The 117,790-nt window shown below is 40.9% G+C and overlaps 3 protein-coding genes across 5 annotated transcripts; all 3 read right to left on the bottom strand.

Moving 5' to 3' along the window:
- Positions 1 to 39,046: 39,046 nt before the first annotated feature.
- On the bottom strand, positions 39,047 to 69,754 carry epc1a (enhancer of polycomb homolog 1 (Drosophila) a). 3 transcript variants are annotated; one of them, XM_042399099.1, is made up of 15 exons: positions 69,484 to 69,754; positions 68,575 to 68,695; positions 55,805 to 55,964; positions 53,405 to 53,550; positions 52,951 to 53,157; positions 52,423 to 52,571; positions 51,086 to 51,239; positions 50,053 to 50,211; positions 49,732 to 49,821; positions 49,358 to 49,506; positions 47,334 to 47,776; positions 42,439 to 42,560; positions 41,778 to 41,919; positions 40,682 to 41,108; positions 39,047 to 39,754 (listed from the first exon to the last, which is right to left on the bottom strand). In XM_042399099.1, exons 3-15 carry the CDS (start codon positions 55,902 to 55,904, stop codon positions 39,682 to 39,684), a joined length of 2,361 nt encoding a protein of 786 aa, XP_042255033.1. In that variant the 5' UTR covers positions 55,905 to 55,964; positions 68,575 to 68,695; positions 69,484 to 69,754; the 3' UTR covers positions 39,047 to 39,681. The 3 variants fall into 3 exon arrangements, 2 of the variants coding, with proteins under 2 accessions (XP_042255033.1, XP_042255032.1); XM_042399098.1 differs by lacking the exons at positions 68,575 to 68,695; positions 69,484 to 69,754 and adding an exon at positions 64,760 to 65,258; XR_006093089.1 differs by lacking the exons at positions 68,575 to 68,695; positions 69,484 to 69,754 and adding an exon at positions 64,760 to 65,259 and having other exon boundaries at positions 39,668 to 39,754; positions 40,616 to 41,108.
- Positions 69,755 to 70,047: 293 nt separating this feature from the next.
- On the bottom strand, positions 70,048 to 79,315 carry LOC121888547 (integrin beta-1-like). Its single transcript, XM_042400150.1, has 13 exons — positions 79,151 to 79,315; positions 78,432 to 78,602; positions 77,857 to 78,101; positions 77,294 to 77,449; positions 75,563 to 75,658; positions 74,236 to 74,325; positions 73,990 to 74,130; positions 73,626 to 73,831; positions 73,305 to 73,546; positions 72,973 to 73,195; positions 72,462 to 72,697; positions 71,861 to 72,027; positions 70,048 to 71,444 (listed from the first exon to the last, which is right to left on the bottom strand). The coding sequence occupies exons 2-13, from the start codon at positions 78,532 to 78,534 to the stop codon at positions 71,379 to 71,381; spliced, it is 1,971 nt and encodes a 656-aa protein (XP_042256084.1). The 5' UTR covers positions 78,535 to 78,602; positions 79,151 to 79,315; the 3' UTR covers positions 70,048 to 71,378.
- Positions 79,316 to 84,010: 4,695 nt separating this feature from the next.
- Positions 84,011 to 94,085, bottom strand: LOC121888578 (serine/threonine-protein kinase H1-like). Its single transcript, XM_042400200.1, has 3 exons — positions 93,734 to 94,085; positions 92,022 to 92,724; positions 84,011 to 85,646 (listed from the first exon to the last, which is right to left on the bottom strand). Exons 1-3 carry the CDS (start codon positions 94,006 to 94,008, stop codon positions 85,254 to 85,256), a joined length of 1,371 nt encoding a protein of 456 aa, XP_042256134.1. The 5' UTR covers positions 94,009 to 94,085; the 3' UTR covers positions 84,011 to 85,253.
- Between the last annotated feature and the right edge of the window lie 23,705 nt (positions 94,086 to 117,790).

The following is a 117,790-nucleotide window of genomic DNA, read 5'->3' as shown; positions in this document are numbered from 1 at the left end:
TAGCCAGATGATGTATATCACTTTATTTGGAGATAAATCTGGAGGTGAGCACATCTGAAATGTTGATAACAATCTCTCATTACACTGGAAAACTGCCCATGCACAACTATAGCAAGTATGGTAGGTCAAAGTTGAACCATGCCATTGGTTTGAAACAAATGTGATGAATGTTTAGAACTGACAGTCTGGATAATCTTTTACTGTTCACCTTCATTTCTCTTCCAAATAAATTTGGCTTAAATTGGGGGAGACGTCATGTTCTGGGATCTTAGCTATTGACTTAGTCAGTACAGCATTATTATTGCCAATAATAACAGTGGTCACAATTACAAATAAAAAGACCCAACCTGTAATAAACCAGAATTTCCTTTTAATTGGAATCCTATGGTACATTGAGAAGAGATGGGACACTTAGCAGAAGGCATGGGATTACATTTGGATGCAATGTCATGGGACAAAACTTGAGTCCAACTACATTATTTATGCCTTGATTTTCCAAAATGCATCCACCTCTTTTTTTTAGAGGTTCAAATTCAAATGTGTGACTTAAAGGACAAGTAGAGGCTCTGTACTGTAAATCTCTTTTTACAGCTGAATCAGAAAATATCCTTGTGCTTTCTTAAAGAGGACATAACATGCTTTTTGAGATTTTCTGTTATTTACATACTGTTATGGCTTTGTTAAACATAGTCAAAGTTCCAAAACTTGAGGTGAACGTATGTAAAAATGCTCCTGCAAGTCGAAGGCCAGGGCTTTGGCCTGCTGTAAACACTCCACTTGTAAAGTTACCTCGACTTCCCCATCGAACAGACGTCAGATTGTTCACAAATGCCTACAAATGGCCATGTGTTACGTAGTCTTTGTTGCTATGGTTGTTGCTAAGGCTGTTCCATGGGTTGTTTGCATTGTACGCTCACATATTCCATGTCGGATTCAGGCTTGACCATGTACGGATGTATTTGAAAAAAAGTTTAAGGTTTATATTTTGAGTAAATATTGGGAAAAAGAAGCAAAATACGACCACCATTACGCTTACGGAAGCCTTTGTGAACTAAACATTTAGAACGAGTGGGCTCATCAGGAGGGAGGCCTTAAAGAGATAGGAGCTAAAACAGCCTGTTTCAAACAGAGGCTGAACTGAGGGGCTGCATAAAGAGCCAGTATAAGATAAGTAAGGAGTTTTTTTTAACTGTAAATCATACAAAGATGTTCCAGTAAAGCCCCAGAATATAAATATAGACCTTGAACTGTGCATACTATATGTCCTCTTTAATGACATCCTCAGGCATTCTCATGTAAGCACAGTATGATTATGTGACTTCATAAACTCACTGTCAATCACCCTAAAAGTTATGATTAACCTCTCTATCTCTTTTCTTGCACACACAAATGCAGCAAAACACACACACACACACACTCCGAGTCTCACAGGAATGCAAGCTTTACAGGCACAATAAATTCCTGCACATACAGTCATATGTAGGACGCCGCTGGTGCCAACTGTCATCTGAAAACCTTGAGCTTTTCCAGACTGAAAGCATTCCTCTGGACTGAAGACTGCACACGCCTTCACATTTACTATCTTAAAAAGGTACGAATATCACTGCATCTGATATTGCTGCAATGAGGAGCATTTTGTTGTGTTTAAAACTGTGTTCAACAAGACCTTTATGTAGAAATAAACCTTTGCTTACGTGTGTGTGTATGTGTATTCCCCATATCAACAGAACTAAGTGGCATGGGTCTCCTTAGTGGGGGTTTTAAGGATTTTAGGAAGCTGTTACCATGAACAAACACACTCCCTACTGTTGAGAACACCAGGGATTCTGCGCACACACACACATACACACACCTTTGTGTAAGGCCTGCAATGGTAGTGGCACACAGATGTAAACCAGACCTCAGCGTGGAGGGCGGGGGGGGGAGGGACGCTTTTCCGGCAAATGAAAACATGAGTTTAATGTGTGTTTTACTCCGCTTTGATGTAAAATCTTGATGAGGCAAAGAGAAAAGGGAATGAGACTGGCGATTAAGAAAGCTATGATTAAGAGGCAGTCAGTCTCACGGGTTTTGGGAGCTTTTAGATTAAAACCTTTTTTGGTGAGGCAGTAGCTCACCAAACAGATAACTATTTAATTTGAGCTGATTCACCTTCCCTTTTTTTGCCCTGCTATCCATATGACACTCATTTCTTTTGCCTTCATCATGTTGTATAAATTCTCTGGATGGGGCAGTCCACCAATTTTACCCATCAAGATCGGTTCACATCACAAGGAATCAGCCTGCGAAAACAGTTGTATAATGTCTTCTACGGCTCTGGAGGAGCTTTGTCAAGGCTGAGAAAGTAATTGATGACATCATAAAGGGGTTTATCTCAGCTTGGGTTTAGAGATTTTTATCAGGAAAGCCTGTGTTGCCAACTCGAGACAAGGAGTTTAAAAGACCTGCAATTTACCAGCAGGGAGGCTCTAACAAAGTCACTACTTAGTTGCATTTAGATCCAGTGTTTTTGAGCTTGCATACATTTTTTAATCATTATTAATTGCTGAAGGAGGGCTTTTAAATTATTATCATTAGTATAATTTTAAAACAAACACATCGTTCTAAATCAGTGTACAAAGGTCTATTAAACTCCAGTTTCAGTACAGTTGTATCAACTATTAATGAGAAACATTGCAGGTACCATCTTTATCCAGTCCAAAAATCTAAGAAAATTTGGTTCCAAACGATATTTATGTACCGTTTTTGTGCTCAGTTCCACTTTCCTCACAATATCTGTGGACTTTAATGGATAAAAAAAAAGGGGGACATAATTGGTAACAGAGCAGAGAAGCCTACAGTCGCCATGTTTCTGTCCCAGATGAATGACACTGAAACTGATTCACAATGTCAACACAGTCCTGTCAAATCAAAGGACTGAAAAACACTCATCAAATAACATGTGCCAGCTGATGATTCTACACAGGATATTGTTTTTTGTTCTTTTTTTTAAAAAAAAGGGGATTCTTGATGTCTACTACTGCTTTGTTTCACTAGATGAAGATGGAAATCCTGACACTTTTATGTGCTGTTAATCTACCTTTCATGGAAATTCACACAGACGTTGATAATTGTTTGGCAGAAATAATAATGACATGATCAAATCATCAAATGTCAGAAAACACTATTACTTCTATTTGGCTTGGTGTAAAACAGATCTGTCTTGATCTTGTGGATCATTGTGTTTGAAACCGTGAGTCAAAGCCACAAACTGGCCTTAAAACGTTTCCTGGTGGGTAAGGACCAGTGATGTGGTTGGAAATTTGATTGTGGGAAAACGTTGACATCTGAAACAACTATAAATTCAAGTCATACCGATTTATGAGACTCAAAATGAAGGTAAAATCTAGTAAAGTGAAAGAGATCCTGGAAACTAATGTACTTATAAGCTGAATTTATCACTTTTGGTTCCTTATAAAAAAACAATCCAAATGACCCACCAACAGAGAAGTGTTTGTTCATTCACAAACAAGCATCAACACAACATCTAATCATCTTCATATAGTTATAGAAAGTAAATCTTCTCAGATGTGAACTTAAAAGTAGAAAAGCAGCTGGTTTGACTCATCAAGACTTGCTCTATTAAAAGAAGAGCAATCTGTTCTAATAGGAAGCTGTACTCCGATGACCTCTTGCTTCATTGTCAGCCTGTGAGACTCATGTTTTTCTGAACATTTTTTCCAGTCCACCTTTGACAGGAAACAGCAGCAGGAAAAGTAGGAGCTGCAGCTGATAGGAACAGAGTGGGATGAAACAGGTGGTCCTTCCATCTCACTGGGGGTGGAAACAATGTACAAAAGCACATGTAGATATGTTCTTTTGTTATTGCGCTGACTACATTCATTCCATAACCTCTCAACCTAAACCCAATCTCGGTTGTAAACTCATATCATAACCATAAGGCACACATGTAAGACACACTATTAATACAGCCTTTTCCATAACGTAAAAGCTGTGGCTAAACGTTAATCTAAATAATTATTTTAGGAGTGGAATAATGTGGGGAAAATTGTCAGGGAGCCAAGTCAGACTATCCCCCTTTCAAAAACAAAGTGAGAAACTGACAAAAGACAAAAGATTTTTGGTGGAACAACAACAAACCACAAGATATTCAATGAGTAAACATTAAGATAACATTTAGACAAGGGATGTAACTACTTTAATTACTGATTAATCTGTTAGTTAATCATTTAGTCAATAAAACGTGGGGAAAATAGTGAAAAGTTACCATCAGAAGTCATCAGAGCCTTCAAATTGCTTGCTTTGTCTGATCAATAGTCCACAGCCCAAAGATAATCAATTAACAATGATAACAACCATGAAAAAGCTGCAAATCTTCACGTTTCAGAAGGTAGAAAAAGTGAATGTTTGGTGTATTTGGTATGTACTAATTGTTTTGACACCAAAACAAACAGTCTTGCAAATATAAGACTTACACATGTTCACCATCTGTCTCCTGAAAATACAAAACTATATACAGTACTGCAAAGCTTATACTCAAGTACATGTCAGTCGTGGAATACCAAAAATACATGACTACATTTACATGACTTAAACACTCTTCATCTCCAAATTTGACACATAAAAAAATAACCTACAAAGGCTACAAGCAACTACAAGACCAACCTCAGTGTCCACACATACAAAGAAGCAATAAAACCTACATAAACTCAACAACTGACTGTACAACAAGAAAAATAAATCCACAGCAAGAAGACAAGAAGAAAACAAGAAGACATATTTAACTCACATTATTTGAAGATGAAGGCCATTTCCTGTCCATTATGGTCCATATAGTCAATATCCATGTCATATAACTTCCCTCGGCACTTGTTGCTTATAGAGTTTTTCCACCAGAACTCAGTGTCCACCGTTTACTGCTGCTAGTTAATTAGTATCACAAGAACTAACTAACCCCACTCTCCTGGTTATTTCTTATGAATGACATGACTTACTTTCTATTATTTGCTGGGTGTGAGGCCAGAGTGTGCCTAACTTCACAGTCTTGCAGTAGAATGACAACATCAACATCTGATTGGTTGATACCTTAATGAAAGGATATCAGCTTCACCTGGTCTCTCCTCAGTACACTGACATGTGTCACCCATTACAAACCAGAGGGGCGCTGTTTCACCTCAATCGCACGGGGGGGGGGGATGGCTGTGTTGCTGAACTACAAATTCAGTTTTACGTGACAAAACACAAAGTAGTGGTTATTTTTAAAGATAAAAAGATGCTCATTTTAATAAGAACCTTTTTTTCCCTGCAGGAAAATTCATTGTAAAATAGTGTTGGGCAACTGTTGGCTGCGGTCTGTGCTGTGTGTGTGTGTGACTGTTTTGCAGACCAAACTGGTTGAATCAGTGGCAGTTGTAACTTTTTAATGACATATTCTCATGAAAATTGTTTAGTTCATGAATAATGGCCCATATCCATACCCATGTCTTCATTTTTGAGGTCCGACCCCAATGAACCCTCATAGTACAGACAAAATTGAGACTGAACTTGACCAAATTTAAGATTAAAGGTTATCTATTTGCTATATTTTATTCATAACTGATCCTCAGCTCACCAGAGTAATGCAACAAATTTGCCACACTGTCTCTTTCCCCCCACTCACTGAGTATTACGTATCTACTTATAACACATGACATGTAAGGATGCTGATGATAGCTACAGTTAGAGAGAGAAAATGTATTAATGCATAAAAAATAGATAACCATGCACTTTACACAACAAAATGACCTGAATCTGTCCTGAAACTGACCGGTCACAACAGAGTCTTGGGTTTTAGGTCAGGTATGCACCGTTTTGTTGGGTAGGGCTTCAAAGCCTGGGCTGTTTGGGGTTGCAAGACTCTTCTGTTAACTTGGTTTTTACTCCCACACAGCCACAGAACAAATGTGCACGCTGGTGGTCAGCTGGATGTCGGCTTTAGTCTTTGAGTTGTGTTCAAGTAAAACTTTTAACAGAGGATATGAGGTGACACAGAGCTTTTGATTAGATAGCTGTTAACAGTGCTTATTCTATGAAGTGAACTTGATGTGTCTGGGTCCTTGCATTTTATAAATTTCACAACATGTGTGTGCATATGTTTATGCCATGTGCATACGAAGATGTTTGCAAACATTGGATTGGATGTGTTCTTATGCATGCATGAAAACGTGCAGGAGTTTTTAGTGTGTGTTTCAGTGTGTGTCTGTGTAGCTGTCAGTGTGATAAGCCTCTGGCTTTCTTTCTTTCATTCATTTTGTTTGTTCCTGTTTACTCTCTGAGCAGCTCCAAAGTGAGGACCATTAAAGGCTGGCGGAACTGTTACAAACATCATTACAAAACTCAGGAAAACAGATAAAAAAAACGCCATCTTCCTGTCCAAAATCAGAGAAAAATGTTTTCTTATTGAGACCAGTCTGGTTTCCCAAATGTATCACAGCACTCTGATACCTTTTAAGGAAGCAGCAGCAGCAGCATTATCAAACAGCACAGGCCTGATACAGGACACAGTGACTTTTTAATTCTACTTCGTGTGGACAATTCTCTGTTTTCTCTGCATCTTCAAGATATTGCTTGCTAATCAAATGGCATCCAGCGCTGTAATGAATTTTTTTTTTCTTTGATAGTTTCTTCTCTTTAAAACATCATAGTTAAGTTCATGGTGGTTTAACTAAACCAGAGGGTTTTGACCAACTTTAAATCAAACACAGCAGTTCTTGTATTTATTCAAAACAAACTGTGGTTGCTGCTGCTAAATATTTAAAACTCTGCAGTAAGTTTCTCTAAAGCTTACACCTTCTTTCCCCTGCAACTCCCTTCAGCCACTGGAGTACATTAAAAAAAAAAAACAGATAGCATAGCGTGGTGGGGTGGGTGGGTGGGTAGGTGGAAGCACTTACAATTAAATACACAGTGAGCTCTAATGAATGGAATCAGGAAGCCCATTAGAGATTGTTTTACTCATACAGTGACAGAGCAGGAAAATGCCAGGAAGCGTAGCATCTCTGGAGTGTTGGAGCCATTTACATCCTGCTGGTCTTCGTATCAGTTGACCTGTTTCCTTGTGTTAACGTTTTCCAAAAGTGTACTCCCTAACCTAATTTCCATACAGGGATCATTTAAGTTCCCTTGAAACTTTCTCAAAATAAAGGCTTTTTTCTTGCACCTCTCTCTGTTTTTTTTCTTCTTCCTTATCAGCAGGTCATGCTGTCAGAGAATCAGGATATAGAGGACATCAGGACAGGCTGCCCTACTCACCTCGTTGAAACGCTTGCCAAGCTCGGAGCACACTTACATAAGCTCCTACTTGAAGTGAATCAAGGTGAAAGCATGCGAGGAGCACAAGGGAAGGAATCCTTCAAGAGAAACAGTCTCCAGAGCTGGCTCTTTTTCAGAGAGTCTAATGAAGCAACTGGCTGTGATCCAGACAGTTTATAAAACTGTGGAAGTTGGAGGGGGGGGGGGGGGGGGGGCTGATAACTTATCACATCTTGACGTTAATGCATTTGATGTTTAAGTGCAGCATTTTCCTCTTGTGTGTAGATTCTTCACAAGTTTTAGGCAGTTTTTTAAAAAAAGAGGATCTAATTTGTTGATGAGAAATGTGAAAAAAAACAACTCTCCGGCTTCTGGTATCTTAATGATAATCTCCTTCCTCGTTCTGAGACAATGTGCGGTTACCAGCAGACATTACAAAGTGCCTGTGTGGCTGCTCTGCTCAGGTTCTGGGGGATATCACTTACATGTAATGAATGCTCCCCCTATCTCCCAAAACCTCCGCACAAACCCCTACCGCCTTTCCCACAGGGATTACTCTGCCTGTGTGTGTCCATGATTGTGCGTTTTTTTGCCTGTCTTGTGTGTGTGAGTAAGTAGATCCATGTGTGTATCTATCAGCTATATGGCGAACATCACGGCAGAGTTATCTCCAAGGTAACAGTGAAGGACTTAGCTGTGAGGTAAATGATGTGTGGCAGCTGATAGATTCCCTCACATTCGTTTTTCTGTAAACAAAAGAGGAGAAGTGAAACATTGAATATTTTATGCGCTGTATCACTTGTGCTCATGTTTTATTTGCTGCTTTCTTACTAGAGATGTCCATTAATCTAGACATTCAGTGGCATCTATTAGAAAACAAAAACGACACGTGTATGTACAAAACCAATAATCTCATGGACAACTTTTTTTTTTCTGTATTGTAATCATAATGGAAGGTTGGATAGAGATTTTATATAAACAATACGCTCAGCAAGCGACCCAAGAGAACAAAAAACATGATCCCAGCGCTCGAATTTTGCCAATTTTCACAGTTATTGGATGGTTTTGTCAGAGTTATGATTCTGTTTCCAGCCAAATAAGCCCCTAAAAACAGATTTCATGTCTAAACTACATCATCATCATCCAGCTAATTCGAAACAGATTTTTCTGTTCTTGAAACTTTAAATTTGGCATCTCGAAAATCACTGCAACACGTTTCAGGTCAAGTGGCACACATTTAAAAAGCCATAGTTTTCAGCTCTTAACCAGCAGTGGCAGGAAACCGCTGATTGCAATGCAGTAGTTTTAGTGTCTTAACAGTAGACATGGTTGATTTTTGTAATGTTTTTAATTTGGGGTCTAGTCAACCCAGATAAATAATGTCAGGTTATTTTCTAGGAAAGTATCTGGTAATCATGTCTGGAACTTGCACGCACATATTTACCTGATGAAGCTGTTTTTGTGCTTTTGAGTACAGTGTTTTTATGCCAAAGTGAGATTTCTCTGACCTTAATTTAAATGTCAGAACAGATTTAAATGTAAAAGAATATTCACCAATATCTCATTTGCTTTCTTGGTGAGTTAGATGAGAAAATTGACTTATGTCGATACCTTTAAGTATTCTTCTCTTTTTCTAGCGTCCTATTTAGGTATTTGGATATTATTTCCATGGTGTTCAGGATGAAAATAAGGTTGCTCTGTGATTCCAGACATGGCTAAACAACCTCTCCCTGAGGTGAACAGCCACAGTCTCCCTTTGTCTTTTCTTTCACATATGTTTTCTCAATCAGATTAACCTTGGCAAGTTAATATACACACACACACACACACAGAATATCATTCTGAGAATGATATCAACATGTAAGCACCCACACTAAGAGAGCATAACTATCACCTCAGCTAACTATGATCTTAAGAAACTGAAACCTGAGCACACACGCAGTCACACACTATTCACATTGTAAATTAAATTCGAGTGTGTCAAGACGCCTGCGGGGGCTCACTCCCAGTTCCGATGTTCTCTGATTACAGGGACGCGTGGGTGCTCTCACCCCATCAGACCTAAAACGGACGTCCTCTCCGGCAGCTGATGACATCGGCAGGGAGTCGCCCACCGGTGTTACTCTACTCAGGTTCCTTCACCTGGAAATTCAATGTTTGTATCATAAAACGTCCAATTGATGTGGTGGATTAAAACCTCAAATCTGTAAAGGAAATCTGTGACCATGTCCAACAAGCTCACTGCCTAATTGATGCCTGATGTGAATTATATCATAGGTTTGAATCATTTTGATAGTTTGTACATCCAACAACATGTGCAATAAATACAAATAATCATTTCTGCTAAATCCAAAATGGTCACACTTTGCCTGATGTTGTCACCGTGAGCGTTGATTGTGAGGAGTTTTGAAGGACATCCTCATGACTCACAACTCTCGACTTTCAGATATTCACAATGTCAACTGTTTACTCAGTCTGTTGTGTTCTGCTCTACACCATTCATGTCTGGTCTGCATTGAATACTGGACAGTAATATTGTAACAGAGGCCTCTGAGCTTCTCATATCTTTACATGCAAATTTCATTTCATGGGAATGGTCAGCTGAAGCAGAATAATCCATTCAATGCATTGCTTAAAGGCACATTGGAAGATTGTTTTCTGGATTTGTTGTATTTTTTGCCTGTTATTTCTACCAGATGCGATGTGTTTGTAATTTTGCAATATGTTTGATTTCAAGGTGGCTCAAAAAATAAAACTCATCGTCTGTGAATTAGAAAGAAAATAGAGAGGAAATTTAAACAGGACACAGATTATACAGTATAATCAAATAAGTCCTATATTATGGTTTGTGTAGAATGTTTATACATTTGATTTAATTTGATTTTTTTGTAATTGCTTACACAAAAACAGCTAAATATTTATAAGAATATAGAGATGATGCATCGTTTACACTGCACAATGAACCCTTTAAAAGTTTCTAATCTCTAATGAAGATCATGAACCACTGAGGGATCTGATATTTGAGGATTTGCAGCAACTCAACACTGTGGATATGTGTTAGAAAGCTGCTTCCTTCCAGAGGCCAGCTCTGCAGAAAGTCTGGAGAAGACAAACCTCCCTTTTAAAATGCCAAGATCCTCAGAGGGACGCCAAGCGGTGGAATATCCTCCCTGCCCTCCAGGCCAATATCCTGATATAGTAGTGTTTACTCTAAATGTTGCTCCTGGAGAAGCCTTTGAATAGCATTTATACCGTTATGACAATGAAATCCTCCACTTAAGCCAAATAAAAAATAAATTGCTGTTTATGTGACGTCTTTAAGCAGGGTTGCTCAGCAGCTCATTTGTAACGTCAGAAAAAATACTGTAATATACACTGAGAGCATCAAAGGAACATTCAACATAATGGAGTGGACAAAATATTAGAAATACCTCTACCTCTTGCAAATGAGTGCATGTGCATGAGGCGTAAAAAAGTGGCAATATTGTTAAAAGTACTTTTAAAACTTTAGATATGGGTTTGGTTGACAGTGGTTTATTTCATCAGGGTCATACACTGTCTCCTCTTACATTCAACCTGCAGCGCAATGACCTTCCTGTCAGCCTCAACAGCTTTGAAGGTCAGAAGTTTCAATGCCTTGCACATACCAACCCTGAATCCTTTGAATTCCAGAGGGGCGATATTGTGTAATAGTGACCATCAAATGCAAGATCAAAGCCAGTCCAGCTCATTTTTGTTGGTGACAGACTCAGTGTTCATTCCGGCCTCGCTGCTTCAGAACAAGCATTTTGTTTTCTTAGTTTTTTCATACACAAAAGTGTAATTAACAAATATCAAATAAAATTGTGATATCTAAAATAAAACTAGATTTCTTGGTTGTTATTTGCCATTAAATACAATTTATAAAAGTTGGTTTAAAAAAATCTTTCTAATTTCTAAAAAAAAATGTCATTAGCTTTTTAGTATTGCATATTGACTTTTCATTTACTCATAAACACAAACAGGAAATAAGCAGTCCATCTGACGATCAGTCCTGAAGCCTTATGCTGATTCGGTCCCTGCATTTTGCCAAAATTTGATTGATGTTTTGAAAAAGGAACTTTTTTTCAACACAAACTTGTACAAAATGTGTAGCAACTAAATAGGTGTCATGGCCTTCTTATGTAATGTCTCTGTTTTGCAGCTCTTATTAAAAAACAAATATTAGAAAAAAAGTTACAAATTAGTTTAGTTTTTCTTCTTCTTCTTCTTCTTCTTCTTCTTCTTCTTCTTCTTCTTCTTCTTCTTCTCTTCTATCATGTTAATGATCTCATGACCATCTAATGGCCCTTGAGATTTACATTGGGACACTTAAGGAGCCACAGAAACATTACCTGGTTAACAATTAATCTAGTATTTCCACCAGCTTTGGTGCACATGATGTAATGACTGTAAAGTCTTTCCTATAATGGCTAAGGCTCAGTGAAAGTCAGAGTGTATCCTATAAGTAGAAAGTATTTTGTCAGTATTTTGTAACATTAAGTCTGTGCTTTGGCCTTATAATAGGAGGTCATAGTAAATGAGCTCCCTTAGAGCAGGGAATGATGAAAACTGTGAACATCACAAGACCAAACTGTTCCAATCTGGAGTCTGAGCTTGATTAAAGAAAGTTGCATCAAACGAGCTTTTCTGCACTTCATCTTTCCTCTCTAACCCTCCTTCACCTTCTCTGCATATCTTTCTCTTTGTCCTCCCTGAGTTTTTCTCCCTCCCCTCCCTGCATCCCCTCTCAGGAGAAACAACCATGACAAGCCAACTCTGATGTGAAGTTTTTCATTACATCCCATCCTGTGCTCCAACACTGATCTCCAAAGGACCACTGCTTTGAATTTTGTTATTATTGCATCATGTGGCTTTCATAATGAAACTAGAAATGCATTTCCTGCGGAAAATACGTGTGAATGCTGACAGCTGAAATAACATGCAAAGCATTGCTGCAAACACACTTGTTCAGCATCCCCATCAGTACAACTTTGCAGAATTTGGGTACCATGTTATATTACATTTCAGAGATATGGCAGTTAATAAGTAGTATGGTGGTGTTTTACTCATGACCACAGGGTGGAGCTATTGGTGCCATGATTCAGTATGTCGTGCAGATTCTCATGAAGAACTTGTGTACCAAGTTTCATTTCATTAAAGACAGCAGAATTACAGAAATATCTTGTTATAATGTTACTTTACTGTGGGAAGTGTGGCTTTATGTACAACATTCCCAAATTTGGTTGCAATCCAATTCAGCATTGAAGAGTTCTGGCCTGTTAAGGGCGTCATCCGCACCTTCAAAAGTTTGGCAACCAATTACAGACAAACGGTAAGTTATACCCAGAAATGAACTCATAAGTTTTGTCCTAGGTTTGGTGAAGATTAGATGAAATATGTGCCAATAGAAGCAAACAATCCTAAATGGTGGAAAATATTTCCAGGCGCAAATGGGCATGGCATATATCAGTTGAATCAGCATTGTCCAAGGAACACACTGTGCAAATGATTTGATTTGATATGCCTCACGGTTCACAAGTTATGCAAAACACATAATAATGGTGGTGCTATTCATCCCATGTTGAAATATGTTAACCATTTCCACATGGGACACCTGTCCATGTAGTATGACTACGTTAGCACTTTTAGTTTTTGAGAAACCACCTTGCAAACATTCCTCCCATAGATTTTCTGCCATGGACTGTGTTTTTGGACTTTTTGTGTTTGGGCATTTCTGGACTTTTTGTGTTTTGGGATTTTTGGTTTTGTTTGTTGCAGATGAGAGATTGTAGTGTTGCTTGGGTATTTGAGTTGTATTCATGTTTATTCTGTGGCAGTTCTCCGCAGGTCGGTTTATTATGAAGAGTTTTGTGTTTTCTGGGTGTTGGGTTTTTTGCTTTGTTCCCTCCTACGTTCCTGTGCTTGCTTTGGCCATCTACACACCTGTCCTGCCACCTGGAAGTGGTGTTCTGGTGGCTCCACCAGCATGGACCAGAGCTGTAGCCCAAAAAGTGCCACCTGTTCCAGCGAGAGGTGACCTACCTGGGACATGTTATCAGTGAGAAAGGGATGACTATGGATCCAGCAAAGACAGCAGCAATGAGGGACTGGCGAGCACCCCAGACAGTGAAACAGGTAAAACCTTTTCTTGGCTTTGCTGGGTATTATCGCCGTTTCATACCTGCTTTCTCCAAGATCGCAGCACCATTGAATGCCCTGACACATGGTACCAATGCACAGGAAAAAAAGACAGCTCCCATTAACTCGTCCCCAAAATGCCAGCAGGTTTTTGATCAATTGAAAGGAGCCCTGTTGAATGCACCTGTCTTGGCCCTATGCAGACTTCTCTCGAGGGTCTGGGAGCAGTGCTGGCCCAGGTACAAGCAGGGCAAGAGCAAGTAATCGCCTATGCCAGCTGTAGCCTGTGCATGCAACAATTACAGCTAGAACTACAGCTCCTTCAAGCTGGACCTGTTGGCCCTGAAATGGGCAGTCACCAAGAAGATCAAAGACTATCTCTATGGTGCAGAATTCAATGTCTGCACAGACAACAAACCAAGAGCCAAGACCTCTCCCAGATACAACAATGGAAAATCTTACTGAAAAATGGTGTACTGAGAAGAGTGTGTGAAGAGACTGAGGCTTTCCAGGTGATTGTTCCAAAGCAGGAAGTCAAGGGTGTGTGGAGGACATACCACGATGGAATGGGCCACCCTAGCAGCAAAAGAGTTTTGGCAGCTCTGCGACAGCACTGCTATTGGCCCAAGATGACCCAGGATATAAAAGAGTGGACTGAAACCTGCCTATAGTGCGTGTATACTAAGGCTGGACCTGAGGTGCGAGCCCCTTTATTACCCATTACTAAATCATATCCATTCGAAGTTGTTGGGTTGGACTACCTCTCTCTGGGACTTCCAGATGACCAGTACTCCTATATCCTGGTGATGACTGACTTGTTCTCAAAGTATGCTCTTGCAGTGCCTAGATGGACCACAGAACCATTTATAGTGGTGACTCAGCTGCAGGAGAGCCACCCAGTTTATGTCCTTCGGCCGGAGGGTAAGGAAGCACCAAAACGTACAGTGCATTGCAATAACCTCCGACTATGCCCTTCAAATACGTTACAGGAGAGCAGGGAGCCGGCAGGAGAACTGGAACCTCCAGTTATAAAAATAAAAAGTAATAGCATAAATGTCCTTAAAGAGCTGAACGTATTGATATATGATTCTGTAAATGAAAGTATGCAGAAGAAGTTAGACAGCAAAAAACGTACAGAAGAAAAACAATAATAAAGCTTTAGATAAATGAAAATGAAATAAATAAAATAAATCACCTTTTGACCAAAAATGGTCAATTCAGCCCCTGAAAGAGGCATCTTATCAGGAGGGCCAAAGGAAAGTTGACCCCAAGATGGGTCCCAGAACCATTAAAGTAGTGACTCAGCTGCATAAGAGCCACCCACTTTATATCCTTCGGCCGAAGGGTAAGGAAGTACCAACATGTACAGTGCATTGCAATAACCTCTGACCATGCCCTTTAAATATGTTACAGGACAGCAGGGGGCCGGCTACATACCTTTTTGATGAAATGACCTTTTTTTTTAACCAAAAATGGTCATTTCAGCCCCCGAAAGAGGCATCTCTGGCTGTACAGCATCACGCATTTAAAAAGCGGGTATTTCCCAGCACTGGTCAGAGTTTTTCACACATGATTCACCCTCTTGTTTAACATTTCCACACTAATATCCTTAAGAAATCAGGACTGTGCTGCAGGGGGGAACAAATGTAAGAACAATGGAATTTTGATGGAGTGACACAATCTTCCCATTGATTGTACAGTGAGGAAAGCTGCTTCCTGTGGAGTGCTGCACAGACAACAATATGGCCATGGCAGTAAAAACAGAGATTGGAGGGATTTTAATAGCTAACAATTAAAGTCAAATCCCCCTAAATATTGCACCACATCAACTCACAATACCTGGTCACACAACATGTTTAAAGTGAAGGTTAAATAAGGAGTGCACCAAGGCTCATAGTCTGTGTTGTCATATCATGTTCCCTCGTGAAATTCTTTTTATTTTAGAGCTTTCTTTAGAATAGTAAACTTAAACCTATTTACTCAAACTGTTTATACTTGAGATGACTCCTTGTTTTTTCCTGTTTGGGACATATAACACTGTGGAGTTTGTTTTCCTGTGAAGAGCTACAGAGTAAACATTAAATTGGGGCTGTATACATTTGATAACTCTTTCAGAAACAGCTCAGTGTTGGCAGGAGGTTCATATCCTAATCAAAGTGTAATGTTTGATTCTGTTGCTGTAATGGTGCAGTAAGTGTAACTCTAAACCTGAATCCAAGCACCTCATGGATTTAATCATTATATACTGGAGGTTGGCAGCCACATGCACATCACAGAGGATCGTAAATGTCTTATGACATGAAAAACAAACCCAAGAGCGTAAAGGAAATAGGTCTGATTCCAATATCTTGCTTTTTTATTTGGTAAGTATTTTTATATGTAATTTTGTTCTTGATATTTTAATGGAAGCTGAGTGGTACGGAAAGACTTCCATCCCAGTGGGGCAACTTCATTGCTGGACAATGTTTGAGCAAGTCACTGAATCTGTTGGCCTGGTGTTTGTAACGTCTTACTTTAAAGGCTGAGTCCAGGTTAACAGCAGAAATTAAATATTTTGTGATCTTTATGTGGTACTATCAATAACGAAAAAGGTGGTCATTTAAAACCTAGTTGTACATTTGCTTCAATTTATGGACAACAACCAGCAGAACCTTCTGAAGAGGAAAAAAATTGCACAGTGCATTTTGTTTGTTGTTTTTTTTGTTGTTGTTTTTTAAACACTCTCAAAAACTGTCTTGCAGCATTTAATTGAAATTGCGATAGTATTCATGAAGGAGCATCGACTGTTGCAATATAGCTTCTGGCCACCAGTGGCAGCACTGTGCAATGCTTTCTCAATTGCACTCCTATGAAAATCAGAATTCACATCAAAAAAATGTAAATTATGTTTAATTCGTAACATGCTTGGATTCAATGCAACATTTCTAAAACACTCTATTTATAAAAAGACTTTAAAACATCAAAAAAAATCTGAATATATATTATACTTACTGAGATTTGGCATTGTTTATAACTGTAATGCTTTTAGTGCAAGCCAGTCCAGTCAGTTCCTCTGTAGGGTGGGGCATCAAAGTAACTGATTTTAAGCAAGCATGAAAAAAGGCCCTCTCTCAGGGCTAATTATGTGTCAGATAAGGTCAGTGGAAGATAACGGTCAACTGCATGTTGGTTTTTTCTTGTGGTTTCTCATACGGTTTGCCAGAGGAGAGTGAGGGAGCAGAACCACTTACAGGAAATCCACAACCTTTAGGGGCTTCCCAGTGTTGCTATGACACTAATGACCACAAATATATTTTGACCCCAGAGAAGTGAGTGCATGTTTGTGTGTGTGATGGAGGAAACTGCACATCAGATGTGACTGGTGTCCAAAATTGCTTATTGGCCAGAAAAAGATGGTTTTGGCCTCTACATTTGTGTGTCTGTGTTTCTGTGCACTTACTTGATACTGGATATGTTCATGACTGTCTTTGCTGCTGGCTTGCATGTGTAGCTTTGTCTTCCCCACCCAGCTGAATCAGTGTTTATCCCCCTGTGAAATGAAGCAACAGTTTGGGGGTCTGTCCATGTGTGAATGTGTTTTGTTTTTTGCTTTTTTTTAATTCCTGGTCCACAGAGAGAAATTCAAGTTTATGAGTTCTCAGTATGACCAACCATCATACCACTGAGTCAGTTTTTCCGAGTTTCGAGTTCAGAATCAACTGACCTTAAATGTTTAAAGGTGAACATGAAAGATTTGTTGATAGAAAACTAACATTTTTAAGTTTTATGTACAATCAGAACCTCACATAAAAGAGAAACATCATGTACAGCAGGGGTGTGCCCGAATACATATACGTTATTTGGCAAAGCACAAATAGTGGGGGTTTTTTGTGAATATTTGTTTCATAAGAATATTTTAAAAAATATTTGTTTTGGGGAAGAAAAAAAAAACATGTCAAATACCAGTGCGCAGGTTGGTTACATCACTATCTCAGTCTCTCTCCTCTGCCCCGCTGTTACGTCTATCAGCAGGTCTCAACGAGAGGAGTCACATCCACCTGCTACATGACGCACATTTCCTTATTTGGACATCACTCCTGGAGTTGGGGGTGTTCCCCAGAGATAAAACTGAGCTACTGATACACGCAAAGTGCTCCCAAAGGACTCTCGATAACCTGTTGTTGCCCTTCTCCTTTCCATAAAGTTAGGTTGTAAAAAAAATAAATGAAAAGTGCAAAGCAAGAATCACCTTTGAAGTTCTTCCCTACACATTACACAGAGTGTTGTCTCTATGTTATGGGTGTATAAATAGGTAGAGGTCTGTCTGCAATGAGGCGATGAGTAAAGTTTTAGCTCAGTAGTCAGCGCAGTCATCTATGATCTGGGAGACTCCAGTTTGAGACCAGGCACAGGGACTATGGGCCTTTTTCTTTCTTTCAAAAGATTTCAACATTTTAAACAAGAATTCCCCTAAAGACATCAAAACCACAATGGCAAACGTGTACACATGCAGGAATTTATACAACTTATCATTCCCACCTCTTTCCCAGCACCCGCCACTTCCTTTGCCCACGTAACTGAGTTTTTTGTTCGTTTGTCATCGAATGTGGGGCTAACACGGCTTTGTTCATGTCTCACAAGGGTCACACAAGGTTAAAACATCCACTGTAGACGCTCAGTCACTTTATGGACGAAAATAACCAAGATTTCGGAACAAAGGGGAGTCTACAGCCACGCTTGCAGCTATGTGAGGCTCATTGTAAAGAAAACCAAACTGTTAAGTAGCGCCAAAGGAAAAGTCAAGGATCCTCTGGAAACCATGAATGTCTGTACCAAATTTCTTGGCAATCCATCCAATAGTTGTTGAGATATTTAGTCTGGACTACAGCTGCAGACCAACCAAACTGATATTACCATCCATACAGCCAGGCTGCTAGTGTGGCTAAAAAACAAAAACTGAAAAGCCTCAAAACACAGCACAGCAGCTTTTATTGACCATGTGAATCCACTTATTAATCTAAACCCTCACGTCATGCTGAGCCAGCTCTTCACACATGTTTTAGTGGCAACGCAAGGGACATCAGCTTTGTGTGGTTTAAATTACAGCTGAAGCATGCCAAGCATGAAGATCATCTGTTCAGAAAATAAAATGTATTACGGAATAACAGAGTAGAGACATGCACAAAATTCATCATAAGACATCCGCCGCCACCAGAATTCATAGTAAGAACCTCCCAGCATGCTGACACAATATCGTCATCTCTCTCTGTGTCTTGCCTGCATCATTTATTTGTGGAAACTGTGAGCCGCCACAGAACCGAAGGCCAGCAGCTTGCCAAGCCACATGATAAGAACCTCCCGAACAAGCTGGGAGTGAAACCTCATGTGGGAAGTCACAGGCTGGCCATGGTGCAGAGGAGACAAACTCTTACTTCACTGCTCTCACCATGTCTTCCCATGTGTCATAATTTAAGTAATTGTCTATGAAATCTGTGCTCTTCCCACATCGGTGACTCCGCTGGGTTTTCACCCCGTCATTCAAAATGTGTAAAACAGAACGATGACATTTCTTCTTTAGATTTTCAGGGGTTTTTTTCCAAAAAAATCCTGTGTGTGAATGCAAGGTTTTTGCTTTGTCTGTTCACCCAATTCTCGTTTGAAATGTAAAATATGTAACTTTCTGTGAACTAGAAGATTTTTTCTTGGAAAATACCTCCCCAATATTGAGTGTTTGAGTGCTGACAATGCAAACGCTTTCAAGGTGAGGTGAACTGGGTGTGGGCTGAATCTTGTATTAAATCTATGGCACAGAGAAACAAAACATACTTTTGTGAACTATTAAATAAAATGTCACATTTCTCTTTAGACATTGACCAAAATACCTCATTTAGCTAGAAAACAGAATGTTCTCTTACTCTTCAGTATGATCATTGACAGGAGACACCATATCTATGTCAACAGTGGAGAAAAAGCCCAATTCAGGCCGGCAGTTTAAATGAATCCAGACAAAGAGCTCGCTGGCAGAGCGGGAGAGGGGTCTCTATATTCCTGGGTGGCATTCAATGCTCTGTGAACACTTAGTGTCACAGTGGATACTCTGACTGTCTGCAGAAAACACAAAACACTTCCAAATGGAGCAGGGGCAACAAAGCTGGAGACAGAAACTTATAGTGTTGCAGATAGGGAAAAAAAAAAACGAATGAGCACAAATACAATATTAAGCAATGACAGGTAAAGGTTAAAACTGGTCGTCAAGGTAATCTTTCGAAGGTAGGAAAGATGAAAATTGGAAACACTTAAATTAACCATGTTAGAATGATTCTGTTGTTCACACAGGCAGGAGGACAAAAAACTGGACTTGAAAATACCACATCATAATTGTATAGGTTGAATACTTGCCTACGATTGGCTCCAAATTAGTGTGATGTCACAAATCATATTTTTGTTGGGAGCGGAGGAACTTTCCCCTGTCAGCAGATTAATTTGACATCGGCTTTCCAGTGTCAAACTCTGCGCATACTGTTCATCATTCTGCACAGCGAAGCTTAAACAACCAACTGAAGGAACAAGAAGAAAAACACATGTTTTACTGGAGGGAGACTTCAACCTTTTTGTGGTAACAAAATATTGAATCTGCAACACCACATTCTAAAATTATATTGCTATTTTGTTTGTAGTAGCCCGAAAGTAAATGCAGAGTCTCAACTCAGGGTTACAAAGCACCCGTTTCAATGTCTGTGTGTGAAAATGTGGTTACGACCAGAATCATTTCAATGTTTGTACATAAAAATAGTTCAACATAGTAGAATACATGGCAGCATTAATACAACACACCAAATCTAGATACGGTAGTGTCATTTTGCAACCACTAGAGGGAGCCACCTTGCAGGATAAAGGCTCCTAAATCAACATTTTCACAGTTGTGATGTAAGGAAATGTATTGTTAATGCCAGAATCAGCATTTTTAAATTAATCTTGCAGTCTATGATGGCTCCGTTGGAGAGAAGAGTGCTGATCCACAAATTCGTACAGGTTATCTTGGTATATCTTGTCTTCAAGATATGTATTTAGTTCATTCTGATTGGCTTGAGGGTGTGAAATCATTTAGTAAATTGCCTGAAATATGTTCTTTGTGGGAGCATCTTTCACCAGCTAGCAGTTTTGTGCAATGTTTTGGCACCACTGACAAAACAAATCCATGACTTATGTTTTAAATTGCTCACATGGCTGTGAGATGTAGCATCTGGATGATCTGCACAATATTAGTTATTCCCATGTCAGATGTAGATGTACTAATAAGTCCAACCCCCCCACCCCCAATGTTAACACTGATGCATGATGAGGAAAAATAACACAGAAGATTTGAGGATGAGTCATAGCCTGGAGAGAATGAGAGGAAGATGAGGAGAGAGGAAAGGCGTCAGTAGCGTTTGGACGAGGCATAACCAACACACAGACAGGGATAAAAGGATGGAAGAAAGACATCTGGAGAAACTGAGAGGTTGATGGAGAGCACTTGATGAGTCATATTCATTATCTGATGAAAAGGGGAGACAGGGAGAGATGACAGAAGAAGATGAGTCCAAGAGACGGGAGAGAAAAAAATAAGGGCGATGAGTCAGAGTGCTGGAGCGAAAGAAAAGGGTGAGGAAGGGAACAGAGTAACTGAGGAGTGAGAGTAAAAAAAAAAAAAAATAGGGATAAGACAGGATTTAAGGAGTGAAAGAGGGGAAAGTGGAACAAATAAGATGAGATTTCTCTGAGCAAAGTGAGAGGAAGGAAGATAATTAGCTAGTCGGAGCGTGGAAATAAATAAACCTGGATAAACAAATAGATGGAAAGTTAATGAGAATGATAGTAAAGAGAAAGGGGGACAGAAAGAAGGAGTCGTGATCTGAGTATAGGCAGGGTGAGGAATAAAAGAATGAGACAGAGAGGTGATGAAGAGGACGCCGGGCGTTGACACAACACATAAACTGCATAAATAGAATAGAAGGAGGAATTAATGTGTCATGATTAGCTGTGAAATGAGCAGATCCTTAGCGTTAAAGAGGATATGTCTATGCTGATTGGTTGATTGGCAGCCATCAGTCACTGTGATTTTGTGTTGTGGGAAGGTCTGTAATGACTTCCAGAAAGCATACAGTGTACAGAAACATGCAGAGGCTGATTAATGCCTTCCAATTAGATTAACATATTCACAGTCTGGTGTTGTTGCATCATTTAAAATTCACAGCAAAGTAGTTTTAACGTCATATAGATTCATGTGTCCTGTTGTGTGTGTGTTTGCCATTTATGTGTTTGTCAGGAAGGAACAAATTTTAATGTACACGTCCGTATTTGCACTTGATATATGATATAACAGGGACATAGTAGGATTGGACAAGTAGTTTGTGTGTCTAAATGTGAAACAGCATCTCCCTCTGCTGCCTAGAAAACACACACTCTTCAGACAGCATAATGTGTGTAGGAGCTCCTGCTATGCAGCAAGCTAAACACACTTCCAAAAAGGGTTGAAGACAGGAGTTAGCCTTTAAAGTGTGAAAACAGTATACTGGACAAACTAATTCAATGATAGTGAGAAAAAGATGAGATACCATAAAGTTAGACCAAAAGGTATAGAAAAGATGATTTAGCACAAAACTTAAGTAAAGATTAGCTGCCAGATTAGTTACAGTGTCCCTCATGGCAGGAAGAAACACAGTATCACCAGTGAAAGATCATCAATTAAACCCCCATAGGGAGTACAAGACAGTAGCTAGTAGTTGAAGTACATTTCTAATGAAATGTTAGCAAAAAAGTATCCAACTCAGGGCACCGTGACGTTAGAAACTGAATTACATTTTTACTAGAATGTTAGCAAAAAGTGTCGAACTTTGGACGCAGTGACGTTAGTAGCTGAAGTACATTTTTAACAAAACGTTAGCAAAAAAGTATCTGACTCGGAACATAGTGATGCTAATTAATCTAGTAAAGCCACAGGAGTAAACATAAAAAAAGGAAAATAGAAAACTATTAGCCCAACTGTTAATTAACAGTTTCTTTATAATGTTTTATTAGCAACACATTAGCCTCAATCAGCTAACGCCACAGTGGTACAATGGTTGGCTTGGTTAGCAAGAAACTGATTTACAGTGAGAAAGACTAAATTAACAGGTAACAAATCAACAATTACAAAATTATAACAATAAAATAGTACTTAAAGATGATGCTACAGCAAGGACATTTGTAGAGTAGATAGAAGATGCCTGTCAGTGTTTGGTCATAGATGTGACTGTAAAATGCCAACTGTAACACTGTAACACTGTAACTATGGAAATCGGTTGCTACTAGCAACAGAATGTTCACCTGAAGCCACCTGCTGGCTGCAGAATACACACATACAGTAACAGACATCACAAAAATCACTTTACTGACTTTATAACTCTTAAAAAAGGCAAGTGTGATGCTGATGATGTCATTCTACAAACTGAATTAACATATTTAGATGGTAGTATATTTGCACAGTGGTTCATGTGACTAATTTTTGTGTTTCTTCATTGACTGAATCTAATTTTACTTGTCAAAGAAAAGTATTAAATCCTTTATGATAGCTAGTTTTAATAATACAGGGAGTCTTGCCTTTCTATGTGGTCCTGGGAGGAAAACATTGCATTTTTTGGGGGGGGGGGGGGGGCAGCATGAATATTATGTGCTGTAACGTTACATGGATAACACTGTGTAACATATACTGTGTAATATTAAAATATATGGGCCATTCTGATGTTTAACATGATATGTAATGCCAAATTTGTCCACATGGTGGAGCTACAAATCTGTGCTACCACAGACTGATACTTTGTGAATGGAATAAAACACCAAGGGATTTAAATGTGTCAAAGACATTTCTACTCCAAATCGTAGACTTGTGAATAATCTCGGATTTGTTTTGAAAACTGGAACATGACTGGGACTATTTTGTTGTATTCTAGCCATAAAATAGTTTTATTAAATAATAAGGACACTTACTTTTTAAATAATTAAATTCATGTTATGCATAATTGCTTTTGAGTTTTATATTGTAGCTCACAAAGGAAATAACATAATGTGTTATGTTTGTTTAAACAATCACTGTAGATTATGAATGGCTTTCATGCTTAGTGTGTTTATGTGTGTGTGTCTCCTCATCATGTCTCAAACCCAGTCCTGTAATGACGCCCAGTAAGGCATCGATTGGGCAACCTGTTGTGATATTAAGAGGTCACTAGAGGTCATTCTCAATCTCTTAGCAGCCCTGCCATTGGTCAATCCTGCCTGCAGTTTGTGCCAGCATAAGATTAGCCTTTAGGCCGGGACTGTCTTAGTGCAATGGGCATAAGGTGGCCCAAGATTAGTGTTAAGTAGTTTGTGAAGATAGTGCTCAGACTGGAACAGATTGGAGTTTAACATAACTAAGAGGCAGAGTTGCTGTCTTGGCAAAAATAATCTCATTGGTTGAGTTCAATTTCAGGAGGTGGAGATAAATCTGCCTGAATCCTGGTGAAAAGACAAGAGGTAACTGTGAAGCCCACTCATTGTTATTAATTAATAAACAAGGTTTAATCTACAGCCAACCTAGTGGCTCTGCAAGGCTGCATTTAGGCACAGTGGTGCTTTGAGATAAAAGTGCTAACATGTTCACAATGGGAATGCTAACATCCTGATTTTTTTTTAACAGGTTAACCATGTTTACCATTTTGGCTTGGCCTGTTAGCATTCTGTGCTAACCGCAGCCCTAAATACAAAGTACAGATGAGGTTGCCGGGAATGTCATTCATTTTGAAGGTATTTGGTCATAAACCACAGTATTGAATGATTGAGAATTTGACCCTATTATGGCGCTAGATAAAGATACATTTGTGTGCACATAATCCCCTTGTAAAACCACAATTTGACATTTTAGTTATTGTTTGAATTAAGCCAACAAAACATGGTGGTTGAAAGATTTTGTTACCTTTGGACAGAGCCAGCTCAGCTGTTCCCCGTCGTCTCCATTCTTTATGCTAAGCAAAGATAAGTGGTTTTTGTGTTAAATGAACAGTCATGAAAGTGGTATTGATCTTATTCTCATCTAACTCTCAGCAAGAAAACCAATGAATTTATTTTCCAAAATGTCAAACTGCTGCTGTGAGAAGAAGAAAAAAAATAAAAAAAAATATATATATATTATATCTCACTTCATCAGCCACAAGATGAGGTCATATTGGTTTCAAAAAAAATTATTCCAGGAAAACAATATTTTCAGACTCAATACCAGACTCAGTGACTAAGCCTGAATTTTTTTGCAGTGTAGGAAAAATGCTCAGCTGGATTGTATGTCACGCTGACTGCGAGGCTCAAACTATTGAGACGTAGAACAAAGATGAGGGGCTGATGAAGACTCCACTGGAGAGGCTCTACAGCAGTGAATAGGAAGTTGGATGAATAGGATTTGGAAGGGTGACAAATCGAACGAGGGATTAGGTGTATGTGTGTGTGTGTGTGTGCGCGCACGTGTTTGTGTGTGTAAGCTACACCAGCTGGCTGAGTTCTCTTTCCCATTAACTGAGGAGGCGTGTGTGAATACATGTGTGTGTGTGTGTGTGTGTGTGTGTGTGTGTGTGTGTGAGGCATGCTCCTCATCCGTTTGTGCTGAGACACATAACCGCGAATAAGCACAATTTGGATGATCCCCTCAAACATATGTACATTTCAGAGGTTAGTGCATAGTTACTGATACTGTAGTCTGTTAAAAACTATGTGCAGTATAGTATTTGCATATTAAAAAGTACAATAATTCCTAATATGAGTATATTTTTATACTTTAAATTGATTTTATGTTGGCGACTGATCATCATTGCCTTGCTGACCAACTAAATTTCCCCTGGCAAAGTAATTAATTTGACATTTCATATATTCTATCGTTGTCAGCCACCTTCACGGCACAAAAATCAGCAAAATAACTCTCAATATATGATTTTCTTTGCAACAATTTTCAACAATATGAATTTGATATGAATATGAATATGAATTTTCATTATTTAATTAAAATAAGTCAGATTTTAAGAATCAGAACAAGATAATATCCGTTTTGTATGTTTCTAGCTGCATGTAGTTGTTATTCCCAGTAGAAGCCCCCCAAAAAAACAGAGTGGATGCTGTCATGGTTGCAGGCTATGAAACATGCATGTTACTTAGGCCGCAGTGCCAAATGATGTGGGCGCAAGTGAGCAAAGAGAACTTTCTGTCTCCACAAATAGATTTACACCCTTTAAATCATGAGGCGTTTTTTTTTTAGTATTTAGGTTGTGATACATTAATAAACAGTCTTCGCTGCTGCCAAACCCAGTGAAAGAGTACAACACACATCACACCTTTTTCACAGCAGACTCTTTGACATGTCATCACAGAAGCACAGGTGTAGCTAATACCGTTAATGAAGGCTGCTTCCCATTTAGTCTTGCCAGTTCCAGGGCCATGTGGCTCATTTGTATGGCTTACTGGGACACTTGAATTAGTGTTGTTAGTTCCACCTGTGCTTTCCTGCTCTGACAAGTCGCAATGTCTGATTGTGAAAAAGATCTGTAGCCGTCTAATTGTTTCATCCTTCCTCGTTGTTGCTATGCCTGTAAAGCTTTCCGTTCTCACACGGAACAATAAAGGTGGCAGATTCTCCACTAAAATTCTTCTTCTTCTCATTTCTAGCCTGTGACTTAACGATTTTGCCAGTTGAAATGACGACTGTCAATAGCAGTTTTATTAGTTGCAGATCAGTAGCTAACTAGCTAACTATAACTAACATTAGCTCCATAAGAGTCTAACATATGCACCCAATGGCTACATGGCTAGTGGATGTGCTAGTCAGTAAGCTAATCGGCCAGATATACTGATCTAAACATGCTAACAACACACTGTTTAATGAATCCTCGCACTTGTGTTTTTGGTTTTTAAAGTATTTTTGGGGGGTTTTGAAAAGACTAAAAAAATAATAGTAAAATAAAACACACAAACCATCCTCCAAACTTTAACAAATGCCAAGAATTACTCTTATCTGAGCCCCCATTTGACACAGAAATCCAAAGCTTGGCAGGCCTGCCGTGCCTTATTGTTGCACATTTAAAGGCTAATCTCTCCAAAGTCACTGAAGACAGAAAAAGTAAAAAGCAACTTGACAATAAGTGTAGGCTGTTAAACATGGATTTCAACCATAAGAAGAGTGAATGTCATGTTCCAAGATGGCACCCCATTTATGAAGGTTGTTCACCAGGTGCATACAGACATGTGGCTCAAATTGTGATAATGTTGACACAAAAAACTTGATGCTCAGAAAAATGGCTGGCTTTCAACATGGCTTTTCCTGCCAAATCGGAAAAGTTGTCTTCGGCTTTTCGAATTCATTGGTATTCATTCAAAACTGAGAAGTTTGTTTGTGCAGTAGCATTGAATGCAAGGATATGGTCAGAGCCTGCATCGGACATGACATTTTTATATTTATTATATAGCTTTTGGTCATTATTTTCCCATTTTTATTTTCCCTGGTTATGCTTTAATGCACCACTGTTCATGAAGTCTTACAGCCAAAGTGCTCTGGCCTGAACATACAGGAAAACACACACACATATTTCCCAGAATCCCAGCAGCAATGCTCAAAAGGCACTTTTTAAGCCGCAGTTAAGATTAAAAGACAGAGAATGTTACTAGTCGTATATTCTTGGACAGCAGTAGCTTTCACTAATGCATCCAAATCAGCAAGCCAATTATCTTCAGCATAATTATTTGCAACAGGCGGTATGAAAAGACTCAGCTTGTCATTGATTGACCATTGACTGACAGGATTCGCCCTTGTGGCAAATTGCTTTTCAAAAATTCTTCTGCCTCCTTGCATTGATTTTCAACGGACAATGGGGGAAGTCAATAACAAATCTAAGGTTTTACCACCACTGATTTAAACTGATGCCGAGGCACATAATGGAGTTTTTCAGTCTAACCTTGCCCAAGCAAGCTTAAATCTCACAAGGTCGGTATTTGTTAAAGAATATTAGTCTGGAGAGCTTCTGTTGAGAATCGATTGAGGCTGGCAGCTGAAAGCAAGACCTATCAGCAGACTGTGTTGGGTTGTATGACAACAACGAAAAGCAAGGCTGTAGTTTTGAGACAATGGATGAGCCTGAAGAGGTCAGGATCAGATCAATGTAGCTGCAGAGTTATCAACATTTATTTTAGTGGAATAAAATGATTGTGGGCTGGTTTTGTGAGGCAGTTTTGGCAAGTGTTTAGGACGTTCAGTACCATCATGCCACTTTTTTTTCAAATTTTGGAATTGACTGTGAGCTATACAAACAGTAGTTCTCCAGTCTGTCTGAAATCAAGGACTCATTGATTCAAAGAATTCAGTGTGGTAAATCTGCCTTGGTTGTAATTTTAAATTGCATTACACACAGTGTAAGAAGCTTGACAGGCCCAGCAACAAAAAGGGGGGCTTAGCTTAGTGGACAGTCAATTAACTCCACATTAGGGGTGTGCCTGAATACAAATACGTTATTCAGCAAAGCACAAATAGTGGGTTTTTTATGAATATTTGTTTCATACAAATATTTGTTTTTGGGAAGAAAAAAAAGAGAAAAACATGTCAAATACCAGCATGCAGGTCGGTTATGTCGCTATCTCAGTGTCTCTTCTCTGCTCCGCTGTTACATCTATCAGCAGGTCTCAACGAGGGGAGTCACATCCACCTGCTACGTGACACACATTTCCTAACTTGGACATCACTCAAGTGCTTCCAATGGACTCTTCATAACCTGTTGTTCCCCTTCTCCGTTCCACAAAGTTAGGTTGTGAAAAATAAATAAATAAATTCAATAAATGAAAAGTGTGAAGCAATAATCTCCTTTGAAGTTCCTCCTACACGTTACATGCTGTGCTCGCTCTGTGTTATGGGTGTATAAATAGGTAGAGGTCTGTCTGCAATGAGGTGATGAGTAAAGCTGTAGCGCAGTCGTCTGTGATCTGGGAGACTCCAGTTTGGGACTCGGTGTGGGGACCTCCTTCATAAGGTAATTTATTCATGAACACTTATTGTAACACGTGAATTTTAAGCCTCTTTCCACTCTTATTAAAATACAAATACAAATACTGGGCCCTCTGCACATCCCTACTCCTCATGATGTGTCAGTGAAAATCATTGGAGACGTTTATATAGGACGATAAAAGCTAGTATTTTGTGAATGAGATTCTCCCAGTTTAGGTCCAGTGGAGGAAGATGAGGTGGGGGAAGGAAGTACCTGGCAGAATATGTCTGTGTGGACAGTAAAAGACCTTCTTTGTGATGTAACACACACACACGCACACTCTTTTGCACGGTAAACACACACACACACACGTATAACCATCCCCCCACCCTTAGAATTCTCCATGCACTGGCCTTAAGAGGAATTCTGTTGCCGGGTAATGAAGAGGAGGGAGGCGGCGAGGCAGGTGCTGCTGCCGGGGAACAGTGGGCCACTTGTGGCTCCTTTGAGTGTCTCTCTACACGCCTCCATCTCTCTGCCTCCCCCCCCCCAAACCTCTACCAACATTCACTTCATCTCACACTGTTTCACTCCCACCATCATCAGAAACAGGTGTGAGTGTGATTCCTTGCCTCCTGCCTGTCAATTCACCCACTCCTCTTCATCATTTTCTCTTTTTCTTCCTCCCCTCTCTCCCTCTAGTTTATTTATGCCTGAAAATATTCAAGTTCTGATTTGTTTATTGCTTCAAAAAGCCACTCTGACTCTATGTCATATCCTGAGGTGTGCAACCTATGTGTGACTCAGCCTCTGTTCGCAGGTTGTTAATGTTTTTTGTCTGCTTAGCTACATGTTAGCGGGGAAGATGAGACACAACAAAGGAAAGAATGACAAAACAGCTTTAAAATATAAGAGATAGTTTTTGTGCAAACGTAAATACTTTTTTTTTTTTTGCCGTTTCATTGTCTTCTGACACCACCATCAATGTGAACAACAGATGCTCTGCAGATGAGTCTCTCCCTGCCATGACGATTCTCTCAAGGGTAATGGGCTCTGAAAGGGACGATGAACTATTAAAAAGTGATCCAACTCCCATTTAGGCCATCAGTACGGCTCATTTTTCTGTGCTTTGTCTCACCACAGACAGGTGACTCTGCAGAAACAAAACCAATGAAAACCTCTGATTTCAACCCGTATATGAAGATTTCATTTTTTTGTTTTCCTCAATCGTGCTGTTTGACATTTAAACAGCAAATCAATATCACATATTTTGTGTCGACTGCATTTTGAAACCACGCTGAAATATGTGTAATACCCTCCAGAATTTCATAAACATACAGTATGTGTAGTATTTATGAAATATTTATAAATTTAATTATTACAATAAAATATTCATGATTTATTTCTGACCTTCATTAAATCAGCTTAAATACACAAGGGCACCAACATCGACTATGAACTTTCATCCAATTATACCACATATGCTTATGCATTAACAATGCAATATTAAAACAATGAAGGTACATTATTTCAGCTTGAATATTTCAACCCGGCTATGAATCTACTCAGCTCAGTTGTCTTTAGAAACAACAATAGCATGTCACACATTTCACACTTCATCCATTAATGATTATATGCTTGTGTAAATTATACACCACCTAGAAATTTGTTCTAAGGTTGACATTTGTTCAAACTGTTCCTACTAGATGAGTCAGGAAGGCTGGAGAACAATCTTTACATATTTACCATGATAAAGTGTGTGTTGTTAACCTTTTATCACCTACTGCTAGTATGCTACCACAATATAGAACTCTTACAGACTGCAAGTGCCATGAAAAGTTACATGTATAAAAAAATGGAATTTACTATATGTATTAGTAGATCAGACTTTTGTCTTTTCAATCATTGTGGTCATTTTCAAAAAGATTGACCTGTTGTAAAAAATAACTGAGCTACAATACACAGAAGAGTATACAAATGTAACCTTAAAAATGTGGTGTATCCCTAGATAAAACAGTCTGGCACTTCATAAATAATACATCCTTGAAATCATTATGTTCAAATTCATCTCAACAGTCTAACAATCAAAAATAGTCAATTTGTTTTAAATTAGGAAGACAACAAGAAGCTGTCAAAGGGTAAAATTGGAGAATTAGCCCTCTAATCATCTAATAAGCCAGCAGAGCACAGATAGACTTTTTTTCTTTGCCCCTTTGTGAACATAAATTAGTAATCAAAGGTGGAAAAAAGTCAGAATATGTTGGTCTAACTTATTAAATAGATATTTGTCTTCAAAGCTCCCATTAGATATTCTTCACTGAATTAAATCAATAATACAAATTAAAGTTTGGACAAAACATCCGTTCTTTTTAATAAGAGTTTAACATTCTGGGCGCCATTCTGCCTCATCGGGACTGTGTGGGTGTGGTTTGATCAAATTTAAATAAACAGCGATGGCAACAACCTACAACTGTCATCACACTTTGATTCAAATACTATATTGCTAAATGCTGATTGGCTCACAGAAGAATGGGACATTACCTTTTTCCAATTCAGCCCTGACTGCTTCAAACCAGTGAGAAGTGAACAGACAAAAACACAAATGTCTTATATGAAAAAACTATTATTGTGTGAGTGCTGCACCTGCACTTTGTCGCAGCTCTCACACTATTGTTCTTCGTTTTTTTTATTCCGTCGTCGTTCCCCTTACAGCTAGAAACACGGTTCCAATTTTCCACAATGTGTGCTATTATTTTTGTTATCTAGCATATTTAATTTAATATGTGTTCCTTGGATGAAGCTGATTCGACTGCTATAGGCCATGCCCATATGATGATGTCATGATTTGATTGGTTTAAAGCCGATTTTATTAAAAATAGTCGTGATATGATGAAAACGGAGCCATGTTTCATCATTTTCTCTGTCTTACATTCATCATTCACAACACAAAATTGCCATTTATCATTTAAAAAAGTTAAATATTTATTTACTAGAGTCTTTCATAGAGTCTTTAATAGAGTGATAAATTGACAATTGATTTGATGAATTTGATTGACATTTTATGTGAAACAGTGTTGCTCTGATAATCAACTGGACCGTGTTCATCATTCACAAAACCCCAATGACATTTGTCGTTCACAGCGAGCAATTTTTGTTACTTCAGGCCAAAATGTCAATCAAAAACCACATCCACTGACTAACTGATTGAGTTTTTGGCTCTAAGCTTTAGCTCTGGCCTGCTCGTTAGCTCATAGATATCGCGTTCGCAATTTGACATACGACTGTGTGGTCGCCATATCTGGTCCAGATCCGCTAGTAAACAAATATATTGTGTATAATATTTGTTTACTGGGTGACTAGGTTTGATCCCACCTGCAAGCAGCGTTAATCTAGGTAGAATTTTAACACCATTCAGCTTTCAGCAATGCAACACAATCAATTACAGCTTTCAGCAATCACACGCAATTTCTTCTCAAATTGCATTTTCTAATTTTATTAAGATGTCAAGAAGAAGATTGAAAAAAAAATGTTTTTAGGCCCTTTGAGGCGGCTCTTTGACTGCATTGCCATCTCTTTTGAAGAAAAAAAGGAGAAAACTACACCATTACCACCCACAACTTTAAAATTCAAGCCACATTGCACTCTGCTAATTATTGTCTCATCAGTCATCCAGGATGTACAATTAAGGCCCTTCCATTCTCCGTCAGCCGATACAAAATTGTCTTGATTGTGTTTTCTACATGGCCAACACTTGAGATGACTCATCCTAAAGTAATTTGAAGGTTGTCTGCCATTGAGGAGAAATGACAATTAAAGGCGTGACGTTACAGAAAGAGCACGTCCGTGAACGTCGCCTCCTAACAGCCGAGCACCGAGGCGAGGCTCGTGCGTGGCGAGGAGCTCGCGCAGCAGCCATGAATCAAATGCCCTCTCATCTCCAGCGACCAGGCGCAATCTATTTCTCATTCTCTTCTCATTGTTGACACACTGTCATTGCGGGGCCTTGCTGCCTAGCAACAAAATCCAGCCAGACGTTTTTTCCAATCTTCTATCAGGGTGGGGAAGCTCCGCCCCTTTCCGTCCCTGGAGGAATGATTGAAAGGTCACTTCACTCCTCGCCTTGTCTGACAGCACACAGATTGTCTTTTCTGAAAACTCTGAAGTGTGCGTGTGTGTATGTTAGTGAGGAGGAGGAGGGGGGTGAGTGGGCAGAGCGGCAGCAGTTTGCTCTCCACAGACCTCCGGTTGATCGAAGCGGTGAAGGGCTGGTTTGCTTCCAGATCGATGATGCCACACTTTCTTCATCACAGGCTTGAATGTGACCCCCATTGGATTGCTCCATTGTTGTTCTCAGAGAGGTCAGAGGCCCTGCAGAGTGGTGTTGAAGCAAAGTGTCTTTTTCTTTTTTTTTTTTTCTGTTACAAAGTGGGTCATAGTATTGTATTTTTGGCAATCTTATATATCAGACTTCATGCTGAGATGTGGGGAACAAGCGGGGCCCCTCCTGAAACAGCTTTATAACGGATCCCACCAGACAGACAACATGAGAGATCAGGCAAATATAGAATCCGCAATGTTTTATGCTCTCAAAATATTTTTGATTATGTGTTACCAGTGCTGTGTTTTGGCTTGTTGTGGATTTTCATCAGGTACAAAACACTCTACATCATTAAATACACATGTTAAGACAAAGCAAATAAAACCCTTTACACATGATCAGCAGAAGCTTTGCACCATTGTTTTCTTATGCTCAACCTCACAGCACCATGCTCAAATTGCTACACAGATCGTACGTGTAAGTTCAATCATTTTCACCTTTGACCTTAAGTTGCAGGTGACCTTTCAATGTGCAAGCAATGAGATAACAGCTGCCCAGATTGCTACCTGAAACGATGAATAATGGATGAATAACTCATTCTCTGTTTGTCGCTATCTTAGAAAGACTATAACATAGCAGATCGTCTGCCTTCAGATGGGGATATTAGGTTTGTGAACAGACAGATAGTAAGACGTAGTAGAAAAGCACCTGCCACAAGTACATGACACGACACTCTGTCACACTCCTGTGCTGTTTCTCGCCTTGTGGTGAGACAGTTTTAAAAAAAAGGATCAAATTCGATACAGCAGAATCAGAGATACTGTCTGTCTTTTTATTCCACGCGTTCTTCTTCATTGTTAGAAGCTGGTGCCTACATTATCAACGACGCATCTCAACCGGCACCGGTTTGGTTGGACATTTGGGGTCGTTATGCTATAGCGGCTACAGCTGCTAGCCTCGAGCAGAGATGAGGAGCTTCAGTAGTTCTCAGCACAACAAAAGGCAACCATGAATTCATTTTTAGAAGAAAATGCCTGCAGCAGATGTTAAACCATATTTTTTGAACAACTTATTTGGAAGTGAACATGAAGGTGAAAGACTAAAAACTCAGGTGCCCACAAGTGATTATCCACCGCTAAAGAACTTTATCATCTAGAATGAAAAGGCAACAACATAACAGAGGTCAAGAACATTTTATCATTTGTTTTTTTCATAACATCCTGTACAATAGTTAAAATATGATCATTCTTGATAAAATAACTGGTGTTAATAATAATTGTTACTAACAGGTACAACTGGACACAGCGCCATGATCTATTACTGTCCCTGACAGGTTTTTTCTCTCTTGTTTTACTTTATGTGTTTTGCGTATTGATTCAAAACTTGTCTTGTCTAAACTGATGTGGAATCTGCTCAAACATTTTCCAAACCTGACTGGAACTTGTCTCGGATTTTTTACTACTCGCTTGGACAAACCTGAGAGTTGACCTGGACTTGTCTCGAATGAGTTAAAACTTGTTGATTTGATTGAAACTTTCCTCAAATCACTTGAGACTTACTCAAACAGAATCGTGACTTGGATCTGTCTCAAATGACCAATTAAGAAACGCTTAAAAATTTTGCCCAAAACATGTATTTTTCATATTTTCATTACAAACTGAGCATCCGTATTATTAAAAAGTTTCATTTAAGCCACTTTTTGTCAGTGTTTCCCCTCGTTCTCCAGATCTGATCGCTACTGTTTCAAATTATCATCACACGAGGAACAAAGCAGACAAAAGCCACAGACAACCCTCAAAGCTACAGGATGCATAATGGAAGAGAACTAAAGAGCCCGTCTCTCATTAACATTCCCCGCAGTCACCTTCCACAATACATTTTTTCCTGACTGCGAGTGGCAGCACTCAGCGGGGAGATGTATTCCTCTGTTCTTGTGTCAGAATATTTTAATGTGTCATCAAAGTGGCAGCTCATTTCTGGCACAGCGAAATAACTAAAGCCCGAGCCAAACACTGGAACAAGAAGTCTGTCTGAAGGATAATATTAGCATACTGCCTCTGTGGTTTGATACGAGAACCAATTCAGGCAAGACTTTATTGACTCTGAGGCAGGCTGAATGGTGCAGTGATTGTGGACCTTTGTGCCAGTGGCATGAAATAGAAATTGCAGCACAGGCTGTGGATGTAGTGTGAGTGTGAGTACAAGAAGGTGAGTTCTTCTCTCTGATTCAGTCTCTTCAATCCCGGTTCCATTTAAACAAACTCTGATTTATCAGGTCCGTACTCCTCGGAGCATCCGAGAAGCATTTCAACCTGCACATGGAAACCGCAAAAAGATTTAGACGTAGTCAGAAAGTTAGAAGAACAATTTGACATTTGGGACATCAGCGTGAGATGAGAGGATGGATATTTATTTAATCTTTGAGCTTTCAGCACAGAGATCAGTCTGGGGAGTGTTTAGATTTGCTTAGCACAAAGAGTGGAAGCAGAGAGAAACTATTTAAAAAGGAGCATCATAGAAAGCAGAAAAAAATCCACTTCAACAACTCTTCATTTTTCACATGTTGTATCTTGTTTAGTCAACCTGTGAAATCTTAAAATAAGACATGCAACGTTTCTTGAATCTAACAAGTCAAAAATTATTTCCTCATCTGGCTCAGGGTGAGATGTTAAATAGGAGTATTTCCCCGAATGTGGAATTGTTTCCACATTTTTAGAAGATTAGAAGATGATCTATACAATCGTCAACAAATCTCATGTGTGGAGCCAAACCAACAATGAATTGATCTACTAGCAAGATGCATATGGTAGACCTCTGTTATGGTCCAAAAACTACTAAAAACATGTCAGTGAACCACAGTGTTCACTGGCTGACATGTTCCTTCACCACAAAGATTAATGTCACAGTAGTTTGTTTAGAAACAGCTTCAAAGTCTAATAACAGCGATCACGTTTGTAGTCTCCGGAGAGTAGTTCTTTGTAAGGCAAAGTGTGCATGGGAACACAACTTCGCTAGCTCGTTCTGCAACATATTGCAACCTCTTGACTTTGTACTACATTGTTATTCTCTCAAAGAACTTCACTTATTTGTGGTCAATAAGAAAAACATAGAAAATTGCAAGCTATGAAGCTACAGCCAGCAGCTGGTTAGCTTAGCTTAGCATAAAGAGTTGAAACAGATGGAAACAGCGAGCTTATCGGCTTATCTATCCAAAAGTAGCAAAATTCAGTTGCCGTTCATATCTCGTTGGTTTAATCTGTGTAAAAAAACCTGTGAAAACGACGTGTGAAAAGTTGTGGCGAAGTGATTTGGAGTCAGGAAACATAAAACCACAACTTGATGTTTTGACATTTTGGTTTTTTTGTACAGATTTCTTTGTGCTAAACTCATATAGAAGATAAAAATCCCTTTAAAACAACCAGAAGAGTTGTCTAAAGCCATAAACAATGAATTCATGAGACTAAAAACATCTAGATTGTAAAATACATGCAAAGCATCTGCAGCCATAGGTAGTGATGATGAAGAACGGGAAGAAGGTTTTACTTGGAGGTCATGAAAAGAGCACAGCAGTACACCACACACATCTCACCTGTGGTTTAGCGCTTTCACCAGAAGCCTCTTGTTTTCTCTGAACTGCTGTTAGATGCGACTACACTCGCGCTTGGCTGCTTTACACCTCCCCATCCACGCTGACTCACTTCCTCTACAGAGGGCCTGAGTTCAGAAGAAGTGGGGGCCACAACCGACGTCACGGCGCTAGAAACACATTTATCACGCTCGGTTGTTCTGACTCGAAAGTGTGCATGTCATTTGCTGTTACTCAGTTACTCTGAAAGCTGGAGTCACCTTACACACCTTACACAGACGCCAGAACTGCTGCCTCCGGCCTCGACACCTGTCGTCTGAGACTGCGGAGACAGACGAAAGTGTGAGCAGTGAGAACAGGCCTGGACTTGCGCCTGACCGATCACTACCCCTCACTACCCCGGGACATCTGATCTAGCAGTGGCCAACAGCTGCACTGTGTTTTCAACACCGCCACGCCTTCGGGCCTCCCCGCTTGACCTCGATGTGTTTAGTTAACTTTCCTTGTGAGAATCTGGCCTGAGAAGACGATTACTCACCGGGGTGAAAAAAAAACGAAACCTGGTCCGCCTGGTCTGCAAGAGTGGACGTTACCTCTCAGGCATGCTTAGCTCCTTTGATAGACTAGCTGAGGGAAAAAGAAAGAACTTGCACGCTCAGTTTGCACGTATGTAAGTCGTTTGGGGGGAAAAATGTGTAGAAATTTAAAGATAGGAGCTACAGTTTCAGCTAGGTGATTCATTTTGGCTACAAAGCTGCTGTTAACACCAGAAGTTGATGAGAAAAACAGCTTTACTTCAGGTCTGCACTGAAAAATTGGTCACTATAGTAATGAGGAAGCGTGTAGCAGAGTTAACGCCCACCCCAGCAGATCGTGAGGTAGGCCGGATGTCTCGCTGCTGACTGATTTCTCTTCTGCGACATAAATAATCTGCGGTTGAATAGTGTTGGCAGCGCTCCAGCAGGGCTGAATTGAAAAACTTTCAGAGTAATTTGGTCCCTGATGAGAAAAGGATATCTATACAGCTGAGATGATGTGGGGGAAGCTGTGTTGTTTTTAATTGTCCTGAAACAGTGATGCTGAATAAACTGTTAAGCATGGGAGGCTTTGGAGTCCACCTCGAAGAACTACTGAAGTCTGTGTATTATCCAGTTTAACAGGGACAATGTACTTTTTCAGTACTTTGAGTATCACAAACTGTTTTCCATTGACTTCTATTGTATTTTGATGAAGGCAGAAATCTTAGAAAAATGTTAAAACCACAACTATTTGCTTGGCTCGATACTATCTGATAAATAAGAACATATGTTTTGTGTTTTGTGTATCTGGGGGACCTACAGACTTGAGTCACCTGAAACTAGTCTGCCTGAAGACTAGAAAGCAAAAACATTCAAGTCTGAAGTTTCGTCTTTAGTAAAAATCACCATATGATTATAGAGATGGACTTTAAACTTGACTTGTGTTTGCCCCAAAATACACACAAACAGCTGGTAGCAACTAGGTATCCCACATCTCTCATCAACTGGTGTATTAATAAAATCCATTATTTGTTATAGCGAGTATCAACTCCTCACTTTTCACAGCTCCTGTAGTTTCAGATCCTTGCGAGCACACACACACACACATACACACACACACACACACACACAGAGCATAGAAAAGACAACGAGTCAAAACAGTTCACATTTAATGCCCTGGGCTTTATTGTCTTATTTTAGTGAGAGTTCTGTCACATTTTTTTTAGTCTTTTCAGCCTCCAGGTGGGACAAGTAAACCTCAAGGATATATCCTGCCATTGGACTGGGCATTCAGATTCTGACAAAGACGAGAAGCACTACTAAGTAATGCTGCCTTTGTGCCTAACTCTTCACAGAAGAGAGTACATAAAATTCCCCAAAGGAAGGCACCCAATACTTGTGGTTTTTGGCCTTGCAGCCGTCTGGAGATTTCTTTTTTCAAAGAAAAAAAGAACATAAAGAAAAAAAGGGGGAAAAGGAGAGGAGAAAACTGCAGTTTTCCCATGACCCCTCCATCCCCCTCGTTAGCATTTTTTTTTTGTTATTAAAAATTGGAATGATGAAACACGTACAGCAATTACTGCCCATTCACCTCCCTTATCACCTATGCATGAACAAGTAACAAACAAACAAAAGAATGAAGTCTTTCAATAAACGAAAAGCTTACAATCAAGTTTACCACAAGAACAAGAAAAAAAATTACAAAAATAACTTGAATTTTTGTTTTACAAAAATGTTTGTGGGATAAAACAAATATAAAGGGGACCCCGCTTGCATGAAAATGAAGGACAACCCCTTTAAAAAAAAAAAAAAAAAAAATACAAAAGCAGCATTGATATTTTATCAAAACCATGAACGAAAAAAAAAAAAAAACATCACAAAAAAATAGTGCTTTTAATCAGAAGCAGCAAAGGCTTCTGGGAAGAGACTTCATCCCTGTTTTGTTACTTGTGTTTGGGACAATGTTAATGGAAGCTCCCAGGCAGAGAGGAGCGCGCCTCTCTTCAAGGGAACCACAGTCACCCGCCAACACACCACCGCCACCGCCACCACCGCCGCCTCCTCGTCATCCTCCTGGTTCTCCTGGCCTCCCGGTCTGTATGTATGTCACCATTGATTTTCACATGATCCACAGAGAGAAGCACAGGGACCCGAAATAAATGTGGGGGGGGGGGGGGGGGGGGGGGGGGGGGGGGGGGGGGGGGAGGGGAGGGAGGGGGGAACCTGCTTTGTGTTCACAATATACAAAAATACCCAGGAGTCCGTAGCTACCTAACATTTACTACAGCACAGGAACCAACGAAGGTACAGTGTACAAATAAAAAAACAAAAAAACAAACCCAAAACAAAAAAAAACAAAAACAAAAAAAAACTGTAAACACAGCACAATAAATAGATAACAGCAGGCTCCGCACCATGCACATGATGTGATAAAACTCTTCTCTATACAACTCCCACATCTCTCACACTCGCCACAAGTTACTTGGCTTACTTTTTTTTTTTTCCTTTAAGTTTGACTCCCAAGTGCAAAACATCACAAATGGACAGTTCTGTATTCAAGTAATATATACAAGGGGGTGGGGGGGATATTACAAATATGTAGTTACTGTACAGATATTAATTTTGCCATATTCATAATTTACAGATGTCAATCTTTTTTTTTCTTTTACTTTTAACAGTAACAAAAGAACAAAACAAAAAAAAAAGTTTAAAAAGTATGAGAGATGAGTCGTTCTGTCAGTCTGCGTCAGAGTCCTGCTGTCCCTTTTGCATTCCCGATGCTACGATGCACAGCACCTAAAGAGCGGACTCTTCAATGCACCGCTACTACGTCACCTCCATGGCCACTGTGTTGTCTGCTATACTGTTCAGTGCTGGCTTGTCTTCGTCGTGATTATCCCTGAGGAAGAATCGGGAAAAAAGGGGGAGAGAGATTAACGCTGCTGTTCTTCAAAGTTTTTTTTATCTCCTGTGTGGCGAATTCTTTTGTCATGAATGCATCTTTAACTGTCCCGGATCTCTGTCGATAGATCTCCTGTGTGTGTGTGTGTGTGTGTGTGTGTGTGTGTGTGTGTGTGTGTGTGTGTGTGCAGCGGAGCTCTGACGTCACATTATCTCTTCTTTCAGGTTAATTTATGTGGATTGTCTTTTCTGTGGCAATCGCAGCTACATTATCTCTGGCAGGCAGATGCTGCGTCTGCAATATTAAGATGATATTTGAAAGTTCCAGCTGAATTGTATCAATGCAAAGGTTTTAATTCTTGCTTATCAGCAAACAAACTACGAGGTAACCCATCTGACACTGCTGCTACAAGAACTTCTCTTCTATATATGCATATGTACATTTGTTTTTTTACTGTGTCTTTTTCTGATGTATCTGGAATGTGGAGGCGTTGTTTGAGACAACAAGCGCCGTAAAGAGTACAACTTCTGTCTGATCGCCTACACCTGTGTGGAGGTTGACTTTACATTACTGTTGTTCTACTGTAAAGGAATTAAAGCTTGTTTATTCTGCATCAAAATGAAGTCGTTCCAACATTTGCATCATCTTATGTGTGTGTTGTCGAGGTCGTCATGGGTCTACTATGTTCCCAGGAAAGCAGACGTGACTGCAGACCAGTTCTATACCCGAATTAGACATATGACCTCTGATCTCGTGGTGTGTCATAACATTCACAGGACAGAAATGTGTTTTTCAATAGAAGACGGAGACTTGTCACTATAACTAGAAGTCTGGGAATAAAAGAGGTACTTCCTTTACCCTTTGGCCTCTTTCTGATTCGGTCTCTTTTTCTTTTTTTGCTGCCCCGGCGGAGCGGCGTCTCACCTTGAGCCCATGTCCATGGACGATGCTCCGGAGACTTTGGGCATCTGCAGGTTGGTGGCGGCGGACAGCTTTAAGGCAGAGGGTGGCACGTTGCCGAGGGTCCGGGGGATGTGGCGTCCGGCCAGGCTGGCGGCCGACGGCACGCTCAGACAGATGTTGTTCCCGATGAGGACCTGAGTGGTGGCGGGGGTGGCGCTGGCGGCGCTGCATCCCAGGAGCCCCAGTGCTGCTGCTGCTGTGTGGGCGCTGGGGGTGGAGGCGAGGGAGGTGGGGACGGCGTTGGTTGAGGCGGGCGAAGGGGTGGCCGAGTTGGAGGAGGGCTGGAGCAGAGTCGGGGCGGCGGAGGTGGTGGTGGTGGTGTGTGTCGACTGGTTGGTCTGGTGGAGGGCTGCGGTGGTGCTGGAGAGGTGCAAGCCTTTGAACACACCTGGAGGACACACAGAACCTCTCATGAGTGAAACAGACGAGAAGATTTTCGGCGTATTCGGTGACGATACAGCAGCTTGTGAGACGCACCTGCACAATCTCATGCAATCCCATACGACAGTCATGCAATAAATCTTATCTTTGTGAGGCTTATAATGTGCGGCTCGTGTTGACGCCGTCAGGGAGGTGTTGATGCAACTCCACGGTAATTTTTGAGGCTGTTAGTGATGTTGTTGTAATAGACTGCATTGTATTGCAAGCTGGGGTTTTTTTTTTTTCCACCTCCATTTACACAGACAAGGAGAGAGGAGTGCAGTAAAACGTTCATAGGTTCAAATTTAGTATTTCAAAACATTAACTCTTTAATACACAGCTTCACTTGACTTTGAACTTTGCCAGCAGACGTTTTCACACAGTCTGGTTTTGATTTATTTGTTTCATTGTTGATTTAGTGGTGAGTATCTGCAGTAAGAGCGCACCACAAATCTGTAGTGATGGAAATACCCCACTGAAGAAGTGGCGACACCTCAGATATATTTTGGGACTCTGAGGGGGGGGTTTAAGGATAAAAATAGATCTTCCTTTCCTCAACAAGAATCAGAACAGACGTAATCAAAACCGATTACCCCTCGATTTCAAGGTCTAAATAAGTCATTAATCAAACGCTCACCGGCGCCTGCCAGGACCCCGTTGACTCCGCTCGGCAGCACCAGCTCTTCTTTGGACTTGAAGGCCAGCAGCTGGTCCGTGGTGACGAGGGCCGAAGCGGCGAACTGGGCGCTGGCCTGGTCTAACGTCTTGGATACCAGTGCCTGGATGGAAACGAAAAGAGAGAGAGAGAGAGAGAGAGAAAACATGTGGGTGTGTGCCAAAGACTCGACCGCTCTGTTAAAATGTATGAAACTTGCAGAAAAGACCCGAGCTCAGCATTTTTGGCTGCCAGACGGGAACTGAGCCAGTGGCGTTAATACAGCTCGTGGGAATGAGGATGTGTCCCGTTTCCTAAAGGATGGGGGTGATCTGACCTTCAACTGGTAAATGATTTTCATAATCGGGAGAACTCTGGCTCGTTTAGTGCGACAGAGCTTCCGTTTACCTCTGTTTTGGTCAAAACAAGCACATGTGAGAAGAGCCAAAAAATAAATGACTCAGCTGAGAAAAATGGTCCAGTTTAAGTCAAATCTGATTTCCTCGATAGGACATTAACACCTGGCAGATAAAAGGCTTTTCCTCCAATAGTCATTTCACATCCATACTGCTGATCCAATCTGATTTGTTTTTGTGTTAAAGAGTTGTGCAGGCTGGGAGCTGTGTGTCCATCTTTTCCTGACCTGTGCGTTGGTGGTTGTTGCAGAGTTGTTGGCTTGTTGCTGCTGTTGGCTCTGCTCCAGCTGCTGTTTCTGCATGAGGGCCAGCTGCTCCTGGTGCTGCTGGTACTGCTCTGCTGTGAACACTGTGGAGAGGACAAGACACAGGGTTTGGATATTGTTTGCTGCAGTTTCTTCGCAGGGAGTTTAGCTTGAGACTCTTCTCTACAGGAAGAGACTCATAGACTCGACTACAGACAGAACAAGTAGGGTTTTTGGTTTGGATAAATATTTTATGAGACCGATACAAGAGCTTTTTTTTTTTTTATTGAAGATACCAGTGGCTGAAATTTTGTGCAGGCATTCATCATCTTAACATTTTACAAGGTTTTAAACTCAGGGGTTTTCCATACATTCATTTATTTCCAGCAGCCTGTGAAAAGCATGATGTTACACACTCCAGTACAGTAGGTGGAGGCTTGCATCTTTAACATTGGTTTGTCAGTAAAACCAAAGAAGAAGAAGAGGGGTGTATATATGGTTTTTGGCTTTTCCTGCATCTTCCTCGCAAGAGGACGGCTGTCGGAGATCACGCACGGTTAGTATTATGAACAACAAGTCTGCACAAATCTGTCCAAAACTGATGCATCCAAGTTAGTCTATCTATGTTCTGAACATAATCTCAGATAAGTTTATTGGCAAGCATGAACATGCGTGGACCTCTCGTTAAATTAATTTTAGGACGAAACTGGGACGAGAGTTGGAAAAAACCAACACAAAAACAAACAAGTCTAACTCCAGACAGCTTTCTCATCGCATTAGCATGTTAGCCTGTGTGTGTGTGTGTGTGTGTGTGTGTGTGTGTGTGTGTGTATTAGTGGGTATGAGAACGGGACGGAGAGGAAGGGGGAGGGGAAGCTTCTGAAACATAACAACAGTTATTTTACAGCTGGTTAGAGAGAGACAGAGAGAGAAATCTATATGAAGCCATTATGTTTTAAATGAAGACTTAAAATAATGACTACACAAACAGTGTTCCTAATCAACAAGCTTCCAGGACGCCCGTCAATGGAAATATACTGCATTGGTCATTGACAGATTGATTGTCTGTAAGTGTGTATAAACACAAAGCCTTAGGGAACGCTCAGACAACAGTAGCTCTATGGAAACAACACAAGGGTTTAGTTGGTGTAGGCGTGTTGCTGCAGGGTGTGAAGTAATCACATTCAAAGCAGATAGTTCAGTCTGAACGCTTATCAAACACACAGCGGTTTATACTCCTGTTCACATGTGATTGTACAACTGGAGAAAACACACAATTACATTACAGTTTACTACTCTTTTTCAACCAAGAGGCAGTTTGAGGGCTGGTCTGGGGTCTGTGCCTCACGCTGAACAAGTTCTTCATGTTTCAACAGCCAAAATAAAAAGCTCTTGGTCAGGATACTGGTTCCAGAGTGGCTCTGACTCTTAACTGGTCTAGAAGTGAGAACCTCTTAAGTCAGGGGCTGGGGGGGGCGGGATTATCATGACCAACCAAAACCAAATCTCTTTTTGAGCCAGGCTAAAAGCTGTTAATATCTCACTTCATTAAGTTTCAATATTTTTTCTGGGCAAGAAAGTAACCATTTAGATTCCTGATATGTGGTCAGTTGATCCCAATAACGCCTGTTTGAGAATTTGCTGACTTTGTTTCTGGAGACGTGAGGGGCTGCCTGTCAGTCACAGTCATGCGGCTTTTTACTTGTAAAGCTTTCATTACACTTGCAGTAACATAAAGCGTGTGGTCGTCGCCGTGTTTCTACTCTGATTCACTGTGTTTGTGGAGCCAGAGACGCTGAGCCCCACCTGCACTGAATCACAGAGCAGATTTTCATTTATCCGCTGCTAGGGTCATTAGTTTATTATGCTTTATTAGTTTATTCTAGCAGGTATATCCTCTTGCATGACTTGCAAGCGATCAGACTAAACAAGCCAGTAACTCTTCAGATGACTTGACAACACGATAAATCCAGAACTGTTAACTAAATCCAAAAGCTGATGCAAGTCACTGTTATCTAGAATCCATCTGGTCCAACATCGTTAATGTTACACAGGGGGAAAGAAAGGAAAATACTGCAATCCTAAAATCTGAATGTGGTGAGATTAGGCCCGAGATCAATGCTTCTCTGGAAACTAAACAAAGCTACCTCCAAAATAAAGCAACACTTACTCACGACTCCCAGCTTTGGGCATTCTCTACATCAAATTATATATATTTTTCAAACTCATTTTACTTTAATTACTGAGAGAACCCTCAGGGCGGTAGCTATTATTTCTCCAAATAAAAGGCATTGATCACAAAGATTAAAAAAAAAAAAAAAGGCCGATACACAATTTTCCACTCCCCAGACACACACAAACTCTAAATCTGTGTGATTTCTCCCTGCCGCGATCGGTTTTGAAGACTTTTATCGGTGTTCAATAAAGCGGTTACCTTCAGCAGCATGTCTGTAGTTTGATGAATACATCGCTTGACTATTTTTTTACACAGCAGTTACCAGAGAGTACAACAGTATGTTTACAACCTCTGTCTGTGTGGGAAATACAGATTGCTGACTACAAGGCAACTAATGAAACCACAACATCACAAAAATCCAGTTTCAACTTGCTCAAGTATTGACAGACAGTTTGAGGCGGGTCAGGCTGAGTTTCTGCTCGAATCATATCTGACGTAGTTTGACTGACACCGAGCCAACCGAACGTGATTCAAATATTCACCCGGTTTCCCGTCTTTACAGTCACCAGACTTCCCAGCACATCTCTTGAATCTATTTATACAAGACCATTTCTAATTGACTCCCCCGAGCCCGGGGAGGGCAAATCAATGCGTAATATGGAAAACGGGTCTGAGAGCAGAAAGTTCAAGCGATTTACCAGCTGCGTGGGATCCACCTTATCAAACCGTGTTACACAAGAGCAGCGGTGAGCCTCAACCGAACTACGCCCAGCTGGCTTTCAAGTAACACCGCTTTTCTCACTAGTGAATATTCACAATAACAAAATCAATAAAACAATAGCACCATGCATAATTTGATGCATGAGAGACTTTTTTTTAAGTTACACCTCCTCCTCATGCACACCGCACAGGTACTGAGAGATAATAGGACTCAAGTCTGACAGAGAGGATCCTCTAATGGTCACAGTGGGAAGCCTTCCCTGTCAGGAACTATATGATGAACTTTTTAAGGCTGTCTTCCATTATTTTATCTTTATTAGGATTGGGAGATATGATAATATATACCATGAGACAACAGAAGATTGTAAAGATGCTGTTTTACCATTTCTACCCCTTTACTATTCATGCTTCTACTGCAAATGTTGCAGGACTGTGTTATTACTGCAGTGTTTGACAGGATTATTACATCAATGTGATGAAGTACTTTGATTTTTTAGGTGTTTTATTCACTAAAATTTGCAAATAATTTCCATAAAATGTGCATATATATTGACATTTCAATATAAATATACAAGGATAGAAGATTATATGCATATGGACTCCACTCCCCAAACCTCTGTTTGAACCATTAGAGCCTCAGAGTTGTTGTTCAGGATGTTTGAGTTTCCTGATCTTAACCCCGGCCAATATTAATAACAATACAAATATCAGACAGATGACACAAAAACAGAATGTGGTTAGATCAGAGTGTGATTGCAGAAGTATTTATCAAGTGCCAATAAAAAAAAAGATCAGTTCCCAATTTATCAAACAACCAAAGCAGGCCCCATTAGTCTCCAACCACGACCTGAAAATGAGCACTGCCTGATTGGGGTTTGATAAACTGATCAGGTACACCCGGCTTCACCATAGCACATATTGAACTGGTAGCTGTGCATAAAGAGTCTGCCGATCACCTGCCTATAAAGATGCGAGCGGTGTGGCTACTGTCACAGATAATACCATCTGGATGCTAGAGGCAGCTGTTCAGTAACGCGAGGCGGCTTTTGAGTGCGTGTATTCCCGTGTCAGCGGCACCTCGTCCAGGTGCTGGTTAAAAGTTACTGTCACAGGGCTGGTCTGTGCCCTTCATGTAAGAAATGCTTAACACACACACACACACACACACAACTTGCAGTATCCAGATGTATCTGTACTTACATCTTGCAGGCATATAGATAAATTTTGTTTGTTTGTTGCTTGAGTTTGACCATCCTCAGCTGTGCTGGGAGGTTTATTTATCTTCCACCACACAGATTGAGAATGCATTTGAACATTGTTAAAAATGGTAGGTTACAAGTAAATAATAACTGCAACACACAAGTCCAGTTGTTTTACCCAAATGATGAAAATTATGATTGATAATTGTATATCTGTATATACACTGCACAAAAAAACAAAACAAAAACAAGGTATTGCACTGTCAGTTTTTTCAAATATCGTGCAGCCCCACCATGTGCACTTTGAAAACATCAATATATCAATTATAACAAACAAGAAATTAATGAGATTAACTGATTCCAGAGTCATGTTAAGTGGCCAAAACACTTACACACAAACAAGTCCCCAGGTAGCTAGAAGACGGTGCTGACATCTTATAACAGATGCTAAAAGAACTGAACTGAAGGCAAACTGTGTTTCTGACTGATACTCAGACTGCATTCAGCGACTTCCTTAATTACAGCACAGCGTGCAGACAGAGCCATCAGGCTCTGCTATATTTACTCAAAGAAATGCCTGCCAGAATCACTAACTTTACATAATGACAGCTAATCAAAACTGTAGAAAATGGGCCCCTTAGGAGTCTAAGAAACCTTCGCTTGCAACACGAAAAGGCAACAAAATTAACTGATCCGCTGAGTGTTCAGACCAAATGTATTTAGCTGAACAACAATTCTGAACATTCCAAGTAAAACACTGACTGAGAAAAACACTGACTCACCATTGACAGGGGCGGGGGCTGGACCGGTGCGGTTCTGGGAGCTGGCTCCTCCAGACAGGGTCCGGGTTAGTCCTGACACTGTCCGGCTAAAATCCTTAAATCCTCTGCGAGACAAGTCTCCACCACCCAAGGGGTGATGGGATAGCGTCCGTGGTCTGAAGTGCCTCCAGCGGCAAGACTTAATGTTCAAAAGAATCTGGCTGAGGTCCATGGGTGTTGGCGATGATGATGATGGTGGTGGTGGTGGTGGTGGTGGGGGTGATGAAGAGGAGGGAAGGTGGGAGGAGCTGATTGGGTCCGAGGTATTGGTTTCTGAGGTACTGGCGTTGGAGTTGCGGAGCGGAGAGCTTGGAAGTGGTGAGGCGAGTGGTTCGGGCTCCGGGTCAGAGTCCAGGCTCTGGCAGATGCTGTCTAGGTCTGTGTGAGCTCTGTCCAACAAGATCCTGAAACACAACCCAAGATCAGTACAGAGAAATCCCCCCGACACCGAGCACGAATCAAACACACGCTGTAGCCGTTATCAGTACGTTACAACATCAGCGTTGCTTTGTTTATCACTAGGCTGTTGCACAAGTGTGGCTATTTCTTGCATAACATTCATGTAATTACAATGTCCAGTTTGCCAGTACCAATATACTGCACAAAAACATGTAGTTCCACCGTGAGTACACAACAGAATACTTATGTAATGGAACAAGACTCAAAGTTTATAGAAACGCTGCAGCCTCATGAAGCTGTAATGAGACTATTTAGCCATTTTTACAATTCTGCAACCTCACAACTAGTAGAGCAAAGAATATAAGTGTACCATGCTGTTACCTAAATCAAAAAGATCTTCTGCACAGTGGCATTCTTAGGTGACACTTGTTGAAATGTCATTAGAATACAGTCATGTACATGCATGTCAGTACAAAATCTGAAAGCAACCCAACCCTAAAGTTGTTGACATATTCCACTTAGAGGATTAGAACAGAAAGACAAACACGCAGACCAACACTGCATCGCTAGTGTGACTTAAACACACAAAGCTCTATGTTTTCTAACATGATCAAGTATCACTATCTTAAGCACACATTGTATTGTGAAGACGACATTTTAATACAGACATCAACCGGTGCTTGGGTCTCCCTCGGGGCGGCTGATAAGTTTGATTGCAGATATAGAAAAAGAACATTGCTTATCTCATGTGTGTCTGTGAAAACGAATCCTGCCAAGTTGTCTCCTCAACAATACCTGGCACTGAGCGAGCCGCTGGCTAAGCCCTCCAGTCAGCCTGCTTTACTAAATCGTCTGTGTAATTACCGAGAAGATATCAGACAAAGCTGCGGGACATGTTTTGCTGTTCTGAACTCAGCTGAAGCAAAACTTTTCTGATTTGTGTACGGGCCGCGGTGGCAGGTGAATCCCGGGATGGGATTGTCATGTTCGACGTTTTAGCAGCCAGCTTGATATTTATGATAGAATGAGCCCGCCAAAACGATGGCCTGGTAACCTGCCAAAGAGCTGGTATGGTAAACAACCTCAGCAGCTACAGCCAACACTTGGCTGAGTTTCCTCTGCTCAGTGTTGGCAGCGTTCCTACACATTTACAGTTGTGCAGAATCTGTAAGATGTGCACCATTCATACTGTCTATAGTTGTGACCATTAAGTTCAATTTTGGTCTCATCACTCTAAATAACTTAGTTCCAGAGGTTTTGAGGGTCGTCTAGGTGCTGTTTGACGTATTGTTAGCAGGATGTTTTGTGGCATTGGCACAGTAACAGCTTTTTTCTGGCAGCTTGACCGTGCAGCCCATTTTTGTTCAAGTACCTCCTTAGTGTTCATCTTCAAACAGCCACATGCAACTTTCAGCTGAAGTAGCCGGGCAAAATGTTGACCACACCGCACTTATTATTCTTTACATCACAAACATCAGAAGATTGGAGATGGTGTTCAAGAGCTACACAAAATATAAAGTCATTCATGTGCACCTTCAGAGGAATCCGAGCATCGCTTATCAAATCTAAACCAGCGTGAAACTCACCTGCCCCCTCTGCCCACACGACGTCGTGCCAAACCTATGCAGCGCCGTGGCATGTTCAGCGACGTCAGACAGTAGCGGAAACGTGGGTTGCCGAGCCCGCCCTCCGACGGGCTTACCCAGGGCCAGTTGCCACTCTGGTCTGGACAAGACTGCAAAGGAAAGATGAGCAGGAGACGGAGAATCAGAGACGGAGACATCAGATATTAAAATTTAAAGCAAAGAAAAGACATTGGAAAAGAAAAAGGGCAAGTCTTCCTTATTGCATTGTTCTGTCCGGGCAGAGTGTGGAAGACTTAACAGCCAGGGCAGCCAGACCGGCCGGCCTGCTGCTGGCACTAAAAATAGAAACACAGGAGTCACAGGAGGGCACTCACAGCGTAGTACTGACAGCCGGCCTTCCTTCTGAACGCAAAGCAGCCATCTGGGTCATTCTCCTCTTCTGCCTCTGAGGAACCTGAATGGATCTATACAGTGAAAACAACTTGAGTAAATTAAGAGCTTAGTAATTGAAACCATATTTTTTTATCCACCTTCCGTAATCAGTGTGTTACAAGCCAAGCCATCTGTCTGTGGCGGCTTTCATCCTCCGTACTTGTCTATTTTTAATATTAGCAGCCGTATCAAACTCCTACTGAACCCAAAAATGTCAAAACAAAAATTAAATTCACATTCATATTGAAACCGAATCATGTTACCTGTGAGAAAGGTTCTTCGTCTGAGCTGGGGAAGTCATACTGGTTGAGGTCCTTGGGATTGAACACGGAGGGCCCTGAATGTTGGGGCACCAACAGAGGAGGGATCTTGGGTTTCTTTTCGTATTTCCTTTTGGTTCGTACTGCCTCCGTCTTCTCCGGCTGAGAGGAGGGGAAACAGTGACAAAAATGTTTACGGGGGTGTCTGCCTAATCAAGAAGGAAATGAAGATGAAAAACATGCCCGATGCTGTTTGTGGTAGTCTAGTGTTGATGGTCTGTGCACGGGTGAAGAGTGTGTGTAGAAACAACAGTGAGAAAAAGAGGCATTGATATGCAGATGGAAGCACGTGCCAGATGCCTCTGCCTAGCCAGATGGCTGCTGTCCCCCCCTCCCCTCAATCCACCCCCGTGCACCGTTCACCCTGACTTCCCCAGTGGGACGACCCCTCCCCGGCTGAACAGACTCCAACTCTACTGGGGTTAGTCAGATCCTATTCAGCTCTTAGACACGGGGGACAAAGCAAACAGAGAAAGGGACTCTAGAGTGAAGCATCAAATCAGTGCGAGAAATGAGGGAGGAAGGGGCCGAGTTAAACCCAAAATGAGCTTCTGAACTACAAAAGGGAAAAAGTCAACCAGCTGGTGGAGGGAAAAAAGGGAGAGCGAAAGGAAGGGGGAAATGGTTGTCTCCCTGCAGGCAAAGAGGGGGGGGGGACGGTTGTGGGACAGTGGAGCTAATGAAGTTATAATGAGAGGAGGTGACACAGAGTTCACAATACTGCCATGTAATGAAGTGCAACATTATCAAAGCATACGGCAACTCAGCTTTATGTTAAATGTTTTGGGTTTGAAAGCACATAACCTGCGTACCCTACCCCCCCCCCCCCCCCCCCATGATGACTGATTACCAGGCATGAATAGTGATACACGCTAAAACTGCGTGCTCATTGGAAAATACTAATATCATTATTATGATGCAGGTATTATACGCACATAGCAGCAAGGCAGTGTGTTGTCAACGTGCATGGCCTTACTTTCTTGTAGTCCTTCATGTCCAAGTGGTCCTGGTGTCTGTACTGGTTGGTGCTCGACGGGGGAATGATAGGGATGGTGTACACGGGTTTCACCATAGCCCGCTGCGCCAGAGCCTCTGCCATGACCTCACTGCCAAAATCTGGCATCGCATTCCTGATAGAGAGATAGAAGATGAGTCAGTGAGCATGGGAGGGAGTATACTTTTATGGTCAAATATGAGTGCAAAGCATAATGGTAACAGATCCCAGAACCTCCTTGTCAGTGCTTTGGAACAGCTCAAGCCACGCTACCAACAGACAACACACACACACCATGCAGTACCGCTGGGTCACTCTGCACCGGCATAATATTATGAAGTGGACTAGAGAAGCTATCTGCTGAGAATAAGAGTGGTCCAATCTGGGAGTGAACACTGGCAGTGATGCGCAGGCAGAAAGCGGGCCAGGATAACAAGAGGAAATTGAAATGTCACTACAAATCAAAAGCACTTCAAGGAGAAGGGTCCAATTTAAGCTCACACTGACAGCTACTTTCACGAGAAATTCATTCTATTCAGATGTCATGTTTAGATGGATCGCAAAGGCTCCACTTGGGGGGAAAAAAAAAAAACAATTCAAAAGAGGAGCTTGGGAAAGAAATTAAAAACGCAAAATAACACAAATATAGTCTAGTGTACTACCTAAAAGACTGGAGGAAGACTCGAGCAGCCACTGACAAGTCAATGAGCTCATTTGCTCCTGACACTACTGGATAAATAGGATGAACTCGAAATTGATAACGCATACAAAACAGTGTCCGCGACTGTAACCCCAATTAGCACGAGCAGCGAAGCCTGACTTTACAGAAAATATGTTGACTCTTTTGTACCATCAATCTTGCAGGCGACTGTCATATTTACTTTGGATTTTAACTTGACGAGTAAACAAAAGCCTGAATAAACACGTAGGTTAACAACACAAGTCATCCGATACCACCACACATGCAGTAAAAGGTCTGACACTGTCACTTTCTCAGCTTGCAAGGGGCTTAACATTTAGTGTTTTAAAACCTTAGCAGAAACTATTCCCAAAACACTCCAGGAGAGAGACAGAACGAGGGCACGGCAGCAAAACAAAATATTATCCCCCGAAAATATCTGTCACCTTAACAGACGAGTGAAGCATGCATTTATCTCGCTACTGCATCCTAAATCCTTATGAAAAAGGCCTCCCTAATAGCAGCTAGTTGCCTAACAAGGTAGTTGATGCAGTGCAGACAACCCTAACAGCCGCTGCCAGACTCTTTGTGGGATTTGAATGGTGTCCGGGGCCCAATTTCACACGCCGGTCTTTCTCACCGCTTCTCCACGATCTCCAGTGTGAGGTGCAGCAGTTCCCGCTTGCTTTTCTCCCTCCTCTTGATCATCTCCAGGATGGTGACGGCTCGGCTCAGGTCCCTGCGTAGCTTCAGCATCTTCTCGTACGACGCCTCGTCGTTCTTTCGGTTCTGCAAAAGGGGGAAACGGTGATAATTCAGTGGTGCGAAAGGCGTAAATGTTCCCCTCTTTGTGTTCAAAGTTTTCCAGACATAAAGTTATTGGAGCTTTTATATCTCTTATTCTAGGGTAATAATAATATCACTGCTGGCCAACGTGGTGGTGCAGCCATCCAAGTACAAATGATTTATTAGGAATATCGGGATAACCCTTCGTGTTTCCACAACCGCTCTGAATTGGCGCTGTGTAATACTTGAAAGTCCCTACCAGATGGATAGTGGATACTTTGTTATGTATGGACAAGTTGGTTTTATACTACTGATCCCAGAGGGAGAACTGATCTTTTTCAAAATCAAAGCTTGAAGATAGAAAACACTTCCATCCTCCTACCTTTCTGGTCTGCATCTTCTCCGTCCGTCTGCGGAAGGCCACGTAGGGGTCACTGGTGCTGGAGCCGTCCCTCTTCTCCTGCTTGACGTTGGGGATGAGGGAGCCGCCTTTGCAGGTTTTCCTCTTGCGGCTCCAGTAGTCGAACACCTCCTTGATCAGCTCGTCGTCCTCTTTCAGCAACAGTTTGGCCTCTTGAAGACTGACAAGCTGGGGAGCAACAAAAGGTAAACAAAGTCAGCGCAATGAAAGGAACTGAGAACTATGCTATCCCAGCAATTATCCACCTCTCAAATGAATAAATCACAGAGCAAAAAATCAGCATTTTGTTCATTAAAAGTAAAGTACAATACTAACTCAGTGGACTTATTTATTCTGTACAAGTCAAAGCCAGAGATGTGTTTGTGCAAATAATAATATGCAAACCAGTACTTTCCCCACGCAGGGTGACAAATACCTGCTGTCCGCTGCCTTTCTCCAGACGGTCTATCATCTCTTCAAACTGCAGGGCGGTGATTTCCATTTTCTTCTTCAGCTTATTCACAAACGTCTCATCCCCTGAATCTAGGTCGTAGTCTGGCTGCTCCGTATCCAAACTGAAAGCTATGAGATGAAGAAGAGTCGGTTACTGGAGGGTCTGACACAGCCTACAGGAATTCAATAGCAACAGGACTGTCAGAACTACAGATAAGATCACTGTAAACACTACTAAAGCAGGCTGTGCTGTGCATGAACATGATGATTAAGAAATAATTACATATTAGACATATTTCATTACTCAGCAAAAAGACATAAAAACAACTACATGTTCAAAATTGTCAGAAGATCTGTCACGTTTGACTAGATATGTTGGACAGACATAGGTGATCTACCAAAGTGAAATAATGCCATGTCATGATTTTTAAATACACGTAATCATATTTTAATTTAGCAGCAGTACATTTCAAGCTAAGTCTAATAACTCTATAGGTGTGAAATGCTGAGACCATTATCTTCAGACAACTACTGCAAAACTTTTTCCAAAAAAATACACAGCATTCATCATGACAAAGCACTGTGCTTGGGTTTGGTTCTGTGCCTTCACCAACTCAATAAAGCAGTGCGCTTCAGGACAAACGCCAGTATCCAAGCTGGGAACTTAACCAGCCATTTAGGTTTTGTGCCCTACCAGTCAATCTGGCCAGAATCTCCAGCCATGGCCTGGAGATTCTCCAGACAGTGACATATTAGTCTGGTAAAAATGGTGGCTGTCTGTTGTAATCCATCAGCTACTGCGAGCAGCCAGTGAAAGAAAACTATGTTCGCTGGCTTGTCACTATCAGGATCCCACTGTAATCAACACATCAACCTGTCAAAACCTGAAACGTTTGGGAAGGTACACAGCGCTCACTCTGTCTGCTCCACATCTTAACTGTTAGATATGATGACAATATCTAACAGTGGTCCTTTAAGTTTACATGCTGCTTATTCAAATACATAGAATCAAACACAGTATACACTACACAAATGCAATTTATTTGCAGACTGGAGGAGACTGCTCAAATGATTTCAGACATGACATCTCCTGTCAGACACTAACGGGACAACAACAATCATGTTGTCACAGTGTCACTGATGTGTGTCAAGACAGACATACAGGTGTCCCTTTCACACAGGGAATCAACTACTGCAGTGTTGCCTCTATATGCTTTCAACAGCGGTGCAGCGCCGCCGCTAAATGATCAACGCCAACGCTGAAATCTCACATGGTACACAATCATGACGAATGCAAACCACACGCACATTTTCCACTTCAAGCAGCTGACTGGAGCTAATGATGAGTGAATAGGAATTGGTGTCTGCTCTCTGTGTCCGTGTTTGACCGAGGGCGGGGCTCAGCTCATCCACACACACACACACACACACACACACACACACACAGAGCAGACAGCAGAGCAGAGAGGCGGCGGTGGAGACGATGAACCAGGTGAAGTGAAAGATAAAGTTTTACTCAAGTTGACGACAACTATGCTCGTTGCTTTAAGTGCAGTAAAACCTTCACGAGTAACAAGCCACTACTTTATCAAACCACTTCTTCAACATGCATAAACATCATAGAAAAGTTTCAAAAATTTTCCAACTGCTTTATATATATATATATATATATATGTATATATACACACACATGCTGTTTATATAGCAACTTTGCTGTTGTAAACATTACTGTTGCTGCTCTGAAAACAATATTTAGTTCTATTTAAAACCTCTTCTGAATTAGGATTACTTCAGGACACACTGCTCACTTTTAATGCTTGTTTTTAGTCAAATAGTGTTGAGGCACTTCGTTCTTTGACATTTATTACAACTATGGCCATCTGGGCCTCCAGAGTCCTTCTGGTGTCAAGAATTCCTGTAAATGATTACACACATGGCTCCATGAACATGAATAAACCTATCTGGAACAATTCGAAAGTACCTTTAAGTTATTTCACTGCTGGTGTGCTGGCAACGTGGGCTCTAAGCGCGCCACAACAGTACCGCTGCTGAAAAAACATCCTAGGGGGAAACACTGTACTGTGTTCAAGTATCTGCACAAGATACTGATTTAGTGCTCACATGAAAAATCTATTGAATCTTTTATAACAAATTATACATGCTTAACTAGGAGCCAGTTGACAGACCTGACAGACTCGATGATAACCAAATGCTCCTTTAAAAAGCCAAGTCAAACAAACAACGTTGCTCAATCGGCGGCCTAAACCCTCTGAAACCATCAGACACATCTGGTGAATCTGAACGGCAACAACATCTCCACGTGCTGACAGACCGCTAACGCAGCTAAAGACTATAATCCTGTTGCGAGCGGCCTGCTACTCACGCTGTATGTGAATAAGCTGCTTTGGCATCTTGAACTCCCCGGGGTAGAGGGACTCGTAGTGCGTGATGTTGCACTCTGCCTCGGGGACGGGGATAACCATGTTGTCCCGCTTCTCGCCATACACCTGCTGCGCCGAGATGGCCCGCTGGAGATGGTGCTCCTGGAAGAGAGAAGGAAGAACAGCTGTTTAGAATAGACTTATCTGCAAATTTGAGGATGTGAGGAAGATTGAGGAAGTGAGTATCAGTACTATCAAACAATAGACAGAAACTTCATATTTGATTACAGGGTTTTCCTGCTTATCTAACTCTTTGTGTTACTGGCCGCTGCCTTTGTTGAAAAATTCCAGTATGTGCTGTTGATGGAACAAAAAAAGGCGGAGCTCGACTGCGAGGGCCAGACAGTCTACGGCGTGCATACACTAGAGTTATCTTGATGTTCATCTTCAAAAACAGGCAGTAGCTGCAAGCATGTTTTGATTTAATGACCAACTAACTACCTTTACAAGACGAACGTTCCTACGCCGTCACTCAGAGACTACGTTAGTGGAGCAGAGCAGCAAACTCCAGCAGTAACAAACAACTGACTGGCTGACCAACACACACTGCAGCATTTAACAACTTAAACCAACTCTGAGGTGGAGAAAATAACTTGGTGCTCAATCCGTTTCACCTCAACAACCCTGCGCCTGCTCAGCATCTTGAACAGAGAAGACTTTCCCCGGAGCTGACGGTGCAGCGGAGCTGCTGCTCTCCACTGCTGGAGACGCAACCTTAATAACACAGTGGAGCAGTCGCTTTCTTACTCTCGTACAGGCAACAGACTGTAAGATGCTTACAAATTATTTGATTCATTAATTAATGCAGTTAACTTTTTAAAATAAAAAGGCTGAGGAGCATTTATCTTATCTGCCAGTTAGGTTTCATATTGTATTTCAGTGGACTAAAGGACACCAGTGAATGGTTTGACACAGAGTATACTGGACCCTTTTTATTCACTCAATCGAGAATTGGTCTCGTGTCAAGAATCGATTCTGAATCCAATCAGCATCAAAGTATCATGACAGCGCTGAGCAGGCCTCCAAAATCAACACCGTCATATCTCACAACCTTCATTTGTCATCTTTTTGTTCCATCTTGGTATAAAATTTATAACCCTACGGACACTTTCATCTGTCAAATCATGATTTTTTTCACTTGAGCGCATGACACTCTAAAAGGTTCTCGCACAAACTGTGTACACCACACCACACAACACCCTGGATTACAAAATGTGACATGATCATGTTTAGATAAATGTGTATATACTGGTGTATAAAAATGCACAAGATCAATTTAGCTGGTGAAAAAAACGACTGATTCATCATTACTTTAATCAATTTTCTATCTGTTTCCGGATATACTGTGCACAGGAAGCATGTCTCTGTCAGACGAGGCCGACAGCCACAAACCCAGCAGTCATTCCAGATAACAGCTTTAAAGTACAGGATTTAACAGCACTTGTGGGTTAATGTGTGGTTTTGTAGCAAAGGATGTTGAGGTCGTTCCACACATCCATCAGCAAAACCACATCAAAATGCTTCAAATACAAAATGACATCTCAGAACGGGAGTACGATACCAAGCTCTCATATGACTGTGTAGATTATCAGCGCGAGAAGACACGGAGGGGACAAATGTTTTTAAATGCTGTTTAAGAAATGTTAGACATGTTTTTTACATCTCAGTAATAGTCATAAAGTATGTAAGGGGGGGGAATTATAGACTGCCAATGCAAATGAGTGCATAATGTGATGGCAACTGTCCAAAACCAAAACCGTATAGCACTGCCAAATATCTTCCCTAAATCTGTTTCAGTTCCTTTTGTTGATTATCTTTCCACATGTCATTTAGGAATTCCTTCAACCTGATCTCCTCTCACTTCTTAAAGCTTGACTAAGCAGGCAGAACATGTATATATATATATATCATCATGGTTCCTGATGCTCTTTGCTCTATCTCAGAGAAATGAGTCATCAGTAGTAGGACGGTGTAGGACTTTAGGGCCCCTTCTTCACAAACACAAAGACTATCTGCAACTGTATAGGTGTGTCAATCCTCTGCAAGTACACAGAGGTCAAATTTACAGGCAGCTTTCTGGCAAAGACACAATTTATTTTACACCCTGCATGCACAGGTAACCTTACTATCACACCGACAGTGATTCATTGTTTACATCTGCTGCATCTCTCAGCTTGAGAGAAAGTCGCTAAGTTAGTCAAAAGTGTCAAGTTTCCAAAGTTTACAAAAAATGCTGTGTAACATTTTCAGCCACGGAGTCATGAACAAAATACCTGCGAGTTTCTCTCCAGCAGCCGATCTGTTGCTGTAACTAACTTGCCAGCACAAGCAAGGACGTTGGCAAATGAGTCAGACAGTTTGACTCTTGAACTCAGCGGCGAGCACACGATGTTTTTACATTATGTAACCTGAAACAGACACCTAAAAAAAAAAAAAACGAACAGTAACATTTTCCTACTGTGATACTAAGCAGAATCCCACACCGACATGAGTCTCTTTCTTCAATAAAACAAGCCTAAATAATAAGATTACTGATCAGCCTTCATGAACATCTTTATTACTGAATGGCTAAAGAAAGTATATACCTGCATTAATCCTTGTAAAGAAGTTGATATCAAAGAAGTTGCAGGTTATTACAAATGTATGCTCAGTCTGTAGTACACAGTCCTTGCAGGCCCGTTCTCAGCAGTTGATGCAACAGATGGCCAATCCTGTCAAACTGACTGAGGCCCTTCTTGCTCTAACAAGTATTTTAACAGAACTTTTTTTTTTTTTTTTTTTTATCACAACCACATTTTCTTGGCTGGATTTTGAGATATCGGTCAGTGTTCAGTGACATACCGATTGCGGTTGGCAAATATGACTGTCACCGAAAAACCTATCTGTGCACAGCTAATTTCCATTACCGGAAAACGATGCAATTTTAGACACACACACACACACACTTGCGTGGGAGTTGTAAGTACTTAGGGCCTCAAGTATAAACCAAACCCAAGAGGAGTTCTGCGTGGAGTAACGGGAGAACCGTATCGGAGCTGTGAGCTGGCATGAAAGGACGCAGTATGTGTCCAGATCTGAACCATCTGCCCCTGGTAAGCTTATCAACAAGCCCAGTGTTGTACGCTTTCTCTACAACCGACACACAAAGAAAACAGCTTATCATATCAACTGGACCATTGTGAATACAACTTTGAGGAGGGTCATAGGACTAAAGTGAAAGTATTCATCCGATTTGATTCAGGACACAGCCGACGTGCAGTTTGTCCGGCTTCCGCTGACGGCCTACCTGCTCGTTGCTGCCTCTAAATCAGTTTGAGATGTAAACGTACCACAAACAAATGGCCGTTTATTCTAAAAATCACTAGTAATTTGTCGCCAACTTAAGCTGGCATCTTACTCACAATAAAAAAAAACTGAATTTGGCATGTTCACACAGGCAAATCACAGGGTTTGGAATAAAACAAAAGTGCTGCATTTGCGTACGATTGTTGAAGCACGCACACACTCTCCAGCCAAACTTGTCGAAATCTTTGCACGGTCTTGTTCACTGCCTACCATCCACGCTTAGTCAACAGATTCGTGTGATCCTACAGTTAACATACAGTGACTGAAATTAACTTTTTGACTCATCTGCCAAGACGACTGGTAGATGAACAATCCACCGGCCGAGCATGTTTTTTACCGGACAAAACAATAAATTGCCTTTTTGTGTCAAGTATACTTACTCCTTGTAAATGTCACCACATAATAGCTATTTAATTAACGCTAGCTAGCAGCAGACTGGCGGCAAGTCACAGTTTCCCTGAGAGCTGCAGTGTTGAGTAGCTGAAGTCCCGCACGGTAAAAAATGCCACGAAACTAGGAGTGCTCAAGCTTGTCTGCGGCTGGCGCTCCTTCGCCTCAGTCTCCAGCACTCCTATAGTTTCACGTCACTGTTTCGATGCGTATAAAACACACACGGTGCGCGTGTCTACACTATATAAAGGGACAAACATGAGTAATTTCCTCGGAGCCATCATGCCAGATATTTTAATGCATGACTATTTTGGTACAAACATTTACCCGCCAGTGTGGCAGCCAGCCTTATGAGATTTTCTCGCCAACAGACAATCTCGCCACATTTGGCGCCTGGTGGGTGTTAATTTCGGACCCTGCTAACTAACATAGCTTGTCTTCAACTGTTGGTCTAAAACAGCAGACGCTGTGGTTCTCTGTCCCCTTTCAGCAACTTTGAAACTTCAAATGTAAAAAAATAAAGACAGAAAAAAAAGACTTGGACACCCAGTCAAGTTACAGATACTTGTATTTCCCTCAGCTCTTTATTTAATAGCGGCTTGACAGCTTTTTGAGAACGCAGCAAATTAGATTTTATTTGGCGCACACGGCCAGCCTCAACCAATTATTACAAGCAAAAACCTACTGTACATCTAGGATGAAAGGAGCTGTCCTGAGTTAAGGGACACAGACTGGAAATTAAACATTTTAATAACACTTCCCTACATCCAACTCTCCTAACTTGCATGTCCTGAGATTGAGGGGGAAAAAAAATCACAACACCCTGAGGAAAGCAGCGTTTCCTCTACATTCACATTAATAACTGCTGCAGCTTCTCAAGGCCAAGAAAAGTCTGGTCTGTTGTTTCCTCAACTGCTGGGAAAGTGAAGGGGGTTAGCTCTGAAGTTAGCAACAATGGATTAACCTAACCTGACCAGGGTCACTGAAGGTGGACTGACCTTTAAGGTCGCTATTCTCATTATAGTGTCAATATCAGCTGCTCCTAAACAGAGGATTGAGAAACGTCTGGCTGCTGACCCCCACAAAAAAAACAGTCAACCTCAGGAAACACTGGAAACCAAACGCCACAGTGTTCTGAAAGTCAAACTGTAAAATATGTTTCTTCCAACATTCATAAACGCTGTCTGTACGCATCATTACTCAGCATCAGGCACTTGCGTTACAGCGGTCTGATGACAAACAAGGATATCTGCTTCATCAAAGACTCGTCTGCCAATGTGACGTGACCTTATGTAAACTCTATGAACCCATGCTTAACCAACGAGATGTAGGGTTCGCTCTCTCATGCAACCTGTAAAACAGATCCTCCAGAATCACCCTCTGTGAACCCCGCTGTCTGACATACTTGTGAACCCAGAGCTTTGTGAGTTAAGGAACCTGTGTAAAAGGAGTGTGTGCATGAGGAACCAATTAAACCTGAGCCTGGCCCAGACCTGTCTTTGCACACTTTCTGTAGAGGATATCGACTTTGCAGATTGAAGCAGGCTACCCTGAGCTGCATCTGACCTAAAGATATCCTGATCTTTCGCAGCTGTGATCCTCACAACCGCCGTTCGCAGCCTGGGATTTCCTCTGCTGAGGAATTGGGCGAGTAGGGATAAAGGACTTCTATGAATGGCACACAGGAATGACTAAAACTCGGTTAACCTAGGACCTCTCGCTAATGTCTGTTTTATATCAAAACCCAAAGTTGAGATGTCATTGGAAAAGCCTAATTTTTAAAGTCTGTCCATGTTGAAACACTGACTTTGTTCATTCTCATTGTTGCAAAACATATATAAAAATATAAAAAATGAGAGGGGTTAGGAGTTCAAGAACACTTCACAAGCAAACACAACAGAAAATTAATGTTGGGCGTTAATAGACGTGCGGTGGGCACAGATGCTGAAACACCTCAGTCACAGAGTAGCTCCTAAACACTTCTACTTTTCTGACGCCGCTGACATTGAACCTCTTACTCCCCTTGTTCTCTCCGCACAACAAAACGTGTGGGAATGTAGATACTTCACAGCGGCGGCGCTGCTTTCCGTCACGGCCGCGGATGCAGATAAAGGAGACAAATGAAAATCTATTTTTCACAGCACCACGCGTTCCTTCCATTAAATGTTCCCAAGAAAAATAGATGACTCCAATAAAAAAAAGTTGCCATGGCAACTCGAGCGCGGCCTCCGGCACGTGTTCTCAGCTCATGCCGGCTCGGGCGGAAGGTGAGGAAGTCTTAGAAGAAGGCGAGACCCGCTCTGCTCAGTGAGACCAGACACGCACCCATCTATAAAAATCCACAAAAACACTGCGATGCATGCCATGAGACCGACCAGCGGGCCAAAAAACAAGACAGGCTACAAATACACAAAGGATGTGATTCACAGTTCACAGCATCTGTAACTGAATGAAGCATCGGCGTTCCTCTTCATTAACTACCACACAACACCTGAATGGCATAATCACAGCGCACACACTGCTGTTGGTGCATAAAAGCAACTGTGCTGTGGATGAGTTGCTTCGATTCAAAGCTCGTGTGGTCATTGTGACAAGTTCTTTTTATTCAACTAGGACCTTGGAATCTCTTCTAAAAGATGATTTTACAATTTGAAGAGCCAAAATTTTACTTTCAACTAAAAAAAACATTACATATATACAATGCCACTCATTCCCTTGAATGTGTGTGTCCAATCTGAGGAACACAAAATTGAATAACAGCTATTTATCATACTTAAAACATAAGTATACATGAGACACATCAGCTGTTTCTTGTTGTGTACGTCGTCATTTGACAGTGGCTGTATCAAAGTGTAACAGACTACTGTGTTTCCTGATGTTCTGACCCCGACTTGCTGAATCTTTACGTATTCAACAATCAGTACAAATGTCACAATTAAAAGAAAGCCTGATTGCACGAGGACAAAATGTTCCTATTGGCGACTTTCGCAGCAATGCACATGATATAATTACTCTGCTGCATATCGCATCTACAAAACCGCTATTGAGCGAAGAAATGCAGAGCCTTAAAACCGAACATATACCACTGTGATGTCTGTTAAAAAGCCACAGCGAAGCATAGCACGTTAATGGTTTTATGCTGTGTAGGTCACAGGCTATTAGTGAATGAGGCACCATATTTCCAGTTGCGTTACAGCTACTCATGGTTTATAATTTGTGAGGTTTGGCAGCTTTGACACTGTGAATGCTGATGAAGCAGACATACAAAAGGCACTTGATTGTGGTGAAAAAAGAAATGCATAAGCTACAGATTCAGCACTAAATGTATTCTTCATGTCTTCCAACCCTACAACCAAAGACAAACTGGCTGTTTAAATGGCGTGTTACAAAAAGAGACACCTTCCTGTCCGTTGAAACTAGCGTGCTTCTTTAATTGACATCATTCTGGAGCCGGCGTGTGGTCGGTCAGTCAGCTCGGCGCTGCAACGCTCCCATTGTTGTTGGACAGGATGTGGGTCAGGGAGCTAAGCCATGCGCGGCCTTATAGTGAAACTGTCCTCTTTATCTCTTCTGTCACTGTGTTATGTAACGCCGCTGTGTGTGTGTGTATGTGTACAGTAGGTGGGGGAATGGCCGACAGGGGAGGGGGGGGGGGGGGTAGGATTTCTGCTGACTTCGCGGGACCCCCCGTCTGTGCTTTCCTTGTGTTTGTGTCTGCTGAGGCGTCTCGGCAACGCGGAGGGGGTGGGGGTGGGGCTCTCCTGCTGATGAGGTGACGGTGAAGGAGCGGGCCAGGAAGGGGAAATAAACAACACCTATTGACTTCCTACTACACGTGCTTTCTCAATTACCAGCAGCTATCCGCTGACAGTGATAACACACATTCCACAACAACTTAGAAAACCTACAAGCAGTTCAGATGACAAGTATAAATGTGGATGGTTAGTTGGAAAGTATAACAACCAGTAGAAGAAAGTGAAGTGAAGAGAGTGACCCTGTTTGACTTATGCTGTAAACCTACATGTTAAACCTAAGCTGTATTCAACCTGACAAGCTGTGGTTCCACTGAGCTATAATTTAGCTTTGCATAATCTGCCTACAAGCACAATGCAAATCATTCCTATATTATTAAAATGTCATATTATACAATTATAAAACAGGACTTAACCAATTAGGATTAAGTAGCACACATTCCACATACTATTAATTCAAAGAAAAGCAGATCTGACATGCTGGGGAATGTTACCCAACCTCAACATTATCCAAAAAAACAGCTGACAGTTACAATCCAAGCATCTAGAGTTGAGTAAAGCCACAAAGCAGCCTTAAAACTCCTCATGACAGTGAGGCTACAACTATCAACGTTTTTAAAACGGGAACTGATAAAACCACAACTGTTTACACACCACACGCTGACAAAAAAAGCACACCAATATGTGTTACAGTGTATACTTTTTTTGCATCTGTCGTTATTGAGGCAATTAGGTAGCTCTTGTCAATTTCCATTAATAAATTCACACACTTTAAATACGGCAACAACAACCTTAAAATCTCATTATGGTGTATCCAGTCAGACAAAACAAGGAGGCATGCTTAACACATGAATTAAGCCGGATATGATCGCAATGACAAGCATGTGTATGATTAAATGGATGGCAGGATCTGCAGGATATTTTTCCCCGCTCAGACAGAAGTGCAGCCCAGTATGCAGCACACATGGCAGAGCTGGAGCTGTCAACACGCAACACCTAGCTGTCAAAACCGGGTTGAGGCTCAGTGTCTCCCCCTGGCATTTGTTCACGCAAAGTACACCACGTCCAAGGCCTATCCCCGCTCGCCTTTACCAAAGAGAAAGTCAACAAAATGGTGGAACAGATAACAGTCACGTGACTTCTTTGTGCTTTCGGGTGCGATTTCAAGTGAAACGAATGCACACAACACGGCTAACGAATAAAATATCAAACCTTTACCCCCTTATAATAACACTCGTGTTAGAGTTGGGTCGTAAAATGTAGTATTCATCGAGATCCGTCGTGTGCACGAAGGAGTAGATATGGCGGCCATTTTGCACAAGCTTGCGCAGGCAACATAGTGGCGCCCCTCGATATGAAAACACTGCCAAAGTGATCCACCACCAGTCGGGGAGCAATTAAAAAACATACCGATTCCTCCTCTTTTTCCATCCCAGTCGGCATCTGCGGTACTGCCCGGTTGATAGAGGCATATTCGTGCAGGTCAGGCAAATCCTCGCAGCGGAAGACGGGTAGAGGCTTACTAGCATCCAGCGCCCGTGCCCGAAACGACAATTTACTCATTTTTTATATGAAAAGATGCAGCATAAATCTATCTGCTCGGAATAACAGCAGGTCTGCCTCTAGTTCTCATGGATGAATCTGTGACGGTCTCTGGGAGTCAGCCGGTCGGTTGAGGGCAGGCTTGGGTCCGTAGCAGCGCGAACAGAGCCGGGCAGGCCCGGGTCTCGGTCGCTCTCTGTCGGTCTCTTTTTTGTTAGGCTCCGCTGTTCCTCCCCGGTTCAATACGCCATGGCCAACATGGCGGACATTACAAACTCATGCAGCTCTCCGCTCGCTCCGAGCGGCCCAACCCCCTCGATCACACAAACAGCCATTCCCACGCAGTTTCGCACGCGTGCGCGCTCGCGAGACCCTTGGGGTACGAGGGAGGAGGGGAGGAGGGGAGGAGGGAGGGTGTAGTGACGGAGGGGGCAAGATGCTGGATGCTGGTGAAGAGGATGTGAACTTCCCAGGCTCGGGATGTTCTCGTCCTGTAATACGCCAGGCTGATGCTGACGTACAAAAATATATTTATTCTGCAAGTGAAAAATGGAAAAAAAAAAAAACCCAACAGCAAACAAACCTGAACGCCTGTGTGACGCAACACGGATAAAAAAAAAACAAACAAACATATTTCCGGGTAGAATACAATCACCATTTATAAGCAGGCTATGTGAAGGTTGGGTTTTTTTTTTAAATATATTTTTTAACCTTACAAGAACGCAAAGAATTTAAAAACTTGAGTCGTGAGTTCAAATTAATATGCAATATAACCGGTTATGCCAATTAGACTCGATTGTTTTGCAAATGTCGCCACCCTGTGGTACAAACACAAACACACCGATATTCCCCACTATTATCAGAAGTGAATTGTTTCTGCTTTTATGTCATGTTAAAGGATAGATTCACAATTTTTTTCAAAACCGTCTCAAATCAACAGTTAAGTGTCCATATGTACACTAAAAGAGGTTTTCCTCGCTGGCTATTAAAACATCCAGTTCAAATGTGCTTTCAATGTAAATGATGGAGGCCAAAATCCACAGTGTGTCCACAGTCATTTTGTGCAAAAATGCATTTAAAATTTTATCTGAAGCTTAAATTAGTTAGTCATATCGATTAGATATCTTCCACATTTCCAGTCTTTTTAGCATAACATTGTTTCCCTGTTGTTTTCCCTGCTGTAGTGGAAGTATAGTAACAAAAAGAAGGACTTTGGCACTAAAATGACTGTAATGTTGAAAGCTATCTACCTGATTTGACTACTTTGGTTGGCTGAAGCTTCATATTAGCTTCAGATAAACTTTTAAATACCCATCACTTACAATGTAAGTGCATTATGAAGGGATCTTCTAATGGTCAGTATGAACAAGAGGAATGATTACAGCAAGAAAAACATGTTTCAGTGTTCTGTTGTTTTAAGACAGACTTGAAAGATTGTGAACTCGTCTTTTAATGCTCAAATCAGATAAACAGAGACAGACAAAACTATATAAGTGGTTAAAGACTAACATTCTCCACAACTGCACTGTAAAAATCAATTGTTTTCATTAAGTTTTTCCATGCGTGAATACAATATTGGGTTCACTCATGGGTGGACAGAACAGCAGAAACACCTTGCTATATAATGGCTGGGCAGGACGCAGTAAATGCCAATTTAGGGAATCTCTAATATTTCATTTATGATAAGAAATGCAGCCAAAATTTCATGTTTCTGGGTCCAACTTGACCCAATTCTACTGGAGAAGAGTATTCCCTTCAAACTGAAAATTAACTGAAATGAAATGCTTACAGTAAAGCAATTGACAAAATTATGATTGGCAGGATGGCAAAAGCTACAAACATGGAATTATAACTTATTACAGCTATGAAAAGACCAAGTCAAGAACTATCAGTACAGAAAATTACTAATGCATAATAATAATTTTGACATAATGCATTATCCTTCTGTTGAGAAATGATGTGCGCTGTCATTAACAATGTATATTATGCTATGATGGTGTAATAACTGTAATTAAGGGTCATTACATAGTGTCTCTAACACGACAAGCTGGTACCACTGACACTAGGTCACATCCATGGATTCATCATGCCTTGCTAATATCTAGTCCTGCTATCAACATATTAGCAATAAAGAACGACTGAAACAGGCAACATTCTTTAATATCTCAACTGTCGTTTTTGGTGTTCAGGTAAGGCTTCATCTTCTTGTCAGCACAGGCGTTTGCGGCTGTCGCCCAAAAGCTTCGAGGGGTCGGCAAACTGTGCATCTTGAGAGGTCCTTCTTCACGTCACTGTTTACTGAGCTGTTACCTGCATTCATCCTCCTGTTATATGGAGCGTATCTTGCTTTTCTCCTTTTGTCATCTGTCAACAATGTGGCATTTTCCCCCCCCCACAAAACAAGGTTGATAATATCTAAAATGCTGAATGATCAGATCACATTTGAATTGAACTAAATTAAATAGTTTGTCCACTGACATCAACACAGGCCCCACACACTGAGATGTACACACATTGCACAAGTGCATTCATTGTTACTTCAATATTACAGTTACATGCTCATTGCTTTGACTGTAAAAGTTTAAAGCTCATTTGATAGGACTAATTATTAAGTACACTGCATAAGAATCAATACGGGACCTCTGTAAAACCTCACTCAAGACAAACTTCCTCTTTGCAGAACAACAGCAGACCTCATTATAGACGTTTCAAAGTATTATCTCTGCGTTCAAGCTTTACCACTAATTATCCTCTTTCAACTGTTTGAAATACACACTTCACATAATGTTTTGCGCTTATGATGTAAGAGAACTCGAGCGCTTCTGTCTAGACAGACAAATTCATTAGATATATTCCTCATTACAACAGATCTGTGTCAACATTTTGGCACTACAACAAATGTTTAACATCACATGAATTGTGTAAATACCAATTAACAGGCAACGTTGAGAAATAACAAACGGGTGTGCAGGCATTTTTTTCTGAGAATGGGTAGTCCCAGTGGTGCATCACAACCTTAACCTTGGCTACTTGTGCGTTACACTGTGATATACAGGGCCACAACATATGCAAACAATACATGTTTTTATGTCATATCTAAGTGTACAACAAGAACTGTGACAACAGGATAAAACAGCTGTGAAGACCCACCACCACCATCTTTATCCCACCTCACACACTCCTCCATATGTAGACATGTATATATATATATATATATATATATATATGTATATACATATTTGTGTATATGTATGTATGTATGAATGCATGTATGGTGCCGGTCGAACATTTGGACACACTTTCTCATTCAAGTGAGTGGTGGTGCGTGTCTGGACTTTTGGCTGGTACTGTATATACATATGTAGGTAACACTACTGCATTATTTCATATATATATATATATATATATATATATATATAAATATAAATATAACTGCATCTATCAGAACCATTACTTCTGCACATATTTTCCAATAGTCAGGTCACGTATATAACCTATGAGTAGTGTAATATGTATAGATTGAATTCCATTTACTTGACTTTTTTGTTTTGTTGTGTTTATTACTCCTAGTTCTTTATCTGTTATCTTGTTTCCTGCGCTGCTGTAACATGTGAATTTTCCCCTCAGGGAATCGATAGAAGTCTTATCTTATCTTAAATAGAACGATAAGGAATGCAAATCACCTGTAGGGGCGGGTGAGTATTCTCGTGGGCATGAGGGAATGATCCAGATGTAGGAGGCTGACATGATAATCATCATCCATTTGGGAGCAATAGGCTCACATCTGTAGACCATACTGGAGGCCTGTGAAACAGATAGTGGCAAGAAAGACATATTATTATAAGAAAACACATTATTGATGGTGTCTAATCTATTTAAAATACATGGTTAATATGATTTATTAGTCCCAGAGATGCGCCATATTTCAGCATTCACTGTCACATTGTTTCTTTTCTTCTCTACAGGGTATTAATTACAGTAATAATTTGAAATATGTGGTATCACTGGGGAGAAGATTTGGAGCAAGATTTGACAATTATCGGCAATACACACCCACACTAGCCTTCTTAAGTTCACAATGGCTCTTTTTTCCCACTTCAATGACGGTGTGACTTTATTTTAGCAGCGACTGGCATCGGATTGGGTTTAATAATGTAGAGCAAGTTTTGTTGCACATTAGTAAAAACCCATATGTTGGAAGAGTAGGGGGGTAAATAGAACAAGACACGACAGAAAAAAAGAGCAGTGTCATAAATCGTCTTAGCAAATGTGGACGACAAGCATGCACCGCTACGAAGGAGATTACAAAGCAGCTTTTAACGGGTTTATAAGACGCTTCGAGCCGAAGATCAGACACAGCTGTGTTTGCACAAGGAACAGCGACACCGAGGCTAGCTGAAAGGCTGCTAACGCTAGCTTAGCTCAGTTACCCTGACCCTGCGCCATTTACCAGCCAGCTAACAGTTTGCGGACAGACTGCCAACAGTTTAATTTCAACTGGCAACTAACTTGTCTTCAATAGATAGTCGTCCATTTCCATTCCCACGTTGATAACACGGCAAAAACTAGCTGAAGCTTGAGTTGCAACTTACCTGCTGCTAGCAAAGCCACAGGGGAGGATGATGATGATGATGGCAGTTGTTCTGGTTGTCATGCTAGCCCGATGCTAACGGCGGTTAGCTCCCTTCAGGACGCCTCAGAGGGGAAAAAAATGATTTTCAGTGTTTTAGTTTGGAAAGTGTGGTTAACTGACTGCGTGTGGTCCCTGGAAAGAAAAAGCTGTGGTACAGAAAGTGATATCCTCCCTCTCACGGTAAACTTCCCATAGTTCGTTAAGGTTACTTCGACTAAGAAAAAAAAAAAAAAAAAAAAGATCCAAACTGACCACCGAGCCACTTTGCAGGCGAATTGTGATTGGAGGGTGAATGCCACCAATCACCTGTGGCGAGCTCGGGGAGGATGAGCTCATTGGTCCCCCGCCCACCCGCTATAATAATAATAATAATAATAATACTAATACTACTACCACTAATAATAATATCATCTTAACAGCAATGTATGTATTATATAAGTAAAATAGCAAATGCTACACATAAAAAAGCACTCACATAAATAATAAACAAATAAATACACAGACACAAAAAGGCAGCCACAGAGAAAGTGCCATTAATTTATTTCAAATCATTTATTTCACTGGCTAACAAGTGATGAAATGCTACAGGGTTTTTTTTGTGTGTGTGTGTGTGTGTTTTGTTTTTTTTCTCAAAAATGGTTGCAGTATTTGTTATGTAACTGTCTCCAGGGCTGGTCACCTCCCTCCACCCCCATCCCTGCCCCCTTCACATGAGTCTTGTCGCAGGGCAGGGCTGCCTCTGCTGCCTCCTCTGATGCTGTAATATTTGCACCGCACATTTTTTTTTATTTTTTTTTTATTTTTTTCATGATCAGACACAGATGAAAGAGAATGCTGCATAGTGGAAGCATATGGAGTCATTTTCTCTGATAATCCACCACCACCTCCCACTGGCTGTTAAAGCTGCATGCACGCCTGCCCAGTGACTCTGGGAGTGGAGGAGGCATCGCTATGATTAATATTACTTTGCTCAACTCTCCCAGCAAGGTCATCAGCAGCCATCTGTAGGCAGTGAAAAAACCCTAATATCCATTTAGATTTGAACATCCCATTGTTTTTTTTCTGCGCTTACACGATTCAGCCCAATGCACTGGTAAAGTGGCTGGCACGTACACTTGCTACTCTTTTTAAAAGTTGTACACTATATTGCGCCGTGTCACATCTGCAATGTTCTATTTGACGAATTCACGGTGGCCTACGGGAATACAAAAGCACAGAGAGTCTGTGTTTCGTGTTGGTGTCAAAAATAGCATCTTCTCTGACTATGGTGAACTGTAAATGAGTGTGAGGCTGCCTCATCATTTCCATCAAGATGACACTTTCTTCTTTTCTCATCTAGAGGGCAGTGGAGACCCATGTAAAGACATGTGTTTCCAACAGCATTACAGTGCAGAATGCAGAATGCTCACCTCACCATCTCTTGCCTTCTGAGACCTAAGTTACACAGCTGAGCCAACCATCAGCATATATATGGAAGATTTTCCTTATGCCTTACAAGACATTACACTATGCGTAATTATCTTTTTAGGATTTTAATAATGCGAGGCCATTAACTTTGCATGTATCCCACAGACAACTAACCCTGTGTAAGAAGCAGTTTATGTGCTTGATGCTGTTTGAATCTGTGTGCGTGCAGAGCATGCAGGGAAAGGGAAGGGAAGGGTTGGAGACTGGCAGTCCGGGGTTGCATATTGAGATCAAAGGAGAGTAAGTCAGACATCAACATCTGTTTCCCCCTGCTACCAAACAGGTTGGACCAACTGCTGACAACAGTTCAGATGAAGGATGTTGTTTCATTGTGCTGCACAACAGGGATCCTGATTGAAAAAGTAGATCTCTTTTCCATAGCTGCTCTCACTGTTCTTTATATTTCGGGTTGACAGTCGTCGTGATGGCACTCCTGTAGATGGGGTTGTCCCTCTGCAACAGGATGGAAACAAGCATCATCCTACACGGTTATTCTTAAACATTCATTTTGTGTTACATTACTTCTGGTAAATCGAAGGCATTACTGATCAAGCATGATTTCTGTTCATTTTCTGTTGTAATTTTAATATAACAGTTGTTATGATGTGAATGTATACAATGCTGCATATGTGTATTTAGAGAGTAATATACTATATGGTCACTATATGTTGCACATCTTTTCTTTGCTCTCACTGTTTTCCTGTTTGCCTCTGTACCACATTTACCAGAATGCTGTTGTTTTACTGTGCTGGTCAGACTGTCCCTGCACCAATGTCACCATGACAAATTCCTACATTATTGTCCATTACTATCGAAACAGCATCTGACTGACAGCTGCTGACAGAAAGGTTTGTTTGGGCAAGGCTCACCCTGTTCCAGCGTCTCTGCTCCAGCTCTCTCTGGAAGCGGGCAAACTCCCTGCGGTCATGGATGCTGGTGAGTAGTTTCCATAGCAGCAACAAAGCCACACCCAGCACCACAACAGAGGCTGATAGCACTGCAGTAATCAGGATCACGTTCGGACCTGACGGGCAATCTTGAGAGACAGAGAGGACCATTGTTCTTTATCGAAAATATTACAATATTTATTCAGAAATATTTTAGATGGAATTAACAAAATTTGTTCATATTCATGGTGGTTAATACAAAGCAGCAGGAGATAACTTTTTGGAAACAAATGGATTATAATACACTGACCTGATGTGAAATTAGTGGACCCCCTGGTTTTTGGTGAACCCAATCAGTCAGTGATCACTTACACAAAGCATGTACAATTTACAAGAGAGGCAAAAGATCTAACACTCACACCCTTTGAATTTCTCTCTTTTATACCCAACTCCATACATTTGCTTGTGCAAACCACACATCTAGTTTTAGTTGGTCTCCTATTGCTGCTTTAACAGACAAAATGTCTTCAACTGGTTTATCATGATATATATTGTTGCAGAAAGAAAGAGAGACTCGGTCTACCTCTTTTAAGAGCTACGTGAACGTGTGCAGAGCCTTCTTTTTGTCCTGTCCTCAACAAGAAGTGAACCCTGCAGCCCTCTGCATCCACTTCCATACACCTGTGGAGACCTGGAGAGGGGGTTACTGTTGATAAGCCACCAGCCTGCCTTACTAGAGTGAAGTTCAGATGAGCGCAATTTGCCTCACACTCCCTTGGATTTAAGCCCAGTGAGAAGGCCTTGCACAAGATGCATTCTCTGTGGAAAACAATCATCGAAACTGAGTCAAAACATCAGTATCATCTAAAACTGAAATACAGAGTGCTTCCAGGTGATTGCAGCTATATCAGAGTCCTGTAGCTCTTGTATAACAGTTGTTACATTCACCATATACATGTATATTTTATGTCCTATTTCACTTCAGCACATTATTTCACCTGTGATACATCTGGTTCAATTTTAAATAACGTCAGCTCTTGAAGAAATCTGCGAAATACCAATTAAATTGAATGAACTTAGAAAGGTCATAGTACCTGTGCAAGGTGCAGATGCTGGGGCAAGAAGGGCAAAGCTCACAAGTTGGACCTTGGAAGCGGTTGTCGTGGCAACTGCATGCGCCACAGTGGCAGACCCCTCTGCCCGCACAAACCTTTCCATTCTGTGACAGACAAGACTCCACGCTGAGAGGGCACTCGCACGCTCGACCACTAAATCCTGGGTGACATTCGCACACCCCACAGACACACCTGCCCTGCCCTTGAATGGTAAAACAAGTGATAAGTGTTCTGTTATGAAGTGAGATATTCAACTCTTGGAACATGTGATAGATACTATTCTACAGAGGCTGTGTGTGTGTTTCCCATACCTCCACACTGCCGTCCCCGGTACTGATCACAGCTGAAATCGCTGCATTCACAGAACTGCCCATAGTAAGCCTGGTTAGGCTTTTTGCTGCTTTTCCGACAAACACACTTCCCACAAACACACTCTCCTTGTCCACTGCACACTTCTGACGCATTATCATGGCGACAAAGGTATGAGTCAACCACCTCGCCCGACTCTGCTTGATCACACTCACAAAATGTTCCGACTCTCCCCTCTTTACATCTGTAACACAAACAAACATCTGAAGCTTGATTTGTTCTTGAATAACCCAGAATTGATGCCATCAGGCTACTTCACTTACCTGCATGAGCCACACTCCAGAGTGCCGTTCCCATGGCTACATGAAGCACTGTGTGGGACCACATCCTTTTGACACGAGCAGTTGCATATGGGGCTCAGCAGGACCTCAACCTCTTCACTATAGCCTTGGGGCTTAATAACAACACGGGCTGGTCTTTGTGAAGCAGTCACGCACAGAGGTGCTGTAATGCTTACATTAAAGCTCACCTAGAGGGGAGGTGAGAATTCCTTGAGCACAATTATAATGCTCCACTAATGAGGTAATCATAATTAGCATTACCGTCACTTCAGCTGCGAATGGCCACATGCTAACAGCAGTACTTACACAATTTACCACACACAGAGCCAGCCACAAGGCTACACACCTCGTCACCGACGAAGATGTTGGAACACCTCCTCCCCCGCTCCCCCCGCCTCAGCTTGTGGTCCTTACAGTGTGAAGTATAGGAGATGTGATAGCCCGGCGGCAGCTTGCTGTTCTCCATAACAACCTCAGAGGTCAGTGCCTGCAGTCAATACAACAGTTAACCTCTTAAAGATGAGGAGATGTCAGCAGGCTACATACATGAGGCTAATGACCTTTGTACGAGGGGAGTTTCCGCCTCACTTACATTATAGGCTTCAACTATTATCTGCAGGATGTTGTGGGAATTGTTGGAAAGCGTTCCGACTGCACATTTTGGGAAGATGCTTCTTAGGCCCTGCAGCAAAGCAACAGTTTAATGAATATATGCTCATTGACAATCCACCATCTGATGAGCTGTGCTACTCGTTCTAGAAACATTTGCATTACTGCGGTGTGATAAACAAACTGAACGCAGTTTCAAGGCTGGATGGGTTTTGTTGTGGTATCAGCTTTGGGAGACCTTAGATGATACCACTTTTGACTGATCTCTACAGGATAGATGTGAATGGTAAAGGATAAATCTGTTAATATTCTATATTTTTCCTTTGACAAGGAAAAAAAACAATAACAATGAATTGATCCTACCAACAAGTATTTTCTGTGTAGCCAAAACCAGATTTATCTTATTCCTCTGTGCCATAGACCTGCATTGTTGTCCAACAACGGAGGTCTGTGTGATGTTCCTTTACGATGAACATGGGCACTGTAGTTGATTTTGATCAATCCCACACACACCATATCCTGCTGCTGTAAATAATACACCAAATCAGGGAAAATATTCCCCAACAAATTTACTCCTGTTTGAGTAACATTTGTTAAAAACTACAGTTCCCAGCTTTTTTAGGAAAATATTTAGACATTTTTGTGGCCTTTTTTTTTTTTTTTTAAGATTTGGCTCTGGGGTGGGCTCTGGGGGATGAGGGGTGAGTGGGCTGATCTGGCATCTGTATGATAAATATTTGCACATTGTTGCATTATCCAGCTCAAGGGCTGTTATGTTACCATAAAGACAAAGTTGAAAAAAAAAGATTTGGATCTGGGAAAGTCATAAGTATTGAGAGACAGACTCTTTGTTGATAATTACAAAAGTATAAAATATCACTAGCCTTGTCATTTAACGTTTGGCCAAGTCAGTATGAGTTTTACAACTTTATTCGCAAGCATATGATTAATAAACTGTATTGTAATCACATGAAATACATGTTTACATCCAGGAATATCCTATACAAAGCTTCCAGAGCATTAGATAAGGTGAAATCCATTAAAAGTTTTTGAATGAAAGGTTTTAGACAATTATTTTACATATAATCATTATAGCAAGAGCATATTCAACAGGATGACAGGCTGACATTAAGTTAAATAAAAGTGGTTAAAAGGCATAATTGTGCAGGTTCATAACTGAGGTGCCACTGCAGTAATGATGATTTACTTCCGCCCACTTACCTGGAGCAGTCCTTCAGCACCAAAGTGTGCATTTATACAAGAAAGCTGACGAATAATTACACGAATATAGATGCCTCTTTCTGCTGTACCTCGTACAAGTGCGCGACGTCTTCGGTGACAGCGAAGATGATCTGGATGTTCTTCTGTCTTAGTGTTTCGGCGACGTGAGCCACAGAAGGATAATCCTGGCAGAAGGGGAGTCAGGGCAAATGCAAAATGCAATGCATAACACTCAGGCCAGAATATATATGTGTAATCAGTAGTTAAGCACGCTCTCCCTCTTCCCTTTATCGCTGTCCTCCCCCTTTACTTCCCATCTAACAACTCTTTCTATCGCTCATTATATTCACTCTCCCTGACAGACTTTCCATTTCCTCCAAATAGATAAATAAGTACCATTCAGAGAGGAGCGACACCCGCATCTCGCACATCCATTTTCTGCCTTGGGTGGCCATTTATCCAGACAGAAAAAGATTAATAATGTATCTATATTCACTCCACCTGTCAACTGCCTGGACTGCAATGAGGTCAAGACACATAACACTCTCATGAACCTAATGAGAGAGCTATATGGATGTTTAACACACATGAACAAAGACATACACTCGCAAGCAGATAAATAGGCGTACATGCATCCAAGCTCCCTCACAACACACACCTACCCAGCCATCTATACACAAACACAGTGAGATTAAGAGATGAAAGCTTTGGTTTGGATTACTCCACAAACACTCCAGCTGTTTCCCATCAGGGTGCGCCTGTCAGCATCTTCTTTACCCAGGGAACTGTGCTGTTGATTCTGACCTTTAAATCACTGTCTTTGACTTCTGTCTGCAGCAGACTGGACCTCTATTTCACTGCTAGGATTGCAGACGGGAATCAATTTAGTACGCTCTGCAATATCTGGTCCATAGGATAAACATTGTATGCTCCTGCGGACCACAGCTACCAAAAGGATACTGTAAAAAGAGTGTAAAGATGAACACACACACATAGCTGTGATGGCTTTTTCAGTTGAGCTCAAGCTCTGGTTTTTCTCTGTGAATATAAGCATGTTATATCCCTTTTGTTCTTGAAGCTGCATTAATCAATTTTTGGCCACTTGGGGGAAGATAATTCCAAAACAAGCTGACAGACAACAGCTGATCACCTTATAAAGTTGTTATGGCAAAGAATTACATGCTTGCACAACCAGCACACACACACACACACACACACAGCATCATTAACATCATGTGTGAATTGTGTAACTGTCCACCTGATGTATGTAAGTCCGATATTTATTTAGATAAAACTCCTTTTATCTCTGGCACAAATATTGTGGTCTTTAACTGCTAGATGTTTGACTTCTTCTCAAGTTAGTTGATAACTGCTTTTGTGTTGATAACAGTTGCCTGCTGTTGCTCGAAATAGGGTCGATAAGAGTGCTGAGTCACTGAACCACACAAGAATCTGCCAGATATCGAATCTCAGACCTCAATACTTGGTATTTAATACTAATACTATTCAGTGCCAAACTGAAACGCTACTTCTGCTACCACAATTGTTGAGAGTTGGCATCAGATGCCTGACCAGATTTGTGCACTTATGCTTTAATTAGATATTGCCTGATTTAAATAATCATTTTGACCATCTGTATCTTTTCTATGTCCTTCTATGACTGTTTGACTGCTGTCTAAAAAGCTCTGTAAAGTTTAGGTTTGGCTTTGTCACTATAAATGTTTTTTTTTTTCACTTTTCATGTAGCTTTTTGATTCAATAATATGAAAAAATATCACTAAATGAAGGTTTAAGAAAGCAATTCAAGCTTAATACTAAACCTGTGAATTTCCTCTGGTGTACACATTCTTATACAAGTGACACTTTCCGTCATTGGGAAGTACAATGCCGCCCAGTTTGCCGTCTCCAGCAAAATGGAAGCCAGCATCTGTGGAGAACACCAGCAGACGCGTCACATTCCTCCAGCCGATCTGCTCCTGGAAGTGAAGAACATGAAACAGTCAATTGGCAGCAAATAAATCACCGTGACTGACGTAAATGTTTCTGACAGGCTTTGGAGAAAGAATTACCTTTCTGCTTTTGTATGTAATCGAATGACTGTGGATGAGTAATACTTTATGCTTTCATGCTCTTTAGGGCTTAAATCTAAAACCTGTAATTACGAAATTATTAAAGTAAAATTCTCATATTTGAAGACTCATAATGAGTATAAAATACACCCCAAACTGACTTGTGTTGTTTCCCAAAGGATGCTTAGTATTCTGAAAAACCCCCTTCATCTATTGTCTGCAGTATTTCCACTTCCTCCACATTACGCCCACCTAAACGAAAACAACAATCTCTGTAATGCAGTCCTGCTCCCTGCTGGGCATCCTTACACTACCTCACACAGAGCAGCCTGCATCAGGGCATCCAGTCCTCCCTCTGGTGAGTCCAGGTTGCCAGAGATCCGCATCTTCCCCACCAGCTCCGTGAACAGGGATCCGTTGGCGGTGAGGCTCAGGACGTGGCGGTAGCTGAAGGGAGGGGCGCAGGGCCAGGGCTCGGTCCTCTTACAGGGGTTCCTGAGCAAGTCCTCCGCGGTACTGATGTACGGCATCACCGTCTTGTCCACAAATGCACCAAAGCCTTTTGGAGTGAATGGGAATGAGTAAGCAGTAGCATAAAGTTTTGAGAGGGGATTTTGTAACTCTTTTGTAACTAAAGGGTGGAAAGCGAATAACTAATGCACAGCGTTGTCCTTGAGCAAAGTACTTAATCCCCAATCGCTCCAGTGGTGCTGCTCAGTGGCCAATGATAAGATTATGATTGTGCTGGGCAACTCCCAGGTGTGTAACTGTGTGAATGTGACACAAGGGTATTCTATGAAAGGAGTGTGGAGGTGTAAAAAGTTAAGAAAAATAATGTAAGCCTTCGTTTCAGGTGAGGAGGAAATGGAAATTTGATAGGCACACAGACCCATTCTGAAGTCACTGGTCGTATTCCTCATCTCTTCCATGAGGTCGGCCCCCAACTTCTTGACGTTGGGTAGGTCGTCCTCCATGGAGAAGGAGAGGTCCATCAGGTAGTACAGGTCTATGGGGTAGTCCTCCACACGTTTGAACTTTACCTCAAAGGTCTGCGGTTTGCCTACAAATGGGCAATACAGTATTAGAATAGCAGTTACCACAATTAAGTTCCAATGCAGTTTATTTTTCCACACTTGAGAGCTCCGACTACAGAGACCACGCTGAAATTAAAATCCATTTTAAAAGTCTTGTTTATGGTGACTGCGTACCTTCTATCTACACAAGTAGTGCTACTTTATAATCTAAATCAATACCCAGTTCCCACTAAATCCACTGCTTCTCGTTGCAGTGTGAACTCTTGCGTCCTTGTGCCATTTACAACAACTCTATAAACTTTAGAGCCTGTTTTCATTGGAAGAACAGTGTCCTCCACCTCACTGAAGTCTGGAGGTAATCTCGTTAAAAAAACTGTGATAACAAGACCTTGGAATTCCTGAGGAAGAACAACCCCTGTGCTCGGAAATGACTTCTGAAGAGTTCATTGGTTTTCAACTCCAAATTTACGGATTTTCTGATCTACTGATAGACCTGAAGATGGGAGACATCTCCTCGGGTTGATGAAATAAAAAAACTGTTTTCTTTCGGTGACAGTGATAGTATGACACCCACCTGGTCTGAGGTGCAGTTGGACAGTCTGAGGCTGGAGTTGGGTGACGCCTCGGTGTTGCTGTTGGTGTCTTTGTTCTTTAGGGTGGAAGGTGATCTTTTGGTTTTTCAGAAGGACAGTGGAACCTCTGGGGTCCTCCAGGCGATCAAGAGGACAACCCCTCCTCAGCAGCGCCCTGGCTGTGTCGCAGCGCTCCCATACGTGCTGACCCACTTCTAGAAAATTCTTGACATCGGTTCAGGTTTAGTTCAAGCCCTTATAGAAACACTTTGCCTTGAATATCTCACCCTCAGAGAAAAAAAAATAATTTAAAAAACCAAATATATTAGGACAGCTAAGATTAAATGACGCCACATATATTCATCTACAGTGCAAAACAGTAATTTGCATGAAGAAATATCAGTGATGCAGTTAATGACAGTGATGTAGAGAGGGTGTGAATGCGATAATGGAAAGCAGCTTGTGTGTGTATTTATGTGTAGGTTCGCTCTCTGTGTTCACAACACGGCTGCATCTTTCATTATGCAAATAGATGTAATTAAAAATGACACATACATTCAACACTCTTATATATGATGGCCCATTTCAACACAATCTTTGATGGTATTTATGTTGGGACAACATAGCAGGCTTTTATTGCTGTTCAAACCCAATATGTAAATATCAACATAAGAAAAATCTTTATTTTTAACATATGGACTTGAGCATATGTCACTAGCAAAACAAGGATGAGATTTTCCAGGTTTTAGATATATATATATTTTTATAACTAAACAGCATTACTCTCAGTTTGGAATTTTCTGTCATTGCATAAGATATAATAAGATAGATATAGTACTCATAATTACGGCACGCATAATTTCTTTGCACAATATACTTAAAATGTCCACAATGTTATTGTTGTCATAGTAGAAAAACCTCTGACACAGCATTTAGTTCATTATGGGAAACTAACTGTTAAACTCTTCATTTCCAACTCCTCAGCATCTCCGAAATACTTTCATCTGTAGGTCAAATTCAACAATTATATCTATAATTTATACAGTCAAATAACTTACTGATCGGACCTTTAAACAACATAGCATCTCCCAATGAACACCATTCGAATAAAAGAACTGAACTGAGCATCGTGAACTGAAGTCTTCGTCGTCCCAAACAATACACAGGGTCGCATGATCCCTACGAAAAAAAAAAGGCAGAGAAAGTTTCTGAGGCCACTCACCTCCTCAGTACACCAAGCACAGTGCGGCCCCGCTGCCAGACACTCTCCACAGCTCCTGACCCCTTGACTTTGGCATTCGTGATCTGAATGGTCTGAATGAGCAGAAACCAGCCAAAAGATATACTTTTCCACCTCTTAAATGCACCATATCGTATCTGTTCAGGTGAAGTTTTCTGTGCTTTCACATTCTGGTTTGGTATGTAATGTAAAGGTCCACTTTGGGACCCACTTATTTTTCTTTTTGCTAAGCTAAACTGCCTGTAGCTTCACATTTAACGGACATATCTGACAGTGGCATTGATTTTCTCCTCTTAAATCTCAGCAAGAAAGCGAATAAGCACAATTCCCAAAATGCCGAACTGTTCCTTTATATTATAATTTAAATCCACCCTGTGTCATGTCATTAACATGGCACTCTGCTAAAAAAAAACGCCTCACAGAAGTGACTACATGTCGCATCACGCCTAATTTTACATCGCATTTAAAACAGAGCCGCTGAACCCCGAGGATATGACAGGTGCACATTTTAAGTGGCAAACAACTGGTGGGATCCAGGCTACAATCTAAATGAGAATTTCTGAGTAGGAAGAATAATGAGACAGTTTACTTTCATTGCATCCTCAATGAGAGAAGTATTGACCCACCTCGTGTTCCTGTGGCGCTGTATCTGCAGCACAATAACAGGACAACAGCAAATAGCAGGCTCATCTGGAAAAAAAAAAAAGAAAGGGGGGGGGGGGGAAAGCAATTTACTGACTAAAAATGTGGACCATTCTTTCCTCTCAAATCATTAAGGTGGAGTGGAGTTGTAATTGCTGTTTAAGGAAAATAATCTCTACACCGAGCAGCTCACAAAAGACCCCAATATTTGATCTACTGGGTGTTTGGTTTATACAATAGAAATAAGAGGCACTTACTGGGTGCCCCGGTGGCCTAATGGTTAAGGTGCATACCAAATAACCACAACATCCACAGCTTGACTCCTGGCTGTGGAACCCTTGTTGCATGTCATACCCTTATTTCTCCCTCCCTGTGTTTCCTGTGTCTCTCCACTGACTGTCAAATAAAGGCAAAATGCCATAAAAATAAAAATCATCTAAAAAAAAAATAAAATAGAAAAATAAGAGGCACTTACCTTGAGCGAGTCAACCGTACAGAGATAAACATGAAGGGGGAAACGGGTGTCTTCCCTCTGGGGGGGGAGGGACCAGATGGTTTCCTCTACCCTCCCTGTGCCGGACATGAGCCGGGGGACTCCTCCAGCACTCCCCTCCCTCTGTTATCCTCCTTCTTATAGCAGCCACAAGTGGATCTGTCAGCTTATCTTTCAGGGTCCTGAGCAGCAAATGATCTCTTCAAGTAAGGCCAAAGAAAAAGGGAATAAATCCTTGGTTTTCTGCTGAGAGAAGCTGAAGAAAAGAAAGAAGACACTTTCTGTCATACTTGTCCTCATAGTGCACGGCTGGTGTTGGAGAGCAAACTCTATCGCCTACATTCTTTGCTTCGCTCTGCTTTCTCAATTGTTTGGCCTTGCGTTCCACTGTATGAGACTAAAGCCCATATGGAAAGATATTGACCTGACTGCCACACAAGCTAAATGAGTTTTGAGGACATGTTCCTTACTCAAAATCCACCTGCAGAGGCTTGAGAGTTTCTCTGTGGTCCGAGCCAATGTCCTACTGCTCAAACAAGAGGAGTAAAATGAATAATATGAAAGCTGATCCACAGCTAATGGCCGATTTATTTGCATCTAACTAGTGGGATTGCAGTTTTATCCCACAGAGGAGCCGGTTCCCAGGGCTGTGTGGAAATAAACTACCAAATGATCACATAGCATCACACAGTAAAATAATAGAAGGATTATCTGCAGTACTCTATTAAAGAGTGGAAGTAAATATGCAGTGAATTTCCTCAATATCAAGCAGCTTTCACTGCCCACTCCAAGCCCACTGTAATTGCAAAAGACAATGGAATTAGTTAGTGTGCAGAAATGAGATCGACAATACATCAGAGAGACAGTTGGTTTGTTATTCCCGTTTGAGAGATAATGGCGATGAGAATTGAATCGCAATAGTTAAGGGAAGAAAGGAAAAAAAAAAAAAAAAAAAAACGCTTTCCATTATTGCCTGCTTCTATTTAGTTTAATTCAATTCAAATGTCTTTATCAGTCTGCGGGTGGAATTTTGTTTGCAGACAGAGTTTAAAATAAAAATGCATAACAAATCACCCCTTCCCTCAATCATACAAATATAATTTGATAACACCAGATATGGACTCAATTGCACAACACAATGCACCAAAAATTCAGTAACAATAGGGGAAAAAAAAGTTTTCTCACAGGCACATGCAAAAAAAAAGAAGTTACTGTGACTCATTTTCCAGCAGAATATGGAGCTCTCATCAATGCATGAAGAAAGAAGACCACGCACTGTTAACTCCAGCAATTTAAGGAGATTGCTTCTATGCCCATGCATCAACGTCCTACTGTCAGTACGGTGCTCTCTGTACTTCTACTTGCTGACACATTATTTCCAAAATACACTAGCAGTTCCCTCTCAAAGAGACATTGATCTCAGGACACTGAGAATGAGCAGCCACTGAGAGGTTTTATCAACTCCCCAATGCTCCCTGCTGGAGAAAAAAATGCATGAACCACCTCCGAATGATATCATCCATATTCACTATTCACTAATGCACCAAACAGTATTAAATAAAGTGTTAGTGGTTTAATAGTAACCAGCTAAACTCTATAATACAGCAGCAGCCGCTGTATTTTATCAGCAAGCATAACTGTCGCTCTGCCCAGTCATCCGCAGATAATAAAGACTGTGAAAAAGCAAGTAAGTGGACCTTGAGTTTCCAAAGTCAAGCATGAACTTTCACAGTCTGTTAACCGCAGTTTATAGCTTTCCACTGATGAAGACGATGGGAAGGGGTTGAAATCCCCGTTTCTTCAACTTTTTTTCCTGATCTTTGAACTGAATTTTGCAGACCTGCAGATGAAGACCATGAGAAGTGGTTGAAAGCTTAGGAAAAAGTAAGTGGACCTTGAGTTTCCAAAGTCAAGCATGAACTTTCACAGTCTGTTAACCGCAAATTATAGCCTTCCACTGATGAAGACGATGGGAAGGGGTTGAAATCCCCGATTATTCAACTTTTTCTGGATCTTTGACCTGCAGCTGAAGACCATGAGAAGTAGCTGAAAGCTTAGGAAAAAGCGAGTAAGTGGACCTTGAGTTTCCAAAGTCAAGCATGAACTTTCACAGTCTATTAACCGCAGTTTATAACCTTTCACTGATGAAGACGATGGGAAGGGGTTGAAATCACCGTTTCTTCAACTTTTTCTGGATCTTTGACCTGCAGCTGAAGACCATGAGAAGCGGTCGAAAGCTTAGGAAAAAAGCGAGTAAGTGGACCTTGAGTTTCCAAAGTCAAGCACGAACTTTCACGAACTTTAACTATTATTAATTACGGTATCTGTCCTACATCTCACTCGGTCGATAAAAACACAAAAGAATAATGAGGCTTGCCTCTTTAAAAAATCATCAAGAATAGAACAAAAAAAAAAAAGCTAAAAAGCTTATTAACATCTTTGACTTGAAAGACTGTTGGTGTAGTACAAAATCGTGTTTCATCTCAGTTTTTGAAAACGCACAACTGGTGCCTTCTTTTATTAGATATGTGATCACACAAAATATTAATAAATTCATGGTCTTCCTACAAAAGAAGGTAATTTATAATGGTTTTATGTAAAAAAAAAAAAAAAAAAACACTGTTCCAAGTTGTTTTTTTCATGAGATGTGCTTTTTATATAAGCTGTATGTATCCAGATATTGTGTATGTACACTAATCTCCAATACAAGACCTGTCATCTGCAACAGAAAGCATGAATCATAAATGATTAAAACAAAGAGGGAAAGAATCTGCAATATATTATGTGTGATATTGCTAAACAAGAATGAACTTCATTGGTAATTATGTTTAACATCTGCCTTGCATTTTAATGCACTCTCATAACTTTTATTCCCCTCCTGTCGCACACTCGTATTACCATTTTAATTTAAAACTTCTCACTGGAAAAAGAGGTTATTTTGAAGATGCTGTTTGCTATTGTTTACGGCTTACATAATGTTTGGGGGAGGGCACAGAGCTTTTTTTAAATCCCAGAGCTTCATTTTAACTTGATAGAGGCCTGTCACCAAATATCTGGATTGTGCTTTCAGTGGCTACACAGGACTGTGGGTGCTGCCATGTAGGAGGAGTGACAACAAAAGGGAAAGACTAGAGCGTTATTGCCTCTTTCTGTCTCAAAATGTAAAAAAAAAAAAAAAAAAGTAAATCTTCACGCTGTTTGGTGGTGAGGATTTCAAATTCTACTTTTAAAAATCGAAAAAAGATCAGAGCCGAAGGAACAAGTTTTCTTCTACTTTTACATCACCCCTGCTAAGATTAACTCCCATTTCTCAAATGATGAATTTCTCATTTTTTGGAATGAATCTCTTCACAGGCAGGTAATGTGGTGACTCATAATGAGCTGAAACACTGAAAACCATTAGTCTGAGTTGTGTGAATAACCAGAGGCGAGAGACCTTGTGCAGGTGGACAGCTCTGTCTCAATATAGACCTGGACCTAAAAACTGAAGGATATTCACAAACAGCTTAACCTGACCACAAGAAACTAATGGAGGATGGAAGTCAGCCTTCAGGGGAGATGGAGTGATTAGTCTAGTAGGGAAGCCTGACTGAAGTCCACAGAGTGAAGGGAACTTTTTTTGTCACAACATCTGTCCCAGGCACTTTGGCTCCCTGTTTTCAGCGCTGAGGTTTGCGACTGCAGTGCTGATTGAGTTCAGGCAGCTGGTTCCGTCCCTTCATTAGCTTTCTCATGAATCTGACGCTCTAGCTGGATGGCATTGATGCTCCTGGAGCCCTCTGGCTGGATGTTGTATTACTCTCTGAGGCTGAGTCAGTCCAGATGTTCTGCCCTTCTGCTGCTTCTGCTGCTCTTGGGTTTTCTCCAGTGATATTAGCCTTCCCAGGCTGTTGGCGTCGCCGGAGCTCGCGGTGCTGCTTGGGCATCGGGAAGAGCAGCGCGATGCCCGCTGCCTGAGGTTCTGGGAGATGGATCGATGGAGGTTTCTCATTGAAGAACTGGCTGCCATGGTGACCACCCAGGGGTGACGGATGGCTTGGTCGGCAGTCAGGCGAGTGGCTGGGTCCAATGCCAGCAGGCGCTGGATGAAGTCCTTGGCCAGGTTGGACACAGACGGCCAAGGCTGTGGAAAAGAAGGAGCAGAGCAGAGTGATTGCCATCACTATATAAAATAATAGGATACAGAATACAGAATATAAAAGCACTCACTCCAGAAGATGTCAATTCAGCCTACACACACCTCAATGACACACACAGACACTCTGGAACCCACATTCCTCTAAAAGCACCGCCTGGGTATCTAGACGAGGCGCCTGCACAGATTCAAAGCCTCTTCAAAGCGGGATGCAAGATTTCATTCTAACAAAGCAATAAAACTATGATCCCTGTGCTCCGCAGGCCTAACAAGCAGAACTAAACTCAAAGGAAAGCTAAATGTCACTGGGCAAAGGGAAGCAGCAGTCTTGGCTGAATGAATACGAAGCCTGGGAGGTAGGACGGCCCTGCCGTATGTGTGGGATTTAGGCACATGTTTATTCTTAGCTTGCATTAGCTTCACAATAAAGGCACCACGGTTGAGCCTCATTGGGATTTTTCTGCTCTTTGTTAATTCAAATAGCAAATCATTCCCCTTGTCATGACCCAAGCTGACATTCAAGGATACTTTGAAATCCTGCGCCGCCATATCATCTCTCCGGTGGGAGAGAAGACATCAGAATTATTATCATAATTCAGAATCATTAAATAATTAATCACAGCTTTGGTTCTTTGTCATGGAAACAACACTGTAGAGGCCTGCCTCAGGAAACGGACGACCTTTGGGCTTCCAACTTACCCTAAATATAATATTACTGATGCAGACATTGAATTATATTGATTTGGCATCAGATTAAGAAGATGACCAAGACAGCTGGTTGAGCTATAATACGCATGCTGTGATAATTCCTTATGAAACATGGGCAGTTATAGACGTTGTGACAATAACACAATGACCTTTAACAGTGTCAAAAAGCGAGCATGTCCTTATTTAGCCTACATGATGTTTAGTTGGGATTGTTTGAGTAAAGTCAGGTAATGATAAGCATAATTCAGAAACTGCCTCCTTAATCACCTCTATCTCACTCTCATGTCTTTAAGATGCAAAAACATTTCCACAGTCACCCACCAATTAGCTCAAATATTTCTCAACCGTGTCTGGCTGGGGAGAATAAAAGCTAAATACAGTAAAATCTGTGTGTGCAAAATTCTCTCATTCTCCGCTCAACCTCGCACAGATCTCGCTCTTTAGGGAGGTCTCGCTCTCCATTTTAATCCCGAAATGCATTTCTCGCTCCTTTTTTGTCTCTCGCCGAGTAATGACAATTAATCAAGCATGAAATTGACAATCGTGAGACTGTTGCCGGTGAGAGGAATTCAAAGAAGCAGGGACTCGCTTATTCTCACAGTGCACTGACTGGAGACGAGTGTGTGTGTGTGTGTGAGCACAGCGCAGGGTGCCGACGCCGCTGTACAAGTCGCAAAAATGCTTCTCACTCAAACTTTCTTCTCATTGTGTTGTTATTTCACACCTGAGAGGCAGGCAGAGTGACACTTGGTTTCCCTGGGAAAGAGAGAAAGTGTTTGATTGAGCTCCCACAACTAACAAGTCTGACTTTCATCTTCATCAAGCGCTGCTGGTTACTCAGTGAGGTTCCTTATTTTGGCGCCATGAAGTACACATATGATAGCTGCCGTGGCTAGCAGGTTGAAATGGAATGAAGGGAACACATAAGCTTAGAGCATGATCGCTACGTAGGAGAGACAGTGAAGCCTAGAATAGCTAGGAAAGATGCAGAAAAAAATCTGAAGCTACAGCTGAGAGGTGACAAAAGTTTGCCTCCCTCCTGCTATCACAACCCAGAATCTGCGTACAAATAACACGACTTTACACTTTACACTAAATTGCGTGCAGTGCATATGCCAAAGTCCAATTTTGTATGCAGGGAATACACCAATTTAAAGCTGTATTTAACACCTTTGGTTAGGTTTAGGCACAAAAACCACTTGGTTAGGGTCAGGGAAAGATCATGGATTGGGTTAAAACAGCAAAATGCGGTAAAAATGTCCTGATGTGACGCTAAAAATCTTGGTTAAAATGCCCCATGTGAAGGTAAAAATCTTCCAACTAATTATCTAGCCATCTACCTAAGCTGCCTCCTCCTAATAAGCCACAAATCTCCTCATAAAATAAAAGAAAGTTACATTATATTGACGATTAGCGTTTCACCTGCAAGCAAAATTGGACTTTGGCGTATGCACTGCACGCAATTTGAAAGTGTAAAGTCGTGTTATTCGTACGCAGATTGAGACCAGGCCAGCTATCAACATGGTACACCTAAAGAAGAAGAGACGTAACTCTGTTGTCTTCCTGGAACCGAGCCACCGGCAGGAAGTTTATCTCTCCCCCTTATTTCCAACATTTTTCACGTCAAAAAACACCAAGGCTTTATTGTGTTTGGTGGAAAGGGGCGAGAGCCGGTGTTATACATCACTGTTGAGCAGAGCCGAAGAGGAGGGGAGGGGTGGTGGGGGGTTGGGAGGTGGTGATGGTGGTGGGGGGGCAAATGGAGTGTGGATATGGCATAAGCAGTGGAGAAACCTACAGGGCTTGGCTTACTGAGCAACATCTTGTTAGAGTGAATGAGAAGCTCCGCTGACTGTGTTTGCGGCGTGCTACATCTTTACCTGACAAAGCCATGATTGCAACAAATGAAGAAAACGCTAGAAGGTTGGATTACACTAATGTGATCACGAGGATAATATACTTTTGAGTAATGATCAACTCCGCACGAGAAACCCCTCCCTCCCCCGCCTTACAATTCACTCAAATCTGATTCACCTGGCAGCATTCCCTCAGCAACAAAGCCAAATTTAAATATGTCTCATCATAATGAGTCCACATGGGAAAGGTGGCCTGTTGTTAATTCAGGTGAACGCCGCAGCTAAACCTCAGTAATCAAAATATCAATACCCGGATGCAGGAGAGATTGGCCTGTCATGTACAATACACTGTGGCCGAGTGGAGGCTGGGTTTGTTCACGTGGTGATCACTAGGGGGCAGACTGGGCTAACCGTTACCCAGATTGCCCTGCTGCTGCTGCTGCTGCTGCTGAGACATGCAGATGTTTGGGTTGGGTCAGGAAAGTGTGGCTTCAATAACACAGCAGCAGAATGCAGAGGAGGTTACAAGGCTAATGCAAGGCTTCATGCTTTACATACTAAAGGCTGCCATGACATAAGCACACATGTATGTACGCTGGCACACACACACACACACATGCACGTACACATGAGATGAAATGCCCAGATTTCATCCGATGTGCAGAGAACGGATTGGGTGATAAGGTGCAACCCCCCCCCCCCCCCCCCCCCCCCCCCCGAGGCTACACCTATTCTTCCTCTGCCCTGCTTGTCCTCTGTCCCCTTCTGTCTTTTCCCTCCAGCCCCTCCCTCCCCTGCAACCACCCCCTCTGTTCCCCTTCTTTCCTCCCACTGTTAAGTGAATGCATCAGTGTGAGCCTGCACTACAGGTCTTAAGGCCAGCGGCTGTTGCACCGTTGGGGGAAATGCATGCATGATGTGTGTGTGTGTTGTGCTGTGGGGGGTGGGGGGCTGGGGGATGCAGGGGAGACAGAGAGACCTAGTTTGTGGGCAGGTGGCAGGTGCCTGGGGCCATTTGCATTACTGAGTGAGTCTCACCTCCATGTTAGCCCACCCACACACACACACACACACACAAACACACATACACACACACAAACACACATATTTACTGCATGTCCCTATTCAGCTTCAATAAATACAAAAGGTTACTGCTTTTGTAAGAATATCAGTAATTGCAGCCCTTGTGTATTAATTTGCACAGTAGAGAAGAAGAGTAATTTCTGAAATCTTTATATGTCCATCTATAAACATGTCACTACTCGAGGTGAATGCTTTTTCATGGAACTGCTTTGTTGAATACTTATGCATAACCTCCTAACGACAATATCCTGGTTCTGCTATTAATGAATAACAAACTAACATATTACATAACTGTAGGACGTAGAGTCATACGGTTAAAAAGCACTTTGTTAAATCATACATAACCAGGTTAGACTTCAAAGACATTAATTGAATAACACTTGTTAATACATGGTTGCAATTTGAAAGTAGATTGATAATTAACCAAAATAAACAGTAGACTTTTGAAAGGAATTTAACAATTCAGCTTTGCAGTTTTTCAAAAGGAAATTACAAGGACTATTACTTTTTTCAATTTGCATCCTGATTTACCAATTGGTTTTCTCATTTACTATTCCATTTACCAAAGCTATTATCATTTATAGGTTCCTTGTTGTGACAAACTGTATTCATTCCGTGCATTTCTGCCATCTTGAAGGCACGGAGTGTGAAGCGTCACTAAATTCCAGTTGGATTTTTATGCTTGCTTAAAGTGGTTAGCACTGTTATCTTAAAGTAAGAGGGTCCTGGGTTTGAATTGAGCATCTGGCTGCACTTTACTGCAAGGAGTTTGTTCCAAGAGGCAGATTTACTGAGTTTTCTGATAACTTTTCAGGCTTAAACAGCTCTTTTTACGTCAGTCCGTGTTCCTGACTTGAGGGTGTTTGGATAAGATATCCAGATATCCCAGTAAACAGGGCATGAGTAAAATGGGAACTCCATATTGTCCACAGGTGTGAATGTGAATGTGCTTGTCTGTTTAGCCTTACTGGCGACCAAGGTGTAACCTGCCTCACCTCATGCATATAAGAATAAACGCCAGCATCCACTGACTCTGAACAGTTTAAATAATGGCTATAATAATCATAAGAAGCTAAACATAACAAATATTCTTGTCTATCAATTACTCCACTGACTAGTAACATCTTCTTACTCCTCATCGCTGGCAAACTAAGCTAAGAGAACCTTACTGGATATGTTTATGTTGCTATAAGTCCAGTTCTGCTTCTTCATTAAAGCATAGCCAGTCAGCGTTATCACTACTCCCCAGAATATAAAAAAACCATTTTGCTTTCGGTGGGTCTACATGTCCCTCTGTTCAATTGGCGGACAGCTCATTTCAAACGAAACTCTTCGAGTCAAGTTTAATATGTGAAGGGAATTACTCCGGCTGTTGAAATTTTCTGGATACTTGAACCTCCATCATACATAACAGCAGTATTATCACAGTGTGTGTCTGTGTGTGTAACTGTGTTGTCAGTCTATCAGTGAGGGTGGATACTTGCACACGACGGAGAATAAGCGTCTTGTCAACTTAGAAATGTGATTGATGGCTGATCCATCAAACCCTGGACTGCCACTCAGCCATGTATGATGTCTTCATATTGTCCTCGTATGAATTTAGATTGAAGTTTTTACTGCGTCTCCGGGACAACGTACCATCCTATAAAATGTGGTTTTTCCCGGGGATTTTCCTTCACCAGTGTGGCCTACATATGAGCTGTGTCAAAAGCCACCATGAAAACGTGAAATAAGCCCTTGCATAAACTCTAGAAGGATTTTGCCCTATTGTTCAGTTGGTGGTCAGTGCAGCGGTAAACACAGGGATAATAGTCCAGGGCCTATGTAAGGGAGCCTCTTGTATGCCAGACTAAAATGTCAGACTGCGTCCCTGAGAATCAGGCCAGGCTTAAAGCCCAGTGAATAATCCAGCCTTGGGTGTAATCAGCGTGAAAGAACAAGCTCGAACTCACCACTGAGCTCGACAGAATAGGCTGTTAAAAATACCCACTTCAGTCGTATGAATGAGGAAAGTGGAAAAAAAAAAAAAAAAACATGCATCCGTTTCTATGCATCCTCGCAGAGCCAAATCAGGAGGAAACTCGAGACACCAAAACAAACTTTCGCATATCCATTCATGTTCTTTACACTGCTGCCGAGGATGAAAACAAGGAAAAAAAATCACTTTGTTACAATACCTGCGCTGGAACATTCTCAGTCGAAATCTTTCTATTTACACTAGGAGGGGTTTGAACAATGTTGCTATTCCTGGTAGTTCTAATAGTATAATGAGTAGGGTTTGCTCATTCTAGGGTATTGTTTACCAATGTGTTGCTAGGGTTGGATAACTCCAAAGAATGCACATCATACTCAACCAAACCAAAACCATGTCAAAAACTGAAATGGCAGACAGGACCTTTAGTTGAAACTGTTCTTTGTATGCAGAAATACTCTGGAATGCTTTCATCTATTGAGAGAAACCTCAGTCAGCCAAAGAATTACATCTCTTTCAGCTAAATCTGTGAGCTATTACAAAAGGACAACTTCCACCTTTTTCACTTGACTTTTTGTGTTCTGAGCAATTTGAGGTTGCAAATGAGCAAAATTGCACTCTAAAAACCTATTGCTTTTTGGTTATATCCAAAGAACCATAGTTTTTACTATCAATACGCTTCAAATAAACACTTAATATACATAACCAAACTCAAATTGACAATGAAAAGCTCAAAAAACTCACATCTCCATGGAAGCTGTATCTTCCTCTAAGAATGGATCTATAGAGTCGCACTCGACTGTCGTCCTCAAAGGGCATTGATCCACTTAACACGATGTAGGCAATCACCCCCAAGGCCCACATGTCCACTGCACAAGAATAGGGTCTCCTCAGTAACACTTCAGGGGCCAAGTACTCAGGGGTTCCACAGGTTGTTCTCAAGGAACAGGTACGGTCTGCCCCGATCCCATCAGTGCCCGAAACCTCTGACCCTGTGCCGCCAAAAGTAGCCAGTCCAAAGTCAGTCACCAGCAGCCTGGAGTCAGCCCCGGGGTGGTAGTAGAGAAGATTCTCAGGCTTCAAGTCTCTGTGGATGATACCCAGCGTGTGGAGGTATCCCACCCCAGCCAGCACCATCCGGAGGGCCTGGGTAGCGTCCCGCTCTGTGAAGTGTCCTTTGCTGACGACGCGTTCCAATAATTCCCCACCTGTGGCCAGCTCCAGCACCATGTAGACCCGCTGTGGAAACTGAAACACCTCGATCAGCTGAATCACATTCGCATGGCTCACCCGCGGCAGCACCGCCAGCTCAGAGGCGCACACCTCACGGCCCTCTGGAGCCTCTATCTCCATCATTTTTATGGCAAAGGGCTGGCGAGTCGCCCTGTGTTCCACACGCACAACACGGCTGAAGCTTCCACGACCGATCAGAGCCTTGATGTCATATCTGACAGGGCAGAAGGGGAATGATGACTCATTACAGCATAACTATCTCATGATACACTGTTGCAGAGCACTCAGCGTCTCACATTGCAGCTGCAGCGGTGATGTATGGAGAGATATCTGCACGCTGCAGCAAAGGTGACCAAGGAAATTCATCTATACATCTATACTGTATATGCAGCATTTCCTGAATAAAATGATTCTGATGTAGATCATTAATGAAATTGAAGTTTGAAGTTGAAATGTATTTGAACTAAGCATTTGAACAAGACAATACTTCATGTATGCTATGACTAATCAGATATGGAGGGGAGACTTCAGCTTCCTTTCTTTGTTTCTAAGCTTTCATCTGACAAGTACAGGAAGAGAGTTTTCAGGTATTACAAGTCCTAGTCCTCTCAAATGAGTGTCTAGTATTACTGCTATGCACTAATAAGTTGTATTGCATGAAGGTTGGTGGTGGTGGGCTGAGTAGAATGAGAAAGCTTATTACATTAAAAGGCTCCCATGAACACGGTGAAGAGTCTTAATAAGCCATTTCACCTTGTTATGTGCATAAATGTAAAAAAAATTGGCTGCTCAAGGGGTGAGATAAAATTACTTGTTTGGAATTTCTTTTACTTCCTTTTTTTTTAACACAGTAAGTTACTTGAAATTGGAAAGACAAAGGCAGATAACTTTACTGGTGGCAGGTAAATATCGGCATTAAGATATAAGCTATGCAGTCAGTTGCTTGTTTTCCAGCTTTTGAAAGTCTGATGGCTTAAAGGTTCCAAAAATCCAAGAATCTAACAATTGTAATAATATATATAGTTTATAAACTGCTAAAATAAGATAAGTAATATCACTAGATTAAAGAAGATTCTTACAGATTACTTGAAAAAGCTGTACCAAAAAGTTGATCTCAGCTTTTTCCCTTAAAAAACAAATATCAAGACTTGATATCATGGCTTTTTAAAGATTGATTTTTAGTGTATTGACATTGCTTTTGAATCTTCATTATTAACATTTACCTTGCTGTCACACGTGGATCAAACTTGTCTTTATACTTGGCAACTTTATCCCTCTGTCGTCCATCTCTGAGTATCTGCTGTTGGCCGTTCGACGTCGGTTGAAGATTCTTACCGCTTGTGGAAAACCACGGCTTCTCCATATGCTTCTTTGCCTCACTATTATCACCATCATCATCATTATTATGTGCTCTGCTGAAAGCCACAAGCGATTGCACCACGCTTACATAGCCCTTCTTGGATGCCTTAGGCAGCACCTTGCTGGTCCCGCAGCCCATCGCTCAGTGTAACCAGCCAGTGGCGGTGGCTTGTTTCTGCTGGAGCATGCAGGTAAGCACAGATGGCAGGTGTTGTGCTTTTGGTGTGTTAACAGTAATAGTAAGCTCCACCCAGCCAGCAAGATGCAGGTGGCAGGTGTGTGAGTTCACCCTCCCGCTCACTCATGTGATAAAAGTGTCACGTAAACAGAAATTGGTTTGAAGCTATTGTCACTCTTCATACAGTCGATTACCACAGTGATTGTAAATTGAGGAAGAACCAAAAGGAAGTGGCAGATAAAATTGTTACATAACATAAAAACACAATAGCAGAATGATTTGCCGCTTTTTTAAAATAAAAGGGGATCTCAATTAAATTAATCTGTAATAAAAATGTCAACTTATAACTTTTGGAAGCTCTGTTTTCTGTAAAGACATGTGACTTCAGACTATAGGGGTAAGATACTGATCTGTCACTTCATTTTGTATGGAAATATTATGCTCATATAACTTAATTACATGGATTTGACAGTTAATTAATTGTTGCTTTGGACGTTTTTTTCCACAATGATACAGATTTGGTTCATTCTCTCTTTCAATTTTTCAATTGCAGCAGACAGCTATTTTTTTTAGCTAAAAGTAGGGTGAGAAAATGGACTTATATCGGTCAGATGGACACAAACACAACTCCAAATGTATGTGATGTAAATAGATGTATAAACAGACGCCTACATTCACCTTGTTTCTGCTGCTCCCGAGTGGCCAAACATTCAGTTATTGCAGGTTCGAGTTTTACAGTTTTGCTGTAGTATGAGAGTGTTATTTACATTGTAGAATTGATATGTTTACCGTGAAGTAAGCGAATGATTTTAATATTCCTTTCACCACCGTCAACATAACAGCACGTAGCACAAAATAACTCAATTTCTCTACAAGTCAAATCGATTACTATTAAATTTTAGCTGTTGTGCTCCCCTAAGCAAGACCAAAATGATCTTGGAGCTCCAAAAACTCAACTTTCTACCCAGAGACAAAGAACTCAAACTGACGCTATTACATTTATTTACATGAAGATGAAATGTTGAATACCATAATGTGAAATTTTAGACTTTTTTTCCTATGTTGTATTTACTGACTGCAGTTTATGTCTCAATAACAGCATAAAACAGTTAAAGACTCATGCTGAGGGTATACATGTTCATTGTATTGCTGAGCACAGCATGTCATACACTGTTCCTGTAACAAGCCTGTGACTACTGCTAAGCTACTCCTTCTTCTATTTTCTGCCTTATGTTATGCCACTGTCATCATGTGTCCATAATCTTCAGAGAATGGAATAAAAAAAAAAAGCAACATACAACCCTGCTTTCCCCCGCCTGCCTCGGCCCCTGTACATTGTTTAAAAGAGCTAAACCTTGCAGAAACTGAAAACATGTACATATTTATTCATACCAGGCTGCACAGAGGAAGGAAGGGATCAAAAAAAGAGGGAAGGAACACCTTTTATACCGCAAGTGCTGCGCTGTACACCGAGTTTAAATTATTCTTTTTCACTTGAGCAGCCCTGAAATAACGTGGTTATTTGAGTTTTGTATAATGAGTTCATGTTTATGAATAAATTATGCTGCACGTTCGTGTATTTAGGAGAATTTGGAGAGCTCGCTTCCATAACCAGGTATACTATATTTGAAAAAAAGTGTTACCTAAAGGAAATATTTAGGATGCATTTAAAGGATAACAGTTTATGCAACATGTGTTGTTTTGTGTGTGTGTGCGTCTTGTCAATCAAAACCTCAATTTGTTTGTTAATTTTCTGTTTTTTAAGTTTGACATTTCTGTCAAGTGGTGCTTTTAAAGTGAGAACAATCCAGCTCATTCCAACTTCTTTTCTTCTTTTCATGTGCCGGTGTTGTCACATGAGAAAAAAACGCACCATTTCCTGTGTGCCAGCAGCATTATTCCCACAAAAGGCTCACCAGACACTTAGAAGTAGCAAATGGAAAAGCTTTCATGAAACGAGCAGAGGTTTAATCGCCGTTGTGTTATATCCATTGTCGTAAATGTTTATTTATATGAAAATGTCATAGATTCTATTATACATCGCCGAGGCTTTTTCAAGGTGTAAATTGTGTTGTCATTGAACAGAGAAGCAGCCTGCGCCATCGGTTGCTTGTCTGCTGCAGTTTTATTTTTATTTATTTATTTATTTATTTTTCTCGGAGGAGCCAAGGGGGATGCTGGGCCTATCAGTCTGTTCTGCTGTCACACACTGTCTATCCTTTCTCAAAGGACTACGCGCACACGCACTCACATTTACCCAGAAAGAGCGAGACAGAGAATCCCCACGCCCCCCTTCCATACACAGACACACAGAGCCAACAGAGGATAGACGTCACATCAGCACTGAGGTGGTAAATCGCCCTTCAGAAGCCTTCCTCAAGGGAGTCAGCAGTTCAGCGTTTATCGAACCACTATCTGATTACTAAAAGGCTGTCCTCAGTTATAAATGAACCCGCAACATGTGTGTGCTATTGGTAAGGCTGGGGCCTTGGGAGTAAAAGCCATTATTGGCTGCTGTGAATCAGTTTAGGCCAGAGGAGCGGTCAGAGCGCAGCTGCCACTTGCCAGCCAGTTCATTACTGTTGTTATTGTAGTTGGAGGATGTGATACCTGTGTGTGAGAGGAGTGGACTGGAGATACAGCGAACTAAAAGCTGCGGATTGAAGTGGCTCGAAAGCACAGCCGAGTGAAAGGCTGCGAAAGAGCTGTTGTTCCCAGGTTGAAATAAAAAAGAAAAAAAAAAATAGAAAAAGAAGTTGGGTTTGGAAAATGAAAATGTTTCAATGAACACTTGAACTTTGAAAATGTAAGCTTTAGGTGGGCGAGACGGCATGGAGTCTATTTCTGGTTTGCACTTAACATTAACATCACAACGAGCAGAGATGATTGGGAGCAGCATATTTCAAATAAAAAAGCTGGACCACCGAGAGGAACATAATTCATCAAGAATTACCTGCTTACTAACTGGAAACTAGACTAATATTCAGTATATACATTACATGTATAGTACGAGTCCTTTACACTCCTTGTGTACTTGGTCTGGGACTGTTTACATGGATCAGGCTTTGCAACTTTGACAGCAACAGTTTGGGGAAGGCCTTTATTAAACATGATGATGCACTTGTGCACAAAGACATGTCCATAAAGAAACTGTTTTCCCATTTAGGTGTGGTACAACTTGCCTGCACAAAGCTCTAAACTCCCATCCAACAGCTTTGGGATGAGCTGGAACACCAACTGCCAGCCAGGCCTTATCTTCCAACATCAGTGGCCCGACCTCACTAATGCTCTGGTGGCTGAACGGCAGTAGGTACCTGCAGTCAGGTCCCAAAATCAAAGTCTCCCCAGAAGAGTGACGCCTGTTATAGCAGCATATTAATTCCTATGATTTTAGAATGAGGTAACAATTAAATATGGGTGTAATGTTTGGGTGTCTGCTCACATTTGGCCATTCAACAGTAATAGGTTTTGGAAAAATGATAATATCCATGTGATTTTTTGGGATATTTTTATGTCACTTTTTATTTATATAGTCAATATCACAAAGCACAAATTTACCTCAGGGAGATTTACAGTCTGTACAGCATATGGTAAATGGACTGCACTTACATAGCGCTTTTCTAGTCTTAACGGCCACTCAAAGTGCTTTACAATACATGCAAACATTCACCCATTCGCGCACACATCCATTATCCGCCATGCAAAGTGCCATCCTGCTCGTCTTTCCTATCCAAAACACCCCGCAATGCTTCTATGCTCACACGTTCGCACACCCACGGCTGCACCATCAAGAGCAATTTGGGGTTCGGTATCTTGGAGGAGCCGGAGAACCGGGGAGTGAACCATGACCTTCTGATTAGTGGATGACCCGCTCTACCTCCAGAGCCACAGGCGCCTCATATAACATCCTCTCTCTCCTCAGACCCCTAATGTGCAGAAAGAGAGAATAAAATAAGACCTAAAATAGTGGAATAAGGGCACAATGTAGAAGAAAAATCATCAGTTGTAACTGAAACTAACATGTCTATGTGGTAAAATATAACCATTAATGCCAAAAACATGCCTGGTGTTCAAAGGATCCACATATAAGCAGCACAGAGATCCAAAAGAAGACAATATCATGATTTCCAGAATGTAATGACACCAAGAAATCATTTGTCAAAGTGTGTTCAGAGTGAACACCAGCAGATTTTTTGTCTGACATTATACGTGAGAATTTGCCTGCTACGCTGGTTGTGCAGTCTTGTTTATTTGATTGTGTGTGTGTGGATTGTGTCTCTGTGCCTGTGTGTGTGTGTGTTTCTGTGTTTTTTTAGACTGTTCCCGAAACTTACTTATGAGTCTCCGGCTCATTTCACACCACCCAGGGTGAATACACATCTGTTTGCAGCCATTTGCATTGACTTCATATGCTATTACTTTAAATGCCTCCAAAATTCACTTAGCGTTCAGTCTGAATGCACTTTAATGACAACAATAAATTATTTGTCACTCTAAGGAGAGCTGGCTCATTGTTCATCTCGAGGTGGCCTTGAATTTGTCAAGAAAGTTGTGTCAGAAATTTTGCACACCTTCGACGCGAAATCTAAACAAGCTCAGTCATATTTATACATAGAGATAACTCCATGAACTTTAACGCAATGTCACCTGAAAGTATGTCCAGATGATGATGGTCTTGATATCTTTCGGACACACCTGTGTTGCAGACTCCTAGAAATGGTAGTGACCCTGTTTTTGGTCTTGATCCATGTTTCAAACTCCTGTGCACACCAGATAAGTACTTCCACAGTGACCATGCACGCCGCTGATAAAATAATACCGCCGCTGTTGATCAATCACTGAGATTTGCTCTCCCATCCATGATGGGCCGAGCCCCAATCCTGACCTCTCTCATCCGCGCCGAGCCCACACACGGCATTATCCTGCTGATTAATTAAAGCCGTCCACGATTCATCAATGGAACGCCGGCCTGTAATTGTTGTTGTGCAGAGATACAAATAAGCGGGGATCCGGACACAAGAAGTATGTTTGCTTATTACAAGCTGTTGAGAGAAGGAGAAATCAATGCTTGAGGAGAATACTTGTTTTATTTTTTTTCATGTCAGGGCAAAGCAAACCTCCTCTAACACAACACTGTGGAATGAACCCCGACTGCACACGGTTATGCAGCAATAAAGCAGGGCTGCTGAGCACAATGGTAGCGAAACAAAACTAATTACAGTGACAAGTGAGGCAGGCGCCAGGTCTGTCAACAGAGGAGGAGGATGTTACATCTCCCAAAGGCAGGACCCTTAGGGACAGCTGACGGATACTCTAATTTTCTTTTCTGTGAAGAGCTCTGAGGTGGCCAAGGGACGAGGCACGGCAGACAAATTGTCTGTGACGTGTTGATTGAACAAATCATGAACGTCGTGCGAGTCGGCAAAATTGGATTTAGCTGACAGATATAGTCACCTGCCCGGGCAGCGCACTGATGTCTGGCCATGGACTCACATGTGTAATTAATGAACAGCTCTGCTAATTACTCTTCAGCCAGACAGAGGGATAAAGAAAACAACTGAGGGAGGGTCCTTTAATAACTCTTCTGCTTCTGAAGAGGAGCCACCGCGCGCTGTGCCTCGGAAACACATTTAGCAAGCCATGCCCTGAGTAATCGCTGCAGAGATGCTTCATTCACCCTTTAAATTAAAAATATGAATAACTTCCATAATTAATTCTGTGGGTAATTGTGCCTTAAACTAATATTCTTCCAAAATGTTTTGCTAAAATTTGCCATCATCTTTAAGAGCAAACAGACACACGGCACCACACTCGTCTGCGAGGGACTGTTTGACATTTTAGACAAATCTTCATGCATGTATGACCTCATCTCTGAAAAAAAAAGTTTACCTCCAAAAGCTGGCGTTTCTCTCGGAGCCCACGATGTCTAACCACCAGACTTGACCTTTAAAATGACCTGGTTCCAAGGACTGAATGTCAAAACCCTTAAACAGGTAAAAACCATCCAATAAAATATGTGCACATTTCTTAAGCTGTATAAATATATACAGTCCCATACAAAAAAATAGCATGTTTTCACTGGTGAAAGATGATATTTCACACACTAAATGTCCAAAAGCTACAGGATCTGACATCATGTGAGATTTCCACCCACACAATTCATCACTGAGGTTCATTCTTGACCTCGGGAACAGCAGTTGAGAGAACATCCTCACTGGGAGATCCATTTAGGAGCTATTCTGGAGCTTTTCCAGTTTGCCCAGTTGTCATGTAATTATAGATGTTTAAATTTTTAATGACTTCTCGTTCATGCCGGCTGAGAAAGCTGAGGTTCAAAGTTCATTAATGACCTTGGGAACAGCTGCTGAGAGAACAATCTCACCTCAAGGCCCGTTTAGTAGTTGTTCTGGAGCTTTCGGTCATATCGCACAATCTTCATCGTGGACAAGTGCTCAGAAAAAAAAGAATCTACAATTCCATAAATAAATGCATGCTTCATTTTATGATATATATATATTTTCAAAATTACATTTATGAAGCTCTGTTTGATTAATGTTTTAGAATTACAAAAGAGTAATTAGCATACAAAGATAGAGAATCCGTTTTAAATGATTAAATTATAATGATAATACAAAAAAAAGAGCTTATTATTATATATACAAATGTGGCAAATATTTCAAAAAAATCTGACACACAGTTTTAGAAGATAAACGCTGGTGCGAAAGTGAGTCATTTAAGGCCTTTGCCTACAGACTAGTTATGCTGCTGGGGGATAGACTCATCCTTACTTTTGAAATATTGACTGATAATTTTGAGGAAGCAACATTTTTCTCAAGCAGATATATTGCATTTTATGGGAGAAGTTTTCAATTATTTAGTCACCCACTGGCGGAAACTTCAGAGTTTGAAGTGATGGAAATCTAATATCTGTATCACATCCATCAGGCCTTGAGGGAAGTTATTCAAACAGAGGATTTGCTTCCAAGAGATGAGCACACACACTCCTCTCACCATGAACACCGAAATTTAATTTGAAAATGGGCAGCAGGATTATTCCCATTATCCTACTCCCAGACACTCATTTTTAAATGACAGACAGAAAATATGCAAGTGGCTGTAATTATATTGGGAGCGCAGATTTTCCTGTTTTTTCTCGTTCCTTTTATTGTGCCGACGGTGTTTTTTTTTAGACGCTGTTATCGGACACTGCATGGGACTTTAATCAAACAGGCATTCATTTTCATATTAACACCTCAGAATAACACAAACAGGATTCAGGTCAGTTATTAGTGTGATTATCTGTCTTTTATAACAAATCTTGAACTGCAGTGACGACACGGTGAATAAATGTGCGAGCGTGTGCATGTGTGATACATTTATAGGTGCGTTATCATAAAAGCTAACAAACACACTTGCCGGTGACTTTCCTTTAAGGCGCAAAGTGTCAGATTGATCAAGGATGCATCCCAGCTGTGCTGATGATTCTTGTAAAGAGCACAGAGAGCTGTGCTTTATTGTTGCTATGCCAACCTCGACAGGGGAGCTATTTAATAATTGTTCTTGTTTTCACCTGTTTTATTCTCTTTTATTACTTAGAGGAAAACTTTTCAGTCAGTACACATGCATTTCAAGATTTGTATAAAAGTTATGAAACCCCCCCAGGATGTTCCTTTTATTTATGAAGTCTGTATTTTTCATATTTATTACCCATCATTTTATTAACCAGCTCCAATTATGTGATGTGCAAGGAGCAGTCAGACAGGTTTAACCGCATCAAATTAACCCTGGTGAACACTGTCCCTTCATTAGATTTTGCAGAGATGCTTCCTGCCTCCACTTGCAGTGCCCCAAGAGTTGGGCAAACATGATAAAATGCCCTCTAAAGTGCCTGCACAAAGGAGAAAACATACCAAAGTTCTGTAATCACTGTCTTAGTTATGGGTAAATCAAGATGAAGTGGTCTATAGAGTTCTTCTATATGTGACAATCTGGAATGACGTGCCCTCATGGGTGCCCTTTCAGTGTGAGAAAGCGTGATAGTGCCCTGTAAAGTACCCCCACAAGATGTGATGCAGTGTCCTATGACTTGTTGTTGTAATAGCCTGAGCTGGAGGTTCTGTATGGATGCTCTTGTAGTGGAAAAAAAAGTAGAACAAGTGCCGTTTAGGGTTCCCCTAAGTGCAGAGTTGGGTGCTCTTTCAGTGAAAGAAAAAACATGGTGAAGTGCCCTGTAGGGTGTACTGTATTGGAGAAAAACATTGTTAAGTGCCCTTCCAGTGAAGAACATGAGATACTTCGCCCTATAAGATGCCCTTATGATGGAGTAAACTGGCCATTATAGTAGAAATGAATGTATCCCTTAATGTATGCAGGCTGATCCCTTATGTAGAAAAATAAAGCACCATTAAAAATATTTTGTAGTTGTTGTAGCTGACATTATTCCATTCAGTTGATTTAGGTACAGTAATACTCACTAGTCTGCTCAGTCACACCCTCTTTAGCTTGTTTGGGTCAGTGCAGTCTAAGCTGTAACCTTGATCCTACTACAATTTGTGAGATAGATCACATAGCAAGGCTTTTTGCAATGAAAACGAGCGTATTAATCAAATTTTATTAAAGATGCATTACTAATGTATGTAGGATGTATTTTCTAGGTTGGTTTTACATGTAGGCCTGTCCAAAGCTCTATAACATGCTAAACAATATGATGGATGGATAGTAGCTAGCTAGCTAGATATATACTTAGCCATCTCTATACTAAATACTTGGTGCAAACTTGAAATCAACCTTGTGGTGTTGTAAATCGAGTATTCTTTATTCAAAATGTGTTTACAACCATTTAGCTTGGATTAACTTGCACTTGTAGAGAGGGAGATTAGCATTGGGTTACCCTGTGATTACAGAATGCCAAGAAGAGACAAAAAATTGAGAGGAATCTGCAAAATGCAGCTAGAGGCAGCAAGGAAGGAGATGAGAGTGATAAAGGTATATTTGCATTAGCCATTAGTAATTAGATGGGATGCCCAGTAGAACTTAAACATGTTAAAACATTTAAAAAATGTATCCTGTCATGAAATCTGGATGAGAACCTTTTGAGTAGCCCTGCTAACACACAAAACTCCTCAAAATAAATGCTACATTGCCAGTGACAACTGCATTAGTTGACTGATCATTCTCCAAACAAAAGGTGATCAAAACCCAGCTTAGAAACAGATGTGGAGAAGGAAGGCTCTCAGATCTTCTTCTGTTGTGCATTGACATTAACATTTAAAACTCATGGCCCTTTTTACCAACCATGTCTTGTTGTTCTCTGATGAACATTGAATGTATCAGGTGCCTTTTATATTTTTTCATCCCTGCCCCTCAGACAGCCTGAGTCCATCACTGCCTACCAGACATATCATAGCTAGTTTTAAACAGTGCTGGGTGGTTGTAATTGACATTTCAGGTGTGTTAGAAGTGCTTTAGATCAGTGATTCCCAACCTGGGGTCAAGACTTCACCAAGGGGTCGAAAGATAAATGTGAGTTGTCATGATATGATTAATAAGAGAAGAAAGAAGACAAGAAAGCATTTCTGCTTCACAAAATTGTTTATTTTTCACTTTTTTTCTTGTAAGAATCTACAGAGTTTTACATCTTTAGGCTTCTAAAAACTACTAAAATGAAAACATCTGAAGAGAACATCGGTCTTTGGTCAAATTTCTCAGAGACATTTGCAGCCTGTGATGAGGTGTTGTGAGTTGACATTATCTGGCTATAAAGGCTCACAAATAAAAAACAGTTGGGAACCTACAGTAGATTATATGGTTAAACTGGGGATTATTTTTTCTAAACTTCTGACCTCACTTGCCATAATGGTCTCTAATGTAAAACTGTGTTTAAACCAATGATGCAAAGCTAAAAAATAATGGTTAAAATGTTATCAAAACTTATAGGAATGATGGCTAAAACTTTGAAAATGTTGTTTAAAAGTTTACAGCTATGGAGGGACTCTGAAGCCAAAAAAATCTTCATTACTTTTCCACTACTAGTGTGTAATCCAATGCTTGGCATCTCAAGGTTATACACCAGAAAGAAATGGGACAAAACACCACTGGGATTCAAACAAAGCAGCTACAGGAGTTTTGCCACTGAGGGCTAACTTGTCACACAACAAAAAGTAGGTCTAAATCTAAATTTGGGACTTTGTTAGTGGACTCTGTCACTTCATCAGACTTACAATATGTGAAGAAGGGAAACTGAAAGAAAAAAAAAAAACAAGACAGCAACTCCTATGTTATACAGAAGCTTGTGTCCTGTTTTTTCTCTCTTTATTTCAAGTTTTACTTCCTCGGAACAGGGTATGAACAACTTTGCTATGTGATGATGCGCAGTGATTTAGCTGAAGCATGCAGAAACTTTAACTGTGATAATGGGACTTTGGTATTGCTGACAATACTTTGCTGTCCCTCTCACATCTCAGCATTGCTGTCAAACACATAATCACAGTAACGAACGCCCTCCCAGGTGCTATAACACGCTGTACCGAAAGCTGTTATCTCTCCGCGGTCTTATCATCTTTCAGCAGCTCTACTGTGGAATTTATGCCTGCGGGGGGAAAAATGGACTCATGCAGTGAGGCGACTTATTATCAAGTGAAATCATTGCCGCCCACTCGGTGAGCATGAGTTGTCAATATGGAGTCTAGAGGAAACATCTATCTGGATGGAGTGACACTGCATGCGAGCCGCTCGGATTCAGAGGTTATGAGTGTGTGTCTAATGTGAGGTAAAGTAATGAGAGTGTGAGTACAGTTCCGCGTAATGTTGGGGGTTCATCATTTGATGTAAAGCGGTGATTGTGATGGGCACAGCCACTCTGCTGCTCCAACAGGGAATGAGATCCTCGCAGAAGCCAAAGTGGGTATTCGGTAATCAAGGCACACACGCTGGGTGTGTGCTGTTGCCTATAAAGCTCAGAAGTAAAGTCTCATCCCTTCCAGCAAGCATTGATTTGGTCATGAAAAAATGAGAAATATTTAATTTACACTTAGCTGCTTCATGCATCTTGGGCCGATCAGATAGAAAAAAGTGTAAATGCAACCAAGATGTGTTATAGGATAGATTGAAATTCGATCCGATGGGCCTTTAGCCAGATCTTGAAATGTATCCACCTCTCCAAAACACTTATGTAATAATAATCGATATTTCTCCCAAACGTAACTAGATCAGCTCATCAAGTGATCTGTTGCCATAGCCATGAATTAGCCATGACCTTTCACACCTAACGCCCTTTCTGAGCATGATGTCAGGAGAGCGTGTGAACACCAAGAAAGCAGCAGGACCAGACAGTATCAGTGGGCGGGTCCTCAAACTATGTGCTGACCAACTAGCGCTGGTGTTCACAATGATATTCAACCTGACCCTGGCTCAGTCTGTCATATCCACGTGCTTCAAAGAGTCCACCATCATTCCTGTGCCCAAGGAACCAGGACCAGACCGCCCATAAAATCTTCTGATCGAGTAATGTAGCGGTTATAGTTAAAGAACAAATAACAAATGAGAAAAAAACAATACAGCTTCTGTGCTCCTGAGTCCCGACTGACATGCTGCAGGCATGAAAGATATTCCAAGTGAAATATGTTAGTTTGAAAGTCGTGCTGAGTGTCATGAGAAAATGGAAAATTCGTGTCCATGGACACAAATCTATAGATTAAATTTTGTGACTATTTCATTTACTGCCGTGATACTGGGTTGCATCCATAGCAACCACCATAGCAACCTGGCGAGACCTGAAAAATTCTTTGTAATAACTAACAAACTAAACATCATATTTAGTCACTGAATGAAGATTATGAAAATAGATTGCACATTTCTCGCTAGAAATGTCATCAAAATGCATTTTAATGCTGAAACTATCTTAAAATATTGCATTTTCAACTGAAGATAAAAAGATGATTTTGTTTGTTTTCTCTGAAGAAAATTGACAGTCATGTGACGTGGACGCAGACCTGCATAGGGGTTGTCCCTACATATCTGGAACAAACTCCCAGAAAACTGCAGGTCTGCTGCAACACTCAGTTCTTTTAAATCACAGCTGCAGACTTTTCTGTTTGCCGCTGCCTTTAATTAAAGCAAATGTAAGGGTTAATATCTTACACCGCACTGTAACTTTTATCCTGTTTTATCTGTCTTATTCTATTTTAGCTTATTTTTTATTTCCAAATGAACACTTTTCAGTTGTATTTAAATGTCTCTTTACATTGCCTTGTGTTGCTTTATATTCTGTCTTGATGCCTTTTATGCTCTATGTAAAGCACTTTGAATTGCCTTGTTGTTGAAATGTGCTACACAAATAAACTTGCCTTGCAGTGATCCAGCTTAGCAACCATATGAATAGATGATAATGGCCTTCTGAACCTACTAGCAGGTGTAGCAGGCCCCTACTAACCCATATCTGTGAGGCTGATAACCACTGATAACACCCATTTACTCAAGTTATATTCAAAGTGGGTGATAGCACACATCTTCCACACCACTCTATCTCACCTGGACAAGAAAAGGAGCTATGTGAGATTACTGTTCATTTACTAGAGTTCAGCGTTTAACACCATAGTTGCCTCCAGGCTTGTCCCAAAGCTCAAGGACCTGGGATTAAACTCCTCACTGTGCGTGTGGATCCTCGACTATCTGACAGGCAGACCCCAGGTGGTGAAGGTAGACAGACACACCTCTTCTAGCCTCATCCTGAACACTGGAGCACCCCAGGGCTGGGTTTTGAGCCCCCTGCTGTACTCACTTCCCCCCCTACACACACACACACACACAAATTGAAGGGTTGGCAGGATAACATTTCACTGTGATTGTACTTGATATGATTACATGGGGTACAGGTCAGGTCTCAGATTTGTGATCTGGCTAACCGAAATGCATGTATGTGATGATGTGTATTATCTGGAAACTGGAAATGATAAAGTGTAAAAGTGTTAGTTGGTTCAAACTAGGCTGAATTTGGTAGCAAAGGAAAAAGTAAAAGCTTTTTATTGTTTTTATGTCTTTATTATAGAAAATAGCTGTTTCTACAGCATATAAATGATGGTAAGTGTCATAATAATACTAGCAAACCTTTCATATAACGTAGCTTTAAATGCTTCCAAAATGCAGCTGTCACATCCTTCACTATTCGTCCCGTGCAAGACGGATTCAACTGTCAGAAATAAAGACAATTTAATCTGGTTTAGCCATAATTGCGGCTCATTGATTGATAATTGTTTTGATTGACATGCAAAGAGACACTAATTGGGAGGTACTGGAGTTATCAGAGGAATTAGCTGTTGCCTTTGTCTCCCTGTTCCTTCAGACTCTGATCATTATGATTTATGGCAGGTCTGATTGACAGACAGATGAATGGCGTCGAGCCAATTTCAATGGATGTGATGCGTGGAGGCAAAAACACACACGCGTGCACACACATGCTTCTAACCACCCTAAAAGATCCTAAAGTTGTTTATAATAGGGATTTAAAAGTCTAATTGCTATTGAATGATTCTACAAACCCCATGTTTAATGGCAAAGTCATTAAGTTAAAGTTTAATGTCCAATGCCAGTGTTTTAAATTAATCATTGATGTAGCGCCCACATCAACAGTTATGTCAGTCTGTGTCCTCACAACATGAGTAAAACCCATTCACACATGCATACAATCATTCACTAATTGATTCTTTACATTCAAACTGGTGCTGAACCCTCAAAAGTAGACAGAGATATAAACTAACACACATAAACACAATCACCCACACGTCCAGTAAACACACAGAGCAATGTTCCAACCGCTCATCTGTAGCCTAGGCCACAACCTTTCCAAAGCCATCGCACAATTCATTTGATCCATGGTTCCATGAGTCAAAGGCCGCACACTAACCTTTCACAATGACAGGACCATGGGGGGAATCATGACATAGACGGAGGATCATCTCATGCTACGGCTCCAGGTTAAAGACACAAAACAATGGCAGAGCAATCCTCACTCTATCTCAGTCTGACCAATGCTGCGGTCTTATTTTTCTTCTAAAAGAGTGAAAAACATCGCCTGAATATAAAGATAACTGAAGTGTTTCAGATATTCTTCCTTCGCAATACTCCGAGCATTTCTGTCTCATTCAAAGATGTGCTCTCTTAGGAATGCTTCAAGAGAAAAATAATTGAAAATGCGTAAAATGATTTCAACCCAAGGGCAGTTTTTCACATGAATTAAAATAAGCATTTTCATACCCTGAGTACTATTGTTGTGATAGTTCCTGTCAAAAGGTATCAAGTGGAAGATGTCAATGGAAATATCTCATTTTCTACAGTTAATCAGAAGCAAATGCCTTAACAGTATTGTTTTCTTAATATGTAATTTTCTCCCTTACAGCTACTGTACACTGATTTTATGAAGTTCAGCTCACATCATGCGAGAATAATCACCCGAGTCAATCTTAGCGTCTCAGGAAGGGAACTCTGAAAGCACTTAAGCATACAGAGTGGCAAGTAATTAGCAGACAAGCATTAGCCAGTGTTTAAATATACAATAGATCCTGCAGTGATGGAATGACTTTTTCCCTGATGTTGGTTGTTCACTTGGATTTATATGGTGATGTTCAGGTCGAAGGACATACAGTATGAATGTTGAGATTAAAACAAGGTTAAACTTGGTTGAAAAGGGAACGTGTTTTAGAAATCTGTGATACTAATAACTTATTTCAATGTGAAGTTAGGATCTGTTTCACATTGAAATGATAGATAGATATAAAAAAAACCTCATTAACTTTTAAGAGCTTAACGTCCAGTTGTCCCCATTTTTCCTCTTTAACTAGCTTTACAGTTGGAAAAAGGGTCTTATTCCATGCCGAGCAACTGCTGATACTATATAATGTTTACAGTGAGTGAAATATTCAAACGCCAAACACATTTTGGTGGATGGAGGTCCCCACATAGGGTCTCGAACTGGAGTCTCCCAGATCATAGACGACTGCGCTGACTACTGAGTTAAAACTTTACTCATCATCTTATTGCAGACAGACCTCTACCTATTTATACCCCCATAACACAGAGACAGCACAGGGTGCAACGTGTAGGGAAGAACCTCAAAGGTGATTCTTGCTTTGCACCTTTCATTTACTGCCTATTTTTTACAACATAACTTTGTGGAAAGGAGAAGGGGAACAACAGGTTATGGAGAGTCCCTTGGGAGCACTTTGCGTGTGTCAGTAGCTCAGCTTTATCTCTGGGGAACACCCCCAACTCCGGAAGTGATGTCCAAATTAGGAAATGTGCATCATATAGCAGATGGATGTGACTCACCCTTGTTGAGACCTGCTGATAGACGTAACAGCAGAGCAGAGAAGAGAGACTGAGATAGTGATGTAACCAACCTGCGTGCTGGTATTTGACATGGGCTTTTTTTTCTTCCTGAAAACAAATAATTTTTAAAACATTTGTATGAAACAAATATTCGTAACCCCCCCCCCCCCCCCACTATTTGTATTTGGCCGAATAATGTATTTGTATTTGGGCACACCCTTACTAAGCAGGTATTATTTTAACCATGATGATGAAGGTCCCTTGGTGCCACAGCACAGGTAATGCTGGTAAAATGATTTGTTGTTATGTCTAGGGGATTCGATTGCCACTCAGCTGTCGAAATGAGAAATTGTAACCTGTGACCTTGACAGTAATAATTCTGACCCAAACCAATCTTTTCCTAACCCTAACCAAATTCTTTTTGCATCTAAACTTAACCAAGCTGTAACCATAGCGATGTGAGATTGAAAAATGCTTTTAGTTTTGCAATAGTGATTTGTAACAGTTTTGCAAGGCACTGATAAATGGTGTCATCCTTCAGATAGGGGTGTCAGATCAGAACACGCTTTTGTGTCATTTTGGAGGGTAAAGACAAATTACATATTTTGTTTGTTGTTTCATTTGTAGAACCTTTGGATCTTCACTAGTATATTAAATATAGTGTGTGAACTTGTTTGGCTGCATAACATACAGTTTTAATCACTGATCAACCAGCAGGTCAGTAGGGTTTAAGAGCTTAAACCAAACTTGACCAGTTCTAGCCCAACATAGATGTCTAGACGTCCATTGACTTTCAAATCACCAAAGCAGTGCTTGTACTTGGATTTGACCAGAGCAAAATATCTCACAAACCTACCAATGTGACCCAAAGTCATAGCTTTATTACAGACAATACATACAATGTACAAAGTGAGTAAAAACATGGGAATCTTCACAAATATCTCTTCCTTCTCATTTTAAACTTACATTTCTCATGTGATTTGAGTGTTATCATTGATTCTAACTCTCCCACTATTCATCTTTGTGATAAAATACAGTTAATTCACAATATACTGTATAAAATGTGGGTCTTATAAGACTCGAATTAATCTATGTCTAAGATAAAATCTGAGGAGTTTCCAGGGACTGACAATGCGAAAAGAATAACAAAACACTGGAAGATGTAGTGCTGAAAATATTTTTGAGATAAATTGATATTCTAGGGTGTGAAGGTCATAAACCCTCGGGATTAAATGCACACCACATTGTGTTTGTTGATTGATTTTTTGGTTGTGGCTATTTTTCTTTTGAGGGCACTGACATACTGTGCATTAAAACCACAGAGAGCTAAAGGAAATGGTACATTGAACAGTGCTGAAGAGCGAAAATTGTTTTCAGATGCAGTCATATTCTGGAGAGTGAGGTTATGAACCCTAGGGCACAAGTATGCACAGATTAAAGATGTTTTTGAGGAATTTTACAAGATATGTTACATTTTGTCAATACACGAAGTCCTTCATAACTTTGTGGTTAATGCTCAAAAACTGCAATTCTTTTATTCCTCATTCTTCATACTTTGCTGCTCTGCAAGTTTGTCATTCTTGTATATTGTAGTTACATTCTCTTTATTGCAATCCCACTATTTCTACTTCTCTGTTAATACAGCATCTGTCCATTCTGGAAAAGGGATCTCTGTTGTTCTTCCTGAGGGTTCTCCCATTGTTTTCCTGATAAGTTTTGTTTAAAGATTTTTCTCTTATTGCATCAAAGATTAACAGACTGTAAAGCCCCCTGGGATAAATGTGTAATGCTGAGCTGTGTAAGTAAACATGACTTGATTTATTAGTGGTGGAAAAGTAACTAAGTTACTGTACTGCTAGTTTATACTGCTATTCCACTACATTTCAGAGGGAATATTGTACTTTTGTTCACAGTTTTATGAGGTATCATTTACTTATGTGAATTAAGATTTTACATTTTACAAATCTATTGATCAAACCAATAAAATGATTCAATGTTATAGATGAAACTATGTCAACCACCCGCAACATTAAAAATCTTCTTATATGATTATACATCGATAATAATGATACAGTAATTATCAGCAAAATATACTTTAAAGTAAAAGTATTAATTATGTAGAAATGCGTAGAATGTTATGTTATATATATTTCTGTACTTTTAGCATTTTTGAATGCAGAGTATTTTTACCTTGTTGAATTGATACTCTTTCTTAAAATGAGACTTCCTTCCTCTTATGATCAAAAAGTGAAGTCCATAAGCAATAAAACGCACTCTTGCTCATTTGAAAACACTCAGTGCTTTTGCTGCTCCAACTTCAATTGGTCTGGTATGACCTGTAGCTCATGGTGGCTAATGTTAGCAAGAATTATAGGTAGATATTGTCATTTGTGGCCATGGTTTAACAAAAGTCACATAGGCACAGAGGCAAATTATATAAGTACTTCTTTCACCTCTGCTATTTCTGTGTCTATCTATAGTATTCATTAAAAATGCCATTTAAAAATACCCTGTTATGTTATGTTTTGTTATATGTTAGCATACATTAGCTTCAAGCTAATAGCTAGACGTTTTAGACAAATTAAGATCTGCTCCGGGGAGAAAAACAATATTGTCAGTCACTGTCAAATGCTGCTATTCACTGAGTTTATATTTTGCTTTAAGAGCAGCTCTGTCTTGGAGAAACGTTTTCAAAAATCAGTACTCACTGAACAAGCAGACTGATTAACATGATAAATTAAGTCGTGCTTAATAAGCGATGGTGATAATCCCCATGAATTGCTTTGTTGGTTTCTATGTAAACTCTAAACCGGGCTGGAGTTAGTGTGTTACTGCTCACTTATTTACCATTTTACATTAGCAGTATTAGTAATTAGTAGTTCTTTTTTGGCAGCATGGAGCCAGAAAGAACAGTGAATGCTGATAAAAATGCTATCCTCTGTGTTTGCTTCATCTTAGCAAATCAGTCATGCATTTTCCAATTACAGCCTTACAGTCACCAGCCGATTCACAATCACCAGAGCAGAGACAAACAAGAAGATTAAGAATAAATGATATGACACACAATCACATCTTTAACCAGACCATGACAGAACTAACCAACACGGTCCTGACTCTTCATAAGAAAAGGGAAAATGGAAATCTTTTAGAAATAGTGTGTGCAGAGTGGGGAAGAAGCCAAAAAGATTTGTGGCGACAATAGAAGTTGTTGTGATTGATTACATGTGATGTAGAGCAATTAAAAGAAATTAACAATTTGCATTTTAATAACATTATTATCATCAGTTAAATGAATTCATTAGTCTTGATTAGTTTGGTATCAGTATGACAAGTGCAGCTCAATAGAGCGTGATGACACTAATAGAAGGCTGAGGAACGCCACAGAGCTGAGACACATAGGAGAGATGGGTTGTGGTGACGAGGGGCATGTATGTATGTGGGGGGGTGGGGGATTTATCAGCAAAGGAGTCGAAAAATCTAAGCGGTACTTGACCCAAAAAACCCCAAGATAATGGTTCACTCTTGCATTTGTTTTGTTTGGGACTTCTAGCCCAGAAATTTCCAATTGTGGTCTCAATTAGGCTTCATATTTGCATGAGTTAAGGATGCCATCGGTAGGACAAACTACCCATCCTTGAAGGTGATTGGATCATCCACTAACCAAATATGTAATCTTTCCCTGCACCTGACTGGACCAACATACCACTTGCTGGGCTATCCTTAAATTTTGCTTCAGGAAAAACTTAAATTTACCTAGTTAACAAACCAAAATCAGTTTTAATTTGGGTAACACTAGCATTGAGCATTCACAAGCAGCATATAAACATATGTAAATGGTTTATAACATTCTATAATGTGGTTGTAAGCAGCTAAATGTATCTGTCAAAATGCATTTGTTAAAAGCTGCTAAAACATGTGGTGGCACCTGTAAATGAATAGTGAGTGAATGTAAATTTACAGCTAATATCAGGCCCTTAATGGGCGGAAAGAGCCATTTCCTCCTTAATCTGTAGATCAGCAACATGTCCCATCTGCACTCTATAATTACATATCAAGGCTTATTTGACTTCCACTCGCATACTGTACATGTTCACTGTATGGCTTAACAAGCAACAAGTTCTAATGGGAGACGGTGATTACTGCTTCTACATACCAGCTCTTTCTCATCCTTTCCTTCTCACTCCTTTCTCCTCTCTCTCTCAAATCTAACACAGAATTTTAATGTAGCCACAGTTTTTATGGCAGCACTTTAGCTGAAGACAAACATTTATTTTTGTAAAGCTCTGACTGCAGCTTGGTAGTTTCCCCAAGGGCTGAAGGTCAGGTAATTAATTAAGTCAAAAGCAAGGCTACGCTAATTCTCTTTACTGATTATCATCAATTAATGGTGAGATAACAACAGTAGCCTCTGTATGGAGTAATAACCCTATAATTATTCAGCCAAAGCCGAAAATACTGGTCTTACTCCTTGGAACTGCAAAACGGTCTCTATTAGAGCTGCAGCATGGTGTGTTGCGTCTACATGAGCGGTTTCATGTGTATAAGTGTTTCGTGTGCATCACCATCCAAACAAGTTTAGTTTAAAGACACATAATTGACTGTTCACCAACTCCTCCCCCAAACAGCGATTGCCCAATCACTGCTTATGCTGCATTCAAGCTACGTTGTATGTATGGGAAGGACTCGCAAGTGTTCATGTCACCTGACAACACATGAATGTTGTTTTAAGGGTTTACAAATACTGTGAATTGACAAAGTTGTATTATACCCACTAAATTTGGTTAATTACAATGAATAATGGAATTTGGCTGACCTCCATGTTTGCTTGGTTTTCAGGCACTTCTGCATTATTAAGTCCCCAGATATATTGGAGTTTACCAGAAAAAGGATGTTTTTATTACAGTTTCAATCACGATTTGGAGGTTGAAGTGAACATGATTTATGATTAGGAACTCTTAATTATGGTAACTCTGATATGAATGCGGCATTAGTAACTGTAACTAGCCATGGCAATAAGAGTGATACTTGGTTTTTTTCATCTAGTCTTTCCAAAACCAAAAACATGAGCACAAAAGTGTACATGGATAGCTTATAATAGTTGCAGCAACGACAGCCAACGTAACCTGAGACAGCATTACATTTGCGAAACTCATCCTCAATGCCTTCTCTTGTTTTGTTGAAAGTGAAAACAAACTGTTTGAATATATAAAGTTTGCAAACTGAGTTAGAACAAAATAATCTAATTTTGCATCTTTCCTTATAATCCTATGATAAGGATGCAGCTTTAGCCTCAGTGTTTTAGCACAATATCATGTATGTAGCCATCAAGTGCATATTTAAGGCCCCTTTTACAGAATTGTCATTTTTAAATGAATCAGCTGGAAAATTTAAAAAGCCAATCAACTCACTGAGCTAATGTTAGCTTTGTAAGCTAGCTTGCTAGCTTTATAACTACAGCCGGCAAAATAAACAACTGTCGGCTAGAAATGAAATGCTTTCGTCTGTCTGAAATCAAGAACCTATTTTTTAATTGCAAAGAAATTTGAAGGGTAAATTTACCATAGTCATCATCGTAAGCTGCATATGTGACTTTGAGAAAGGAAAGCTTGACAGACATCAGTAAATAAAGGCAGGGCTTACCGAGTAGTCATCAATTCATCAAGCTGATAAACAACAGCGTCATTCGTTGTTTATCTTTCCATATTATCTGAAATTATACAGTGTAAGAAGGTCAATGTAAGTATGTAAACAAACAATATGTGAAAATCTGTTGTATGTTGCTCTTTTCAAACCATGACTCCTCTAGATCTATGTTAGAAAATACCATTGGAGGAATTTAATGAACAGACAGTGTAGCAAGATCTTGGTAGAGAGATATCACAGACAATTGAATACATTAAATGTACTGTATCTACAAAGTACAACTTCATTTCTTTTTGAAAATGTCCCGCTATGGATTTATGCATTTATCTTTCTGACATTTCTTTGTGCTTTACAATGGCTGATCTGACACTGAGTAGGTCTGAAAAGTCACTGCACAGGACTGGTTGAATGCACTGGACATTAAATAGGTTATCGTGTGTCGGAACAGCCCGAGATATATTTCTATGTTCTGTACCATCACAGTGAATGCGTTTGAATCTTTGGGGTGTACTGTATGTCTGCATGTCCTTGTGAAAGTGTGTATATGTGTGGGTGCTTTCCTACTTGTATCTGCTTTTGACCGCGTGGGTGAATGGATATGTGATGTGTATCTGTAGTGACTGTCTCTGCAGAGAGGTCTTCCTCTAAAAGGTTTGCCTGCACAGGAAGAAGTAAGACTGGGAATACCTTTCTTCCAAGATCAATAAAGAGCTTAACCAAGTATTTCTCAGCGCTCCTGGGGGAGCCTCAGCAACCGTGCACATTTGGAAAACCGCCACTGCGGGAACCAGGCCTGCTTTAAAATCCACAAACTTCCTCTTAAGTAGCAGAATTGATATACAGCGGTGAGATCTCCATTCATTTGTGGGGTCATTTATGTCATTATTGCCATTCCGGCGCTGGTGAGGGCGAGGCGGTCGCTCCAAAGTAAATGGATTTCACAGGCTTGAGGAAATTGAATGGATATATTCAGTGAAATGTTTGAGACAGGAGGAAATATCAGGCCAAATCGAGCTAAAATTTCCTCCAGGGCTCTGTTGTGTTTGGATTTGTTGTGCCGAGGAGAAAGTTTTACGACAAACAATGAATAAACCTTACCTGTAATGGAATCAACCTCAAAAGTAATTTGTGTATTATGTTTATATGACATCTACTTCTGCTAGTCAGCGCTAAACCACGAAGATCAGCAAAAAACACAGCTTTTCACAGGTTTGTTTTTATTCTAGCTAGGTTATGATTTGGATGGGCGAATTAGACCCAAGAGCTGACAGGTGCTCTTAATGCACTGCTAATGGTGGAGCAGAGTGCCAGATTGCAATTTTCTCCCACCGACTGATGACTAGATTCTCCTCCTTGGCTGAGTGTCCTCAGGTATTTCAAATGATGATTTTTTTTTTCTGTTTTGGAGATACTTATAAACAAACTTGTGGAGGAGTAGGAAGACTGAACTTTTGTCATGTTGCAATCCTCCATGTCTAAATGCACCTTTAATGAGATCTGGTCCTCTTTCTCGCCTTGACAGCCCACCAATAATCAGGTTATTTCAAACTTATCCCCAAAACCCCTGCACGCTGCAAATTAAAGACCTTTTTCTTTTCACCAGAGTCTGCTATATTCAACCGGCTGTCGAATACGTCTCATAGGCCAGCAAAGGATGTCGAGGATTTTTTTGTTTTAATGGTGTTTAGTGGAAGCCAAAAATATATTACGACATCTATAACTGATGATTATGCTTTGATAGACTTTAATAACCTTGTGGATTGAACTGTTTTTAATAATGTCCCAGTATGGAGTGTCTTTCCAGGGAATTCCCAGAAAGATTCAATAAGTGTATAATAATTATGATGAATGGCATGTTAACTCTGTTTGACTAGATTTGGCCACCCTTAGGAGGAGGCAAACTAAACTCAGTAGAGAAAGTCTAGACAATGACAAAGAACTGAAAGAAAGAAAAAGTTAGATAAAACAAGTACTTCAGAACTCCTGGAAGTACAAAGCGATTTCTTTATTCTTAATCCATAAATGACCAGCTCGGCCAATTAGGCGATGATTTAAAGGAGGGACTTCTTGACCCTGTAGACAGTTCATAATCACTGCAAAATCATTAATGGGTGTGTGAAGCAAAGCGGATAGATAACAAGCTCTGATTCCTCTCCCATTACAGCTGGCCTGAGTCCCAGCAGCGTCCCCTATGCACAGACTACTTCACAAGGCTTTTGGAGGCCGAGGGTGACTTTGAAAGAGTGCTCAACAAAAGCCTTTGCCTTTACATGCAGGGGAGCGCGCCTTCCGGTTGTGCACCAAAAGTGCAATTTATAATCTGTCTGACAACTTCCCCCCAGCCGGCGCAAAAAAAGCATCACTCATAGCGGCCGCGCTTTGCATATTGCGAGTCAAAAGCGTTTAATGGTGAGATGTAACTTCCCTCTCTTCCCATTGATCATGTGGCAGGCTGCGACTCCCATGAGCTGTGCGCATTAAGGCCAGTGACAAGCGGAAAACATTACAAATGAGCTTTAGCAAATTTGCAAGGCAGTGTCACCTCTTTGATGTATAGATAAGTGGATGCCGGCTTCTTTCTCTCTTTCCGTTAGTCCGCTTCACTCTCTCCAGTTAGTCCTCTCCCCCGTTTCCATCTATCTCCACCTCTCCGTCTGCCACCCTCCTCCTTCTTCTTCTTCCTCTCCCGCTTTTGGATTAAACAAAACCGATGCCTGTGAAAAGTCCCTGTGATGAACGTGTCGTCGTTCTGATGAGGCTGAGGGTGAGCGTGTCATAA

Source organism: Thunnus maccoyii, chromosome 21, assembly GCF_910596095.1.
Source record: "Thunnus maccoyii chromosome 21, fThuMac1.1, whole genome shotgun sequence".
NCBI classification, from domain to species: domain Eukaryota; kingdom Metazoa; phylum Chordata; class Actinopteri; order Scombriformes; family Scombridae; genus Thunnus; species Thunnus maccoyii.
The sequence above is the reverse complement of the archived record's forward strand: the minus strand, read 5'-3'. Positions and strand labels throughout refer to the sequence as shown.

What these genes read in the sequence shown, in the direction of transcription:
- epc1a (XM_042399098.1), bottom strand. Translation starts at nt 64,912, where the DNA reads ATGAGTAAATTGTCGTTTCGGGCACGGGCGCTGGATGCTAGTAAGCCT. An exon ending in AGCCCCCGCCCCTGTCAATG is followed by an intron (nt 42,561 to 47,333) that starts GTGAGTCAGTGT and finishes TCCTCTCCACAG; the next exon opens with TGTTCACAGCAGAGCAGTAC. An exon ending in CAACAACCACCAACGCACAG is followed by an intron (nt 41,920 to 42,438) that starts GTCAGGAAAAGA and finishes GTTTCCATCCAG; the next exon opens with GCACTGGTATCCAAGACGTT.
- LOC121888547 (XM_042400150.1), bottom strand. Translation starts at nt 78,534, where the DNA reads ATGGACCTCTCCTTCTCCATGGAGGACGACCTACCCAACGTCAAGAAG. An exon ending in CCGGGGACGGCAGTGTGGAG is followed by an intron (nt 73,196 to 73,304) that starts GTATGGGAAACA and finishes TTACCATTCAAG; the next exon opens with GGCAGGGCAGGTGTGTCTGT. An exon ending in AGCATCTGCACCTTGCACAG is followed by an intron (nt 72,698 to 72,972) that starts GTACTATGACCT and finishes TGTTTTCCACAG; the next exon opens with AGAATGCATCTTGTGCAAGG.
- LOC121888578 (XM_042400200.1), bottom strand. Translation starts at nt 94,008, where the DNA reads ATGGGCTGCGGGACCAGCAAGGTGCTGCCTAAGGCATCCAAGAAGGGC. An exon ending in GATCCACGTGTGACAGCAAG is followed by an intron (nt 92,725 to 93,733) that starts GTAAATGTTAAT and finishes CTGCCCTGTCAG; the next exon opens with ATATGACATCAAGGCTCTGA. An exon ending in GATACAGCTTCCATGGAGAT is followed by an intron (nt 85,647 to 92,021) that starts GTGAGTTTTTTG and finishes TCTTTTCCACAG; the next exon opens with CCTTGGCCGTCTGTGTCCAA.